The sequence below is a fragment of the Diabrotica undecimpunctata genome, chromosome 7 (genome assembly GCF_040954645.1).
Source record: "Diabrotica undecimpunctata isolate CICGRU chromosome 7, icDiaUnde3, whole genome shotgun sequence".
NCBI lineage: Eukaryota > Metazoa > Arthropoda > Insecta > Coleoptera > Chrysomelidae > Diabrotica > Diabrotica undecimpunctata.
The window spans coordinates 137,458,060-137,579,955 of record NC_092809.1 but is presented as its reverse complement, the minus strand read 5'-3'; the positions used below and the strand labels follow the sequence as shown (position 1 = coordinate 137,579,955).

Genomic DNA, 121,896 nt, shown 5'->3' with positions numbered 1-121,896 from the left:
AGGCGTGAACTGTTTGTAATGTTGGTTAAGAAAACTTTTATCTGCTCTATCGATATGGGTAGTCTTTTAATTTACCATTGGACTTTTTTATATTGACGTTTCAACTTTCAAAGTGGTAACTGAACGTATTTTCAATTAAAATTGTGGTTAATTCTCATTTAATATAGTAAATATGATAGAAATGCTATAAGAAAATATTTTAGAAACTCTCTCTATACGATGAGATGCTATAGATTAATTTTCTCTGCTTCTTTTTGACCGTTCCACATTTTATTTGATGGTTGAGATCGACGACTGTGGAAATTTTTTTCATTTCTTTTATCTGTCTTCATGTTTTCTTAATCTTATTTACTTGCAAATATTAGTTCACCTGTTCATACCTTGAAATTCACCTATTAAAATAGTAACTTTTAAATAATTATTTACTTTGCTTAATCCTTCTGTTTATGCAAAATGAGAGTTATTAGATGAAATCACACCGGTTTTGGTCATAAATTTCCATTTGAAGATTCTATTAATAATGCAAATCCAATGCATAAACTAGCCAAAAATTGCTCTTAGTTAAAAATAAACAATTTCCTATATTCCATCACTGCAAGTTTATCAAGACTTTTGTTGCATACAGTATTAAAAAAACCTACTGCTTCTTGTAGAAGTACTTAACTTTTGCCACGTCGGACGAATTTATATGACTTAATAAATCTTGTCCACAAATTTTGGGAACATAAATGTATAGCTAGCCAAATCTAAATCTTAAATTCTTATAAAGAAAAATGTTAGTATCTATTTAATTGTTACTAATAATGCAATAATATATCAAACAACATTTGTTATATATATTATTTGTTATACACTACTAAAAGATGTTTGTATTTCAGTCAAGTTTTCTTGCAACTTCGATAGAGCAAATTGCCAAATTTTCTACGCAAACATTCACCAATGCGTTAATTACCTTAAGATCGCTCTATCTTTTTTGTTGTAAGTCGTTTCTCATAAAAGTTGACTAAAATTACAATTGCATTTTATACTACAAGGAAACTAATTGGAAACTAAAAAATTATTGCATTTTGTTAATTTGTATGTTGTTCAATTAATGTAATTATGTGTTGTTGAACAACATAACAAATTTTTAAGAAATCTATCTTTATGAATTAAATTTTCTTGTAGTAGATATTTAAAACCTACTTGTGGCAATGACTTAAACATTGGTATTGTATAATAAGATGCCATAATTTACTTGTACTGTTTTTCTTATAACTGAAGTCAATAAGGTTCCACGAGAGGTATTTTTTATATTTACAAGTCATAATCATAAGACATCACTGCTATTCATAAATATGAGAACATTATTAAAATGTGTATTTAGATCTCTGACTCCCAATGCGCGACAGGAACAGACTTTTCCTAGTTACCATAGTCATGCTAGTACAGTCTCAAAAAAACTATTTGTTATTTTCTCGTTCAAACTTCTCCGACAGTTTGTAAGTATTTGATCATCTGGCTTGATGTAGGTCCAAGGTACATACGCAAACAGATTGGCATAATATATAATTCTTTTTTTTTTGACGTGACAACGTCTTAAATTAGGTTGTGGCTCGGAGTCACTCATGAAAAAGTGTAACGCCCGCTCACGTCTGTTACGATGAGTCACCGAACGAGAGAGAGGCCCGCCGGACCGGCGAATGCCTTGCGTCTCTCTCCCACTCAAACATGATCGGTCCGCTGGTGCGATGCTATTTCTCCTATCATCGTCCTATCCTCAACAAAATCACTCAAATAGAAATTAGTTAAGTTTAAGTTTACATGTACAATGTTTTAGTAAACAAAATATATTTCTATAGTTAAAATTTGTGCAATTCTTATTTTCATTCAATTCCTTGTTCCTATTGTGCAATTTAATAATATTCATATCAATAAATATTCTACCGAGAAAAAGACGTTGTCACGTAAAATCTTCGCCCGTAAAACCAACTTTACAGGCAACCGATTTTTTTTTCTAAAATCTCATCAAATCTGCCAGAAGGAAATATTTGTTTCTCATAAGTTTCACATAACATACACATATATATTTTTGTCTTGTCGCTTAGTGAAAAACTAATTTCGACCTCGATTGATTTTCATCAATTTTTTTTTTCATATTTTTTAGACAGTGGAAATAGAATTTTAGCAAATGCAATATTTCCGTCGTCTGGACTGGTAGGAATCTAATAGTTTAAATCTTCTACGATTCTTTGTTAAAATAGCATCTCGTCGTCAAAGAACCGCGTTATCATTTTACTCGTATATATCTTACGCCGTTTTGTTTCCTGAACGTGTGAGGTGAGGATGTATTGAAGAATTCTTAGCCCACTACTCCAGTGCTTGCCACCTCTTCATTGGATGTTTTGGACTTATTTTCGGTTGAAGAAAGAAATAATAATCGGATGGAGCTAGATCTAGTAAATAAGGAGAGCGTTCGAGTAATACGAACGATAAATCGCGATTTTTTTTCTTGGCAATATACAATTTGTGTACAGGGGCGTTGTCCTGTAAAAACAAAGTATCTTTGAGACAGCTTTCCGCATTTTCTCCCCATATTGTTTTTCGTATAGTGATCAGTAACGTCAGCTAGTAATTTCCAGTTTTAGTTCTGTGCTTGTTCAGAAAACCAGTCGCGATTACTCCTTGGGAATCCAAAAAACTGAAGCATGATACCTTCAATAGTTTTTCTTAAATTATAAGTCAGAATGGACATCATGTATTCACAACAGTTGTGATTTTTCCGGATTTTGTAATTGCCTAAGATCCTTTTGGCATGACGTCATGTTTGCTTATGTACCATTGCATTCTATTCGTTAAATGCTATACCGTGACACGTCGCACGTCCCTATACGTTAAGCCGTGTGGGTACTATAGGCTTAATTTCCGTTTGACATGACGCAATGTTTAATTTTTTGTTCGTTCTACCCCGTTTTCCTCGCACTCCTCGCTCCTCTTATGTTCCTGTTCGATAAGGTTTTTAGGCACTATAAGCTAAAGGTCCTTGAAGCATGATTGGTTTTTCTATACCTCATACGTTTTGATCCGTTCAGCCGTATAAGCGTGACCTTGAAAAGGGATAGAAATGAGCAGAATAGACTTTACCTTTTTGCCATAAGACAACATGTGGCGCCTCTACCAAATAAGTCTTATCAGCCTTTTACAACATTAACATTTTTGCTATTGCGTCCAACTGCAATGTTTGGAAAAACTTTTTAATACTTTTTTCACAGACCTATACAGCCAATCACAAGCGGAATATTTAATACCTTAGTATGCCATAGTAATTGTCACTTACTTTTCTAACTCATTATTTCTTCAAGTGTTTACCGCCTTTACCAGCTTTCTAGCCACTCATTACTTACTCAGGACGCTTTGAGACCAATTTATAGATACTTCAGATTCAGAAGCAAATAAATACTAATGTGGCATCTTATTGTAACTATTAAGATTGAGTGGAAACCTAGTTTCAAGACTTATTAAACATAATATATATATTTTAAATTATAGTTTATAAATATTTATTTCAGATTATTTATACATATGTATCTAATTTTATTATTTTTAATTGTGCATTATTATAGGAAATGAATTATTAAAAACTTTAATAAGACGATTTCTGTAGAATGTTTTTTAGCTAAATAAATATATAAAATAATAATGTGTTTTTGTAAAAAAAAAACTTCATAAATCCGCTCGATAGTTTAGCAGGCTGGCGAACTCATTTCATTTTAGGTAGTTCAGTGAATACCTTGGCTTCAACATCTAGTCAGAATCCTTGAATTGGAATTCGCGAGTGAACCGAGTCGCCCGATGGATGAGTTAGTAAGGAAGGGACACGATCTTGCAGCTCTGCTCGGTAAACGTTTATTCATTGATCCCTACTAAAAGGCGACTATGAGCCCCTTCCCATGTCAGTTGGCCCAATGTTAGGTCCAGCGTAAACTTTAAAAGTTTTAATTTGTCGAACCACATTTTTGGATTTCCATATTCGGAAAATATTTTTTAAATTATTAAAAACGATTAATTAAACAGAATAACAAGAAATACAAAAAACGCATAGAATATGTAATATTAACAAAAAAATGCGAAAAAACTACGAACCTGGCAGGATATTTTCTCAATGTTTTTTTTTATTTCACGCCACAAGTTTCTATCGGGGACAAGTGAGGACTGTATCGGTGAGTTCATTCCAGAACTGGTATACCATGGTCTTCAATCCATTTTAAACTCTTAAGGTATGGCAACCTGCGCCGTCCTATTGGAAGACAAAATCTTCCGCTGATGTTAAACTTTGTTCCATGATCGGTAAAAGAGATTCCTCTAAAAACTTTCTAGTATTTGTCCGCATTTACAATCCCATCGAGAAAATGCAACTTTCCCACACTTTTAGACGACATGCAGCCTAAAATAACAACAGACGTAGGAAACTTAACTTTTTTCTTGAGACGGAATGAAAAGCTTAATTTATTCTGCGAATAACGCGACTGCTAGTATCTCCAACACACACTTCAATGTTATAAGTGGCTTTTCCTTAGTCTAAAACAAAATGAAATTTTTCAAAAGAAAGTTCATACTGATTTTTTCAGCTGTAACTTACTTTGTAAGTACCAAATCCTAATTTTTTGGGCCTCTCGGTGACATATTGATCTAGAAACATGTTTTCCAACGTCGTTCTACAAAACACTTAAGATAAGTGCACAACGATTTATCACTATAATGCCCTCTGATCTGCTCCGGTTATTTAACTTTTTCGTACATTTCTAGGTTTTGGTACGACCGAACCTGTAGTTTTGAGTCTTGGATCTGGTAGAATTTACTTTCTTGATATTCCGGGAAGGACCATAAGTCGCTATTGACGCCTCGACAGAATTGATCACATTACCTACAGATTTCTGTTACTTTACAGACTCGAAAGAGGATCTTATTCCAGCGTGTTTTTTCGGACATACTGCGCAACAGTTCAATAATCATTGTTTGGGAAAGTATATACTATTTCTTTTCATATTTTTACTATTAATATTTCTGTTACGGTACTGTAATGTGATCTAATATAATGTTATGTATCCTAACGACTTTGGTAAATATATTGCTTCCTGTAAAAACTGGTTGTCTCATCTATTATGTTATAAGTGCGGAGAATTTGACTTCCTTTGTATTCTGTGTCACAAATATGCACACAAGTGTACGGTTTCGTATTACGGTCTCAATTACAATACAATAGGGTGATTTATTGATGTACCCTCTTCTACCCAACGGCCAAAAGATTCTTTTCTGACCTGCAATCTAAAAACACTTCATCCCCAGACAGCGAACGAAACACACCCAGTTTGTTGGCTCTCGTGCCATAGAGCAGCGTCGGCCGGCGCCCCGACGCGGTACCAACGAGATTTCCTTGGCTACGACTACAATACTTCAAAGGGTAAGTCTATATTCTTTGTACAAACATTAATAATGAGTAAGACCAGTTAATTTCCTAATTTAATGACCGTTATATTTGCTATTTTTCGCTAATTGATTTACAAACAAATTATTTCATTTTTTCGTTATTATTATTTATCGATTATCATTTAACCAGCGACCTCATTAAGTTTTATACAAAACAACCATAATTGGCTGAGTGACCAGGAAAGTTGTTTTCGTTAAAATCAGTTGGAACAGTTATAAACCAGGATGACGTAGTCAACTATAGTCAGGAAGAAATTGAGTCACTGAAGGACAAAATAGCGAAACAGGAAAAGAGCAGAACCACTGAAGCTGCTACAGTCATGCTACAGAATGAAAGATACCGTAATGCTGTTAAAGCCGTGAAAGCATATCTTGGATCAGACGTGGCCTCAGATCACAATCCACTTATCGCCAAGATTACACTCACCCTTAAAAATATTAAGACATCAAATAATCCCTACAATAGACACAAGAAAACTTATGGAACCTAAAGTAAAAGAATGCCTCCAACATGAACTGCAGCAAATTGAACACACCAATGATATTGACGAGTACTGGGATCGACTAAAACGTTGTCTACTGGAACCCTGTAAAGAAATACTAAAGACTTCCGCAAGGAGAAAAGAAGAATGGATGAATGACGAGATACTCGATATGATAGAACAACGGAGACAATTTAAAAACAAAGACATCAATAAATACAGAAAGATAAACCAGGAGATGAGGAAGATGATAAAGCAGGCAAAAGAAAAATACTTTGAAGAGAAATGTAAAGAGATCGAATACCTTCAAAATAAATATGATCTGTTTAACCTACACAAGAAAGTTAAAGAACTGGCAGGACTAAGAAAACAAAATCCCACTCGTGCAATTCTGCTATAACACATACGGACGAGAAAGTACAAAGACGGGCAGAATATATCGACGAATTGTTCAATGATGAAAGGGGAGATCTGGAACACATAGAACTTATGTCAGAAGAAATATGTCCGTATATTACAAAAGAAGAAATATTACACGCATTAAAAACAATGAAGAGTGGGAAAAGCCCTGGACCTCACATGCTTCCCATAGAAATCGTAAAAATTCTAGATGAGAAGCACATTGATGTTTTAGTGACACTCTTGAATCAAATTTATAGTTCAGGCGTATTACCCAAAGAGTGGTTAACGTCGATATTTATTTGTTTTCCCAAAAAGAAAAATGCAAGAGAATGCAGAAACTACCGCACCATTAGCTTGATGTCTCATGTGCTAAAGTTACTACTAAAAGTCATCCATTACCGAATATATCACAAACTGGACATAGACATTAACGATACACAATTTGGTTTCCGCAAAGGCCTAGGAACGCGGAAGCTCTTTTTTTACTTAATATACTGATACAAAGATGCCTGGACGTCAATCAAGATATATACGCATTTTTTATTGACTATAATAAAGCATTCGATAAAGACAACAATTAATGAATGTCCTGAAATCAAAGAAGATTGACTACAACGATCTCTGGATCATATCAAATTTATACTATAAACAGCGAGCAAAAGTACGTGTTAACGAACAGCTTTAGAAGAAATTAAAATTAATAAGGTCATTGAGGCAATGATCATCAAGGAAAAATAAAAAGGAGAGGATGTCTTGATCCCGCGTATACCGATGACTTTAACGGACTTAACATTTGATTTTAAGAGTCTACAATTTCCCTTGCGTTTGGCTTTTGAAATGACGATAAACAAATCGCAAGGCAAACCGTTGGAAGTTTAAGGAAATAACTTAAAGTTTTCTTGTTTCGCGTATGGGCAATTATTGGCGTCAGAAAACTGTCATCGTTGTATATTTACGTACACCGCATTGTTTATCAGAAAGCATTAAATTGATTCAACTATTTTCATACATAATTTTTTTGAGTATCGTTTTTGGTTTTCTGTTAATTTTTAGTTATTGAACTTTGACACATTATTTAATTCTAAGGCGGTACGAAGTTCGTTGGGTCATTTACTATATTCGTTATATATTGTATATATGTTAACAGTCATTTACTATATTCAATTGCTTTTATGAAATACGGCTCTATAATAAAAGTTTCTTTCTACTTACACCAACATTTGCATACCACACCAAACATAACTTGCCAATCAGTCCTCGTATTACCTAGAAATTTCAACCGTAATTTACGGTGTACTAATCCCAATCCTAGAAGTTAGTTTAACCCAAAAGTAATAAATGCAGCTGACGTTCCAATTAAAACTTACATTAAATTGCTGTCGCTCATAACAAGTAAATTTTAACCCTTTGCTGTTTTAAAAACAATATACATATACAACAGTTGCAGATGAAATAATAGGAACATAACTAGAAATCCTGCGTTATACCTGTTATTATGGTATTATTTAATAACCACACGTTCGTCAACTTTGCGATAAACGCAATATTCTGTCCTAATGGCACTTTATGGAATAAAAAAAGAAAATTCAATATATAGGAAACTTTAATAACAAAAAGAAGTTTATTGTACGAATATGAGAATTTAAGACTACAACTTAGACTTAGATTTGTGTTGCCGGGCAATTTTTAGAAGTTCTGCTTTTACCATTCCATCTTCGTAAGGCAGATACTTATTCCGCAGCCAGTCAAGAATATCCTGTTTCTTCCACGCAGTCGTTGGAAGTCTTTGTACTAGTCGTGAATGATAAGGTGCATTATCTAATACTATAATTGAATTTGGTGGTATGTGTTCAATCATCTGCTCAATACTCTTCGAAAACATCAGCTGTCATCTCCTCGTGATGGTCTTTTGTGCTTTTGGATTGAAATTCCAACAAACCATGCTTAACAAATCCTTTTTCACTGCCAATGTGAGAAATAATTAATCTACTGCCTTTACCAGAAGGTGGGGAGATACCAGTAGACCAACCTTCCATAAAGGCTTGCCTGGAGCTTAATATATTTTTATCTGACCAAATTTTTTTTAGAGTATGACCTGAGTTTACCCACGTTTCATCCTGGTAGAAGATGGGCCTTCCTTCAGCCCTGATTTTCGTATGGATCTTAGATAATTTATTCTCCAACATATTATCTCCACCCGGTCAATCAAAAGTGATTTTCGGTCTGATTTCTCCCACCGGAAATTTAATTCTTTTAAAACTTGCCACAATTTAGTTCGTCCGATATGAGGCAAATCCGGGTCGTCTCTGACTTCTTGTAAAATTTTGTTTAGGTTTGGTATTTCTTTTTTGAAAAAAAATCCATGAATTTTCCTTCGAATACCATTTTTGGCAAATTCATCAATTTCAATAGGCTTTTTCCCTCTCTTTAAGTGTTCGTTTGTGTTTGGGTTAGCTATACCGTGTTTTTTTCTTTCTGATAGGAACCTATATATAGTTGACTCTCCTACGCCAGTCATGTTGGCACAACTTTCGACTATGTTGCGAACAGTGTTTGTGGGATTCTGAGAAACCAGAGCATCGTGAACATTCAGGACAATAGTCTTCTCTCTTGGTGAATAGACAGACTTACTGACTGTACGCAACAGTACCGGTGTAAAACTTGATGATGTTGATGATGAAGCCATCACAAACAATCCAACAAAACGAGGACGAGCGAAAGGTACGTATATCAACTTCACCCTTTTAAGTTAAGTTTCGAATATAAACTGAACAAACGAGGCACGTGGCCAAAGCATACCTATTACACTATTAAAAATCTGGGGAATTCCATCCTAATTATCTTGCAACAAATAGTACCTTCGGATATGAATTCCAGGTTTTCTAGTAAAGTGATTAAACGCGAAGATTAGTATTGAAATATTAAAAGAGATAAGGTATTCTTATTTAAAAAATTGTTAATGGTTAAATTCTTATTTTTATTAATATAATATAATTACATAATATTAGCCGTGAAAGATTTAATTGTTTTTTTGCTAAATATATTAGTATTAAAATATTAATAATATTATATATATATATATATATATATATATATATATATATATATATATATATAACAGTATTAAAAAATATTATATTATTATTTAATGAATAAACACCTCAGGAACGCCTATGGTTTACGACCGTTTTATGAGTTTGAGGCACATTTCGTGCTCTCAACAATTTATGAACGGAGAATAACAGAAAAAATATCCTTTAGGTGCCATCTCTAATGGTGGATGGCGCTGACTTCTGCAAATTCATTTTTATCTTGTGCTTTTCTTATTAAGGTTTGAAGGTCTAGTCTTGTCATTTGTCGTCTGCCAGAACCACGCTTTCCTTATACTTTTCCTTCCATTATTAGTTGAAGGAAGTTATATCTTTCTTTCTTTCTTTCTTTACTGGCTTCACAACTTGGGGTAAGTCTTCGCCGCATTCACTATAGCCCTCCATCTTCTACGATCTTGCGCTTTCATTTCCCATTGCACCCCAATTATAGATAAATCGGCTTCAACATCATCCTTCCATCTTTTTCTGGGACGACCTACTGATCCTCTACCGTCTGGTCTCTCAAGAAACAGGGTCTTTAGCACTCTGCCTTCCTCTGATCTTATCACATGGTCTACCCATCTTATCCGGTTAGCTTTTATATATCTGATGATGTTTTCGGTGCCATACAGAGTCACCAATTCAGCATTGCGGCGCCTTCTCCGCTCTCCTGCCGATTCATCTCTTTGAGGTCTCAGAATAATATTTGAATATTATTCTGAGTACTTTCCTTTCAAATACCAGCAGCTTATTTATTTCCCGCTGATGTATAGTCCATGTTTCACTTCCATATGTAACAACTGAGCAAATAATTGACTTGTACAGTATTAATTTAGATTTTCTTTTAAGCAGCTTAGATCATGATGATAAGGAGTATACATAATGATCTATTCCCCGCAGCTATCCTTGCTGAGATCTCTTTTTCTATGTGGTTGTCATCTGTGATTACTGCCTCCAGATATTTAAACTCTTTTAATACTCAAAGTTATGGTCATTAATAGTTATGTTCTGTCTTATTCTTGGTCTTGGATTTTTGGTTACTAGCATGTATTTCGCCTTCTCTTCATTTATTCGAATACTCAGACTAAATGTTTCCTCATCGAGTTGTAAAAATACCTCTCTCTACATCTAGATTATTAGCAAAGGCCAACAATATTTTACTTATTGCTTATTCTAAATCCAAATTGAATAGCAACGGTGATACGGGGTCTCCTTATCTAAGTTTAGAAATTGTTAAAAGGTAAAAGAAATAATAAATTAGACTTACTCACAATCAATTTAATTTAACTTATTTAATTGTTCTTTATATCCCTTTTTATATATGGGTATTACAAGACTTCCAGTCCATTCCCTAGGCATTTTCTGTTCTTGCCTTACTATCAGAATAACGTTATAAAATTTTTGATATAAAACGATTCCTCTTCTTTTTATCAACTCTCTCTCTCTCTCTCTCTTTCTCTGTCTCTCTCTTTAGTTATATCTCTAGTGTCTTAATATAGGTCCAAGAAAAGATGCTTTCCGTTTTTCAATAATTTCTACAAGTTCACGATCTCTATTCATACGAACAAGTCCTAAAACTTCTTAATTTCTAACATGTTCAGTCCATGGAATTTCTAGAATGCGGCGAAATATCTACAACTCAAAGTTTTCCAGGTGTCGCATCGTAACGAGCTAATTATCAGCGTCCAGCATTATTATTTCTATGCTATGTAGTAGGATACTGTCTATATAGCATTTTATCATGCGATATCGTCGAGTTAGATCAAGATCTCGGTTGGTGAAAAATTGTTTCATTTTTAGAAATGCTTTTCTGGTCTGTTCTATTCTATATTTGACTTCTTGTTCTCAGCCTAAGGTCTTATGTACCCAGCATCCTAGATATTTAAACTTTTTAACTTGTTCAATTAGTTTGTCATTTACTAGTATGTTTATATTTGAAGTATTTTTTTCGTGATTACCCTTGGTTTGTTTTTTGCATTTATTTTAAGAGCATATTTTTTACCCTCGCTCACTATCCCTATTAATATATCGGCATATCGGATGTTATTAACAATTCTCCCGTTCATTTTAATACCCTCTTGTGCCTTATCCAGAGCTCGTGCAAATATCTCCCCTGAGTACAGGTTTAATAATAATGGCGAGAGTATACAACCTTGTCTAACTCCTCTTTAGATTTTTATGATCTCAGTGTCCCCCACTCTTCTTCTTCTTCTTCCTCTTTTCATTGGCCAAATTGTCTTAATAAAAGAGATGACAGCATCATGATGAGACCTCTCATAAAGAAAATATCGTCCGTTCCACCCTCCAATCAAAATTCTGCCGTCAGAAATATTCACGCCAACCCCCACGCCAGCCTTCACCCAAACCACGCCCCCATCGTCGGTATATCGGTGTATAAGCGGTGTCCGCTTTGTGGGGGCTTCATATATCTCGGAAGCCCCAAGAAAGACATCAGAGAGGATGTGGAAAGCTCGGCACAGTGATAATCGACGCGGTTCAAGCCGGTAGCCTGTTGAGTTTAATATTAATTATATATATATATATATATTGTTATGATGTGTTTTTTGTTTGAATGATGAGCAATGAGTATTTTTAATAATATAATATATAGGGTTTTTATCGCGGTTCTCAAAGAATTAGCTTGTAAGTACTTTTTTAAATTATCTTTATTATAACTATTATGAAACACACATATATATCTAACCTAGTCAATGTAAATTTAAAATAAACTATCTTTAAATTGATATTCTTATAAAACTAATTAAATTCTATAGACAATCTAAAATTTAAACAAAACTATCTTCAAAATTGAAATTGTTATGACACTAACTAAATTATATTAACAAAATTTTGTACCTTTCTTTCACTGAATGCCTAAATGAACTGTTTTCCACTATATATATTCTAATCACCACTGAAAGTCTTCGTACTTCTGTTATCCTTGTTTTTTTTTGAAATTACTTTTTTCAATTATCAGCTTCTACCAATTTAAGATATAGTTTTCTTCACCAGCATTTATACACCACCAACCAAACCAGCAAACAGCTTTTATATTTATTCTTCTTTTCAATATACCAATATCCAATTATTATAAGTTGATTTATACTAATCTCCAACCATAATATAATTTAATTTCTTCCAATATACCTTTTTTATCTTCAATAATTATTTGTGTATAATTATAAATGTGCATTAAATTATATGCATAATTTTTAATCTTCATTTAACTCACTATATTAAACTATTGGACTATTTGTACTTGATTCACTGATTCTAACTAACTTTCATAATAAACTGCTTGACTTCTGACTAAAAACTTCTAAAAACTGCCATCTTGAATCCAAATCACGGGTATTTATATCTTTCGGATTTCTAGAACCATCTCGTAAGATATCATGTTCCAATTTGTTCTATTTAATACTTGTCTGAATTTTCTGGAACAAACCATTTCGCAAACATGGCCATCTCCGGAGATCCAGAGAATTCCATTCTTTTCTATTAATAATTTTGTTTACATTTAGGCTTTTCAGATCAGAATATATAATTAAATTAGTAACTTAACATTCTAATTTAATAAAATACACATTTCAAACAATATATTATTATAACCCACTTTATATTCGTAAATATTCTTAAACGTCACTTCAGAGTATAAATATCTGTCAAATTTCGAGAGTATTTTTGGTTGCCTAGGCACATGGCTCACTTAAATCTATCTACCACATTATAATTACTAAAATACAACTTTTTACACTTAATTATATGCTAATTTATTAAAAATACCCTCACATAAATATATTTTTATTAAATTCTCTAGTAAACTAACAACCAAATATCTAATATTATGTAGTATATAACTTATAAATTATTTTCTATAAACCGTAATCGTATCAATACCCCAAAATAATATTTAAAATAAATAATTTACTTATTATTTTTTTAAATATTAATTTTCTCATACCTTATTAAATTTAATAAATCAATTTTTTTTTTTTTTATTTAAAATGTGTTAAATACATCCCTGTTCGCTGTCTATGTCAAAACAGAGAACAACGGAGCACAGTTCGGCTATTCTATGGTCAAACTGTCATGTCAAATGGAGCAATGGATGCGATATCAGAGAATAAAATATAACCTTAATTAAAATATAATCGATATGGTGTTCTGTTTGTTTATAGACAAAATCTAGGAATTATTTCCATTCAAAATAACTTTCATCAATATAAATTGGTAAGTTTTTTTAAGTTTTTTTTTTTTACTTTATTATATTAGAAAGACATTTTTATAGCAATTATAGTATCAATTTGTGTCTAACCCCAAATTATGATTTTTAGGGTACAAATTAATTTCCATATATACAAAATTCAACAAGTATGATGTCAAATTGATTCAAAATAATGAAATCTACCATCTACCATTTAACAAATCAAGTCTATTGAATAAAATGGATATATCAGTAAGTTATTAGTGTTATTATATGTGTGTTAAAGGTATAGAAATCATTATTCAATCTCTTCATGATATTGAAAAATGTCGTTGATATGAAATATGCCTCTTAGTCTGTTCTCTGCATCTATTAACACATAACTATTTAGTCCATTCTGATTTTCAATTGTATATGGACCTTCAAACATTGGTTGTAATTTCTTACAACGGTTTTCTTTAACATTACTTTTTCTAAGTGAACGAATTAACACTAGGTCTCCTTTTTTAAATGTGATTGGTTTTTTTATATTTCGATTTTGTCTTCTGATATATTTTTCAGCTTTCCTCCTAATTCGGTTATTCACTTTCTGCATTACTTGTTCTAACATATCCTGATTATATTCACTAATCCACTTTCTGTTTCCTATATGGCCAAACATTAAATATTCTGGTACTTCCTCTGTATTCAAATTATGTGTATTATTTAAAAAATACTCTACTTGTGGTATATGTTGCTGCCAAGTTTCGTGTTGATTTTGGCACAGTATCCTTAAATATTTTATAACTTCTTTAATATATCTTTCTGCAGGATTTGCCTGAGGATGTCTGATACTTGTAAAATGAATGTTGATTCCCTTTTTCTCACAAAATGTCCGAAATTTTTGGTTGTTAAAATATGTAGCATTATCTATTATGCAATTTCTAAATGGTCCTATTTCTTCGAAAAATTGATTAATATATAATTTTAATGTTTTGACATTTGTTCTAGAGCAGGGATATAGTTTAATAAATTTTGTATATAAATCAACTATCACTAGTATATGCTTTTTTCCTGTTGGACTGAGAACTAAATTTGAAAGAAAATCCATGGAAACTGTATTTAGTTTTTCATATACAACATTAGATTTATATGTGTTCTGGTTTTTGAAATTCTTTTCTTTGTTTAGTTGACATATTGGGCATTGGGTAGTAATTTCTTTTGCTATACTTATGTCATTCTTTGCAAAATAATTGTCCCTAAATAGCATCCATAGCTTTCTTGAACCAATATGCATATAATTGTTATGTAAATTTTTCAATATTTTCTTTGCTAAAGTTCTAGTTATTACATATACTTCTATGCCATTTATTATTTTATAATAAACTCCATCTTTCTTAAGGACTTTTTGTTTTTCACTCAAATTGATCTGATCTCTTATAATTTCTTCTCTAGAATATAATCCAGTACTGTCTACTAATTGATTTAATCCAATTTTTATTGTTCGCTGCCCTTTTTGTGATGTATTTTCTAACCTTGATAAAGCATCTGCCACTATATTGGATTTTCCAGAAATGTATTTGATTTCAAATGAGTATTCACTCAATATTAGACTCCACCGATGTATTCTACTGTTTCCATATTTGTTATTTAATATAGACGTTAAAGCTTGGTGATCTGTTTCTATTGTAAATTCATTACCCAACAAATAAAATCTTAATTTTGTGACACAGTGTATTATACTTGCTAGTTCTAATTCTGAAACTGAGTAACCCTTTTCATGTGGCTTTGTAATTCTTGAAATGAATTGTATTGGGTATTCGACCCCATCATGTATTTGTAATAATACCCCTGATAATCTCTCTATTGATGCATCTGTTCTTAGTATGAATGGCTGTGTATAGTCAGGATAGTATATTTTCAAATTTGACAGAAAAATGTTTTTAATTTCTTGGAATGCTAGTTCTCTTCTCTGATCCCATCTCCATTTTACACCTTTTCTCAGTAGTTCAAGTAATGGAATTTCTTTTATACTTAGATCTGGTATCATCCTTTTATAATAATTAATTATTCCAATAAATCCTCTTAAAGTTCTTAAATTGTGTGGTGTTTTATATTCCTGAATGACTTGTGTCCGTTCTGGATCCATTTCAATTCCCTTAGTGTTAAGTTTATAACCTAGATATATTACTTCTTTTTGAAAAAATGTACATTTTTCTTGATTTATTTTTAGTCCAACTTTGTCTAATCTATTTATTATAATTTTTAGGTGTTTCTCATGATCTTCAGCCGTTTTAGAAAAAATTAATATATCATCAATGTAGTGAATTACAAAATGTTCATATTGATCCAAAATATCATGAAGACATCTACATAGAGCACTGCAAGATGATTGAAGTCCAAATGGTACTACTTTGAATTGATATACTACTCCATCTATCTGAAATCCTGTATACTGTCTACTTTTTCTTTCTAAAGGTATTAACCAGAAACTATGCTGTAAATCGATTTTAGTGAAAAATGACATTCCTGTAATTCTTCCTAATATTCCATCTATACTCATTGGTGCTTCAAATTGCTTTTCAGTAATCTTGTTGATATTCCTTGCATCCAAACATAACCTGATTTCACCTGATCTTTTTCGTACTACTACTATGGGGTTAATAAAACGTGTGTCTGCCTTCTCAATGATCCCATCTTCTAACATATTATTAATTGTTTTGTTTACTTCTTCTCTGTATTTATATGGTATTGGGTATGATTTTGTTTTAAAATCTTTTTCTTCTTTACCTTTTATACTATGGATATAATTTTGTGCAATTCTATTTTCTTTATTGACAAGTCCCTTGTGTTGCTGCAATATGGAAATGACTATTGATTTATATTCTTCAGGGCAATTTAAAACTTTCATCATATCTTCTTCTTTACAAATCACATTATTCTTCAATATGTACTCATTATTCCTTGTTTCCAATTTTACGCACTCCGCCTCGTAGGCATCCATCTGCTTAAAATTTCCATTCCTTAAATATTCACTACAATAATTATTCTTTACATTCTTTTGGGACATAGCCCTATCATCAAAATACATTCCTTCTTCTACCTCATCTTTCTGCATAAATTTAATTATTTGCCCTTCCAAAGTTACCATTCTTTCTTCAAAATCTATCTTTACTTTCTTCTTTTCCAATTCATCATTTCCCATTAATATATCAACACATAAATCCTTGACAATAAATCCTTGCATATTAATTTCTTTATTAAGAATATTAATTTTAAAATTGGCTAGTTTATCAATTTCACCCAACTTCTTATTATTTGCACCAATAATTTTAATTTTTGGAATCTTTATTATATCTGATAGTTTTAATGTATTAAAAATAAAATTCTCCGAGACTAAAGTACTTTCTGAACCAGTATCTATCATAATCTTAATCATTTTATTTTTGGCCAAAGCATTTATATAAATTAAATTAATAGATTCAATAATTTTATCTTCATCTAAAGAAATAAATTCAGAAGGTTTTTCATAATAGCAATGGCCTAACTTGTAATTCAGAAAGTTTACTGCACAAAATTTTGATTATTAGAATTGTCAGATTGTATCTGACCACTTGGATCTGATGTCCTATGTCTTTCCCTTTCTTGTAGTCATTCCGTATACTTTTTATTTCATTTGCTACTTTTTTCTCTGCAGCTTCAAGTTTTTTATCCATTTGTTTTACAATTTTATTATTATTATCTTCTATTTTCTTTTCTAATTTTCTATAATTCTCTTCCAATTTCTGTTCCATTTTTTTCATGTCTTCTTTGACTTCTTTTGAATTCTCTTCCAATTTTTTTATGTCTTCTTTGATTTCTTTTGAATTCTCTTCCATTTTTTTCGTATTCTCTTCCATTTTCTGTTCCATTTTTTTCATGTCTTCTTTGATTTCTTTTGAATTCTCTTCCATTGTCTTGTTCATCTGCATCATTAATGACATCAAAGCTGCCATATTGACATTTTCCTCTCTTTCTGGATTCATTTCTGCAGTATCTTGTGGAACTTGAACTAAAATCTCCTCTTGTACAGGTTGTGTTTCTACTTCTACATCTTCTTCATTCTTTTTGCTTCTTGTACCTTTCTTTCCTTGAGACATTTTGAGACTTTACTTGTTCAAATATAATTAAAATTAAAATCTATACTTTTTCTTTCTACTGATAATTAATTTAATTATATGAGAGCACTTATCTTCCCAAACTAATTCTTTTAAATAGAGAGCCACCGCGTTGGGTGCCAAATTGTTATGATGTGTTTTTTGTTTGAATGATGAGCAATGAGTATTTTTAATAATATAATATATAGGGTTTTTATCGCGGTTCTCAAAGAATTAGCTTGTAAGTACTTTTTTAAATTATCTTTATTATAACTATTATGAAACACACATATATATCTAACCTAGTCAATGTAAATTTAAAATAAACTATCTTTAAATTGATATTCTTATAAAACTAATTAAATTCTATAGACAATCTAATATTTAAACAAAACTATCTTCAAAATTGAAATTGTTATGACACTAACTAAATTATATTAACAAAATTTTGTACCTTTCTTTCACTGAATGCCTAAATGAACTGTTTTCCACTATATATATTCTAATCACCACTGAAAGTCTTCGTACTTCTGTTATCCTTGTTTTTTTTGAAATTACTTTTTTCAATTATCAGCTTCTACCAATTTAAGATATAGTTTTCTTCACCAGCATTTATACACCACCAACCAAACCAGCAAACAGCTTTTATATTTATTCTTCTTTTCAATATACCAATATCCAATTATTATAAGTTGATTTATACTAATCTCCAACCATAATATAATTTAATTTCTTCCAATATACCTTTTTTATCTTCAATAATTATTTGTGTATAATTATAAATGTGCATTAAATTATATGCATAATTTTTAATCTTCATTTAACTCACTATATTAAACTATTGGACTATTTGTACTTGATTCACTGATTCTAACTAACTTTCATAATAAACTGCTTGACTTCTGACTAAAAACTTCTAAAAACTGCCATCTTGAATCCAAATCACGGGTATTTATATCTTTCGGATTTCTAGAACCATCTCGTAAGATATCATGTTCCAATTTGTTCTATTTAATACTTGTCTGAATTTTCTGGAACAAACCATTTCGCAAACATGGCCATCTCCGGAGATCCAGAGAATTCCATTCTTTTCTATTAATAATTTTGTTTACATTTAGGCTTTTCAGATCAGAATATATAATTAAATTAGTAACTTAACATTCTAATTTAATAAAATACACATTTCAAACAATATATTATTATAACCCACTTTATATTCGTAAATATTCTTAAACGTCACTTCAGAGTATAAATATCTGTCAAATTTCGAGAGTATTTTTGGTTGCCTAGGCACATGGCTCACTTAAATCTATCTACCACATTATAATTACTAAAATACAACTTTTTACACTTAATTATATGCTAATTTATTAAAAATACCCTCACATAAATATATTTTTATTAAATTCTCTAGTATATAACTTATTTAAAACAACCAAATATCTAATATTATGTAGTATATAACTTATAAATTATTTTCTATAAACCGTAATCGTATCAATATATATATATATATATATATATATATATATATATATATATATCTATATATATATATATATATATATATATATATATATATATATATATATATATATATATATATATATAAACTAAGGTACACTCGAAGAGTGGTGGGTTTTTCGGTCAAAGTGGAGAAATAAAAGACAAAGAAGGTGGCTACTTCATCTATTTATTGAAGACGTTTCGCTTTCTGCTCAGAAAGCATCATCAGTTCATCTAAAAAGAACAATATGAAACCAAACATCCATAGAGAAGTTAAAAAATGTGTGTTACCTTACAAAGACATGTAGCAGTCAATGATGTTAAAACTATGAAAAAGCTTACGAAACTGGAGATTTAGAGTTAAAGTTGTAAAAAACAATTAATTGAAACTAGGTATAGTTTACAAATTAACAAAATTAGCACAGCAAAAGAACATGTGATAATCATACATGTATATAAAAAAGTTATTATAAAAACTTAAGTAAAAAACATTAAGGTTTATTTTATTGTGTAAAGAACTAGAAAGATCATGAGAATATTCTAAAACCCACCACTCTTCGAGTGTACCTTAGTTTATTTTGGATTGACGGTCGTACTCCTTTTCTCTCTCTCTCTCGTATATATATATATATATATATATATATATATATATATATATATATATATATATATATATGCCCTTGACAATCGCGTACTTCACTGAACCCTACGGACCACATGTAGGAAGGCAATACACATGTGTAACCAGGACGCTCTCGTGTCACAAAACAGCAAATATCTGAATGCAATACGTTAGTGTTGTTTCATCCATGCAAGAGCTCAAACAACACAGCTTAATGAAGCCATCTGTGAAAATAAAATCACCTGACAATTAAATATTAAATCAACGAACAGTAGCTAATTCAGTTTCTTTTCTTTCTCTTAGTTTGTTGTGTTTTACTGTTAAGTAATCTTATAGTTTTCATAGCATCACAAAAACCTACAAATTGTTGAGTAAGTATGAACTTCACCTTTGTTATTTTTTACTTAGAAATCGTAAACCATTACTTTTTGTAGAGAACTGAGGATGCTTTTAAAACATAAAAAAAGGAAACATATTCGGATAAACTAATGAATTAGTTGACTTTTTTCATTTGCCAACAATTGACTTATCAATCCTTTGCATTCACCTGCTGAATACATATATATATATATATATATATATATATATATATATATATATATATATATATATATATATATATATATGTATATATATAATTATATATATATATATAATTATATATATATATATATATATATATATATATATATATATATATATATTTATATATATATATATATATATATATATATATATATATATATATATATATAAAGAGAAAAGTCTGGTTCTGCAATATTTTCCAAAAGGAAAAAACTTTTAGGAACGATTAAATTACCCGGAAATGTAAGAAATCATTTACTCGAATACGGACCTGCCTACCACGTTTCCGGAATTTACTATCTTTAAGTAAAATATGCGCTCTGTACTGTGACCAGCTTACAGTTAAACAGTTATAGCGAAGGTACCCACAACACAACAAACTCCCACCATAATAAACACAACATATACCCACTACAGATAACATCTCGTTATTAATTTATCTTAGTATCGCTTAGAAAATAAAAACGGTGGAAATGGTACCTATCAGGCAGTCGACTTAATTGATCAGAATAGTGAAAGTTTTGTTTTGGTGAATGATTGATAGTGCTGGTGTGTGTTGACAGAAATTATTTATAATGGATCGAAGTCTGAGAAATGTTATGCTACTAGGGCTAGCATTTATGCTGGTTTTTACAGCTTTTCAAACTATGTCTAATATACAGGTAAGTCAGTGTTGTTTAAAGCTCCGAAATAAACGGCATATTGTACAAAACAGCCTAAATGATGCAACTGGTCCTTTTACTTTTTTGTAGTATAATTTAACATTTTTCTGATATTTAAGTTATGAATGAAAACTTTGATATAAAAAATCAATTATATATTTATTTATTTACTTATTAACTTATAAACCTTTGACAAAACGTAAACTTGATATAATAAAAGGTTTTTAGGATTTATATAATTTTTTATATATAATTTTTAATCCTAAAAAAAGGATTTACATAATAGACACGGTAAGTAAAAATCTGTACACAAGTTTACAGTATTGCGTTTTGAGGAGCTGAAGATATATATTTCGGAATGCAAAGAATTAGCTATTAGAATTTAGCTATTTCAACATTTACCCGATCGCCAGATTTGTTAATTGGCATTAGAAACTTTGTTTCAAATTATTAATTCCATTGTTTCCAAAAATGTGTAAAATACTAGAAACAAGTAACAGATTAAATACCAAATGCAAGGACTTGATGTAAATATTGTAAATATGTTAATTCTTGGAGATATTGACAACATTATCAATTTATTCTTTATTGTCTATTTTATAGCGAATGCTATCCGTGGAATTTTGTTTATGTGTAATCTGGAATAACATCCTGATCTTTACTGACAAATCCATCCTATAACTACAGCGAAATTCGAGCCCTGGTTTCACTCAGCAAACCTCTCCATTCGTTACTTGCTATAGCATTCTCCTCCACGATCGACTACCAAGGAGATTTCTTGCGTCCTCATCTACATCATCCATACATCGCTTTCTCGGTCTACCAATAGGTCTCTTTCCCTGCATTTTTGCATTCAACAGTTTTTTTGGAAGCCTTTAATCCTAAATACATAGCCTGTCCATTAAAAACGCTTTAGTGGAAATACTGAGATAAAGGGTACTGGTTCTTCATATACACTCAGGTGCAAAAAAATCGATCCATTCCTTATTTCTTATTTATTTGAAGTTGTATAACTTTGGAGACATTAAATTACGTATGTAAATTTAGGTGTACCCTCGTATACGAGAAATAAAATAATATTTTTAATATTGCTTTTTATATTTCTTAAAACAAATTGGTATTTCAGGTTTTTGTCAAAAAGGGTCTGAAGCAAGTAGATATTTATTGAATGTTGTTTTTAATTCAACAACCATACTAGTGTTGTGATTTTATTTTCAAAACGTGTTATATTTTTATTTAATTATCCTTTCAAAGTGTCTCTAACTCCGACAGATGCTTCAAGCGCGGTGACTTTGGTTCAAGATGGTCGTAGCCAATATTATGCAGCTGAAATGTTGGGTGTTAGTCGATCTTCGGTTCAAAGAGCAGTTCGGCGTTTTCGCGAGACCAGTAACTTCACAAGAAGACCAGGATCAGGTCGTAGAAGAGTAACATCCGAAAGACATGATCGATTTCTGGTCTCATCATGTTTGAGAAATCGGCATCTAACTTCAGTTGAACTGGCAAATCGTCTTAGCGAAGTGAGAAATGTGGATGTAAGCAGATGGACAGTTCGTCGACGACTTGTAGAAGGTAATTTATTATCCAGAAGACCAGCCCTATCTCCAATACTATCCATAGAACATCGCAGAGCTCGCCTTGCTTTTGCAAGAGAACATGAAAACTGGAGTGATGCAGATTGGAGCAATGTATTGTTCTCAGATGAGTCCAGATTTTGGCTAAGGTCACCAGACGGCCGAGAAAGGGTTTGGAGAAGACACGGAGAGCGATATTTTGAATGTAATATTGCGGAAAGAATAAGTTATCGGGGGGCTCTGTTATGGTTTTTGCTGGTATCAGTTCAGAAGCCCATACTGATTTAGTTATTGTAGATAGAGGTTCTATGACTGCTGCAAGATACATAACAAGTATTTTCGATCGGCATGTGGTACCTTTTGCTCCTTTCATTGGACCTAATTGTATTTTTATGGACGACAACGCGCGTCCTCACCGTGCTAGAATCGTCAACCAATATATAGAGGAAGTGGGAATTGTCCGTATGAACTGGCCAGCTTGCAGTTCCGATTTCAATCCCATAGAACATCTATGGGATACGATGGGAAGACGTCTTCGAGCACGAGTACCCCGTCCAAACAACTTGGCTGAACTTACAGCGGCTCTTCAAGAAATATGGGACCAATTGGATCAATTTGATATCCAGAGGTTAATTACCTCAATGCCTAGACGTATACAAGCTGTTATAAGGGCCCGAGGGAGAAACACTAGATATTGATTTATTATCAATGTTTTTCTTAATTTCAGAAAGTTTTGAATATTGTTGTATTTTTGAGTTCTTGCGTATGTCTCTATAAATAAATGATTTTTTTGGATAATCTGTAAAAATTATTTTAATCTAACATATACTTTTACATATATACCTGATTTAAAACTAATATCTTCAAACGTTTTCTTTTTTAAGCAAATAATACCCATGGATCGATTTTTTTGCACCTAAGTGTATTATATAATCCAGAGTTATATCTGATTAGCCACCTATTGTTCTCATTTATAGGCCCTAGTAATACCTTTCTTTCAAAGATGTACATGTGGTTTACAGATTTGAGTCAATATCCAAGTTTCACATCCATAAGTAGCTCACTATCGGTCGGATTATGGTTTTGTAGATTCGTATCTTAGTGCTTTGATGTACGTCTTGTGGTTTAAATATCCTATTCATAGCAAAGTATGTCGTATTGGCTAGGATGATTAGTCTGTTAAGTTCTGCATCGACAATGTTGCCCTTTGTGATGTTGACACCTAAATAGGTAAAACTATCTACATTCTTTAAGTTATCAACTCTCAGGTATGATCGTGCTGCTCTCTCCGTTCGGCTTTGTACTAGGATTTTAGTCTTTTTTGTGTTTATTTTTATAACAGACCTATTTGTTTAGCATTTCATTTCGTTCTTCAGTTTCACCTTATACTTACGAGCAAACCATTGGTCATCTTTCCTGTCTTTAGTTTCTAGCATCTACTTTGCTACAGTAAATGTGGTTTTACTTATTAAGTCACACTGGTCTCCCAGTATTCTCTCATTTCAAATCCGAAAAATTGGTGATTGGAAATTGGGAAAACTGAAAAGACCCGAAACTCAAACTTCTTTTGAGTTTCAGGTTTTTTTTTTTACATTTCCCAGATCTAGAATTTTTTTTCATGGATGATTCTCGTTTGCCTGACAGCACATCCTACATATGTACCTGAAGTGTACCTGAACTAGTAGGTGGTCGTAGACGCAGTATGCTCCTCGTCTACTTTTTACATCCAAAATTCTTGTTGTTAATCGGTTTTCTATCAAGATGTGGTCTATGTGGGTCACAACATTTCCGCCAGGAGATATCCAGATGACTTTGTGTATGTTTTTTGTAAATATGATAGAACTGATGACCATGTTTTTACTGGCTATAAAGTCAATAAGATATTGGCCATTTTCCGATGTATTCTTTTTTAATTCCTAATTTTGCGTTTGTGTCACAGACGAAAATACAATATATACCCTACAGTTTGCAGACGATCAAGTCCTTATAGCCAACGATAAAGAAGACCTGACATATATGGCCAGAAAACTACAGGAAGAATACAAGAAGTGGGGTTTAGAACTCAATACACAAAAAACAAAATATCTCCCAATAGGCGCAGAACTATCCAACATTCAGATGGACACAACCGAAATTGCATTCTGCACTGAATATACCTACCTAGGAATTGATTTCGACACCACAGGCACAGACAATAGGGAAATTAGAAAACGAATAACCCAGGCCCGTAGAACAATTGGATGCCTTAACGGAGTTCTTTGGAGCTCAGAAATTGGTAAAAGACGAAAATACAATATATATGAATCTCTCATAAAAACCAGCTTAACCTATGGTACAGAGACATGGAGACTAACAGAAAGCAATAAAAGAAAACTCGAAGCAACAGAAATGGATGTATTTAGACGATCACTTCGAATATCTAGAGCAGACAGAATTAGAAACGATGAAATAAGAAATCGGATGGGGGTAGATGGATCACTGGCAACAGACATAGAAAGGAAACAACTTATATGGTATGGCCATGTTCAAAGAATGCCAGAAACAAAACTACCAAAAATCGCCATGAAATGGATACCACCAAATCGTAAGAAACGAGGAAGACCAAAAAGAACATGGAAGGAGGGAATAACAAAGGCAATGAGCTCCCGAGACTGGACCGAAGAACAATGGAATGATAGAAATTCGTGGAAATTAGGCATCGGACAACGACGCAAGACGTTTTGAAACCGATATATATATATATATATATATATATATATATATATATATATATATATATATATATATATATATATGTCACATATGACTATTTTAATTGGTGTTATATAGGTGGTATATTGGTGTTATGTCATATTTTTGTTCTAGAAATTGATAAAAAGCTACTTTGGTGTCCTCATCTTGTTGATTCCTTTGGCAGTCAACGTTTATTATTGATATATTGGAGAAGTGAGTCTTTATTCGTATCCTACAACTTCGCTCATTAACTGCTTCAAAATCTGTTATGGGGAGTTTCGGTTAATGATCGATCATAAATGTCACCACAAATCCCTTATTTCTTCTATCTAAACCACTTGACAAGATGGTGTGTTTTTGTATCCCGAACACCTTTCCCTAGCCATCTTATTTATTGAATTGCTGTCAAAATGTCTGTATATTCCGAGGTTGTTTACGGTAATGTTTTTTTTTTCGGGAATAGGTTACTAGCCTGCCGTCCAGCCCTCCTGCTTTATCCGGGCTTGGGACCGGAACTGGTAGTGGGACCAGAACTGAAATACTCAGTCCGCCCAGCACTTTCTAGAGGCGGAGTTTTTTACTGACCAAAATATTTAGCAAACGTATTGATAATATCATTTCTGTTATTAGTTGTTTTTTTTAGCATAATATACGCTAGAAGAAACTCTAAATGACTTACGTTTGTTGATAATGAATTTCCAGAAATATTTAGAACTATTCTCTTAAGATGTACTTATTAATTTCAGAATATATTATAAAACTGAGTAAAGTAAGCACTGTACCACGTAATTTTTTTTTATATAAAGAATTGATTTGCAGTGAAACCTTGCTAAATAATCATTACAGGCAATGTATTTGTCGATTCTGAAATAATGAAAAACTCCTTATATACATGACTGACATCACCCAATCTTAAATCAAAAGATACTACTTATAATATGAAAAATACTCTTCGGAAATAGCGAATCAGTTGACTTCTCAACCATCACACCATTAAGATTCGAACAAATCAAATCTAGGAAAATTCTTCTGCATAGTACACATACATCTGCAAATTTAAAATGTTGGTCCAAAACCGCCTACGTTGTCATAATAAACAGCAAGAACATTATTGGTATATCTACGTTTTTTTGAAATTTGAAGTCTATCTTTTACATTCAAAACAAAAACTCTTTACACCATTGCCTAGTATTCAATTCTTCGTTTAGTTTTTTCATGTTTTCCACATATAGAGATGTCATCGTCCAATTCGATGAAAACTTGTCTGTCTCTGTTCATTTTTTTTTGATTTTTAATTATCATAACATCCACCACAGTCTCGGAAACTACTTTTTCTTCCCACTCGCATTTACTTTCTTCACTACTTCCCACTCTATTTTATTTTATCAATTGTAGGTTTAAAATGTTTCCAATTCTCAAGAATTAATCTTAATTTATTCTTCTAAAATCTTCTATGATATTTTTGAAATATCTTTTTATGAAAAAAAAAAAATGCAACCTATTTTGTTACCTTTTTTTTATTCAACAAATTATACACTAAATTTATGACATTTCAACTTTCAGAACAGAAACCTATTTTAAGAAAGATTTTACGTGGAAATGTCATACAAAGAAATTATATTCCAAGGTATGATCTTTTTTCGAGAAAATGGAAGAAAAATTGGGAAGTCACAGATAAATAACAACTATTTGCGATGGAATCGATGATAAATTCATTACGAATGATTTTTTTGGTTTTCCCATTACCATAACCACCAATTACCAAGTTTTTATTACGTTAGTTTTGTATCGTAGGATAATTTTTGTTTGGCGAATAGTAATAAATATAATTAATCGATTTTCTATCTGTACTAGGTGTGCAAAAATTCTTTTCTCTGTGGTGCTGTCTTTTTAAGTGGAGGGTGGGGCGCATTTCTGCATTTCGTAGCCAAAAATGCAAGGAGGGAATAATTCATTTAACTAGGTACTCTAAATTAAAAAGAAACATCAATTTTCATTGATTAGAACCGAAGATATTACGAATTTTATAAATTGGAATTTATGAATTCGGTTTTTAAAATAGTAAAATCGAGAAATTAAAAAAAACGGCTGACACAGGTTCTGAGAGTCGTAGGACATTGTATTTTTTTTAAATCGTGTAAAAATGCCAACATTTCGAATAAAACAATTAACTTCGTATATGTTGATGCGTCTGAGTAATTTTAAATGTTTATAAGCTTAAAATCATAGCACTTTTGTAAACAAATTTTACAATATTTAACATAATTCACAAAGTCACAACTCAAAAAACGTTGTTTTGAAAAAATTGATGTTAAAGATTTTAGTTCAGTTGAACATCTATTTGTCAGTTCCATGACTAAATGCAAGCTGATATGTTATTTTATTGTACTGGAATATATTAGCTCAGTGTTATTGGTTCATTATTTTTCTCAGAAAAATCAATTTTTGCAGTTCCTAGTGAAAAAATAGAAACATGCCGATATTATGACACTTTTTTAGAACAAGATATTATCATCTTAAAAATCACATTGTTAGAGTATAATAAAACAAACAGAGAAAACAGAAAACACTTTTGTATTTATTGTTACAAAAAGTTATAGAATGCTAAATAACAACTGGAAATGTGATTATTCTTTACTAAATCCAAGAGATCTTTTTGCTTATTCTCTTTAATGCTAAGTACACTTTTGTAGGTCTGTTGTAAGGTACTTGGAATGGAATTGTTTTTTCTTCGGCAGAGATCTACTTGCTTGAACTCTTCATATTTATAGGAGATTTATAACAGAGAGTGGTAGGATTTTCCTGATTTAACTTAAAAACCTTTACTTTAGTTATCTTCAAAGATTTGGTTCCTGCCATGCCTGTATCGTCACAAAATTTTTAAGCGAATAAAAATCCAAATAACCGAATTCATTTACATGGTAGGGTTCTTTCTTTTTTTGCAAACGAGTGATTTGTGCATACTGACTTGGCACATAGACAGGACCACATTTTAAACTTTTCTTTATAGCCTTCTCAATAGTTGAGAATGAACAGAATCGCCTTCATTCTGACTATGTCCACTTATTAAATATTTATGGGTAATTGAACGTATTTTAGGGTATTTACCCAGAGCATAAATATACATAGGAACTAAAAATCTATTTTTTGTTGACCACAACAATTATCTGAAAAGAAAACGAAGTCAAGCCCAACTTCATTATTAGAAGTACCCAGTTTTTTTTTCTATGAAATTAAGTACACATGAACCTATTTCATCACTCTCCCTATTTCTATGCCCTTCGTGCCAAAAGTATCATTCCGTTGAATTAGTTTTCAAATCAGACACCGTGATGTTGTAGTAATTTAACTTCGATGTATAATAAAAAACAGATACAGTTCCTTGCGGCGTAGGAAGAACTGTTTGCAAGTCATATACTTATACAATGTAATTGGGATTAGCCTTCGCCTTTTCTTGGTTCTTTTATTTTCTCGATCAATCTTTTTCTTCCAATGTAATAATGTTCTTCCATTTTCGCACTTCCATTTTGTACGCATCGCACAATTCACAGCGATCTTTTCTGGGTATAAAGAAACCAGAAAGTATCAGTTAAATTTTTTTCCACCTTCGATGTATTCCCTATTGGTTTTCTTGCGAAGATAATGGCTCGCAATACGAGGAATCGATCGAATGTGCTCAAGAACTCCGTCTTTAATCGATGGATCCACTTTTTTATGATTTTTGTGTTTACCTCTTAAGTCTACTTCCAGGAACCCTCTTTTAGCTTTGTCAACGACCGTCCTTGTAATTCGATTGTTGATGTCTAGTGTAGCCATAAAAAAGTATTTGCATACGCGAACTTGCTCATTATTATTTATACGAAAATAGTATGCATTATTATATTGTCTAGGACTCTCTGAACTGCTGTACCAGTACGCTGGTTTGACTGGTTCCATGAATTTGTGAATGAAATCACTCTGTCTATTTATATTTTCCAGGCCCCAATATTTAGAAAAAAAATCTTTCCTGGCATTTATCTCCACAACAGGTCTGATACTCCTGGCAACAATAGGTTTTTTTTGGGATTTAGATCTTGAGGTATATGCTTGGCCAGAGTTTCGTAATTTCTTGGCTTTCTTTCTTAACCAGTTTTCTGCCACTGCTACTAGCTTTCCCCCCCTTTTTTTAGGGCTGCCAATTTTGGTGTATGCTGGTTGAGTGTTTGCTGGTTAGATGTCTGCTAGTTGAGTATATGGTATTTCAGGTCCTCATGTTTGTAAGTTTGCTGCTAGAGTGTGTGCAACTTCAACGTCTGGTACTTGAATGATTGCTGCTGGAGTATTTACTGCTTGAGAGTCCGCAAGTAGAGTGTCTGCTACCTGGCTTATATTGTTTGACTTCGACAAGAAACCATTGCAACCTGGACTCTCACTACTGCTTGAACTAGAACTATCATTTGATGTAGAAGAGAAGGCGAACTAGAGCTACTAGAATCTGATTCATAGTTTGAGTCTTTTATGGAATCATCATCATTATCCTTTACGAAGTCCGAGATTTGGAGGTCGTCTTTCAGTTCTGGTGAAAGGTCAACCCGTAATAATGATGTACCAGGCTTATTATTAACGTTATCGGTAGCTATAACATAGTTTGTATTATCATAAGTAATAAGTACAGAGCATTTTCCCAACCATCCATGATTGTACAAAATATTTTCAGTCCATCGACTTCGGCACAATCTTCCATTTACTCAACTTCTCAACCAGATCTGAATTGTAGTAGTTTTAAAGGTGCTAGTCCCCAAATCATTTTGCCAATTCCCAAAGTATCACAGACAAGTAAAAGGACTACCAGAAAACGTGGAAAAACTGTGATTTTGACATCATTGCCATATAAGGACGAGTTGCGGAATGCTGAAAATCAAAGGCAAGGAAAAGCAGACCAAACCGTAAAAAGAAATCTGCTTAAAAATAAAAAAGGCTTAAACCAGCCAAACAACAAAAAACATCATCTACTATTCAGAAAAAAATGCCAATTCCTACTCCTGCTTCATCTGATAATGAAGGAGAGGCTGCAGAAGATGAGTGTCTATACTGCCATGACTTCTCTGAAGAAGGGTGGATTCGTTGCCGATCATGCTCCAAATGGGCACATAATTCGTGTGCAGGAGTTGATTAAGATGACGATGATGCTACACACTTATGCGCTCTATGCGAAAATAATTAAAGATACATATGTATTTTATTGTTCAATACTTATGAATACAAAAATAAAGATATTTTTTACCTTCTGACTTTAGCTTTTAGGAGGTACCCTGTTCTGCCCCATAGGTGGGGCAAAATGGGGCAAATGACACATGAGTCAAAATATTAGTATACATCAGAAACGTCAAAACTACTATGTCACACAATATTATTTTTTTACTTATTATTTCATAGAGATTACGCTTACAGCTTGAAACAAATAATTTTTAATACCGTGTATGAAATATGTAAGTTCAAATCTTACGTACCCCATTTTGCCCACCTTTCCCCTACACTGGAAATAACATAGTGTTTAAACACAAATATATAATTATAAACATTCCTATTCCATTAATTATTCCAAGAAGAAATAACTATTATACGGCAAATCCGTATTTCGATAACTATTTCCTATAAAAAACCCAAAATATTAACAGATTTTGTTTATCTAACTCTATTATATAATATTAATCTGTTACAAAATTGTAAAAATGAAAGATTTATAGTTAAAAACAAACAAAAGTATTTATAGAATTAAATTTAAATTGTGTTAAGTAAACCATTAACATTTTTATGGATCTAGTTAACGAACACTCATCCACTTGGAACATTGCCGTTTAAATATGTTACTTTGCAACATGAGTGATTGTGTTGATATGACGTTACGTTTGATGCCGTTTACCTTGTTTAAATTCTTTTAAATCCATTTCACTTTTTCACACCGTGAGTTGTTAATAAATTGATTCTTTTAATCCTGGCATTTACACTCTATCGAGATTTCCACAAAGTAGAGGTGATGTACCCCTTAAAGACAAGCGATCGTAGTTCAGTGGCTTACCAAGCTGGACCCGTGTTCGATTCTTGGCACAGACCACAGAATTTTTTAAAATCCTTAATTTAACTGAGCCCCTACTTTGGTTCCGGAAGAGCACTGAGCACGTAAAGCCGATGGTCCTGACTACATAATCAGTCCTAATACTAAAACCTGCGTCAGAAGGTTTCATGAATAGAAGATAAAAATAAGTCAATTGGCTTCAATTCGAACGGTTATAACAACAAACGGCTTAAAAAAAAACCTTAAAGACACTCTCTCTGTTCTATATGTATGGTAAAAAATAGAAGCTCCCTTATGGCTCCACGTGTCACACTCTGGTAATTGCATCGATCTAAAGGCTAAACTAAGTGAATGTAACCATATATGGAGAAAAAACTGAGCAGTGGCAGCTGACAATCTCAAAACTGAACATAAGAAAGAGCTCAACAAACGTTCTTGTCTCAGACGACAACAGGTAGCACAGTGACATCCAATGTACTGTGTCTGCACTGATCATGGTTCTCGGAGACCAAAATTAGGCAGAGAAAAACTTAAAGTGAGACTTTCCTGGTCGTAAATCAGCGAAATTTCTGCCTATTAAACATACACGTGGGATGTAAGAAGGCCTGACAAACAGATTTAAGTAAGTCACTAGATAATATTAATGCTAATAGTTATTTAACAATTATAAAAATTATTACGCGGTACCCAGGAAAAAGGGCACTCGTGGATAGGTATAGAAGAGCAATTAAAAAAACAGGTTGCTAATTTAAGAACTTACTTTACGAAGCAGACTTGGACATCTACTATACATCAAGTTGGGTTGAAAGAGTCACAAACTTTGAAGTAATGCGAAGGATAGGAAAATACCCAGAAATTTTGTCAACGATCAAACGAAGAAAACTCGAATATTTGGGTCACCTGATGAGAGGACATAAATACGCATTATTTCAAAATATATTGGAAGGAAAAATAGAAGGAAAACGGAACCCAGGCCGCAGAATAATGTCATGGTTGCGTAATTTGAGAGAGTGGTTTGGCTGTACCACTAATGAACTCTTTAGGTTAGCTGTAAACAAGGTCAGCATAGCCTTGATGAATTACAATCTCCGATAGAAGTGGCACAGGAAGAAGAAGAAGAAGAATACATCACGCAATTTGCGCAGTAGATGACAACTAGGTGTGGGATAACCACTACATAAGCGGCATCCTAAAGAAGTCAGCCAAGGTTTCGAATATACTTTTTGGGTCATTTGTCCTGTTTCTTTTCTTGAAGTGATCATTTATATACGACAGACCGATCGACCATATTTTTTTAAAATTAATATGGATTATTTTAAGAATTATATTGGGGATTATTTTATGGATTATAGTATGGAATATTAGTTAAAGCCTTTGTTCGCTGTAGCTGTTTTTTATGAAGCAAGAATACACGTGTCTCTCCTACATGGATCTTTAGGAGGTTGTAGAGAAATATGATATACCAGTAAGTTTTTTAAAGTATTAAAAAGCTGGAACTCTAGGTTAACGACTTTTTATATTCAACCAGAGGTTGAGGGTTACGTGGTACTCCAGGTTAATGATTTTTTATATGGATTCAGTGTTTCCGTGTTACGTGGAATAAGCTTACAATTGTGTTCTTTGTGTCTTCTGAAAGGCAATTTAATAATTTTCCTTCATATCTGTTCTTATAAGATAATTACTATTTAGTTTTTCTAGATCAAATAATATTTGATTCTAGAGTTTCTAAATCTACTGGCCACCAACGTGTTAATTGTCCCAATAATATGGGCTAAGCCCCGAAGTTGTTACAAATTGATGATTCCATACTTTTAATTAGGATCAAATAATTGCAACCAAAAATTACCTGGCGTATATTGTCAAATGTCAATATGAATATTAGGTTCAAGACACGATCCAAAATTTTATCGAGGGTTGCCACGTATTTGTCCGAACTGATTATAAAGAACAGAATGACTCAGTAGGAAGATACTTCAAGAACTAGCCAATAAAACTGGGACTTCCGGGACCATACTGTGCTCATACACAAACTAATGGTACATAATAGACCGGATCTATGTCACACCTATGGGTCTACATCATTGGATCTATTGATGTGGTGATACCTAACAGAGGTAATCTGCGTGATAAAAACAACGAGAAGATCGCCCAAAACACAGATCCTTAAATATAAATAAGGAGATAAGGGGCATTGACAGTACTGGCTACTGTCAATTCCAATGATACCTACTATTTTCTGTACTACTGAGAAGAACCTCCTAGTGCAGTGGTTTTTAACCTTTTTGAGTCTTGTACCACAAAATTCTGTTTCTTATTTTTAGTACCCCCTAACTGAAATACCTATCTAACTGGGTAATCTAATTAACTATAATTTATATGCTGGAATTTGAAGGATAGGATAAAATACAATTCAACAAAACTAAAAATTTTTTAGGTTATATTTTAAGATTTTATTTATAGGTAGTAGAATAACAAACTAATTAGTGAGAAGGTTGTGCTTGAATAGTTCCATATACCTTATTAATATCTAGTTCGGTGTTACTCAGATATAGTCGAAGATCAGGTTTTACATTAGGTTTGTTTCTGTATAAGTTCTTAATATTTAGCAGTGCAGGAAATCCATTCTTGAATAAGTAGATATTTCTTGCCCAAAACTCACAAAGGTCGCATTGCTTAATGCGACCCACAAATTAATCCGTTTTTCTGTTCAGTTGCACTTAAAGCATTGCCTATCCGTTCAAATTCAGAATAATTTTCTGTGAAGTACTCATTAAATTGCTTGATTAATTTATCACAGTGAATCTTACGAAAATGGTAATTATTTTTTATTATTTGTAGTAAAGTTTAAATAATCGACATGGTACTCTTCCTCTTGAAAGGCATCTAACCTCTGTATGTAGGAAAAAACTGTCGTGAATTTTTTCCATTTCGGAGCATATATGCCGAAATAATCTTGAATTCAAAGCTCCTGACTTAATAAAATTTACTGTTTTAGCAGCATAATTCAGGAGCTGAATAAATTCATCTGGCATCTATTTAGCTGAGAAAGCTTGTTTGTGTATGCTACAGTGAATAAAAATACATTCCAGTGCGACTGCTTTCATTCTTATTACAACGCCTCCATGTTCTCCTGTCATTGCACATGCACCATCTGAACATGCCCCAACGCACTTCAGCCAATCCAAACCGTATTTTGTGATAAAATCATTTACTTTATTAAATATTTATTCTTTTATGTAATTTCCTTGCAAAAAGCGGCAATAGACCATTATCTGGGCAAAATTTGTTACATTGGTACTTTCGTGCATTTACAAAGCGAAAATAATACTGGACTTATTTGTTCTATGACGGTTTCCCCAACATCTTTGACCGTTTCAAATATTGTACGGCTAACTGTACTCTCAAGAAGTGAAACTGAATTCAATCGTTTGGCTGCCTTTCCCCAAAACACAATTTACGATGTCTTTGGCAACTGGTAAAATACGTCTTTCCCGAATGGTATGGGATTTTTCACACTTGGCTATTCTTAAACTGACCAAAAGAGAAGCTTTAACAGCATTTTCGTTGCTTGATGAAAACCCACATATTTTGTTCTGCCCGCCTTTAAGTTTAGCTTCTTTCATTTAAAAACAATCTAGCGATTTTCCTAATAAGTTCTTGTGCTTCAAATTAAAATGACGCTGAAGTAATGACAGCTTCATTAAATGATTTGAAAATACCTCAAAACATATTACACATTACGGGTGTGCTCCTCATTATCATCGACAAAAGAACATTCCATTTTTAAATTATTTGAGTCATGTCGTCTGGTAACTGTATTTTACGATTTAAGTTTAAATCAATGTTTGTTACCTTGCTTGAAGTACATGGTAAATCACTTGTTTATTGAACAGAACATTCTTCTACAGTTTCTACGGGTCTCTTGAACCATTTATCGATTACTTTATAATTAAAATAAGAAGGTAAGTGGCTAACGTACACTTACTTGTGTGTACTACTACTCACGTCCCAATTCAAAGACTAAAAAATTATTACTAAAGGCGATTGGCGACTACTCAGGCAGTGGCGATTTCATTACTGTTGCCTACGTGACTGGCATTTCGACAATGCTCCCATATTTTAATTTTGTAGTTACCTACTCGAGAAGGAGTATTTGCCATCGACATATTGATTCAGCGATGTCGGGATGTAAACGTTGATCTACACTTGTGCTGTGTTGACTACGAAAAAGCTTTCGATAAAGTAAGACATGAAAAACTAATATCGATACTTATGAACAAGCGCATTGACAGTAAAATCATAAAGATAGTGCAAACATTATATTGGAACCAAAGTGCAATAGTTCAAATTGATGGGCAACACTCAGAAAAAATGAAGATCTGTAGAGGAGTTAGACAGGGATGTGTTTTATCGCCACGTTTGTTTGACTTATATTCTGAAGAAATTTTCCAAAACACGCTCAATAATATCAAAGCGGGAGTTACCGTTAACGGAAAATTAATTAACAACTTACGATATGCAGACGACACTGTGATCAGAGCAACGAGTATAGAAGATCTACACCATCTTATCGAAAGCTAGTATGAATAGTACTGAGATGGGAATTACTATAAACGTTAAAAAAACGAAGTACATGCTAATTACAAAAAGACCACAAAATATACATCACTTATTGACAATCAATGGTAACGTGATAGAACAAGTAGAAAAATATCAGTACTTGGGAACTTTGATCAATGAAACCAATGATCATACTGCAGAAATAAACAGGCGAATAGATTGCCAGATCCGCATTTATACGAGTGCAAAAATCTAAATTTGGAGATCAGACTATGTACCATTCGATGTTATATATTTTCAATATTATTATATGGAGCTGAGACTTGGACATTAAAGAAATGCAATTTAAAAAGAATCGAGGCTTTCAAACTCGCTATACCGCAGAGTATTAAAAATATCATGGACTGATAGAATTACAAATAAAGAAGTACTGAAGAGGGTTGGTAAAGAAACAGAACTAATCGCCACTATACAAACCAGGAAAATGAAATACCTAGGCCACGTGATGAGGGGAGCCAAATATGAAATTTTGAGACCCATAATACAGGGAAAGATTTAAGAAAAAAGATCTGTTGGCGAAGGCAGAACTCATGGTTGAAGAATCTACGTGATTGGTATCAATGTAGATCGAATGATTTGTTTGGAGCAGCGAGTACAAAAATAAAAATAGCCATTATAATAGCCAACCTCCGTGGGGAGACGGCACTCTAAGAAGAAGTTACCTACTGAACTTGTAACGTATTTTATTTTTTTTTTATTTTTTTTGGTTTTTTATGCGATGCTGATTTTGGCTGTGTTTTTGTGTACCACCGCAAATAATGTACCACATGTTGAGAACCGCTGTCCTAGAAAATATCAAACAGATGGGTCATAGTTAGAATCTCTATAAGACCATGCAGAAAGCCGTACTGTTTATCGTACAAATGCGTCCCAAAATTTTTGGGAAATACTAGAGCATACCAGGTCAACTAGAACTCGATAACAGGAAAAAAATCCGCCCAAAGGTCCAATATTTATGATAATGGATGGGATGAGTGAACTTCTGAAGGGAGGGTGAGCCATATGGCAAATCTGGAATTAAATAATATTGTTTCTCATTTTTTATTGATATGCTCGCACCCCGCATTTGTTTCCATTATTGCTCTCGTGTCTAGAATCACCGCAGTATAGTTTTTACATTGACTGCAGCCTTTTGGTTGCAGCACATATTTCTAATAATTTCAATATTGTTTTGTTAATATTATTATTTTTGTTGTTATAATATGCTTAGTATAAAAAACTATATTTATAAAATAAATAATACTTTTCTTCATATTGATACTTGTATTCTTAAAACAGGTCCTATAAAGTAAAGTACTTTTAATTTTTTTTCGCTTTCACAAAGAACAAACGACCTGTTAACTAACAAAGGATAAATTATCATTGGAAAATAATTACAATTTTTATCAACATGAGATATTTATTAGTTTTTAAATTTATTTTACATACCTGTAATCTTTTTAAAATTATATCTCTTATTTATAATAATTGACATTAAGTGCTTCAGCATTTTATATTAAGTGCTTCAGCATTTTATACTTCGTTATCGTTAAATATTTTTGGGAATGTTGATGACATTGAAGTTTCAGTCGAAATAAATTCGATTCTATACCGCGTGTCTTAATGTCTGACAATACGGTCTCATTACATATATATTCCGTAGAGCAATTATCTCTTACACATTAATACTAATGATTTTAAAAGTAAATAACAAAATTTCAATTCTGGGCAGACATAAACAAAGACGGACTTGCGACGAAATAGGAATATGACTTTTGTAAATTGGCACGTTCAGAGATTAAAAAAAAATTTGAAAAATGTATTAAAATGCCTCAATTAGATGAATTCAGACATCGCGGTGCTCAAAGAAACGAAGAAGAAAGGCAACGAAATTGAATACGTTGCAGATTATGTACATATTTATAGCGGACTATCCAAAAGCAAGAGCATACAAAGGAGTATCAATGAAGGAAGCCAAAGTAGCAGTGGCAAAAGCTAAAGGGCTGAAGCAGGAGCGTTTACAAATCCGTTCGATCAACTCAAAAAGAGATGGAAAAAGTACTTTGACAATTTATTAAATGAAGAATTTGACAGAAAGCAAGTTGAATTAACGAGAATTAACAAGTTAAATAACAAACGAGGAAGTTGTTCAAACACTTAAAAAAATAAAGAAAGGAAAAGCAGTTGGACCAGGTGATATTCCTGAGGAAGTATGGAGATCATTAGGAGAGACATGAACAAGTTGGTTAACAGCTTTATTTAATAGAATTATGGAAGTTGGACAAATGATAGACGAACGAAGAAGCAGAAAAGCAGAATATTAGTATCTGTTTAAATAAAATATAGGAATAAAGAAACAAACGCTCATATGATATTCATTGATCTTGAGAATGTGTATGATATATTTCCTAGTGGTGGGCACTAAATAAGAAAGAAATCCCCGGTGAATAAGTGAAGGTTGTGAGAGACCTGTACCAGAGAGTGTAGACAACTAGTGTTAGGACAGGTGTGGGAGAGACTGGTAAAATTTATGTGAAAGTAGCATTGCACCAAGGCTCGGTGCTAAGCCCTTATTTATTCTCATTAGTTTTGGATCAGGTAACAGCGAAATTGTAGGGTAATATTACTTAGACTTGGAACAAAAACTGAAACAGTGGAAACAAGGTCTTGAAGAAAAAGGTTTAATACTTAGTAGGACAAAAACTAGAGTATTTGGAATGTTCGTTTAAAAATGGAGTTACTATAAATAAAATTATATCTTTGGATGGTGAAATGATCTGAAAAGTAATAGGTTTAAGTACCTATGATCGGTATAACAGAGTAATGGGGAAATAGATGGAAATGCATGCAGTCGAATTGGGGTCGGATAGATGAAGTGAAAGAACGAGTTGTGTGTTGTCTGTCAGAACAATTCCAATGAAGCTAAAGGGAAAATTATATAACACAGCCATAAGATCAGCTATGATGTACGGAACTGAATGATGGGCATCTAAAAAGAAAGAGGAACAACGAATGCATGATGCAGAATGCTTAGATGGATGAGTGAACTGACAAAAAAGGATAAAATTAGAATGAGTAGGTATATTAATGGAAGTCTAGGGTGGCACCCTATTTTTCTTCTTTCAACAAACTGAAAAAAGTAATCGGCAGCAGGGACAGTTCAATTTCTTTAAAGATAAGACTTCTGAGATGCTACGTGTTCTTCGTATTATTTTATGGGTTGGAGGCTTGGACGTTAAAGAAAGATATTTCGGACAGATTAGAAGCCTTTGAGTTATGGGCCTACAGAAGTATATCAAGAATAAGTTGGGTGGATGGAGTCACGAATGTCGAGGTGTTGAGAAGAATGGGAAAAGATAAAGAGGTTTTAAATACAATTAAAGTCAGAAAACTGCAATATCTGGGACATGTCATGAGGGGCAAGCGTTATAACTTGCTGCAATTAATAATACAAGGAAGAATACAGGGTAGAAGGAGTCGCGGAAGAGCAGCATCTCCTGGTTAAACAATTTAAGAGCTTGGTTTAACTGCACTTCTGCTGACCTCTTTAGAGCAGCGGTATCGAAAGTGCGAATTGCCATGATGGTTGCCAACCTTCTCAGAGGAGATGGAACATGAAGAAAAAGAAGGGTGGCACCAATTGATGTCAAAATGAGAGAGCATGGGTTAAGATGGTTTGGTCATGTTCAACGTCGAGACGTTAATCACCCTATACGAAGAATTGCTGATCTGCGGGTTTCTGGAAGGAGTAGGAGAGGAAGACCAAAGAAGACCCGGGGGAAGACGCTTCGGCAGGATATGTCGGTAAAGGGGATTGATATTGGTATGACCCAAGATAGAAATTTATGGAGAAATGTAATTAGCTTGTACAGAAGTAAAAAACTTCAAAATTTGTGTATTGGTATAAAAACATTTCATTAAAACTTGTTAAAAGTGTCGTCTAAAAATTAATAGATACATAACGTTTTCGATCTAGCTCAGATCATCCTTAGTGCCTACTTTTGGTACTTGTATGATCTGGATGATGGATGTGATGTGATGGAGTGATGGATGATCTGAGCTAGATCGAAACCGTTATGTATCTATAAATATTGGACGACACTTTTACCAAGTTTTAATTAAATATTTTTATACCAATATGGAAATTTTGAAGTTTTTTAACTATGGTATACAGCCAACTACTGGGATTTTCCCATTAATTTTTTTAAATGTAATTAGGGAAGCCGACCCCCCATAGGGATAAAGGCAAAGAAAATGATGATGATGATGACAAGGGAGTATCAATACTTATACATAAATATAAAAAGAACTCAATACTTGATATGTGGTCAACAAAAGACTAATGACCGGCATCTTTAACATTAAAGGACTAAAAATAACGTTAATAGGAGTTTCCATTGTCAATAATGATGCTATATAGCTGACAAAGATTCGAACACCTCAATGGAACCCTCCTAAAAGTTTTAAATTAATGTAAAAAATATTGTTAAGTGACTTTAATGAAAGCACAAAGAATAATATTATGTAAACAACACTTTTTTAAGATTTTTATCAACGGAATTCCAAAGAGATATAAAAAAACTATTTTTATTATCCTCAGGGACAATATCTTAACGTGGAAGCAGAAAAAATCTACATCTAGAATATTTGGTCAACTATATCGAAAAATCTTAAAACCTTGATAAAAGGAGAATACAAACCATTGGAAATAGCACGGTTGTATTTCTCTGGGATGTCTTCTTCAGTACACATCGTCAGTTCTACCCTTTTCCATTTCCATACAAACCATTTGAAATAGCACGCTTGTATTTCTCTGGGATGTCTTCTTCGGTGCGCATCATCAGCTCTGCGCTTTTCCATTTCTCTATCTCAGGGACTGTTTGTAGTGTGTCAAACTACAAGGATCATTACTGGTCGGAAGTGGATTCCTGAGAACTGGATTTTTTGAGAATTGTATTTCCTGCACTATTGCATCGGATATTCGTATTTGTATAATTCTCTGTTTCATTTAATCTTACTACGTTTTCGTTAGTATATCGATCCGGTCCTGCAAATTCTCTTCATGTGTTCATTGTCCTTATCATTATACTAAACTAAATATGGTATAATTTAAACGTTGTAATAATTGTATATAATTTTGTGTTATCGTAACATATCTCCCCGTCATTTTTTAAATAGAATATATGGGTTATTGTTAATATTATTGTCCACACTCTGAAGGCTAATAATATGAAGATCTAGTGTATATTATTATAACAAGCATTAATATTTCACATAAATAAAAATCAACTAAATCGGTTTCACAATGTGGATAATAAATCATGTATAAACAATTCAATTGCAATAATAAAAATATTTTTTATTGGTTTACAAAAACAATAGATGTAAATTTAGAAATTGTTATTAGCAGGATGCATAATTCCATGTGTCCGTTCCGATCTGGACTGTTTGGGAGAGCTCCTCTATACCGACTAGGACTAACCGATACAGACGCTCAAAGTTTCATCTCATAAGTACCAAAAGTTAAAATATAAACTGCGCAAAAATTGATTATCAGCGCCTCTAACGACCGGGTTACAAAACTTGTTTATCTACATTTCGAAATCCTCTGAATCGAGGGACACTTTTTTGTTAGGTAGTAGCCTTCTATGAGCGTCTCTAATCGTTAGGAGGACTCCAGTACAAAGGAATAAGCCGCATTGAAATTGGCTTATCATTCGGTGGAATTTGTGCTGGTGAAAGTTCTGGACTTTCGTCAGAAATCGTCTATTAGGATTAGGATACTTTTAAAGACTGAATTAAATCTTTTCTAAAACTACTACTAAAAGTTGTAATCTTTTCTTCTATTTCCTTTTCAGTACGGCAACAATAGTTTATTGTTGTGGTTAAATATGTGTTCTCCCTACAATGTACCCAATGGGTTTTTGTTCGCTTTACTTATAGGCCCATTCTTTACACAAACTTCTAGCCACATATTTCAGTTCTTCATTGTTCCGGTCTATAACCACTTAACCATCAGGAAAATAAATGGCGTAAAGAGTATTTCCCTTGTCTAATTGTACGACAATTCCAAAGCAGGACCTTCTCCCACTTTCTCAAAACTTCATTAAATATATTTTAAACAATACCAAAGAAACACATCATCTTGCAATCTTTTGATACTAGGAATTTTTCTGATTGGGTATTTCTTAATTTAACTTTTGACTTGGCGTATTTGTACATTTGCATTACTGCTGCAATGATTATATTGTTTTTTGGAGATTTTTCCATGACATAGTTTTTTAATAATACTGCACCATATGCTTTACATAGGTCAATAAATAGGAGGTGAATGTCTTGATTCCTTGACACTTTTTTTCATTTGGTTGAGTTATAATAAAAATATGATTTTTTTCGAGCAAGTAGATCGAAATGTTTTTAAAAATTGTAATTCTTTCTTTATACTATTTTTATAAATATCACCATCATCATTATTCTGGCTTTACAAACATGTGTGGGTCCTAGCCCCTTCAAGAACTTCTCACCAGTTGTTACTATTTATCGCCTTCCTCCGCCAAACACGTACTTCCATATTTCTCATGTCTTCATCGATGTTATTAAGGAACCTTGTTCTATGTCTTCCTCTTTTTTTTTGACCAATGGGTCTATCAAGAAGCGTTTTTCCAGCTGGGATATTTTGGTCCATCCGCATTACATGCCATATCCACCTCAGACGTCCTATCTTACAATGTTTTACGATATCTGGTTCCTTATATATTCTATAAAGTTCGGAGTTCTATCGTCTTCTCCACAGTCCATTGTCATTCACTGCTCCATAGATTTACCTTAGTACTTTTCTTTCGCAACATCCTAACATGTTTTCATTATTTTTTGTTAGAGTCCAGGTCCATGTGTTGAGAGGAGAAAGATATGAATTACTTCAAGTTATACTGGAGGGAAAAGTACAGTGCAAAAGATCACTAGAAAGACGCCAGAACTCGTGGCTGAAAGACCTGAGGAGATGGTTCGACCGCTCATCCGCAGAAATCTTTCACGCAGCAGTTTCCAAAACTACAATTGCCATTTGGATCTCCAACCTTCGAAAGGAGACGGCGCCATAAGAAGAAGGTCTCTGAACCATATGTTAGGACTGGGCGTATTATTGTTTTAGAGTTTTATTTTTGTATTTGTCGATATAATTGTGGACTTAAGGAGGCGATTGCGCCCAAAATAGCGTCTGTTGGCCGTGCAAATTCTGCGGTTTATCTCTGCGGTAGTATTATTTTCAGTGTTAAGAAGCGCTCCCAGGTATATAAATTCACAGCTTCGATGACGTCGTTTTCTATAACAAGTGGTCGTAGGATTTGTGGTTGCGTGCTTATTTTTATATACTTCGTTTTGTTGGTGTTTATTATTAAACCCATTTTTGTAGCTGATTCTTTTAATGCTACATATGAATCTCGCACAGCGTTTTCCGTTCTAAAAACAATATTGATATCATCAGCATAGACAAGGATTTACACTGATTTATTATATATTGAACCAGTAGTTGTGATTTGTGACATACGTATTACTTTTATTTGTATAAATATAATTCTTCAATATACTGATACGTCATTGAGTCAAGGCGTTTTAAATTTTTAAATTAATTTGAGAAAGCAAGACGCTTTGAAATCTCTTTACAGCTTTTCGGCTAACAAAGCAAACATAACATATTTCTATAGAGAGTAAGATTTATTGCAACTTGCAAACCTTTAAACACACTAAACGATCTAACTCCTGAGCATAAATACAATCTCCTAATTTTAGGAATTAGAGAAAGTTGGTCATATGTCGCTGGTACTATTTGTAGATTACACAAGAGTCTCTTGGGCCTTCTTTGTAAATAGACGTAATTCATGTTTCTTTCCTGCTTTTTCGGATTTCTTCCCCATTTATATATCTATCTTTTTAATAATGTTCCACGTGCATATTTTTATTTTTTTATGTTTATTTAACTTTAGTGAATTTTTATATAGATTTCGCTTGTTGGCGACCGGTGTAGCCCTATGATCTTCCTCTTCCTGTCGGATCTTTGGGTCCGAATCCATAATCAATAACTGCTATTTCGTCGGTATTGCTTGACGTGATAGTTGTTCTTGGAATATCGTAAGAGATCTTTAATATAGTGGTTTTCTGTTGCCTCCTATATCTCCATGCAGTTGGCCGTTTATCGGCTCATTCGCCTTTTGGAACAATATCTTATTCCAGGATGCTCTTATTCTTTTCTCAGTTTGTCCATCCAAAGCTATTGACTAACAAGAGGAAATAGAAAACCTAAGGAAAATACAGAAAAGGACACTAGAAATACAAAAGAGATAGAGGTGGAAGAATTGCTTAACACTGGAACGACCAAATAACAAAATAGGCAGAAAGGGAGAAACAACAAGAGGGTAAACGTAAAAGATATTAACAAAGAAATACAAAAGATTGTATGGAGTATACGTGATAATAAGCGCGACGTTTGAAGAAAGAATTCAGTCGAAGAAGTATAAAAGATATAGTTATATATTCTAACTTGTTTTACATAAATAACTATTTTAAAATTTATAGTCGATACTATGTAAAAAATGTGAATAATGTTTCTTAATACCATTTAATTGAATTCACACGAAAGATATCAAGTTATGTGAAAAGCCGATTTCACAAATAAGGAAATAAAGAATAAGGTTCAAGTTTATGTCGATACATAAAGTTCAAGGTTTCTATTTACTGCCAGTAATATATTATGATAATATTGTACATATTAAGAACAGGTGCATCTGTGAGATACTTGCACAATATTGAAACCGTTTCGCTCTTGTCATGAGATTACTTTCTACCGCGATCGATAATAATTACCTGAAATTTCCAGCAACTCTCGAACTGGTTCACGCAAAAAACCGACAGTTATTTTTTTAATGAGTTAACACAGATGCTTTAAAAAGTGAGTGTAGAGAAAATTGGTCAAGAAGAGTTCAATTCAAGTATCGCCTAAATACTATAAACTGCTGATTGTTTTAAAGTTACCACCTACTTGCTGTAGCTGGTTTTCGTGCAAATATGATATTAGGGTTTAACAAACTTTGGTTTCTGTGGAATATATTACACATCAAATTGCATAACTATGATCTACACCGTACCACTTAAAGAAAACTTCTTCGCGTTGAAAGTTTTTATGACACAAGATGCATACAAATGCGATTTGCCAAAATTAGAATGCAAATTTCTCAAATTTTATATCTCTTCATTAACTTTCAAGTAAACCCACTGTAAATTTTAAGTTTTTGGGTATATACCAGTAGCGTACATAAAATATATATCATGTGTGGTCTTAGAAAAGATAACTGATAAATTACATTGCCTTCTTCTTTTTCTTCCTTCTTGTTTCTTCTTTCTAAATTGCTTAAATTATCGTATCATCTTTTTTGTGGTCTGCCAATACTTCTTCGTCCATTTGGTGAGTTATCTCGTGCTATTCGTTTCGTACTATCCTATCCTATGCAATTCTACTAACGTGTTCGTTTCACTCCTGTTTTCACACCGTTCACTCCATTTTCACTCCATTCACTCCGTTTTGTCACCCATCCAATTTATGTCTTCTATATTGCATGATTTTCTTATGTTTTCGCTTCTCTCCCTATCCAACAGACTTTTCCCTGATATTCGTCGGAGTATTTTCATCTCTGTTGTTTCTAGTAGTCGTCTCGTTTTAGATGTGTCAGGTCTTGTCTCCGCCGTGTATGTTAATATAGGTCCAATTGCATTATAGATTCTTGTTTTTGTGTCTTGTCTTAGGTGTTTGTTCTTCCAGATTGTGCCATTAAGAGATCCCACCACTTTACTTGCTTTTAAGCTTTGTTGTCGTACTTCTTCTTCAACATCTCCGTAGCTAGTTATATGTATTCTCAGATATCTAAACCTTGCTTTCTGCTTTATTATTTTCCCATCATTTTCGATTTTACATCGTAGTGGGTATTTAGATGTCATAAATTTGGTTTTTTCTGCTGATATTATCATATTGTATTTCTTGACTGTTTTATTGAAGATGTGTGTTAATCTTTGGAGCTCGTCTTCTGTCTCGGCGATTACTGCGGCGTCGTCTGCATAACATAATATTTGGATTTCTTTGTTCCCCATTCTGTAACCTTGACCTTTACGTACTGCTTGTATTATTTCGTCCATAAGAGAAGTTGGCTTAACGAGTCATCCTGTCTAACTCCGCTTTGTACTGGTATACACTGTATTAGTTTTCCTTTTATCTTTGAACGTATTCGACTATGGAAGTAGATGTTTTCGATGGTTTATATGATATTGATTGGTATGTTTCTTTTATACAGTAGGTGTAAGACGTCTTCGACTTGGATGCGACCGAAAGCCTTGTCATGTTTATAAAACATAGATATGCTGGTTTATTATACTCGTTGGACCCTTCTGTGATTTGTCTTAGTACAAATAAATTACATTGTAATTTATACTTTTAGTCTACTATCGATATCCATTCTCAAAGAGTGCATGTTTATTTATGAATATAGAATTAGACACATTAAGTGTCCCAATGCATGTCAGTTATCATTTAAGTGATGCTTTGTGTTTGTTCCCACTACTTGTGAAATAGACATGTTTCTGATTCCAGCATATAATTTAATTTCTATAATTATATAGTCAGTTTTATTGCATTGGCTAAGAATCTTTTGGAGTGATTTTTATAAATCTTTTTTTATTTTTTTTACCTTCCTCGGAGCATTCAATTGATTCTTTCTTAATTAGTTTAATTTTTCAAAATCTTTTATTTCTCAAAAGATGTATTTCTTCTACGATCTCGTTATTTTTCTCTTTCTTTCACCAATATACTAGTAATAGTTCAGTAGTATACTCGTAGTTTGTGCCATATGATGTCTCTATATTTTATGTATATTTCTTAACTTTATTCGTAGCGCTCCCCTGTTAAAACTATACGTCGTTAGTGTCATCATTCAATTCAAACCAAAAGAATTTTATCAATAATCATCAACCTATAGCACTCGTCGTGGATGGTAATGGTCTGACCAACGTCATTCTCAAATAAATATGGACTGATGACGTCCCTATCCCAAAATTTACCCAGACTTATCTGCTTTTACCCGCTTTTAAATCTCATCTGGATTCATATCGTCCCATATTCGACAATTTTTATTGATCCAAAAATGGGCCTCATCGTTGAAGAAGATTTTCCGTTTGTTCGAGAGCGAACACACATCGTTTTCTATGGTCTTTTACCTTCAACTCCTGGGTTAGTTGAATTTTATACTGGTGCAGGCCTAAGTTACGATGCAAAAGTCGCCAAGTTTTGGTCTGTGAAAGGCTGAGCTGTGAAACGGCGGCGATGTTTTCTGCAGATATTGCGTTTCGTCAACATACGGCTGTTAATTGATTACTGAACCACTGGACTCAAATTTATCCACAACAATGCGAAAAGTTCTCCCGGTAGGACGGTTATGGTGACCGTAAAATGGGCGAAATGCTCGTCCATGGTGATTTGGTAAAACTGTCTGATCAAATGAACAACTGTCAAATGGCCGCTACTAACTGTCAAAGTTGGGAAGTCCCAATTGGAAGATCCTGTTTTCATTATGGGGGTGTGTGGTGTATGTACCTAATAATCAAGGTCTTTTTTTAAGCCTTTCTGTCTATTCGGATTGCCGAATATAGGCCTCTCCTAATTCTCGCCATTCATCTCTGTTGTTTGTAAGACGTTTCCACATTGGTCCTGCAGTTCTTTTAATATCGTCGCTCCAGCGCATGTGCGGTCTTCCTCGTGGTCTTGTGGCTCCATACGGCCGCCAATTCCCGATTTCTTTATTCCATTGGCCATCCTTAAGACGTTCGTTATGTCCAGGACATTTCCATTTCAGTTTATCTGCCTGTTCGATAGCATATTTTACTTTTGTTTTATTACGAACGTCTTTGTAAAACTTGTTATAGTTTAATCCAATTTTTTTGTTATTACTTTGGTTGTTAATTAATTTTAGTGTTGTGTTTAATAAATTAATTCCTCTGTAATTTTCGGGGTCCGATTTGTCTCCCTTTTTGATTTTTGTGTCTCCCAATTAATTATTATGTTTGCAACTAACGTCACCTGTTAACGTATTAACAAAGCATACGTTGTTTACTTCTGACATACCTGTCAAATTCAGACCAAATATTAAATTTATTATAAAATATAAATAAATATTATCAAATATTTTATAGTCAATTTAATTATTATATAAACTAAATAATATGTTTAAAAATAATAATTGCATTTATATAAAATTATTTTAAAATGAAAATTGTTATAAAAATTTAAGCACATGATTCAATGTTGTTCGGATGACATTTATGACTTTTAAATTTTGGCAATCGTTATGAATCGAATCTTTTAGTGGCAGATATTGATTTAATGTTTTATTTCTCATTTAATGTTTATATTTTATTAGTTCTTTTTCATACAGTTTTTAATTTAAAAATTTTTTTTGTTTAGAATAAATATATGAAACAAAACTAGAAACGAACTGATCGGGAGTAGTGAATCGATGTAAAGAATTGCTATTTTGTGACGCTACCCGTGATGACGCCGTCTTGTGGTGTAGTTACGTTACCCGTGACACCAACACCAGTATAGAAGCTTCGCTTAAAAAAAAAAACAATTCAGTCTTATTAAAAGTCAAATTCGTACATAAGTCTCTCTTTAAGCATTATCTTCTATGTTCTCCGAATGTTCCTATCACTATACTGTTATTAGATTAGCCAAAAATTGCTGTTAAAAAGAATATGTTTTAACCGATTTAGGTACGCCACTGAGAAATTTTTTGGGTCAAAGAAAGGGAGAGACGGTAATCTATTAGCAAACATTTCGACGTTGGTGTTTTTATTAAATTTCTTTTTATACTAGGCTACACCAACCTGTTATAAAAATGAATGTTTCTTTTTTAAAAAATAAAAGATGATATTTAGAATTAAAAACAAGATTAAATTATAAACTTTAGATAACAGTCATTATTTGTTAGATCTGAACTGTATTTACTGAGTTCTTAACCTAAATATATTTATTTGCCGCCTATAAGATAATAATGATGTCTATCTTATCGATAATAATATTAGATATTGATGAAAAATGAAAGAAACTTTAAACAACTCTTAAAATTATATTCCGTATTTGAGCATAAAAAAATCAGTGAAAATACAGTTTTATACAGGGTGAGTCATGAGGAACTTTACATACTTCTACCATATGTAGAGTCTCTGAGGGAGCATATTATGTGGCCACTAAAAAATGTCAACTCCTCTTCTTTATTAATTAACAGGGTGATTTGTGTAATTGACCATTTATTTCATTTTACTGTAGTGTTTATACGGCTCATTTGATTTTTTTAATTTTTGCATGATACAGTACACTACTATCAAGCATTCGACTGGTATTAGCTAAACTAAAAAATTCCAGGACTGGCTTTGGAAAAATTAATTTAGGGATTCGTATTAAATATTACACCCTGTATAAATTTTTTTTTAAATGCAATAAGTGATTTTCAAACTACATAAATAGCCAATGAAAACGACATATGCGACAATGTTGTCGCACTTTTATTAAATTTTTAGTGAACGATCAAATCTTACCAAAAATAGAACAACCATAATGAAGTATCAAATTATAAGGTATTAATTTAAACAAATGTTATAAATTTCAAACATTTTAATTAAAATGAGTTCCTACAACATAATCTAATACGTAGAAAATTAACATCTTTACTGTCACTTTGTATTATCTCTACGATAGAATCAATTGTTTTTCAATTTTAAATTTTTACTCATAGATCGTATTGGGGCATTATTTTCGATAAATAATAAATTAAATTGATTAAAAAGTCAAACCTCTTGTATGTGTTAGTTTTTTTTGATTGTAAATGATTAAAATTTTATGTCAAATAATAATACATTGCATCAACTGTACTAAATAAAAATAAATCTAAAAAAGTTTAAAATGAAGGTCAGCGTTGACCGTTTGACGGTTCTTGATATTTTATACCCATTGTCATTATTGTCATTATCAATTGTTTTTTTATCAAAATTTATGTGTACAAGAATACATATTTCTTCTGTCATATCTACGTTAAGTACATTGTGTTAGTTTTGGTAGAGCTTTTGTTACTTTCGTTCAAAATGCCACATCAGTTTTCGACCACAGAATATGCAGACATAATATTTGTTTATGGATTCTGTAATGGGAATGGTAGGGCTGCTAGTAGAGAATATCGCAGGAGATTTCCTAATCGTCGAACTCCCAGTCATCCAACATTTGGGTCAGTTTTTAATTATTTGCGAGAAAATGGCACTTTTCCTAGTGGAACAACAGAGCGACATGTAGATGAAGCGCAGGAAGATGACATTATGGACGCCGTTACTATGAACCCTACAATAAGCACTAGACAAGTAAGTCGAGAACTCAATGTTACTCAATCAAAAGTAAGTAGAGTCTTACAAAAAAATAATCTATCACATAATCACATTCAAATGGTTCAGCGACTACATGCTGGAGATGAGATCGATAGGTTGGAATTTTGTAGATGGATTAACAATAATCGACCAACGCTATACAGGACACTATTTACAGATGAAGCCCAATTTACCAGAGACGGGATAAATAATTCACGAAATTCACATGTGTGGGCAGAAGAAAATCCCCATGCTATTCGAGAACGTCGTTCTCAGTTAAGGTTTTTGGTTAACGTGTGGATTGGTGTCATAAATAACTAATTAGTAGGTCCTCACTTTTTTGATGGTCCTTTAACAGGGCAGGTCTATTTGAACTTTCTACAAAATATTTTGCCGTACTTGCTTGCCAACGCGAACGTTGCTATCCGAGGGATGTATTTTCAGCATGATGGGGCACCCCCACACTTTTTACTGGCAGTGAGACAACATCTCAATAATGTTTATGGCAACAGGTGGATAGGACGTGCAGGTCCTATTTCGTGGCCTTCAAGATCCCCTCATTTCAATCCCGTTGATTACCATATTTGAGGACGATTGAAGCAACTACTTTACGCAGTGAATATTAATAACCGACAACAATTAATTGATAGAATTATACATTGTTGTAATACTATTAGAAACGATCCCCAGAGTATCCGTAATTCAATACGTCAATTAACAATTCGGCAACAAAAATGTGTACAGGCTGCAGGGTTCCATTTCGAAAATCTATTTTGAATTATTTTTATTTTGTTACCATTATTGTATCTTTTCCAGTTCTAATTTATGGGTTTATCATAACTATGTACATATTTTTAGTTTTTTTTTAAATTGTTCTTCGTTATTGTTAGTAGTTACTGTTTTTTGTTGTGCAGTGACTCAGTTTATTATTTCAATTAAAATGTTTGAAATTTATAACATTTGTTTAAATTAATTACCTTATAATTTGATACTTCATTATGGTTGTTCTATTTTTGGTAAGATTTGATCGTTCACTAAAAATTTAATAAAAGTGCGACAACATTGTCGCATATGTCGTTTTCATTGGCTATTTATGTAGTTTGAAAATCACTTATTGCATTTTAAAAAAAATTTATACAGGGTGTAATATTTAATACGAATCCCTAAATTAATTTTTCCAAAGCCAGTCCTGGAATTTTTTAGTTTAGCTAATACCAGTCGAATGCTTGATAGTAGTGTACTGTATCATGCAAAAATTTAAAAAATCAAATGAGCCGTATAAACACTACAGTAAAATGAAATAAATGGTCAATTACACAAATCACCCTGTTAATTAATAAAGAAGAGGAGTTGACATTTTTTAGTGGCCACATGATATGCTCCCTGAGGAACTCTACATATGGTAGAAGTATGTAAAGTTCCTCATGACTCACCCTGTATAGTTCCCTAGTGCTCTATAATATTGATTCTAGATAATCCTAAACAGTAGATTTTCTGCAAGGTTTATGACAAGTGAAGAGAATATTAGAGATCAGCTTGTAAATACTAGGAAGAAAACCTCTACAAGTCGTCAACAACTATTAACTATAATTTCCGATTCTGCCAAGACGACAGTAGTCAATAAAGATTAATGTGAGTTTTTTGTTGCATGTAATATACCATCTCACCAACTTAATCCAGTACGCCAAACTCCAAATAAGGATTTCCACAGTTTATACTATAAGATTCCTTCTGTTAACCATTGTCTCCAGTTCATTCTATCCAGTTAATTTTTATTTTGTAGGTTTTTTCTTTCCATTTATATTTATATAGAGAAAGGAATCAGCGATAAGATGAGACTCATGTGGTTCCAAGTACGCTTTTCGGTGGTGGATTCTAAGAGTAAAGCCCCGCACTATCATGTGGAAATTGTAAAGGAAATGAGAATGATAATATGATTTCATATAATGAAATAACAAACATTGAATGGTCACCCTGACGTGCAGACATGAACACTGGAAGGAAGTGCAATCAGATCCAGTATCTACCCCAAATATTAGAAAATTTGACTAATGAGTTGCAGGCAATTTGGACATCTGCATATTTCTGAGCTATATTCCACGTAGAGTAGAAGCACTACTCATTACTGAAATTAGTATATAATTGAGAAGTCTGCCATAAAAGGAAGCCTTTAAGCATCATCTCTTTGGTTTAGACTGTTGTGATTTTCTATTTCTATTGATTATCTGATTTCGCGTTTTCTTTTAATTTCAATGCTAGCTAGCATCGTAGTTTGGTTCAGGTTTATTGTATGTCCTGTGTTTGCGACATGTTCTGTAAGGGACGACGGTTTTTTCTCTCCTTTCGATGACATTTCGATGTTCTTCTCGTCTAACATTGATTCTTCGGTTAGTCTGTCCGATGTACCAAATATCGTTTCTATTTTGTGTTTTCTTAGCACTCTCCCTATTTTCTCTGTTGTAAACTTTACATATAATAGAACGGATTTTGCAATCGGTTTTGCGTCTTCTGTTGGATTCTTAACTCTTTCTTGAGCATTATGAGCCTGTTCAATAGTATATTTTGAAAAGCCGTTTTTTCTTAGCGCTGTTTTCAAACTATGCATTTCTTTATTTTTGTATTCTTTATCTGTCAGTCTTTCGAATCGTGTCATCAGGGTTTTCATCATCCACGTACCTAAGCCAAAATTGGGTTTGTGTTCGGCTGTTCCTATTTCTCGCTGTTCTAGTGAACCCATCGGTGCTCCTTCAACTTGTTTATATCTTTGCTCCTTATAGATGAAATGTGTGTTATTTAAGCAGTGCTTTGTTAGATTTAGAGTATTCTGTGGTAGTGGATACTTTCTGCTTGTAATTTTCTAATGATTCATCTATTATTTTATCTTATCACATTTTATCACTTTATTATCTTTGCACATTCGAAAAGTGTGACCACTTCGAAGCTGACTAACAAATGTCTCGGCTCGAGGGTCACATCTTTTATACGCTCGAGGAAGTGGCTTGCATTCTTGACGTAAGAATGCAAGTCACTGTATTACTGTTCAGCGTAGCTGTTCAACCAGAAATTTTACCAGTGGTTGTAGAGGAAATCCGATAGAACTAACTATTGGTCGCAATGGTAATCCTGCCTTATTTACTTTAAGTAGGCCGTAAAGTTTTGGACATCTTGACGACTTCTTTCTAGGTATGAGATGTAACTGATGTTCTTTCTTGATGTCTGAGGCTTTGATCTTGGCTTTTGTTACTTTCAAAGTAACTTCAAGCACCAGCAATCAGCGTTACTACCTGACTTGACAATAACAAGTGCGACCTTGCCGAAACGTCAAAATAAGGGTTTTTATTAATAATAATAATAATATATATATATATATATATATATATATATATATATATATATATATGTATATATAGTAAATCAATCAACTACGTATCTGTTTTAATTGGAATGCTGTTGATGTCCGAAGGGAGCGGTTTCAGGAACTGCTACAAAAATGGAAATAGGTATTTAATCCTTGAATACAAATATTGTGTAAAAGCCGTTTAATCCAAGCAAGGGCAGCTAGAATTTATAAAAAGTGTATATACAAACAAAATGTTTGTATTTATCCGGCCAAACCCAATTTAATAGATACTGGTTTCGAGGGCACTGAACTTATGCAGATCATGTTATTTAGCACTTTTACCTTTATCATTAATTTATATTTTATTGATTACTTTTAAGATAATTATAAGTAGATAGCTGGGAGTCTCGTTATTGATAACTTTGGCTCGTTTAAGAACCAAAAAGAAAATTCAAAAATAAGTTTCTACACCCAAAAAAGTTTACACAAAATTCTTCTTTTTTATGCAGAGTATTTTTATACTTTTTTTAAATTTTATCTTTGGTACATATTTTCTTAAAAACAAACGTCCATATGTAGTAGACAAATAAAAAACGGGTATCTTTGTCCGTTGAAAGTAGTTGAATGAAATTGATATTTCTTAAATTAATCTATTGAACCGCTAGAAGATTACGTTGTAGTATAAGGATATCCTTCTTTTAAATTTCCTACTTGTGGAAATATTAAGGAAAACGTATAAGAATACAAAGGACAACAAGGTGCCAAGTGATTGTATATGCCGATGATGTAGTCTTTAATGAACAAATAAAAATGCGCTGCTAGAATATTAAAATTATTCAAAAAGACAGCTAAAAAATAAGCACTTCTCATCAATGAATGAAAAACAAAGTGTATAGAAATAAGGCGTAGTTTAAATGGAACAACACATTTTAAGTTAAATACAGATAATGAAAACAAGAAATATTGTTTTCAAAAAGTAAAAGATTTCAATTATTAACGGGTTGACATTAAGACGCGGTCCAAGAAAAAACAAAGGAGAGCCAAAGCTATTATTGTTCCAAACTATGATCCAACTAACAGTGTTGTAAGACAGTGAATGTTGGCTGATGAACAAGAAAGAACAAAATGCTTTGAATGTCTTAGAACGAAGTATACCAAGAAAGATATTGGGATAATTTAGACTGGGAGAAAACGACTGGGGAAGACCAACGAACGCTATTAAATGTATGGGAAGCCATAAATAAATAAGATCTTTAAAAAAACGTCACCATTGGTTGGGCATGTCTTCTTCTAGTTCCATGACAGTTTTTGATCGTTGGCTACCATATTCGCTATTGACAGCAACTCTAAATAGTGATGTAGTAGGTTTGTCGTACTATTATCTATGATTTTTCAGCCATGATGTTCTTCTATCAGAACTACTTTTACCTTGGATCTTTCCGTGAATGATCAGATGTAAAAGTTTATATTTTTCAGGATATCTCATATAACCGAAGTACTTCAGTTTGTGTCTCTTTATATATTGACCATTTGTGTTGTTTGGTACAGCCGGTGGTACGCCGGTAGGCCGGACCTTTGGCAAGAATAATAGAGGGTAAAAAATACGCTGCTCTACAAAGATCTGGTGTTGCAAATTAGAGTATAAACGTTCTGCCAATAAAAAAAAATCGATAAAAATAATGAAAAGATTTCCGAAAATAGGTTTCGATGGTCTTTCGGTGGTGTACCATACAAAAGTAACGCAAATACACTGAGAGTGTCATAGCAGAAAATTTAAAGATCGATATTAGAAATTCAGCTTTGCTGAGATTCAGCACAATAGAAATTTGTGGAAGCTTTTAAAGAAAGCTTATAAACGACAATGTACGGGAGAGACTTAAGGATGAACACAATAATATCATCTTCACAAACAAATTAAAAGAGGCTAAAGTACATTCCATGAAGTATTCACTCATCTTGTTAATTAATTTTTGTCATTGCCTTCCCATGTTCAGCATATCTAACAAATTATCATTTTCATATGAAATCAGTGCTAATCACAGTTAATCCTAAAATGGACGAAAAATAACGAGATATATATTTACTCACTTCATCAATCAGATATATTATTTGTCAACCGCGAAATCAAATATTGTGATAAGATAGAAAAACAAGTTGTGATATTATATATTTTTACGCCTACTTTATTGTTTTCTAACAAAAAATACAGTAGTTTTAAAGCAAATACAACTTTGGACTTATTGATTCACCGTAAAAGTAAATTTTATTAGAAGCTAAATCAATATTTTCCTTGCTATCGGTACTTGCTACTAATTGTAATTGATAAATTGTTATAATTAATATAATAATCGTTATAAATTACATATTGTCGATATATTATCGAGTGCTACCAACGCTAAAACTCATAGAAACTCAAAGAAACTCATAGAAACATAACACAAAAAAATTAATATATAAACCAAGAAAAAAAATCGAAAGAGAATTGCTTTACTGACAAATGTACAGACTTTAAAATAGCTGAAAGAAATCACGACACATTTAATTTACGTAGTAAAATCAAAGAAATTGCTTCTTCTGTATGTTTCCCTCCTATTGGAGATTGGATATTATTAGAGTATTATGTATTTACTTCGTTGTTGGTCTTTCCCGACAATATATTTTATAGGAATGTGTATTTTTGTTCCCTTATTAATTTCCCTCATCAGAATTTAGTATTACTTTGAGTTTTTCATTGAGTCGGCGTAGTATTTCTTCATTTGTGATTCTACTGACCCAAGATTCTGCAGACTTATATCACGATTTCAATACATCTTCGAATTTCAAAGTTTTAGTCAACTGGTTTCATTTATAAAGATTCACTCCAAGATATTTGTGATTCTTCACTTTTTCACTGGTGGTTCTTTCTAAACATAATATATTCAGTTTTCTTGACATTAATCTGTATCCTATCATTATTGATTGTTCTGTTCATATCTTCTAGTAGAAGATGAAGATCTTCCGATGTTCTTACCAACTGAACAGTTTGGTCTCCATATTGAATGTTATTCTTATACCGTCATATCGTCTTGTAATGATTTTGTCTGATATCTGACATATTCTTATAATTTGGTCTCTGATTACAATATAAATTCAGGATTATTCTTTCTTCTTCTTCTTTGGCTTTTTCCATTATGAGTTCGCCGTTTTCGTCTTCCACAGCACTCTATTCTCCCAGTCATCTTCTCTGAGTTCTCTATCTATCATATCATTTCCTATGTATGTTTTCGATCTTGTAACAGGTCTTCCTCTCCGTCTTCTTCAGTCCAATATTATTTTCGGCAACCTGTGCTCTGGCATTCTTTGTATATGCTCGTACCACTGCAGGGCTCTGTTTTCCAACTTTTTTTGTAATTGGTCATTCTATTTCTATTCTGTTTTATATTCTAAGTTTCAGCTTCTAGTAGACGCAGTTATGAATACAAATGACTGATTAACGCGATTGGTGATCGGAATATTCTTTTGCATTAGCGTTCTTAGATATTGTATTGTATATATCAGTATTGTATATAGTGCTAAACATGTGTAATATTACCTAGAGTTACGGACGAGAGTACTCTTATTACTGATTTCAAGTCCACAACCTTTGCCACAGCATTGAGATCTCCGGTTAAGATACTGATGTGTTGAGTCTTTGTTGTTCTTATCACCTTTTCTTAGTTATTATAAAATGTATTGTCTTCTGAGGTTGATTCATCTTATGGCCGTCACATCAATAGTGTGACTAATGAGGCTTTTTACAGTGTGTATCTTTATATGTATCTAATTATTTCCTTTCTGATTGGGTCTCTCTCCACACCCACATTAAATCACTTTTACTGTACTCATCGGAAACATGGACATTTCCCAAGAATTTTTTTTTCGCTTTATAGGCTGGATATTCTGACCAAATAAATTCCTAAATGAAATACATACTATGAAAGTTACTTGATCAAGAAAAAATTTAAATTACAGTTAGAAAACAGTAATGGCGATGTATTGGATCAACTTGAAGTTATGGATTACAAGAGTCCAGAAAAAGAAGAAAAGGAAGATTAACGTACAAATTAGAAAAATATACTAAAAGAGAAACTTCGAACCAAGGTAAATGAATAGCCAGAAACAGAAGATAATATCAGATCGTTTTTAGTCCATATTTCTCACAGAAGGTACTTGGTTGTTTAGTAATAGTTAGATTTGTTCAGTGGTTCAGTTCAGTTCAATGATTACAGTGTTATCTGGATAGCGTATATTGCTGATTCTTTCGTTTATTATTATTCCATCGGTTACAGATAGCAGCGCTTCTTTAGAAATAGATTCAATATACATATACATTGAATAGTTATGGGGACAACATACATTCTTGCCTCACTTCTCTCCTTATTTGAATTTCTGAACTGGGTTCGTTGTCTTTTTTTTGCTCTTTTATTCCAGTAAATGTTTTGTTATAGTCATTAAGTTCATTTTGTCTATGTTTTCTTTTCTTTAGAATTTGGACTAATTTTTCTTGTTTTACTTTGTTGAATGCTTCCTTAAAATGAACCTTAAAACCTGCACATCGATATTCAAATCCATACATCTTTGAGCTATCGAGTGAAAAGCAAACAACGCCTGCCAGCTTCCTGTTTCTGACCAGACGGACTAGTTTTTCCAAGTCAGATCTTGTTTTCCGAATCCTATGATCAGTAGAGTTTGTTAAAATTGACGATTAATTAGGTCTTTAATGTATTTGTTTTCCGTTGCCTTATGTATCTTCATGCCTTTGATCAAAGAAGGTATCCTTCCACTTACCGAGTCTTTTACCCGAAGCTGTTGGTCGTAAGTGGAAAATTCCTTAAATATCAGATGTCAGAATTGCACTGGATAATCAGGATCAAGATCATCACACGGGCAGCTGAGGTTGATATTTGGATAGGATATACGTTGCGCATCACTACCCCTTGCATTACGTCTTGAGTATGAGTTTACCTAAACCAATGCGGATTGGTATAGCTCCAATAACGACAGATATAAGTGTTTACTTTTTCATTCAATATTAAGGTTTTGAACTAGACGACTTACTTCTCGTTTGTAAATGGAAACTATTTCAATTTTTTCTTCTTTGGTATAAATAATTTTGATCGTAGTTGAACATGATCTTATAACTGTGGCAAATATGTTTATTTTGATATTGGCTCCATTTGTTTATAGTTTGCATTCTTATTAATTTACGTGATTTTTAAACTTTGAAAATTTAGAGATTTGTCGGTAACCAATCGATTGGATTAAAAAAATAAAAACCGTCGTCTAAATAACGAAAACCCTTTTTAAGTTTTCCAATTATGGCTCATTTGAACGTTGCTGGTCCCATTTAAAAATTTCTAGAGAGTTGCAACCCCCGCACAGGGTTAAAGTTACAAGAATAGTTATTTTTGCATAACAATTAGTTTTTATTCAAATTAACAGCATTCAATGTAGCAACAATTCAAAAAGAATGGTTTTTGGATTTTGGTAAATCATTAATTTTACCGAGTTTAGGAAGGTACACATTTTTATTGCGACACCGCGTATATAATTAAATGTTAGCTACAATGTTATGTTACCTTTTGGTTTTTTAGATGAGCATTTTGCTCTAGTGAAAAGTTACTTGTGACCAGATTGCAACCACATTGTCCTAGAAAAGCATAGAGAATGTTTCCCTAATTCCACTTTTTTTTGCAGCAAACTATTACAGACAGTATAGTAAAAGATGATCCGACCTATGACGGAGACGCGTACTACAGTCAGGCCATCATTTATGGGTTCTTCTCGCTATTTAATTGGTCAGCCCCATCAGTTGTTAGTATAATTGGTCCTAAATTTTCAATGTTCCTGGGAGGCACAGTTTATGTGTAAGTATAGTTTTGTGACCAATCTTATAAACGTTGATATATCTATCAGAACTATTTTTCAGGAAAATAGGTTTAAGTTTGATAAGTGTTAAGAACTAAAACAAATTTTAAAATGGATTATCGATTTATATTAAGAGTTTTATCTAAAAAACCTGAGGAATGGTTTAAGTCTGTTTTTATAGCAATTCCGTAGAACCAGTGGTTAAAAAGATGCGATTAATATAGATTAATTAGTCTGATGAGCCACACATTGAAAATTTTTCTTCGCATTAATTATGGAAGAAGTCATTGCGGAAGAGACCTAGAAAAACCCAGTTTGGATTTAGGAATGCGCTGGGTACCTGTGAGGCACTTTTTGGCTTAAATGTTTTTTTCCAAAAATACCGCAACCAACATAAAGATATTTATGTGGCTTCTATCGATTACGAAAAGGCTTTCGATAGGTACGCTAATATTTTCTGATTAAGAACCAAAGGCATTAAGAATCAAAGGCCTTTTCAAAGTCTCTTAGTTAACATCTAGACATCTCTGTGTTAGGACGTTCAAGACAAAGAGAGCTTCTCTTGTACCTAATCCTTTTCTGAATCCCATCTGTTTATCGTTAATATCGATATCTAAGTTTTGATAGATTCGGCTGTGGATGACTCTAAAAAATATTTTAAGCAGATGACTCATCAAGGAGATTGTTCGATGATCTGAACATTGCATTGCCTTAGTTTTCTTCGGTATGGTGACAAACGTAGACAGCAACCATTCCTGAGGTATTATACCAGTACTGAGAGTACTGAGTAGAAACAGTTAACAATCATCTATTAGGGCGCCAACGTTAACGATAACTGTGATATAAACAAAGACATAAGAATACGCATTGAGAAAGCCAGAGGCGCCTTCTATAAACTAAAGACTCTCACTAATAGAGATATTACATTAAATCTTAAAATCAGATTAATACGCTGTCACATATTCTCCACATTGCTGTATGGCATGGAGAGCTGGACCCTTACAGAGACACTAATGAAAAATTGGAGGCTTTTGAGATATGAATTTACCGACGAATATGCCAGATAAGTTGGATTGATCGAATAAGAAATTAAATAGCTTTACGCCGAATGAAAAAGAGCACAGAAATAACGAAAACAATAAAAATTCGAAAGTTACAATATTTTCGTCATATAATGAGACATCCAGAGAGATATAACTTCTACAGTTCGTAATACAGGTCAAGATCGCCGGAAAAAGAGGCACAGGCCGAAGAAGAACATACTGGTTCCAAAATTTCTGAGAATAGTATCAAGAGACATCCGTTAATCTGTTTACGAGTTGCCGTAAACGAAGTTAAAATTGCCAATATGATCGCCAACGTTCGATAATTGGACAAGGTACTGAAAGAAGAAGAATTCCTTGATTGATATAAACTAAAAGATAATACAAGAATTGTTAAAAGATGACATGAAACAATAAGAAAGATTGAATACCAATAGAAAAAGTTTAAAAGTACAGATATCTTGGTACGAATATTAATGAAAATAACGAATATAATAGAAGAAATAAGGATGATAATAGGACAAACTACAGCGATATTCAATAAAATAAAAAAATCGCTATGCAAACGTTAACTTTGTTTTATAACTCAAAGTAGAAATATTACGCTAATATGTGTATTCCGTGCTGCTATAAAATGGATGGCAGGATTTTAAAGAAAGGTATAAATGACCCACTTGATGGATTTGAGATGTGGGCCCACATAAAGATATTAAAAATGAGTTGGGTAGACAGAGTAACGAATGCTGAGGTCCTCAGAAGAATGAAAAAGGAAAAAGAAAATGATGAATGTGTGCATTACTAAAACTATAATGGGAAAACAGTATAAGAAAAAGGAGTATTTCCTGATTGAATATTCTAAGAAAATGGTATAAATTTAGTTTAGTTGACTAAACCGACCAAACGGTTATTAAAAAAATGTTTTCATTACAATGAATAAACCCAAAGTCAAAAGACCAAATGCCTGTTTTAGACCAACTGCAACTTTGCCAAATCGAAATGCAGCGCAATATTAAATTCAACTAATAATAATTAAAATAATATCGTTTTAGATCTTCCATAACACACTCTTTTTATTTTCCAGCTCCTTCATACTACAGTTCCTAGCTCCAAAAGCATGGGGAATGTATTTATGCAGTGCCTTATTGGGTATAGGAGCCGCTATGATTTGGACTGGACAAGGCAATTATCTAACTTTAAACTCTACGAAGAAGCACATAACAAGAAATTCGGGAATATTTTGGGCGTTACTTCAGTTAAGGTAATATTTTTTTAGTGCTCATACATGTATATATACCATTGGATACTATTACTTTACCTAAAAAAATATTAAACTAAAAATTATGTATTGAAGTGTATTTTTGAACGAATATTCTTTTCCAATTTTTATTTTAGCATTCATTTGTAATCGTAATGTCATCGTAATTTGTAAGATTACGTATCTGATCACTATTTTCCTAATTAATATGTAGAAGCATCATGTGATCATATACGTAAAAGCAATGAAAAAAATATCATAATTTCTATAGGCTTTCGCATTGTTTATTTATTTTTAAAAGTATTTAAAACCATACATTTTAACCGACTTATACATTCCTTTATCATCTCTTGCATACTCATTCTCTTCCAGTATGTTTGTTGGAAATACGTTCGTCTTCTTTGCTTTTAAAGGAAAGACAGAAGTTGACAAGAGCACAAGAACGTTCGTAATCACCACGTTGGCTGCAGTTGGCGTTGTTGGACTAATAGTTCTATTCGTGCTACCGAAAGCGTTTAAAGAAGAAGAAGATGAGGAAGAGGAAGTAGAAGAAGCGAAGCCACAAGGCCCAGTGGAAGCTTTTCTCGGATCAGTGAGACTGTTTTTCACGATGAGGATGTTTTTGCTCAATTTCGCATTTTTGTATACAGGTAAGTTGTTTTCATTACGTTTTCTGTGTAAAATTGAACTAGAAAGGTCTATTAAGGTGAAACAACTGCGATTGTTATTATGGTTAAAATTCAAAACCAAGATTCTTCTTTAAGTTCACTCTGACTATTAACTTTTAAAGATTTTTCCTCAAAGGCTTGTCTTTACTGTTCCAGTTTTTGTTCTAAATATCTTTCAGTATTTCCTACTAACACTACATCAATAATTGGAGATTTCAACATTGATTTCAAAAAAGCTTCTAATGAATTAAACAGTTTCCGTGATCTAATTTCTACTTTTGGCGCTTCAGTTGTTTCTCTCAAAACAGCAACAGAATTAGCTATATATTACCGAAATATATGTAAAGTTAACTGAAATTAATTTTCCATTAAAAAAATCACGTACTCATGGTAAAGCTCCAATTTCCTGGTTTGATAATGAATAGAAATGCGAGAAAATCTTTCCACAGTCAAGATAATTGCTGATGTTACAAAGGAATACAGTGAGTATAAAAAATTTAAGATGCACTATAAATCAACAATATCATTAAAGAAAAAACTGGCTTGTGAGAATTTCTTTTCCAATTCAGAAAATATATCTCGTGATAGTTGGAAAGTTATAAATTATCACAGAAATAAATTTCAAAATAAAAAAGTCTGTCCAAGAGCGATTACATCAAACGATTTCAATAATTACTTTACTTCAGTGGCTAAACATATTAGAAGTTCTTTTAATTCTATAAATGAAAATGTAGCACCAGATTTTTTGAAAGTTGTACACTCTCCTTGCGAATCTTTAATTTTATTACGTGTTAGTGATACTGAAATCAGGAATGTTTTGCATAGATTGAAAAATTCACACTGCACGGATTTTTATTTCTTAAACAAAAAAATAATTGTGGAAACAATCGATATAATTATTGACAAATTAATTATACTTTATAATAATTGTCTTACTGAAGGGATTTTTCCAGATGTTTTAAAAGTAACAAAAGTGCTACCAGTGTTCAAAAAGGATGCTTTAGATGAAATTGGAAATTATCGTCCCATCTCAATCATTCCCATTTTCGGCAAAATTTTTGAGAGTATTCTAAATGTTCGTTTGGTAGAATATCTAGAAAAACACAAAATACTTCACTGTAATCAATATTGCTTTAGAAAAAAGTGTAGCACTACACTAGCTATACAGAAAATTGTGAGAGATATAGTTGATGGCTTGGAGGAAAGTCATTTTGTGTCTTTGACATTGTGTGACTTATCCAAAGCTTTTGACTTTGTTTCGCATGAATTACTGTTGTAAAGAATGCATAAATACGGTATTAGGGGAAACACTCTTAATCTGTTTAGATCATACCTAACAAATAGAAAACAGGCAGTTTTTCTTAATAATATTCTGAGTTTAACACTGTCGAATATGGTGTACCTCAAGGTTCGATATTAGGACCCACTTTGTTTCTTATTTATCTGAACGATTTATTTCACTACACTTTTCCCATAAAATGTGTTTGCTTTGCAGATGATACAATTCTCATAAATACTGATATTAATCAGAATAATTTAAAAATTAAAATAGATAGTGATACCCAGAAAGCAAAAAACTGGTTTGCACATAATGGGCTAAAGCTAAATGAAGAGAAAAATCAGAATTTGGTTTTTAGTTCTGATTGGAAGTATATCTCAAGAACTAGTGTTAAACTATTAGGAATCTTTCTAGATGATAATTTGGATTGGCGTACTCATATAGATTACTTAAGTTCTAGACTTGCTACAAGTATATTTTTAATACGCAACTTAGTTTATATTATTCCTAAAAGTATTCTTATAATGTGCTACTTTGCATGATACAATAGCCATTTACAGTACGGAATAACTGTTTGGGATAATTCTTCTTACGCAGATCGAATTTTTAAATTACAAAAAAGTGTAGTGAGGATACTTGCAAGAGCAGTATAGGGTACACAGTAAACCTTTATTTCTGGATTTAGGTATTACGCCACTACCTTCACTCTATATATATGAGACGCTGATTGAAATTCATGCCAACAAAGGTAACTTTAACATAAGCTGCAACGTCCATGATCACGATACAAGATCTAGAGAGGCTATTAGAGCACAACGTTTTAGGTTGACAAAGAGCATAAAAAATTCGACTGATGTTGGTTTGTATAACTTTTTGCCAGATGAAGTAGAAAGTCTTCACTTGTTATCGTTTAAGCTTAAAATCAAATCACACTTTTTGAAACTTTGTTTCTATTCAAAAGAGTACCTAAGTACAGCTTTTACACAATAGTACTAGTTTGGTCAGGGTAGTTGCCTATTATAATTATATTTCATGTTTTTTATAATTCCATTAAGTGTGTTTGTCGTTTTTTTTAATTGTTTTTATTAAATATATACATGTTTGTAATATTTAAATTTGCCAAAAATTTTATATGTATTGTCACTATTCCTTTGACTTGTCAAAAACAAAACTATTTTTGTATATTGATTAAATAAATTCTATTCTATTCTATTCATCATCAGCATACATTAAGCGCCATAGAATCTTACCTTGTAGTTTTCCCTAAAAATCTGATGCAACACTTGTTATCATCTCATCCAATTTTTCTAGCTCTATCTATACAAAAGCTAAATACATATATATTTGGTTGAAAATATTATTGTAATAATTTAACAATAAATATTTAGGGCTTAGCATGACTTATACACGTAAATAATAGATAAAATTTAATCTATCAATGTATTAGATTCAAACAATATGAACTTTTATTCATTATTTCAATGTACAAAATAATTGTTATCAAGTCCATATATCGAATTATCAAATCCATATGAGAGTATATTTAGCTATATTGGAAAAATCATTCGATAAAGCAAAAATAAAAGTAAAATAGTTATTTAGTAGGCGCTCCGATAAGTATATATATATATATATATATATATATATATATATATATATATATATATATATATATACATATATATATCTCAAGAGGAATCTACTATCAATTTTGAATAAAATCCTTTGTATAAAAAGGTATATAAAAAACCCAGTTGGGCTATGTTAAATTGGCAAAACGTTTTCGGAATAAGTATTCCATCATCAGTACCAAGTTAATACATGGATGTAGCCACTAAATATGGGGTTACAAACCCTTTAAAAATTGCTAATTGAAATTTAGTTTACATAATGTCTGTTTTACAATTTAGATGGTAAAGTTACCGTTGGATTGGTAACATGGCGACATATGACTCTGCAATAAGTTGCAAGTCCTGAGACGGTATGTCTACGAGGACTTCAATAAAGCAACTGAGTTGCTTTATTGAAGTCCTCGTAGACATACCGTCTCAGGACTTGCAACTTATTGCAGAGTCATATGTCGCCATGTTACCAATCCAACGGTAACTTTACCATCTAAATTGTAAAACAGACATTATGTAAACTAAATTTCAATTAGCAATTTTTAAAGGGTTTGTAACCCCATATTTAGTGGCTACATCCATGTATTAACTTGGTACTGATGATGGAATACTTATTCCGAAAACGTTTTGCCAATTTAACATAGCCCAACTGGGTTTTTTATATACCTTTTTATACAAAGGATTTTATTCAAAATTTTTAATATATGGTATACAGCCAAACACAGGAACTTAGTTTCCTTGTGGAATCTACTATCGGTAATACATTCTCGTAGACCGCCAATGTCATAATTTCAATTGAAGCGTAGTTTTGTTTTGACAGCGTGTGAAAGCGGGAGTGTGATTCTTGTTTTTGGTAATGAAAGCGTAATGCATTAGTAGAAAAAGTACTTCTGAAGTACCTAAAGCAAATCTGTTGTTCACATTATATATCTGGCGGCGCCCATGGGTGCAGGTCCAAGTCATGACGCAAAATTGTAAACTGTCGAGTGAAAGACCGAATTTTTGGGAGATGCGTATAATCGACTTCATTAGACTCTTCTGTAAACTCCAACGGACAACGGCGATGTTTTCAGTAGATCTTGCGTTTCGTAGACGTATTTGTGTTGGTTGATTGTTTACACTGAACCAGTGGACTCAAATTTATACATCTGCTAATAGTAATTTAGGTAGGACGATTATGGCAGCCGTAAAATGGGCGAAGGATGCGGAACATTTCCCGAACAAAGCGCTCATTTTGATAAAACAATTTTATCATTTGGACGGAGTGTACGCTACATTCATCTACATTCTGCTACATCCATGGTGATTTGAAGAAAAAATGACAGTCAACTTCACAGATCTAGCTTCAGCAATATGGGCGCTACAAGTGTCCTAAAAGTGTACTAAAAATTTTGTGCCACTCCATTTAAACTTGACTGTGTAAACAAGGTCTGAAAAATCATAAAAATAAGATAATACCTTTGGTAAACAATAATAGCTTTGCAGTTGAAACATTGGGTTTAACGTGTCATTAAATAAGTAATTATTAAATATTATTAAAGTATTATTAGATAAATATTAAATAGTATTTACCTAATGAAACATATTCCTAACATGATAATTTATTTCATCATTATTTAATCGCTTTAAAAGTTAAAAATTAGAATAGAGATATAATAATAAAAAATGTTAATTGACGAACAAAAAGAAAACAACTAATATTAAACACATTCCATCTATGAGAACTAGAAACTACATCTGTCAAGAAAATCAGATATCTTTGGACCAAATACTTATATTCAAACTCCTAAGAGACATCTTCACTAAGAGACATCTTTAAGAGCAACATCCCGATAGCTATGAAACGGAAGACATTTGACCAATGAGTTCTTCCTATTATAACATACGGAGCAGAAACTGTTACGCTCACAAAAAAAAACAGCACTAAAAATGCGAGTGGCACAAAGGCACATGAAAAGATCAATTTTCGGCGTGACAAAAAAAGACAAAATAAGGAATCAAGGCTTAAGGAAAAGAACAGGTATCAGTGATGTCGTCGAACGTATAGCCAAGCTGAAATGGAATTGGGCAGGTCACATAGCGAGACTGAAAGACACAAGATGGACCAGAAAACTAATTGACTGCGCCCACGAGAAGACAAACGCAGCAGAGGACAACCACCAACACGCTGGATGGACGACATTAGACGAATGTCCAAGAAATGGCAACAAGAAGCACAGAACCATGAAGAGTGGCGAAAAATGGGAGAGACCTATGTCCAGCAGTGGACAGAAGAGGTTGCATGATGATGATGATGATGATAGACATTATAAATAAGAAAACTGAGAAAACGCAAGATCTAAACAAACTTATAGCGAGCAAGAAAAGCCCGAATTCTCAGATAATAGTCATCATCATCATTCTGGCTTTGAAACCATGCGCGGGTCCTAGTCTCCTTAAGAATTTCTCTCCAGTCGTCCCTATCCATCGCTTTCCTCCGCCAGATAAGGGTCCTGCTACAATATACTTAATTCTGAAATTAATATGTACCAATAGAACTGTCTCAAAATAAGATACCGATAAAAGAAATAGCAAGAGGACACCAATAACAGGTGCGAAGAGATGTCTGTTTATATGTAACTATCTACCCGTATTTAAAATATTATCTAAATACACTCTAGATTTTTAAAAGCAATGAAAAAACTTAATGTAGTTACGTTAAATTAAACTTAAATTATTTTACCCGTTAGTTGTTAAATAGGGACAAAAAAACTTAACTAAATATATTTTAAATACGCATTTGTCCTCACTTGCACCTTCCATGTATTGGGACCGAGATTGGGTGTGTCCTGACGTAGATGTAGTCCCGATGATTCCAGAAATCCAGATGTGGCATCGAAGCTTCTTCCATACCGAGAACACGTCGTCCATTTAACGCAGAGAACAGTAGGTTCTGTACATTTTTTTATCTCCATTTCCAGTTTTTAATTACCATTTTTATATTTTCTTTTTGGATTTGAAGATTTTTATTCGATAGACAGGATCGCCATGTGGTGTGCTACGCTAACCCAACCGATTCTCCATGTTGCACTTTCAAAAAATGGATGCTACTTTTTCGTCCTTTATTTAATAACTTCAGAATTATAATTTAACCCAGGTTGGGTTGAAACATTGTAAATACAAGTCAATTTCTATAGTCTACATATGTCAGCAAATGACTAACAAATCCTTCTGTCTCGCTGATTTGATAAGGCCGGGTACGTGTAAATACAAAATGTTTTTTTATTGCAAATCCAATGAACTAAATAAAAAATTTGTATTTTGATACTCCTCAACAGACTACAGACAACAGATTTATATAATACATTGAAGAAGAAACAGAACAAATAATTCTACACCGTCCAGGACTTGAAATAACAAGCAAAAAATGACAAATAAACTCGGAGAGCAGCTTACGATGGGAAATATATATATATATATATATATATATATATATATATATATATATATATATATATATATAATGTCGGTTTACAACGTTCTTCGACGTCTTCCGATTTCCAATCTCCATCTCATTCTATCGTTCCATAGATCGTCCTCCAGTTCTCTTTCTCTGATTTCTTTATCAACTTCTTCTCTCCAACTTCTTCTAGGCCTTCCTGGTCTCCGCCTACCTCTTGGTTGCCATTCAAGAATTTGTCTTGGTATTCTGGGATGGGAAATTCTTAGAATATAAGCACAACAAAGCAGAAATTCAACGCGATGCTTAATAGCACCAACGAGTTAATAAGGACTAAGGAGAACAAAGAACGCTATCGTTCTCATTATTACGTACAGCTACCATATAAACAAATGCAAAAGTTACAAATACTTCACTATTCTTCTTCTTCGGGTGGCATATGCAAAGCTGCACGCCCGCGATCAAATATCCAATTCTATGGTCGTAAGGAGACCAGAACACCCCCTTCAGCCTGTCTAAATATAGTAGCGGTGGGCGTCTGGTATTCCACAACATTCCCTTATATTTTTAGCTAGGAATTTTATTTGTATCTGGGTCCCCTCAACACATCTCCCAAGTAAGATATTTTACGATGTTTTATCGTCGTACAACTTAAGTAGAAATTTTAAGTCGCCTTGAAGTTTTTTCTTCCTCCATATATTGAAATACATTGTAGATTACCTCATGAAGTTGAGCTTTTAAAATAGTTTTATGTAGTTTACTTTTAAACTCCATTACTCCCTTAATACGGCACTGTTCTAATATAGTCATCACTTGAGCACAATTAAAGGAATGCAATCAAGTGTTCTAAACTGTAGAAATATTGTGGACAATTAGGGGGCGCTACTTATAACCGGCCATGGTTTATCCTTGTACTGTAACATCGATAAGATTAATTCATCGTGTTTGTGGTAAGAAAATGGAGTGATTTTACTGAATCAGTTTTCACTGAGGGGAGAGAGAGGAACATTCGCATAATACCATGCATATACAGTACTAATAAAAAAGTTAAGGCCAGAAAGAACCTAGTAGGACAGGAACAGATGAGAACGCAATGCCGGCTGCCAAATGTAGTAAGAGTGGAAAGAAATACCACGTTAACGATATATTTACATGAGGAGAACAGAGGGAGACGGACTACCAAGAATTTCGCTTAAAGAAAAACCAGTAAACGCAGGGAAGTTGGCTCTACCTCCTAAGAATGATTACAACGATTAATAAGTATTAACAGACCATAAGCTCTTAAACGAGACGAAGATCTTCGCTCAGTTAGGAATTTCAGCAAAGGCATAGGGACTAATTCAACAATGAGCACATACTTCGAGTTACCGTTTAGACAGACTGTTGAACAAGCAAATAAATATCTATTATTAAATTGAGAACATCCTCCACTGCAATAAATTAAATATTTTGTTTTAGATAAAACACACTCCGAGAGTATTTACTTATGGCATTTCTATTCATCATCATCACCCAGCCCTTTGCGTCCACTGCTGGACATAGGATGATTCTCTCTCCTGATGCCAACCATAATGTAGCTTCACCTTTTTTAAAAAAATTTAAACTGTTTGTCCTTGTGTAGTGTAATTTATTTGATTACATGAAATTAATTTTAACTTTAGAATACCTGTCAAAAAAATAATGATAGTATGTAATTCTTCTTTAATGAAGATTTCATTTTTATAATCATCTTAATTTTTTAAGGTTTGGAGTTGGGATTCTTCAGTGCGATATATAGTTCATGCCTTGGATTCACCAAAAATTTTGAAAATCGTAAAGAACTTGTAGGGATATCTGGTATATTTATGGGACTAGGAGAGGTTCTAGGTAAGTAAACAGATAAGTTTACAAATAATATCTGTAGAAAATGATTCTTTATTTTATAGTTATTCTAAAATTTTGTGAAATGTAATAAAATAAAAGCAAAATTTATTTGCCATATTAATCTCATATTTGTTATATAAATTTGCAAATCAGAAATCATTTTTCTGAGCAAAAGGATTTCGTGATCATTTGTTTTTTGTGAATCTTCGTTTTCTGTCACTGCGTACAATATATTCTGAATTTTTTTATTTTCGAGTGATATCATACACTTTTCTTTTGTTGTGACTCCTCTTAAGGAAGACTCGCACTACTCATGTATTTGGCAAGTACACCAATATTTGAGTACACCAACTCAACTTCAAGTACAGCGCTCCCATTACTCGTGTATTTGACAAGTACGCCAATATTGGGGTACTTTGCAAGTAAAACAAAACGCTAGAATTCGCAACATTAAAAACCCCGCCACGCTCGCGCTACCGAGTACTGCCAGAAATTAATTGCGAATTGCGACGAAGTCGGCTAGTAGTGGGAGTGCATCGGCAAGTATGAAATTGTCAAATTCGCAAATAATTGAAATCCCTTTAACTTTTGGCATTTTTACCGACAATCGTAACAAGTTGTAATTGTACAAGTAATAGCTGAGTGAACCACTCCCACAACATGGTAAATAATATAGCAAATATAGGCAAGTGACAAATAATATTTGCCAAATACACGAGTAGTGGAGTAGTGGAAGCCTACCTTTACATATAAAAAGAAGTTTCAAAATTTGTTTTATGGACATTATTCTGTTTCAGCCACTAACAAAACAATTTTATATTTTGAATTATTTGCTTGTTTCAGAGTGTTCGAACCGATTTTATAAAAATAAAAAAGCGTAGCGTTAGCACTTCTTGTGATTGATCCTGTGGGCGGGGACTATTCGCCAGTTTATTGCGTGTTTAATTTTTCTTTTTTTTTTTGGAGAGTTGATTTCCATGCAGTTGGAAGTTTTTGGGCATCATCTCGTGTATTTAAATTGTTTTGAATGTTTTTCAATTTCTATTGCTTCCTTTATAACACACTTTGTCCTATTTTTAATGTAAGCTAGGAGATTGTTTGATTCAACTTTATGTTATATCCTGTGCTTATGACATATTGTTTTATAGAGGACGTTTTCTCTTTTCTTTCGACGACATTTCGATGTTCTTTTTGTCTTTCCTGTATTCTTCGATTTGTCGCAATTCTCATAAGGGATCTTGTATACCTACTCCTGCCAACTTTTCTTTGACGGATGCTAATATGGTTGAAATTGTTTTGTCGGTGTTAAACACAATCGCTATTTTGTTATTCTTTAAAACTCGTTTTGATAGATATCGTCAACGTACCTAAACCATAGTTTTGGGTTTATGTTATGTCCTGCTGTTCCTATTACTCATGTTTATATTTCCTATTAACGGTGCATAAAAAGGTTTCCTATTAACGGTGACAGTGGTGAGCCGATTGTTCCTCCTTCAACGTGTTTGTACCTTTGGTCTTTGAGCTCCACTTTTCTGGGTCATCGCTTAGACAAAAATGTTTCTCCTATACCTTGCATCCCCTAAGCACAATGGTGTTATATCTTAGTATTGGGGAGCATCATAGTATCCGCACGTATGATTTGCTTGAAAATTTGGATTTAGATTCCTCTAACTCTTTACTTCTCTTTTGGACTTGATCCCAGGGTTGATTTTAATTGGGGGGTGAAAGCCACCCCTTGGATACCCAAGCCACCCACAAATGGATAAATTGTGAATAAATGTTCATTTTTCAAAAACACAACTGTTTAGTAAAGAAATCTAAATTTAAATATAATAATAGTATAATTAAATAATTGTAAACTACTTGAATTTACAATTAGACGATTCTTTTCTATTATGGGTAGTTTTCACCCCTAAAAATTAAAAAGCAACCAACGGCATAAGTCCAAAAGCGTAGTGGAGGGTAAGTAAAACCTAAATCGAAATTTCCATGGCATTCGGTGGTGACACGGAAAATTACACGGTATCGCCGTATTTCACGTTCACTTACTGGCCTAGAGTCAGTTGTGGTGCGGGTATCAGGTGAAATGCCGATTGGCCATGGTGTAGATATGTATGTGCGTATTTTATGTTTGTGTGTGTGACCGTGCATGAGCAAACGTGTGTATATGTATGATCATGTATCGTATGTCATGTTTCCCGATTGATCCACTGGTATTTATTTAGATATATATATATATATATATATATATATATATATATATATATATATATATATATATATATATATATATAAAATATACATGTATATATGTGTGGCTTAATACATGGAATAAATACAACGATGGTTGTAAATCGTAAGTACAGAATTTAAAATACAAACTAAAAGCTATCGTCCAATAGCACCTCTCAGCTGCTACTATAAACTATTGGAACGACTTATCTAAAACAGAATAGGCCCATAAATTCTTGAAAATAGCCCACTCGAACAAGCAGGTTTCATACCTAGTCCAGAAACCGGTTTACAAAAGCATCAGAAGACAGCTACAGTTTTTGTGGATCTGACAGCTGTCTACGACACAGTATGGAAGGAGGGATTCCTATATAAGCTGACCAAACTAATTTCGTGCCAAAGAACATTGAAACTAATAAACAACATGCTCTCTGATCGATATTCCAGGTAACTCAAGGGAAATGGCATAAGCAAACAGAGGAAATTAAATAATGGAGTACCCGAAGGATCAGTCCTTGCTCTGATACTTTTCAACTTTCAACTGAAGTTTCAATGTTTGGTAATCTTCTCTTTTACAAGATTTATTTTTAAAATCGGTACAGTTTAGTAAAATACTTGAAGAGCTTTTTAATTGTTCTCTAATTAAAAATGTATATATGGGTTTTATATTAAAAAATTTAATAATATTTATGCACTGATCGTAATTTATCTGCTGTTAAACAGAAATTATTTTTCGTTTGAGTGTTTGATGTTAAAAACATTTCACCGAAAAATAAAACAGCCTTTTACAAACCAAATTGAATTAACTACTTGTACCACTCAATTATTATTCGAGTGGCACATGGAAACTTGGGCACACGAGTGTGCACTTTTTTATGAAAAGTATTATTTATAATCAAATAAAATGTATTTTTTGTTTGTAGGTGGTGGAATTTTCGGAATATTCGGTCACAAAACAGTGAAATGGGGAAGAGATCCCGTAGTAAGCACTGGATTCCTGTTACATATCCTCGCATTCGTACTAATATTTTTGAATTTACCTAACAACTCGCCATTTGCAGACACTGATGATCAGGCTATCATAACCAGCAACGCCATTTTAGCTATATTTTGCTCATTCCTTCTAGGATTGGGAGACTCTATTTATAATACTCAGATATTCTCACTTTTGGGAACCGTGTACTCTGATAATAGCGCTCCAGCTTTTGCCATATTTAAATTTAGCCAGGTAAGTTTTTTAACTTAACGAACAATAGAGAACTCAGCATCGATAATTAATAGACTAAATACACAAAGAAAAACAAAAGAAATTGTTGTATATCTGAAAGAGTAAACTAAATTTGGTCATGAATAATAGATAGTTTAATTATTTGTTTTAATTTGAGTAGATGATAATATATAGATCATCGCCATACTTCTGAACTCTGAACTTGTTTACTTCTGTTTTTTGTTGTTTCGTCGTCAAATTTTTTTTTGTAACTTTTGGGTACGTTGATGATACCATAACGCTTTTGTTGTTATAACATATTGTCCGATCTTTTATTTTATAGTTTCCTTAGATATTTCATCTATTTTGAAATAAACGATTTGGGAATTTCTCATCATTACTTCGTTTGCCGACTGGAATTCAAATGTTTCTGGGTCTAAAACAATAACATAACCTTAAAATATGAAAATTCATAGTAAATATCTTAATACTTTGATATTCTTACCTCAAAAATTCATGAACAACAAATAATACCAATCGCACAGAATGACTATTCAAAACCAAAAGTTCTTATTTATTCTTCAAACAATTAAAAAAAAAAACCAATATTTCCAACTTCTAATGGGACAAATACACACAAACTAGAAATGTTTGGAAAGGTTTTTAAAATCCCAGCCCAATGTGACATCAGAGCTTAGGTAATACATAGTCGTTCTTGAATAAATGTTGAGTTGTAAAAGTCTTATTAATATAGTCATGAGATACTATTTGTAGAGGACTGAAAACTTTATTGAAAACAAGTGTTGAAATTGTTCTACGAATTAAACACATTCCAAAATTTTGCAAAAATATAAAAATATAATACATTTGCCAGAGTATTGTTGTCAAAGTTAGGCCAGACGTAGTGCAGAATGTGTATAACGGGTTGCGCCGGTTTCACGATGAAGTTAGATATTAACAGTATTTGCATTGTCATTGTTTTTACTTTATGATTTATTGTTTAAAAAGCAATAAACTTAATGAAATGTACTCAGTTGAGGAAAAATCAGCAATAGTGCGAGCACTGTCAGATCTTTATTTAGGGTAAGAAATTCTAATAGATCAATTCTAGGTTATACTGAAAATACTGAGGCCGTGATTCCTAATTTTAACTGTACATTTTTATTAAAAAACTATAACAAATGTTCAAAAAATCGGCCATTTTGTACTAAGCAGTATTTCAATCGATTGTAAAATTCTCGTCTAACATTAGCACACTCTTCATTAATTCGCATTTTTAATCCTTCAATATCTATACATTTTTGGGCAGAATACATTTTGGATTTTAGATGCGCCCAGATAAATAATCATTTGGAGCTAGATCTCTCTATCTTGGAGACCACTTAATGTTACAGTTAAGTCCAATCAAACAATTAATAAATCTGTTTTTAAGGAATTCCTTAACCTCCCTACTATTGTGCGCAGGGCATTCATCCATTTGAAACCAAATTTTTTCTTTATCTGGGGTTACTTCTGGAAGTCTCGGTGAAAACTCTTCTTGTAGCTAGTTCAAAAACTTTTCTGAATATCAATTTTTCTCATAGAAAAATGTTCCAGTAATCTTGTGTGTTCCGTACGTATAATATTCCTAACCTATACAAGACTTGCAAGATAAAATAGAAGATGTACATCAAGCAAATGATGGCATAACGAAGGCTCTAAAAGAAACAAGAGAAATAACTAAAATAATTTAAGAAAACAAAAGTTTAAAAGTTTTGAGACGAAATACGAACAACATAGGCAACAAAAATATGTACAAAATAAAAAACAAAGATGGAAACATTCATACTGATAGAACCAAAATCCTTGAGGTTGTCGAAGTCCTTTATCGCGAAATGTATGAGAGCACCGACGAAAAGCAAGATCCGCCCATGCCCAAAGTCACAAACCAGAGAGCAGAATTAATGCCAGAAATAACTCAATACGAATTCAAAACGGCACTTTTAGAAATGAAAAATAACAAATCCCCTGCCAATGACGGAGTAGTGATCGAAGCGATCAAACTAGGTGGAAATAAAATTATCTAGGCTTTGACCAAGCTTTTCACCGAATGCATCTACCAAAGAAAAACTCAATGGAACAATGCAGTTATTATTTTATTACACAAGCAAGGAGACATACCAGATCTAAAAAACTACCGTCCTATCAGTTTGCTTTTACACATATATAAACTTTTCACAAAAATTATCAAAAAAAGACTGGACGCTTAATTAGACTTCTATCAGCCTAGAGAACAAGCTGGATTTAGATCGGGATACATCACGAACGACCACCTACTAGTGATAAAGAACCTGATAGAGAAGTGTGCAGAATACAACAAATCATTGGCACTAATATTTGTCGACTACGAGAAAGCATTCGAAACTATAAGCCATCAGAAAATGTTAAAGGCATTGACAGAATGCCGAATAGACTATCGCTATACTAACATAATCAAATATATCTACCAAAATGCCACAGCTAGCGTAAGACTATCTGAACAAGAAACAAATAAATTCTGTATACAGCGAGTGTGGCGAATTAAACAAACAATGAATTATTACGAGAATTAATAATAATTAAATTAACACCAACTGTATTTCCTTCGATAGCCCTGGCGAGATGAATTAACGTTTACTTATAGGTGCAAATAATTATCAAAATTTAAATGGTTGCTATAAACAATCAAAAACAATTTATAGGTTCAGGTAAAACTAGGTGAACTTACCGCTTATTGATGAGCTAATTACCATGATTTACACCAAACAACGAACAAAACAAATTCAATATGAGTGCATTGGTTTTCACTGTCGAGTTGCGTCTGTCCCTCTTAACGATTCACGCTCTTGTGATTAGCGGGATGCATTCCCCGAACCCGAGCGGTACTATAGGGATCGTAGGAATAGAGGGAGGACAAAATGTATTGATTAGGTTATACAACCATATTTGAATTTAAACAGCGAGGAGTACGCAAGGAGACACCGTCTCTCCAAAACTATTCACGACACTTTTAGAACATACTTCTAAGAAGGCACATCTGAATGAGCATGGTATCAACATAAATTGAGAGAAGCTCAGTCATTTGAGATTTGCAGATGACATGCCCACCAACTAGATGGACTAACCACCTGAAGCCGCACAAGAGCGAGACAGATGGAAAGAGCTAAGGGAAACCTATGTCCAGCAGTGGATGCATACAGGTTGATGATGATGATGAATATTTCTAACCAGACATTTATTTTTCGATGATATTGAGTATTGTTTTCAATAATATCATCAGGTTTTCTTGTCGACCAAATCCTATAAATTTAAAAATTTGATTTGAACATTATCATTATTTAATGTAGGTAAATGTACATTCATCGCTAAACAAAATGTTTTTCATTTTCAAACATTTTCTATCTGCATTAGCCAGCCCTCTCTAAAATTTCTCCTCTTAGTTCTTGATGACATTTATTTAACATGAATTTATTTCTTTTCAAAATTTTTAATACTGTAGAATTATTAATTTCAAACTGGTCTGCAATGTTTCGAGAACTTATAGGATTTTCAACTACTGCTGTTAATACATTGATTTCGTTTTGATTTTCTAAATTTCTTGTTTCTTCAGCAATATTGTTTGTACACTTAGGAAGCACGATCCCAGTATTTTCAAACTTATTTAAAATCCTTTGAATTGTTTAATGACAATTGATGGAATTGATCTATTGGGATATCTTACACTAAATAAAGGACTGATAGTGAGCGCACTATCACCTGAATGAAACATGTTTATTATTGCTACTTTCTCCATAACGGAGTACATTTTATCAACTTTATTGTTTTTTAAATAATAAATCATAAAATAAAAATATTGACAATTCAAATATTGTTAATATCTAACCTATCTAACTTTATTGTGACCAAACGCAAACCGTTTTTCACATTCTGCATCACGTGTGGTCTAACTTTTACAAAAATACTCTGTTAAATGTATTATATTTTTGCAAAATTTTTGACTGTTTAATTGAACAATTGTAACATTTGTTTTCAATACACTTTTGAGTCCTCTAAAAATATCATGACTTTTCATGTAAAGTAAATAGGGAAGCAAGAATTCAACATTTTAGAATTTTCTATGGCCCGTTTGACGATTCACTACCCGTAGATATTTTGTCGTCTTTTCTGATTTAGTGCATCGACTTTGGATGACAGAATATGGAATATGTATTTATAGTAGTATATTATAGACTAATATGTATTTATTATAATATTATTACAATATTAATTGTTATTTATTATGATATTAATTGTTTTAGTCTGTTGGAGCAGTTATTACCTTCGTTTCAGCCAAATCTCTTGGACTTCATTACCAGCTAGCCATTTTGCTAGCCATGTCAGTAATAGGTACGTTATGTTTCGTTAGGGTGGAATGGTACGCTAAGAAAAAAGCTGCACTGTTGTCCGCTGAAAAAAGCGGGAAGAGCGAAGAAGCACTGACGGGTTCTCAATGAGGAAAATGGAAGATTTTTAGTGAATGTAATTATAATTGTATATTTTATTTGGTACGATTTTTTACAAGAAATGTCAAATATTTTTTGAAATAAAGAATTTATTTTTTATTTAATTAATTAATTAACGTAATGTGTTATTTATTTTTAGTAACAGCTTTGTGTAACCAACTATAAAACTAAAAGAAGGCGTGATTGGACATCATTTGAGATTTTATTTTATGAAGAAAAAATAAAATATATATCACTTTATCTTAATCTGAAACATACTTACTCCTCAAATATTCCAAAACCTCTCTTTAAACCGATGCTCTCAGTTGTATTTTTGCAATAATGCGTCGTTATTCTAGCCACTATATGTACCAAATGGCAACAATTATTGAAATATAGCATACAAAATCCGAAGATATACGAATCCGACGAGGAGTACGACAGGGTTGCATCTTATCACTGCTATTATTTAATCTGTTTTCGGAGTCTATATTCAGAGAAGTATTGGACGAGGTCCAAGGCGGAATCAAGATTAACGGAACCATCATAGACAACATCAGGCACGCTGATTATACTGTCTAATAGCTAGCAACGCACAGGAACTAAAAAATATAATAAATGCGGTAATTCGTCATAGCGAAATGTTCGTTTTTCACATTTTCAGACACCAATAAACGTACATTTGTATGCCAAGGGACAAATAATAGAAGAGGTAACTTACTTAAAATATTTGGGAGCAAATATTAATAGCCAGTATAAACCAAAAAAGAAATCCTATCAAGAATCGAACAAGGGAGGAAAACATTTTTATAAGATTTTACATTAAATTTTTCTGTATGGCTGTGAAAGTTGGACAATGGACTCTGAAACAGAAAAGAGAATAGATGCCTTTGGGATGTATATATATATATATATATATATATATATATATATATATATATATATATATATATATATATATATATATATATACAGACGGATGCTAAGAATTTCATGGGTACAAAAAGTTACTAATGATAAGGTACTTCGGCGCATGAGTAAACAAAAAAATTACTAAGAATAATCAAAGAGAGGGAAATACAATACTTGAGTCATGTGTTAAGAGGTGTAAGATATGAGTTACTTAAAATCATATTGGAAGGTAAAGTACAGGGCAAAGGTTAAAATACCTGAGGAGATGGTTTGATCGCTGATCCGCAGAAATTTTTCGTGCAGCAGTTTCCAAAGCTACAATTGCCATTTGAATCGCTAACCTTCGAAAGGAGACGGAGAAGAAGATCGTAATCACTCCGTCATCATAATAATAATAAGTATATCTCCTCTTATACAAGAACAATTGATTTTTCTCCCTCTTCGCCCATTTTCCCCCTTTTTTAGTTAATTCTCTTTCTTACTCTCTCTCTCTCTAGATTTCTCTATTTTGCCCTTTCCTTTTACTACCAACTGATGTAATCAATGTTAAGATTTTCTGAAGCAGAAAAAAATTAGTGAAGAGAATTTATGGGATAATAAAAGAGCTTTATGGGAAGAGATTGAAAGAAACAATTAAAGCAATGCTAATAACAGAGGAAGTTGGAATTGATCTCAGTTGGAAAAAACTAAAAGAGAAGCATTAAAAACGCGGCGTGTGAAGCCCTTTGCACGAGAACAGTTCATAGCAACAGGAATAGAACAATAAGGAATAGAAGCAATAGAATAATATCTAAAGACAGAACCCATGGTTCTGTCCAGAAGTTAAACAAAAATGTAAAGAAAAGAAATAGGTTTACCTTAAAAAAATTTTCCATTGCAGTGAAAACTTCTCTTTTTAATTTAAAAATTTAAATAAAAAATTAAATCAAAAATCCCAATGGATTACAATAGTTGATTTTTTGTTCAGAACGAACGTTTTCGGACTTATCAGTCCTTCTTCAGTGACCTTTGAAGTACTTGCGCTATTAACCGCATCACCAAGCAGTAGGTGGTTTTAAATTGGAAACTACATACTTAAAAGTATTAAATTAAATGACCTGATGTCGATGAATATAGATTTAACTGCTGTGAAGGGTATGTCCCGAATCGAAACAGCACTCACATCAATTTTGGTCTGCAACAGCCAACAAGTTGACTGACTGTTGCAGACCAAAACTGATGTGAGTGCAAAACAAAATTAAATATAGTAAAACGAAGAAAGTTTATGAAGCAGTGGGACGTGAAGGAATACCGAATAAATAAAGAGAAAATGACTTCGAATGATAAAGATTACAAAGTACAAATATACGAAAACATCATTATTGTTCTGTTTTACCTTGTTTAGATAAAATACTCTTACACTGGCTATGACTAGACTGCATATCATAACAATAACCGGTTTTTATGTACTTATCTATTGAATATTCTAGATAATTCAGGTAAACAATCAAAGAATTCAGAAATAATTTACTGCTCCAAATCTGGTTTTGAGTCCCAACAAAAGATACTAAATGTTTTATGCCACATGATTTATGCCAAAATTACATTTCATTCATCTAGCCGTCCTCTTCGTGAAACAATACATCACATAGCTTCTATACCAAGGATCTTTGGCCCCTTTTTAACAATACCTAGGACATAGTCGGAAAAAAACGCCTTATATTAACGTAAGATAGAACGAGACTCTGAATTACTTGGTTTACATCATAAATTTAAAAGTCTACGACATGTGAATGGCGGTCCCGAGATGTGAATGGTTTACACCATAAATTTTAAAGGTCTATGGGATGTGAATGGGGATCCACGTGAAAGGACGATTAGAATTTATTATGTAGAATATTTTGAGTATATTTCAATGACTAGTAATAATTATAATTTGTGATTACAAATAAAATAAACTTCCCCTCTGTCTACGTAGCCGGCAACTATTTTGGAAATATTTGTCTCGAATCTCTAATACCGAAAATCCAGCCTATAAATGACTATAAGTAATGATCTTTTAAGCTCTCCTTCTCCTTTTAAATTTTAACCTATGCCACAGAATCTCTCACCATATTCGAATAATATCGTTCTTTCATCCACAACTCCAATATTAATCTCACCTCAACCTCCCTGGAATAGATTGATAGCAGATTTTAATCTCTCGTTAACTGATTATGATAAGCATCAGACAAATCCACAATTTCTAAGGCAAACATTGTATACACAGATGCTTCTAAGATCTGTTGGATGTGTTGTAACTTCAAATACAGATTTAACCATATCTTGCAATCTCCCGCTCTTCTGCTGCATACATACTGCTAAATTATTTTTTTTTTCTCCAAGCTACAAACTCACTATCCCCAGGATATAAAAAAATAGCAATATGTACAGACTCTTTAGTGTCTATCTATTCCTTCAAAAGTATGTACACGCCTTTCTTCCTTCAAAAGTATGTACCATATCCTTTGGTACAAGCTATTCAAAACTCTTTCAAGATAGTTTAATCTCACTGGAAGTATCCATGATCATGATCTGGATTCCGTCCGTCTTATGTAGGGATTTCTGGTAACGGACAAACTGACCTCTTTGTAAAACAAGCTGCCTCTTCTAATATTGACACTGAAAACATACAACTACATACAGATTTACAGTCGTATTTTAAAAATGTCATCCAAATGTCTTTGCAAGATCACTGGAATAAAATCCCTTCCAAGCTTCGTGATATCTATCCCACCGTTAAAAAGCTTGACTTTCCTTCCATGTAACGAAAAACAAAATTTTTGTTCTTCCACTTAGAATATGATATACAAGACTAACTCATAAACATTTAATGACTTCCCAAGATCCATCTACATATACACACTGTGGTAACATTCTATCTGCTAGATATATTCTCGTGGACTTTCCCTATTTCAACAATAGCAGAAAAAAGAATCTTTTGAGTTCAAACCTACAAAATATTCTCAGCTCACCAAATCAATTCCAAAACCTTATTAATTAACTACCGCTTTACCAGGAAATTTAGAAGAAGAAATATAGTTGAGAAATTAATAATTATTAATTGTAACAATATTTAATGTATGTCTTTATCGATTTTAATATTACTATATATTCTTGTAATGTAATGTAATAAAATTGTACCTGTCAGTGACCTACGTTCTCGAGAAACGTAAACCTAAATAAAAAAAAAATCGGTGTCAAAGGTGGAGATGAGCAAATTTTTTGAAATTATTCCAGTTTTATATATACAATTCAACAGGTCCACCAAAACAGATATAGATGTGTTGTCCAGTATTCTTAAGAAGCACAATAAATCTCATATGGCCTTACTACTTTACCACTTTTTGCTATTTTTAAGGCTTGTTTTACCTCATCAGCTGTTATTGGAAGTGTATGTAAGGGATGTTTTCCCTGTCCGAAAGCATTCTCCTATGCAGCTCTGTTTTGTAGGTTTTTTGATCTACTTCGTATAATTTTTGCTAATACTTTATATACTACTTCTAATAGCGCGATTCATCTGTAATTTTCACAGACAGTTTGATCACCTTTCTTGTGAATTGGGCAGATGAGTGCTGTGTTCCATTGCTCTGGAATTTTTTCGTTTTTCCAAATTTTTATAAGTCGACATATCTTTTGCTGCAGTATATCTCCTTCTACTTTTAATATTTCTGCTGGCACTCCGATTTCTCCTGCACTTTTATTATTTTTAAGTCTTTTACTACTTCTACTTCATCCTGCTCTGTCGGTTCGCGTATTTGTTGGTGTGTTTGTTGTGTTTCTTGTGTTCGTTGTTTTATTTCTGTTCCCGTTTGGCTTTTATCGTTTAATAATTTATCGAAATACTCTGTCCATCTTTTTAATTTTTCTACCATGTCTCCTAGTAACATACCATCTTTATTTCTTCAAAACAGTGTACTTTTATTTTGTGGGACCCGTGTCTTTTTTCATCAATCAGCCAATCCCGTCCACTGCTGGACATAGGCCTCCCTCAGTTCTTTCCAGTGTTCTCTACACTGGGCCGCTTGTAGCCAGTTTCCCGCTACTCTTTTTATGTCGTCGGTCCATCTAGTCGGTGGTCGTCCTCGGCTTCTTTTATAATTTCTGGGCCTCCATTCCATAATTCGTCTTGTCCATCGTCCATCTTGTGTTCTGGCTAAGTGTCCTGCCCAGTTCCACTTAAGTCTCGTGGTTCTTTCGATGACGTCTTGAACTCCTGATCTTTGCCTGATTTGTCGGTTTGTTATGTGGTCTCGGAGGCTCACATTCAGCATTGCACGTTCCATGGCTCGTTGTGTAACTCTTAGTTTATTCGAAGATTTCTGCGTGAGTGTTAAAGTCTTTGCTCCATAAGTTTGTACAGGCAAAACACATTGGTTATAAACTTTTCGCTTGAGACACATGGGAATTGAACTTTTTAGAATATGGCTTAGTTTGCCAAATGCTGCCCATGTCAGGCCTATTCGCCTCTGTATTTCATTTGTTTGATTGTCTCTGTTTATTTTGATCTCGTGTCCCAGATATTTGTAAGTGTCTGTTTGTTGTATGGTATTATTGTCGATAGTTATATTTCCACTCATTACGAGATATGTCATAAGTTTAGTTTTCTCAAAGTTTATCTTTAATCCTGCTCTTTCAGACAGACTTTTAAGCGAATGTAGCATAGAAACCGTATCCTGTAAGTTATCTGCGATTAATACGACATCATCTGCAAACCTCAAATGATTTAATCTTTCTCCATCTATATTGATGCCCATATCTTGCCATTGGGTGTTCTTAAATATTGACTCTAGAGCTGCCGTGAACAATTTTGGTGAAATATTGTCTCCTTGTCTTACTCCTCGACCTAAGCTGAAGTGTCTTTTTTACTCTTTGATAAAAGTTTCTATCTTCATTTTGGACATTGCCTTCTATTATTTCTAGTTGTTTTTCCAGTAATTTTTTCTCCTTTTGTCTGCCTAATTATATAGCTTCTCTCCTTTTTGTTTTGTAATGCTCTTTACTTTTTTTTTGTATTACTTCTAATATTTTCCATTTTTGCGTTATTCCTCCTCAAGTTTCCGCGTCGTGATTCTTTCCAATCTCTTGTTTATTACTTCCTCTATTGTTTTTGCTACCTCGTTATCTTGGAGCTGCTTTACCTATTATTTTTCCGTTGTTTTCCTTTTCTTGGTTCTTTGGGAATTTCTTGCTTAAGTGTGGGTCTTGTTAATATATGGTCACTGTCGGCCATCTGCTCCCCTGTAGCTTCTACAGTCCGTCACTGATCTATTGTGTTTTTTTTTTTTTTCAATAAGAACAAGGTCTATTTGGTTTCTCATTTTCCCATTAGGAGAGATCCAGGTTATTGTATGTACCTCTTTATGATCAAATTGTGTACTTGCTAGCTTAAGGTTATGTTCCGTATAGAAAATTCTATTAGTTTGTCTCCCTTAGTCATTACTTTCTTTATGCAGACTTTTACCATCTCTTATATTCATATAAATCTCTTCTCTTCCTACTTGCGCATTCATATCTCCCACGATTATTGTTACGTCATATTTTGGTACTTTTCCAATCAACTCACCGAGTTGTTCATAGAACTCATTTTTTATTTCCATGTCTTTCTCTTCTGTAGGAGCATGAGCGTTAATTATACTGATTTTTCTATATTTTCCGCGCAATCTTAAATAGTACAGTATGTGTGATATTGCTTGAAAATCAGTTACAATTAGGCTTATTTTCTATGACACCATAAAATTCATCTCCAGTTATCTATTTGACCCACCGCTTTTAAAACCTTTTTTCCAACTTTCATTATCCTCTATACCTTACTCCCCAGCTGCTTGATTTCTTATAAGGCCATTATTTCGATTCTATATTTCTCACGGTTTCATCTAAATTTTTTATTGCCCCTTCCTAGTAAGTTCCTTAAGTTTCATGTTTCCACTTTAAATCTATTTTCCATTTGTTTGTTTTCTTCACCTTCTTTTCCTTCCTTCAAAATCATCGTTCTTATCGTAGTCATATAGATACCATTTTTCCTTTGTTTCATACTATTAATTAGTTTTTTGACAATTGTGCAGTTTCCCATTTTTTGCTTCGTATAGTTGTTTCTTCTCTTCATCCCATCTGCATTCCCTACCATCTACGGCTAACTTTTTATATTCTATTCTTGCCATTTTTTTTCCTCTTCTTCTTTCGCCACTTCTTGCTGCATGTCTCTATGTGTGATTCTTTCCTGTAATTGCTTTACTTCTCTTCCCAAGTTCTGATTCTCTTGTCTCATTTCCATTAATTTCTTATATAAATCTTATATATATGTTTTCGGCTTGTTCTTTTACTTGCTTTATTTAGTTTATTATTTCTTTATTTTTTTCTATCACTTCTTATATCATTCTAATCCTAACTGCTTTTGTATCTTTGTATTCATCTTCTTCATTTTTCTGTAGCGATCTCTGTTTTTTTTGTTTCTTCTAAACCTATAATTTTGGTCTCCAATCTTCCTTCCAATTGCTTTTTATTGTGAATTACGTTAAGATGTGTCTCAATATAAATTCAGTTGGGAATTAAAGTAAGGTTAATTCTTACAATAATATAATAATATAACAACAACTAATAATAAATTATTTAATAATAAGGTATAAACAGATAACAGAGTTGCACCTTGGGAAAAACGGCTGCTAACGAAAATTGAATCATTTACGTAGGGACATTGGTCAAATCACGGAATATGTTCGAGGAACAACAAGTGGAAAAGTAATCAGAAGAGCTAAAGAAATAATACTAACCACCGCAAGACACTCACAATATAATTCAGAAAACAACACAGTACAACAGTGCCTGGATACATTAAAACAAAAACTTTCCGTTTACGCAAGCCGACTAAGGAGATACAAAATTAGTAACAAACAAAAATCTGACAATACGCTTTTTGAAAATGCCGAGAAGCCGTTCTATCGGAAACTCAATTCTACTGCAGAAAGTGCCAATAAATCTTACCCAAGCCGAGAAGAAATCCATGAGTTTTGGGGAAATCAACTTTCCACACCAGCTGCTCTTCAACACTAATGCTGAATGGATCGAAGATACGGCGCACAACTGCCAACACTACGTTACTGCTCCTTACGAATCCTTCACTACTGAAGAACGTTCAAATATTATCAAAGAGCTTCATAACTGGAAATCTCCTGGACCAGATGGCGTTCAGAACTTCAGGCTTAAAAAGTTCTGGAGTATTCATAAGTGCTTATCAGCAATAATTAATTACACTATTTCTAATCCGCGCAATGGATAGAACTGACTGGCGTAATAGACTTGGGAAGGTCGAGGCTCTTTTATAGGGCTGTAGCACCAATGATGATGATGATGATTTCTAGTCCGCAGGAAATACCATCTTTCCTAACCCAGGGAACAACTTATTTAATTCCCGAAGATCAAAATAACACCCAAGATCCAACCAAGTACTACCCAATTGTGTATAATGTAATTCCAACTCTGTATAAATTGGTCACATCCTGTGTAGCCCGGCGTATCAACCAACACTGTGCTCTAAACAATATCATAGAGCATCAACAGAAAGGATGCGCTAAGGGTTCCATGGACTGCAAAGAACAACTTATCATCGACTCTGTCATTTCTAATTAAGCATATAGTAAAAAACGGAATCACTTTACTGCTTTCATCGACTACAAGAAAGCGTTTGATTCAGTGCCACATGAATGGCTTATAGATATATTAAAAATCTATAAAGTCAATGATAACATAGTGACCTTTTTAAAACATATAATGTCAGATTGGAAGACAAAAATTCACCTCAAAATACCTGGTGAAAACAATATCGAAACTGAAAATATTTCAATCAACCGGGGCTTATTTCAAGGAGATTCGTTGAGCCCAATGTGGTTTTGTCTAGCGATGAACCCCTATCCCAGATGCTGAACTCAACCGACACAGGTTTTAGCATCAAAAATAACACTACTGTTGTTGCAAAACTTAATCATCTATTGTATATGGATGATTTAAAACTATTATCTTCCACTCGAAGCCACCTGGATGAGATGCTAAAAACAGTAGAAAATTTCTCTCATGATATTAGTATGCACTTCGATCTTGACAAGTGCTGTGTCTTAAATATAATCAAAGGAAAGGTTCAGCCCGGAGGATTCGATATGCAAAACGGCCAGAACATCGAGGACATGGGTGAAAATGATATGTATAAATACCTCGGAATAAAGCAAGCGCGGAAGATTGACCATAAGCAAATGAAAACTGAGATAACTACTAAGTTTATACGAAGGGTCAAACAGCTGCTTCGTTCACACCTTAACAGTAAAATTTGTTTAAGGCACTAAACACCTATGCATGTTCCGCGCTTAGCTACTCATTTGGTATTGTTAAGTGGATAAAAACGGATATAGAAAATCTGCAGCGAAAAGTACGAACACACCTCACAAAGGCACAAAAACACCATCCTCGAAGTACAGTAGAAAGAACGACATTACCGCGGTATTTAGGAGGACGAGGACTTATGGATATAAGTGAGCAACTAGAAAAACAAATTACTAATTTAAGAACTTATTTTCATGTACAGGCTGAGACATCTACTCTACATCGCGCGATTTGTGCAGTAGATGATACGACACCGATCAAACTGAGGGAACCAGAAATGCGCATAAACCATCTTACTAAGAACGAAAAAATGCGCACCTGGATGGGTAAACCTCTCCACGGGCGGCATCCCAATGAGGTCAGTCAAGACGATGTCGACAATATAGCGTCGAACTATTGGCTGACATCAGGAAAGATGTTTCCCGAAACAGAAGGTTCACTACTGGCCATTCAGGATCAGGTTATACCAACCAAAAATTACCTGAAATATATCGTCAAAGACCCTCAGGTCCAAAATGACAAATGCCGATATAGATGTCAAGCTCAGGAAACCATCCAACATCTTACCGGGGGCTGTCAGGCATTTGCTGCAACTGAGTATAAGGAACAGCACGACTCAGTAGGAAAGGTCATTCATCAAGAGATAGCTATCAAACTGGGACTTCTTCAAACAACCCATCTTCCATATTATCAATACGTTTCTGAGAGTATACTTGAGAATGACAACTACAAGCTATACCGGGACCGCACTGTGCTCACAGACCAAACAGTGTCACATAATGGACCAGATCCCATACTAGTTAATAAACTAAAGAGACAAACAACATTAATTGATGTGGCGATACCCAACAACAACAATCTTCGTGTTAAACAGAACGAAAAAATCGCCAAGTACAGGAATCTGGAAATTCAAATACGAAGACAGTGGAGAATGGAAAGTACCCAGACAATACGTATTGTTCTCTCTACTACTGGAGTCATTCCAAAGAACCTCCTAGAAAACATAAAAAAGCTAGGTCTGAATAAACATCTTTACAAGACCATGCAGAAAGCTGTACTACTCTCAACGTCCAGATGTGTAAGAAAATTTTTGGGAAATACTCCTGAATACCAAGTCACCTAGGGCTCGATAAGACGGAAAGAGTCCCACCAGAGCTCAATCTCTTTGATACCGTAGGTATCTGGGATGAGTGAATTTTCCGCTTAGAGGGAGTGTGAGCCGTATGGCTAAATCTGGATAATAAGGTATAATTTTAAAAGTGTTGTGTTGTTGTTTAAGCACTAAATAAAAAATATTTGTTTAATATATAGCTTACTCCTCACATCATTGATTCCTATTACTAAAGTTAACGTGTCGTTTCTATTAAATTGGTGTATTTGACGTACACAGGAATTTTAATAATACCTGTTAACTCAACTTGGAAATACTAAAATTAAATATCTCGAAGCTAATTGAATTTGTTTTATCATGTTAGTAGTATTTTAACTTCTAAAATATTCAGTTAACCTAATGATAATTGACTAAGTTTTTGGTGTTTACAATAGTTGGACTAAATAAAAGATAAAACAAAAAGTTTCAAATGAGTTATATCGTAAATTTACTGGTAAATTGTTTCGGGATTAATAGGCCCTGGTATAGAATTTGTCTTTACATTTTTCTGAGTGTGTTAATTATGCTGGTTTTTCTATATTTCCCACACAATCTGGAAAATCAGTTACTACCCGGTTTATTCTCTCCGACGTCATAAAATTACCATTTTAAATTGCCTATTTCAATGCCCACATAAAAAATAAAATAAAAAAAATAAACAAATAAAACAAAAATGGAAATCAATGTATCAGCTAACAGAATAGTAGTTAATAAGTTTTTTTCTTAAATAGACTTAAGAGTAGGTATCTAATAAATTTCGAAAAATTTGGCATATGGAAACCAAAAATATCGGTAAGTGGTCTACAGGACAAAAATGTTTGGAAAACACAGTTTTAAATTAATTCAAAAAACGTTTTGTGCTCTAATATTTACAATCTAAAAAAAATTAAATCGCAAGTAGAAGCAGTGATGTTCTATAGAGCAAACTGTGACAATAATAATTGTACTAAACACAAGAAATTATACCGTAAAACGGGGTTACTTTGCACTGAGCAGGATAACTTTGCACCAAACGTGTAAAAGTATATTTTCTGTAAACCTACGCTCAATTTTATTTATATATTTGTACTACCTCTAGAGCACATAGGCAACATCGCAATACGTGAGTAAGACGCGCGCGATTGTCTCTGCGGTCGCCAGTTATCTATCAGCAACGGTTAGAATATTAACCTCGAAAATCTATTATTTTCTAACTTTGCAGAATAATACTGTGCAGACAGTCCCAGCGGACACAAATTGGTAAGTACACGTCTAATGGCATATACACAATCGATTGTGATTTTTAGTTGTTAAAATAATGGTTTTAAACCAGGATATCAATAACAAAAAAGACATTGTTTACATGTGCACTTAACACGTGAAATTGGGTATACTTTGCATCGCCAATTTGCAAGTGGTGCAAACTATCCCCAAGAGTAAAAGGTTAATAGGAAAATGATTTTTAGGAAATGCCCAGACGTTATAAAAGGAAACTGGGATCTCGCAAATATGCAGACTACTCAGAAGAAGATTTGAAAGCATGTCTGTCAGCAATAAAAGATGGCATGAATACAAGAGTTGCCGCTGAATCCTTTAACATTCCAAGGAGAACTATTTTTTACAAATTAAAAGAAGTACACGCTGCAAAACCTGGATACCCATCAATATTCTCTTATGAAGAGGAAAGGTGCATGGCAAGAAATGGCTGAATACATGCAAAATTTAAAACAAACATTAACTGGTGTGCCACATGCTATTTTTAATTATGACGAGACGAACTTAACGGATGATCCCGGGCAAAAAAAAGTATTAACTGAACGTGGGGTTAAATATCCTGAACGAATTTGTAACTCTTCAAAAAGTAGCATTTCACTTATGATGTGTGGAAATGCAGCTGGTGAGCTACTACCTCCTTATGTGGTGTACAAATCCAAGCATTTGTGAGACACCTGGACTAAAAATGGCCCCTCTGGTACGCGTTATGCAAATACTGCATCTGGTTGGTTCGAATCACAGACATTTGCAAATTGGTTTAGCACTATTCTATTGCCCAGGCTTAAAAAAATTCAGGGAAAGAAGATCGTTTTAGGAGACAATTTGTCTTCTCATATTGATGTTAAAGTCCTGGATTTGTGTCGAAAACACGACATTCATTTTATATGTTTGCCTCCGAATAGCACCCCCGTTACACAACCGCTAGATTTTGCATTATTTGCCCCAATGAAAAAGGCCTGGAAGGAAATTTTATCTGAATATAACGAAACTCATGTGGGGAGTAGATCAAATGTACTTGAGAAACAGCATTTTCCAACGCTTTTACGATCATTAATCGAAAAAATACAAAAGAATAGCGATGAGATATTAAAGTCGGGATTTAGGAAATGTGGTATCGTTCCTTGTGATATAACACCGCTCTTGGAGCGGTTAAAAATAACTCAGAAATAGTCATACAACAAATAATAATAAATCAAGTTCGTCAGATATCAAAAACACTTTCATTCGATATTTAGAAGATAAAAGAAAGTAAGCCACCCAGTTTAAGACACGTGGGAAGAAAAAGAAAATAAATGTTCCAGCAGGACAAAGTATTGCCCATTCTGAAATTAGTTTAGAAGATCTAACTGAAGCATCTACTTCCACACTTCATCAAGCTGTTGAGCCAGAAGTCGTAGATGATTCAGAGAACGATATTGCTTTGGACGACCACTTTCGACTAGGCAGGGATTCATCAGATGATGAAATAAATGAGCTGCAAGAGATGGAAGAAGAAAGCGAATTTAATGAAAAACTCGCCTCAGGTTCTCTTGGAACAAATATTGCCGAAAAAGTTAAAAACTCTGCATTAGATCATGTTAAAAAAAATATTGGTGAGTACGTTTTATTTGTCTATGAAGATCATGTTTACCCTGGAGTCATAACAGCAATAGAAAATGACGGAGCGATGAACAACGCCATGTCAAAATCGTTAAAGTTTTGGAAATGGCCAGAAAGACGCGACGAAATATGGTATTCGTGGAACAATGTAATTGGCGCCATAAATCCTCCAAAGAAAATTTCCAGACGAGGATTTTACATTGTTCCAGAATGCGACAAATTGTGGTGGGATTAGATACAAACTTTGTATTTTCACTATTGTACTTATAATAAAGTTTGTTCATTTAAAATGTAGCAATGTTCTTCCCCGTTAGGCTTCTTTCATAAATGTATGTAGGTTTATATTCAAAAAACTGGGCCGACCAACATTTAAATGGTGCAAAGTTTAAAATCAGATAGGATTACTATGCACCAGCAAGCATTTCGTAGCCAAATATTATTAAAATGTCAAGTGGTACAAAGTATGACTCTTCTAGGGTATACTTTGCACCACTAATAAAATTAGGATAATCTCTTAATTATGCAATATAACTAAAAAACAGCTATAATAAGAGCTATATTACGACCTTTTGAATATAGGTATTTATAATAAAAAGTTCAGATCTTCTTTCGAGTAACGTTATATCCACTCTAAGAAAATGAAACTAAAAACTATGGTGCAAAGTAACCCCGTTTTACGGTACATAAAAAAACGAAACGTTGGTTCCTGCTTCATTTCGTTTATTTTCATATTCATCCTTGACCGCTATGGTAATGGAAATTAACACTTTGGATGGCATCTATACAACAGCAGTCTCGAGATCGTTGTGTTCCGAGTTAATAGGTGTATTTCCCACAATATTTACCTGTACCTGTTCCAATAAAGAATTCAACGGTCCGTGGAGTTTCCGTAGTATGTGAGTCAAGTATTCTGTATTTGTGTGTTTATAAACCAAAAACTATTGTGCCAAACCGTAAGTACTTTCTGTATTAAATTTTATTAAAATTACATTAATAGATATCAGAGAAACTCATTGAATATTGAACTGACCCTTTCTCATCAACCTTATTATTATATACTAGATAAAATTGCTGTCGATACTTTTATATGTTGTATGGTTGTTTTCAATGAATATTTATATTTAGGTACATAATATTTGAAACTGAGTGAAACAAGTTCAAGGTAGTGCCTTATAAACTGTGAGTGTATGAAACGAAAGTAAAATTTGGAAAGTTTTTTAACCATTTTAAAATTAAATTATTATCTCATTCACTTTCAAATATACGATTATGATGTGTTGAGCAATAATGATTAACATTAACCTGCATATTTGTTGTTTCAATTCTACGTCAACGTTATTCTCCGTTTTACAAATGTGAGGTTAGTTTACTGTAAACAGTATCGGCTTAGTATTTTTGGTAAATAAATAATTGTAAACTGTAAACTCAAATTTACTAACATTTTACGAGATTTAGTAAATAATTAATAATTTTAGGTAATAGTAATGTCCATAAAAATTCGCCTAGATGATCCAGGTATTCTTACTCCGGGAGCAACAATATCAGGAACTGTAATATGCCATTTTGTACATCCGGAGGTTATAAGAGGTAAGAACAAAAAATATTAAACTCACCCCACAACTCCAAAGCTGGCTAAATTGGACTTTCGTAACTCTACCAAAAAAACCAAATACAAAAACATGCAAAGACTGCATCATAGAATTAATACAGCTTACACACGTCCCTACAAAACCACCCGACTGTTGTGACTGACAAGCCCGACGGTCCTTCACCAGAAGTGATCTACTTAAGAAGAAGAAGAAAGAAATATGTCTGCTGTTATATATTTTGGTTGAAAATACACGCAAACATTTTCGTAATTTTCCTATCCATCAGATTCAAAACTTCAGCATCTTTTGGCTAAGTGCTTTGTAATTTTTAAGATATTTAATGGTGCGTTTCCTATGCAAGTATGGGTGCACCTTTTTATTCTGTTAATATTGTTGATTCCTACCAGACGGTTGTAATTAAATTGGTCTTTTAAATAATTCTTCTAAGTTTTGCACAGCTTTTGGGGGATGACTATAATTCTATTTTCGTTACTAATTGAACTGATATCTATAAAGAAACTAAATTTCTGTAGCACAAACATTTTTATTTAAATCATTTTCTTTATAAAAGGTATATTAATAAAAAACCCTATCGGGCTACATCACAGAACGCTTTAAAAATGGTACAATATGTCTACAAGCGGACTATTCTAAATAGCTAGCCGCAAAAAAAGGATAGACATATTGATTACTAACCTCTGGAATGGATAAGCACCGTAAGAAGAAAGTAGGTGTAAAACTTTGAAATATGACATCAGTTTAAAAATGTCTTGAATTTTTTTTGCTGGACGAAAGATTAAAAACGTGAATATTAACTTTTGTGCACTGACTTCTTTAGTTTTTTGACGTATGTTAAGACAAAAATATTGTGTCAATAGCATTGCTTCTATATTTGATGAACAAGCATCATCCCGGTTCATGGTATTCACTTCATTTTGAAATTTATTCACGGTGTGGAAAAGAGTCTGAAATCGGCTGTTGAGTTGAAATATTGTGAGATTAAAACAAACTTTTACTTAAGACATTCCATCAGAGGAGAGGGCCATAAAAGGAGGTGATTTTAATGCATCCAAGAGAGGATATGAAGCGACATATGGATTACTAGGCTTTGGAAATAGAAATAATGCTGGTGAGATATTGGAACTAACAGTAGCACTAGGGAAGGCAATTATCACATTCTTTTCAAAGAAAAAGTCTACAAAAGTGTAAGGGCTGCAATTATAAGACTAATTCATGTAGAAATTAGCAGATCAGAAATAGAGAGCTTTAGAAGAATTAAAAAACAATAAAGGCACTGGACAATCTGACATAGTATTAGGCGAGAAAACGAAGCACTAAACCTACCAATTGTCCCCAACAAGATGAATCGCTGTAAAACATTTTGCATTCGATTCGGAAAGTGTCAGAAAAGTTTGTGACCAAAATTCATGGTAGTAAAATGAAAATTACGGTTTGTATATAAGAAAAATGCATTTCCAAAGTAGGTACATAGAAAATGAAAAATTTGCAACTAAAAAACTATCGACAGGAATGAGTTTAATTATGTTACTCGGAGGTTTTCGAGAACACGAATATGATAATTACGATGATCCTCGAGCTTCCTGGTGTACAGGGTGGACCTTGTTTCCTGGAGTTTTATGATATTTTCATTCGAAATCAGTCGAAGGTAATTACTTTTTAAGGTCTTAGAGGTCGCTGAACAAGATTATTATGATATCGATGATCATCGAGCTACCTACTGCCCAGGGTGAACCACTTCTTCTGAAGTCTTATGTAATTTTCATTCGAAATTTATTCGAAAATATTCCCAATTAGTTGGGAGGTTTTCGAGATCGATGAACACGAATATTATGACAGCGATGATCCTAGGGCTACCTAGGATGTGGACCTTGTCCCTGGAGTTTTATATTATTTTTATTCAAAATTAGTAAAAATCATTATTTGGGGGTTTTTGGGGTTGCCGATCACGAAATAATTATTTACGATTTTATTGGCATAAAACTCCAGTACTCACCCTTGGCACAAGATACCTTTGAGATCAATGCCGTCGTTTTATTCGTGTTCAGCAACCTCAAACTACCAAGTAATGACTTTTAACCGATTTCGAATGAAAATAACTTAAAACTTCACTTTACACCACACAAAACAAGTTCACCCTTCACCAGGTAGATCGCCGTCATAATATTTCTATTCAGCGACCTCGAAAATCTCTGATAAATGGTTTTTGACTTATTTCGATTGAAACTAACATAAAACTCCAGGAGGCGATGTCCACTCTGTCGACTGTCGACTGACTTATCAACATTCCTGTTGATATTTTCTGAGTTGCAAATTTTTGAGTATGTACTTTGGAAATGCATTTTCCTTATGCACAAAATGCAATTTTTATTTTACCACCATGAATTTTGTTCACAAACTTTCCTGACACTATTCCGAATCGAATGCAAAAGTTGCACAGGGATTCATTTTGCTGCAGAAAATTGGTAGGTTTAGTGCTTCATTTACTCGCCTATATGCAAATGCCAATAAATGTAGAGCAAATGTAGATGTTCTTGAGAATAAAAGTGAGGAAGAACTTAGGTGTAAACGTGTGACGATCTTAAGATCCATACTACAACAAGATGGAAATTAACCCTACAGCAGGCGCGCCGACTACCGTTTCATAACCGGGCGCTCTGTGAATTTTGTACACAAAACACATTTTAGTTGATTTTACCAAATTTAGTGCGTTTTAACAAAATGACAACCACGATTTACAGAAATAGTTTATTGTTACATAAAATAATAAACATAAAACATGTACCTACGGGTTACTTCACTCGATTTCTTCTGATTGCTGCCGTTCATTGTTCTTACATTTTACGCAGGTAATTGTGGTTTCTGAATGCATTTTACATACAAATATTCTACATAGCCCACATCTAACTGTTGTGCTGGAATTTTTTGAGCCTGGACATATTGCACAACGTCCACGTTTATTAGAGCTTTGCACTTCTGTTCTAGTAGGTTCTTCACATGATTTATATTTCATTAGAAAACCTTGAATATCCTGAGGAAGATATCATATTGTCGCTCTTTCTGAAAGATGTACTTTCATTAAACTCAAGCTTAAATTCTTTAGAAAAATTCGGCGACATATTTTGGGATTTGTTTTATTGGCACAAAACAACACCTGCGCGTTGATACCCGCCATATCCATTAGAGAAAAAAATATAATTAGTGGCCATCTTCTGGTTATTCATTTTACAGAATATGATGCACACATTTGGTCAATAGTATCCACACCGCCTTTTGTGGCATTATAATCTAAAATAATTTCTGGTTTTTTAGTTTCGACGTCTACGGTGGCAGTGTCATGCATCGTGGATAAAAGTATGACCGACTTACTTTTTTTTTGGAACAAATGAAACCAAAGTGACATTTTTCTGGAATCCAAAGAGTGACGTTCCCACTTCTTTTTGTTTTTGGGGTAAAAATTCAATAGGTATTTCCCTTTTGTTTTTTCTCAAAGTGCCAATTGTAGTTATTTTATTTTCCAAAAGGGAAATAGCTAAAGGATAACTGGTATACCAATTATCGGTTGTCAAATTGCGATTTGAACCTTTTATATAATCAATAAGCCTATCTACAATATCACTGGGAGAGTTTGATACAGCATAAGGCCCCTCAGGTTACCGTCCACAATAAACCTCTAAATTTTCAACAAAGTAAGTTTGTGCATCGACCAAAATGAACAGCGTGATACCGTATTTTGCTGGTTTATTTGGTAAATACTGGATGTAACTACAACGTCCTCTGAATTCCTCTAGTTTTTCGTCTATTGTAACAAATTCACCAAGATTATAGGAATTTTTACAGTTACTTACAAATGCGTCCAATATTTTTCTAATTGGTGCAAGTTTGTCATATATTTTCCGTTCATGTCTTGTGGTTTTGTCATCAAAGCGCATTGAACGTAACAAAAATAAAAATCTTTTGTAACTCATTACAGCTCTAAGAATTTCTATACCTGTTCCATCAGATGTCCAAAGTTCAAGTGCGTTAGTATGGTTAGCCTTTTTAGTGCCTAGGAGGTAAAGCACTCCCAGTAACGCCATTATTTCACTTTTTGAAGTATGTTTCATATCTCGTTCTCTTTTATTTGAACAGATTCTTTTTTACTATCAATGTACAAAAATTAGTAAATTGTACGATGTTCTCTAATATATCAGAATCTATAATTTTTTCAAAAGCTGAAAGTTCTGAGGTCACTTCTGAAACCACTGCCTTTGGTCCTGGAAGTATTTTGATAATATTTTTCTTTTTAATTTTTGATTGCGACGACAGCGGAGTCTTACGCCATGCAGTTTTTTTTATCTTTAGCTTGAAAATATTCGAAAGCAGTCGTACTTACTGCAGTATTATCCTCGAAGTTACTGGCTCTGTCGTGGTCATTCTGTTCTTGTTCAGATTCAGAATTGTGGTCATCATGGTGTATTATTTCTTCATCTGTCTCAGATTCATCGGAATATTCTATTTCACTAGTTTCTGTTTCTGGGTCTTCATTAAGAATTTTATATAACTCAGCCTCAGTTAAAAACTTCTTTCTAGCCCTGCAAAAATAAAAAAAAGTAACACACAAATAATATAACAATGCAACTAAATTCTTACATGATATTCTCTCAGCGTAGCCGTTATATTCCTTCTCAATTATGTTACAATATCCTGTTCAACCTAAAATAAACTAAAACTAAAGTTAATTTGACTTTATTTTCGAATTACAACTTTTTATAAAGTAAAATAATTAATGGATAAAATACTTACACTAGAAGGCGCTCCGTGTATTATGTACACAAAACCGTCACACTCTCGTATTTCTAATAATTCTCACAAAACTCAGCTGCAACAAAAAATATTACTCAACTATTCGAACGACAGATCTCTACTGGACGAATAGACGTGACGATATCGCCAGATTGACGACACTTCTATTTTTAGACGACTTTTTCTACTTGGACGTGTACAAAATACACGGGCGCGCCCGCTCGAGGGTTAGGGACATTGGGTAGAGGACTTGTGCAAAACTTTATTGATCTTTGTCTATATTGGAAAACAATAAATGCATTTTAATAAAAAATATTCGTTTTTATAAATTTATATTGTATAAAATTATTATTATTTTGGTTTTAGGGATTACGTGTGTATTTAAAGGTAGAGAATATACCCACTGGGATGTACAACGATCAAGAAATAGTGTTAAGTTCGACGGTAAAAATGACTTTGTGTCTCAAGAACGCCGCTTTGCTCATGCTGGTAAGCAATTAATTACCAGTCTTACTGGTAGATTTTATTTTGCTATATTTCTTAATGTTATTCCTTTACGGTGTTGTGACATTTTAGGGACACTACCAGCAAGAACATACAAATACCAATTTGTGTTTAATTTACCAGACCGTCAGCTTCCTTCATCATTTGATCACGATTGTGCAGCAATACAATATTTTATCAAAGCCAAAGTCGATAGACCAATAGGATTTGATTATAAAGATTCTGTCAGTTTGCACGTGGCCTCACCAGTTGACTTGAATGACTTTGTCGACGAAATATCTATGGTAAGACAAAAAGCAATTATTATTTTATACTAAACCGTTTGCATAGGATAAATTAGACCAAATTATTAGGATATTGGCATTATATTTGTAGGTGATTAGGTTACATGCTGGACTCTTTAATTTATATACAGGGTGGTCAAATTTTGTTACAAAGTCCGTGTACAAATATACAGTGTCAGCCATAACACTGTACCGCATCCAAAATGTGTTTTATTAAATGACACGCCCTGTAATTTATTTTAAATTTAAAATCTGTTCACGTCCTAGTTACAAGAATACAAAGTTGTTTTGTGTTATACAAGGTATTCAAAAAGTTAAAAACATATCCAAATTTCAATAAAAATCGTAACAAGTTCAATGCCCTGTGTAATTGAAAAGGGGCAACGAGCTGTTGTAGCTATGGTTTTGAAATGATTTTCAAAATTCATAAAAATGATTGATTTTGTCACAACTCAAATTCATTCTTGGCTCAATAGTTTATAATGGCATCACCCTGTGGCATAAACTCTGTAGTTTGGTCAATGTAGTTAAATTTACCCTAATAGTATTTTATATGCACATACTTATTAGTTTTGGATATTTAAATTTTAGTGGAAAAGGGAGTATGAGAATATCTTAAAGCAACACAAAAAAAGTAAAAAAAAAATGAAATAAAAAATTTGTTATATTCATTATACAAGGTGTCCAAAAGGAGTTCCTATATCATTAAGGTCAAGATTGCTTTTAATTAGTCTAAACCCAAAAATGAGAAGGGGGCCAAACTAAACAAGGCAACCTAAAATAGGTGTATAAATGTACAATGACAAACTCTAATGAAGCACTTCCAGGATTTATTAAAAAAAGAATGTTTAAATGGGGGTTTTGTGAATTTAGTTTCATTTATTAAAATAACTGTGACACTATTTCTCTGATTTTTAAGTTTTCCCAGATTAAGATAACTATAATTCTCTTTTTGTATATAGAGGCCTCTCAGAAATCAGCTAGAAGAATTCCCATCGTGTTGTTTCTTCACCAGTGAGCCTCTTCTTTTAGATTTTACTATTAATAAGGATGCCTTTGTTGTAGGAGAAATTATTTTCGTAAAAATAAATGTAAATAATACATCTAGTTTGCATGTTTCAGAAGTCAAATTGTCACTTATACAGGTAAGCAAATTTTTTGGTATTATAAAATTAAGTTAATAATAATTTAAATAACTCAGGAAACCACTTATCTAATACCGAAGGATCAAAATAACACTCAAGATCCAGCCAACTACCGCCCAATTACTTGTCTTCCAACTTTGTACAAATTGGTCACATCCTGTGTAGCCCAGCGTATCTACCAACACTGTGCTCCAAACAATATCATAGAACTTCAACAGAACGGATGCGCTAAGGGTTCTATGGTCTGTAAAGAACAACTTATAATCGACTCAGCCATTTCTAACCAGGCGTACATAAAAAAAGGAACCTTTTTACTGTCTTTATTGACTACAAGAAGGCCTTTTGATTTAGTACCGCATGAATGTATATAGTCGATGATAATATAGTGACCTTTTTAAAGCATATAATGACGGAGTGGAACACTAAAATTCATTTTCAAATACCCGGTGAAAACAACATCGAAACTGAAGATATCCCAGTTAACCAGGGCGTTTTCCAGTTAGTTCTGTTTGGCGATGAACCCAGCTACTGAACTCCACTGACTCAGGTTTTAGCATCAAAAATAACAATACTGTTGTGGCGAAGCTTATTCATCTGCTGTATATGGATGATTTGAAATTAAGAGCTTCCAGTCGAAACCACCTAGATCAGATGTTAAAAACTGTGAAAACATTCTTAAGTGATATCAGTATGCACTTTGGACTAGACAAGTGCTTTGTTCTAAATATAATCAGAGGAAATGTTCCAGCCCGGAGGTTATGATGAAAATGAGGCAATGAATAAATGAATAAACACAAATATCTCGGAGTCTAGCAAGCGTGGAAGATTAGCCATAAACAAATAAAAACTGGCTTCTGAGTTTGTGCGAAGAGTAAGACAGCTAAATCGGTCATATCTTGGACGCCTGTTTCGCGGTTAGCTACTCATTTGGTACTATTACGTGGTCAAAAACGGATATAGAAAGTCTTAAGCGGAAAGTAAGAACACTTCTCCACGCAGTGCAGTAGAGAGAACATTACCGCAGTATTAAGGGGGAACAGGACTTATGGACATACGTGAGCAACTGAGTAAACAGGTTGCTAATTTAAGAACCTATTTTCAGACACAGGATGAGACATCTACTTTACATTCAGCAATTTGCGCAGTAGATTACACAACACCGCTCAAACTGTCGGAACAAGAAATGCGCATAAACCACCTAACTAAGCAAAAAAAAATCTGCAGGTCCAAAAAAACAAACGTAGATATGGATGTCAAGCCCAAGAAACCATCCAATATCTTACAGGGGGCTGCCAGGCGTTTGTGGGAACTGATTACACAAAACACTATGACTGAGTAAGAAGGATTCTTCACCAAGAACTAGCTAGCAAACTGGGACTCTAAACCGATCATTTTCCTTATTATCAATACGTCCCTGACCGACTGCTTGAAAATAACAACTACCAACCTTACTTAGACATCACTGTACTCTCAGACCAACCAGTGGCACATAATAGACCGGATAATACTAGTTAATAAAGTTACTAGACAGACAACATTAATAGATGTGGCGATACCTAACAATAATAATCTGCGATAATAATCTGTTAAAAAAAACGAAAAAATCGCCAAGTAGAGAGATCTGGAAATACAAATAAGGAGACAATGGAGAATGGACAGTACTCAGACGATACATGTTATTGTCTCTACTACTGGAGAAGTTATTCTAAAGAGCCTCTTAGAGAACATAAAACAGCTGGGTCTTAATGAGCATCTCTATAAGACCATGCAAAGAAAAGAGCAGTACTGCTCTCAACATCTCGATGCGTCATCGACGTATCAAGTCACCTAGGTCTCGATAATATGGAAAGAGTCCCACCAGAGTTCAATCCTTTTGATACTGTAGGTATCTGGGATGAGTGAATTTTCCCCTTAGAGGGAGTGTGAGCCGTATGGCTTAATCTATAGTTTAAATAAGCAACAATAGTCATTTTGCGATGTATTATGTATATATATATATATATATATATATATATATATATATATATATATATAAAAGCCTTATAAGGCCATGTATGCCATTGAAGCACAAATTAGTTATTAAACTTTTCACGTCTGAATCGGAATCAAAAAAACGATATAACAGATACTTCAGATTCCGATTCAAACCAAAAAGTCTAACTCATGTCTCCAAAATCTTCTTACCTTCAGTGGTTTGAGCATAGAGGTGCCACCTGCTCTAGTGGCGAAGCGAAGAACTAAACAATTAAATAAATTGTTTTCTATCCTCTGGACTGTCGAAAATTTTCAAATGTTAGTCGCTTTTAGCAAAAGCTTGGCTATTGCTCTGATGAAATAAAAGCCATATATTATGGGATTGGAGCACAAATTAGTCAAACTTTTCACGTCTGAATTGAAATCAACAGAACGGTATAACAGTTATTTCAGTATTTCCACTTCGTCAGCCGTTCGAGCTGATTCCATTTCATACCAAAAACCCTTTCCCCTTAGCGATATGAAAAATACATTACGACCGATTCTAAGACCTACCGAATATAAATAAGTAAATAAATTAATAATAAAATAAATTTCATAAAAATCGTTGGAGCGGATTAGCAGGAATATGGCAACGAACTCTGTGACTAATATGGCAATTAAAAAATAAGGGTAAGTAATAGAAAAGTGAAAATCAGGGGCTACTGCCACATCATAAAAAAATAAAAAAAAATTTTACAAAAAAATTAAAAAATGTTTGGGATGAACCACCACTTTACGGGCATGAAAAATAGATATATCGAACTCTGTGACATTAATATGGCAATTAAAAAATACAAACGAGATATCCTAGCCCAGGAAACTATGAATGAAAATAGATTTACTATAGGACAAATTTTAATTTATTAACTTTCGTACTTATTTCGTATTTATTTTCGACCACAGGAAGGCCTGTGGTCGAGTACGAGAAAAATAACTGATCGAATCCTCACACGTGACATAGCAAATGAAAGGCGAGGATATATCGAATATATTAAGATAGAAAGAACAAACATGGAGACTACCAAAAGGGCACTAAACAGCGTCTTTGTTAATAATGAACATAAAATATAGTTACACACGAGATATCAGAGGGCACTATGAATGTTATCAGATTTACTATAAGACAAATTGATCTATTGACTTTAAGAAGGCATCTGACTGAGTACAAAATATTCTTATGTAATTAAAACATAATGACGGTATTAGATTTTTATTTCGATAGAGGGCAGCGGCAAGCCGCTTATACGTATTTCGATCTCTTTAGGTCTCCTCAGAGTGATATAGCCACTGCTCTGAATCAAAACAAAAATATTTCCCGTCCTAAAACAATAGTTATCAACATAACTATTTACGGACGTAACTACGCCATCTAAAACAAAAAGAGAAATTAAACGATTTCTACCTGGCGAAACCGAATTCATTTTTTTTTTTTTCGCCAGGTAGAAATCGTTTGATTTCTCTTTTTTTTTTCTTATGTAATTATATAAAATTAATATCACTCTTTTTACATTGAAAATGTTGTGCATTTTTTAATGTACACATACATAATATATCTCGCCGCGCCGTAGCAAAAATCTGTCGCGAGTTCAATGCTTTTTCCCCATCCAAAAAAATGCTACCTATGCAGTATATACGCGTTACGTGTGTCTACTATTGAAGTAAAAACTTCTTTAGCGACTTTCTGCACTTAAATGGACTTAATTTATTCTTCATTTTACTCTATTTTAATTTCATTGTTACCATTCTTATAATTTCAACGCAATTTAAGAAGAAGAAAAAATCATATACTAAATGGGATGTATCTGATACAATTTTAGAATATAATTTCACAGTACATATTATATTTATTAAAAACACCTTTCTTGATTATTTCTAAATTCTTTTCTATTTATTATGTAACCTACAATTCACGAAAATTTCATTAGAGCGTATACAGTGAGTGGTCTGTGGTATACATTATACATATAATTATCACAATGAGTACTTGTGTAGTTGTTATATGGAACAAGTTTTAGTTTTAATAAAATATATAATTATTACATTTAATACAATGGCTTAATTTTTGTGTTTAGCGTTTAAATCTTAAGGTGGAGAATCCAGACATAAGAGAACGAGAAGAAAATGAGGTAATAAATCAGGTGCGTGCATTGGGAGTCGAAGCACATAGTGAAAAGGAGTATTTTCTTCAACTAAAAATACCACAAGACTTACTGGTTCCTTTATTTCTAAATTGTCGTTTAATAAAGCAGTCTTGGGTTGTAAGGGTAAGTATATACTTACATGTTAAAAATATGATAAAAGTTACAGCCCTTAGAAGTTACAAAATAAAAATTGTTTTCTTGCATTATCTCCTAAACTACTTGACATTTTGTAATAAAAATTGACACGTTACTTTCTTGTTCTGAAAGCATTTTTCATACAAAAGAAACAACAAAATCTAAGCACACAGAAAATTTTTAAGGGGGGTTCTTTTTTGACTCTCTTTTGCTGTATACGTTATATAAAACTGCCTAATATTGAGCTCCAAAACACTTTTAAATCCCTCGTAATACAACAATAAAGTTTTTGGAACTTTACCGATTATCTCTTTTTTATGTTTGTCCCAGGTTTATTATCTAAGATTTTTTATTTCTTAGAATTCTTTCTATATATGAGGTAACAATTGCACATTTTTTTATTTTCTAGGCCAAGTTTACGTTTCAATCCTGTCAAAGTGATATAATCTGCGAATCCATCGTAAAATTGGGACATATTGCTGTTGGGACAAGAGATATCGTCGCTGATTTGCCATTATCCGAAGCAAGTTAGTATTTTAAATAGCATGTTAATTATGAATCCACTTATGTGTTATTTTTAGATATTTCCTCCACTTCTATCGATTGGATTCCTTCGGCTGTTTTAGTGGAACAAGAGGGAACAACTGAGCTGCTTGGTAAGTTTTTATATAAAAAATTTCTCTTCATTTTTCATTTCTTATCCATTTTAATTTTAAAATGCTATCAAATGCAGTTTTAGTGATGTTTATTAGTCTGTGGCGCTCCCAGGGGGGGTTTGGGGGTTAAATATATTGGATTTAGGAAAATGTAACCTGTCCACATAACACAAAAAATCCAAAACGCTAATTGAATAATTAAATCACCACTTTAAATATGTAGAACACAATAATTAATACACAATAATTAATATTATTTTTCACTATATTTAGATATACATACCTAATATTAGGCTTATGAAAAAGTAGACAGAAAGAGTCTGTTGCGAGTAGCATGCGCCTACAGGACTCTATCTGCGGCGGCCTTGTGGACTATCACGGGTTGTGTTCCTCTGCATGTATTAGCAGTAGAAAAGAGACATCTCTATGAGAGAAGATAGCATTTGACAACAGCTATAAAAAGAGAAGAAAGGGAAAGATCAATGGAAAGATGGCAAGAAGAGTGGAACAACAAGGAAGATGTTGCCCAGTGGACCAAGATGCTGATCCTGAGCCTAAGGGACTGGGTAGATTGTCTGTTTTAGGGCTTATCTTCATAGGTTCAGAAAGACAGATACAGATAAATGCCTATACTGCAAATATTCCGACATTGTTACTGACACAATGCTGGAGTGTAATAGATGTACAGTGGAGAGAAACAGAATGTATAAAGAAATAGGTGTGGTGTGAACCCTGTGACCGTAAGAGAGATGATCGTGAAGATGACGGGAAATACGGAGGGATGGAATAGTGTTCACAATTACATCCGAGCAGTCATTAAAAAGAAAGAAGAAGAAGAGAAACACCAACCAGGCCAACGACAGAGATAATATCTAATTACTATTTTAACGAGAGTAAGTCGCAATTGAAGGTTAAAATAAGTTTATTGACGTTTGAATTTTTGGTCTTTGATCTTGCACTGATAACTTGTTTATACTCCAATAATTAATAGAAAAAAGAATAGCGGTTGGTACCGAAGTACATCTAGCCTTCATCGACCTAGAAAAGGCGTATGATACAGTTCCAAGACTTAAATTGTGGCAAGCTTTACAACAACTGGACATTAGTCCATACCTTTTACGAATAATCACAGAAGTATACAGGGATAACACTACTTACCTAAAAATCAGATATAGAGTATCAGAGCCAATAAAAGCAACTAAAGGACTAAAACAAGGATGCAGTATGTCACCCTTACTGTTTAATTTATATATTGAAGCAGCCCTCCAAAATTGGAAAAACCACTGCCAGGAAATGGGAATCCCCATAGGAAATGACGTACTGTTCTCCCTGAACTTTGCGGATGACCAAGTCGTCCTAGCTCAAGATTCTTATGATCTAGAATTTATGATAAAACGTCTATACAGAGAATATTTAATATGGGGGTTACAAGTCAGCATGAAGAAAACAGAATATTTAGTTATCAATTCAGATGCAAGGTTTGAAGTGTTGATAGACGAGAACGTGGAAATCAAAAAAGTGGAAAAATTTAAATATTTAGGTGCACTGATTGCTAAGAACGGCTTGGTAGATACCGAAATTAAACACCGAATTAATCAGGGACGTAAAATTGTAGGATGTCTGAACTCCTTATGGTGGGATCACAACATTTCCAAAAGGAACAAAAAAAGAATAGGGCAAACCATGATTGAATCAGTTCTTTGTTATGGCTCTGAAATATGGACAATTAATGCAGACCTGAAGAGAAGATTGTTGGCAGTTGAAATGGATTATTTGAGAAGAAGTGCTAGAACATCAAGGCAGGAAAGGAAGACCAACGAATCTATAAGAAATAACATGAATGCTACAGAAACGGTCATTGACAGAATAGAAAGAAGAGGTTCAAAATGGTTTGGACACCTATTATATTGAGAATGCCTGACGAACGTTGGCCCCAAAAACTTCACAAATGGAAGCCCTCTGGAAGAAGAAAAGGAGGTAGACCTCGACGCTCATGGAATAAAGGAATTAGAAGAGCGATGGAATCTAGAAGTTTGGAGGAGGAGCATGCCTTGGACCGGGAGGATTGGCGGAGGAGAACGAGAATACGGCGATAGCCGTCTCCAAAATGTATTGTATTTACAAGTTGGATTAATGTCAAACGTAAATAAACTTATTTAAACCTTCAATTGTGGCTTATTCCCATTAAAATAGTAATTACTTAAAAATGCATTAAAATACGCGGACGATACAGTAATTGTGTCAGAAAATATTGAAGGTCCTCAAATTCTACTTGATTGTATTCACGAAGTAGGAGAGGAAATGGGTATTAAAATGAACTAAAACAAAACCAAAATTTTAATCTTTAGTCGTAACCCACATCCATGTGCAGAGCTTGAATTAAATAGAGTCCAAGTTGAAAAAGTTTCTCAAAATTACATATTTGAGAACTGTCATAACGGACCAACTAGATCTAGATATAGAAATAAAATGCAGAATAGCAATGACTAAAGCTACTTTTATGAAAATAAAGACATTTATTTAAAATAATCATCTCAGTTTAGAACTAAGACCAAGAACCTGTACTTTTGTATGGAGCAAAAGTATGGACACTAAAATATCAAGCATGAACAGAATTGAAGCATTGTAAATGTAGATTCATAGATGGATGCTGAAGATACCTTGGACGGCAAAAAAACTAATAAGTAAGTACTAAGAAGGTTCAACAACGGTAGAGAATTGCTAAAGACTGTTCAACATCGGAAAATGTCTTATCTGGGACATATAGTGACCATCAATGATATGGCACGTAAAGAAAAAGGAGTTAGAATACGGGTAGCAACTTCTTGGATACTTCTCAAGAATTTCTCAGTAAAGTGAATCAATCCCTGCAGTTCGTAAATTCCCGCAGCTTTCTGGCCTGGAAAGCTAAAACCTGTCCAGAGATGCAGATAAATATCATAACGGCGGTGAAGAAGAACTAGACAGAAGTGGCAGCTCTTTTTCTAGAGGTATATCAAGCTGAGGGAGATTGAATCTCGAAGTCCAGAAAGATAACCAATCTAAAAGAAGAAACCGTTGAAAAAATTATCATGTCTCTGTAAACAAAGTATCGTGAAATTCTTTATAAACAAAGATCTTTCTACTTTTTTTGATTTGCAAAGCAATACATGTTTTACGTTAGATTTCATTCCAATAGCCTTGTTCTGATTTTCAAATCATTAGTAACACCAGAAGTTTGCAATGTTTTGATAATAGAATCCAAAGCATTTTCACGTGAATCTTTATTTTTAGTTTACAAAAGTCTAAATTTAAATATTGGAAATAAAACTTCTATAATATTAAAATATTGTTTTAGGAGAAGTATCATCTGCACCTCCATCATATAACGAAGTCAATGGATATCTACCAAAATATGAAACGAAATAAATAAAGCTGTTAAAATTTGGTTATAGGCACAAAAAGAATATAACTTATTTTGTAAATATGTATCTATGCAATTTTAATATGAAACTATTTTTTATGGGGACTAATAAAATTATTTATTTTTATAAGTAAAATTTACTCGAAAGACTTACTCATTTCTGAATCCTATTTTGCATATTTTTTTTTTGTTTTCTCATCTGTATGATGACTGATGAGTCATTTGTCGACTGGCTGTCAGTATGTTTATCAATATTTGTGTGTTTAATCAACAAATTTAATTATAATTTAAAGTTAATAGACATGTCTGCAGCTCCTATATTATGTTCTTAGTTGAACTGCGGGTGTTTATTTTGGTAAACCTATTTACATTTGTCTGATAGTCTTGGAGGCTTCCTTATTAGATATTTGGACGTGCTAGAAAGTCGACCACATTCGCCTATTGTATATACACTGTTACGGTAGTCCTTTCTACGCCCATAATCCGAACTTCTCGGTATTCGGAGAAGTTCTACCGCTCTTCTGACGTCACGAGAGTTCCAGAAACATTTCTAAGAATGAGCTGGAATAGCTCAACAATATTTATGAGATAAACTAAATTTCACAAAGCAATGACTAACTCCTTTTAAGGTAATGTTAATGGACCTCCAATCTGAGTCGATTCTAATTTATTCGTGTTGCCAACATGATCCACTCACCAAATAAAAACAATGAATGAGTTTACTTTTCTTTATGCAATACAATACAATGTTTCTTGCACCAAATTTATTTCCATATTATCGAAATATGTTATTCGCTTAAAACGCCTTCTGATGCCATTATGTATCGATTTCGGTGTATAAATCATGCTGAATTTGGCCGATGGCATAGGTTATGTCGGCTTTGAGAGCCGCTGTGGTTTGTGGATTATTCGCAGACACACGCGACTTAATAAAACCCCACAAGAAAAAGTCTAATAGGGTCAAATCGTACGATCTCGGTAGCCAATTCACGTTATCCCCACGTGAGTTGAAATCATTAGCCATTGGTGTCCATATCATCCAATTCAGGCCACATGAAGTCGGTAGTTATCAATCTATAGCGTCGCTATTGACGATTTTCAAAGAAATATAAATCGATGACGCCACCAGCCAAAATCCACACCAAGTGACTTTTTTGAGGTGCATTGGACGGTTTTGGATCTCATCTGGATTGATATTATCCCAAATTCAATAGTTCTGTGTGTTGACCTACCCATTCATCCAAAAATGACCTCATCGATGAAGATGAAAATTAGGGTCAAGCGCCATGTCGTTATCTATATGTTTACCTTTATATCAGGGTCGTTCAAGTATTACGTAAGCAGATTTATAACAATTATTATTTACCCCCCCCCCCCTCTTTTTTTTCTTTGTGTGCCGTGCTTGTGTTCAAGCGTTGGCTATCGTCATATTGACAAGCTGATGAAATGATTCTCGGTCGGCAGCTAGATGAAACAGTTCCTCGACCGTTCGACCTGTCCATTGTCTAATGTCACGCAGACAGGACAGTTGTTTTCTTCCGACCCAAGGTTTTCCTTCGATTTTGCCCTGAATGATTAACCGGAGTAAGCGATATTTAGGTCCTCTCATTATATGACCGAAGTATTGGACCTTTCTCATTTTGATGATGTTGATCAATTCTCGCTCTTTGTGCACGGTCTCTAGCACGCGTTCGTTAGATATGTGTGCTGTCCACGGGATTCTGAGCATGGGACGGTAACACCATAACTCAAACGCTTCTAATTTGTTAAGATTTTTTATTTTTGTTGTCCAGGTTTCACATCCATAGAACAAAGTGGACCAGAGGTAGCACTTCAATACTCTTAGACGTGTGGTCAACGACAGACTTCTACTGCATAATACAGAACGCCAGTTAATAAAGTTTTTCCGTGCGAGTTCTATTCTGGTCGAAATTTCCTCGTCACTTTCAACCCTGCAGTCAATCCAGCTACCCAGATATCTAAAGTGTTCCACCCTTTCCAGGATTTTGTTATCTAATCTTAATACTGAGTCTTCGATATTAATTTTTCCGACCACCATCCATTTTGTTTTTTTGCGTTGATTGTTAAGCCCTTTTCAGTGCATCAGTTGTTTACAACATTCAACAGGGTTTGAAGATCTTCTAGACTCTTTGCCATTATTGCGGTGTCATCGGCGTATTTGATGTTGTTAATAATTTCACCACCGATCTTAACACCTTCGCGGCGATTATTTAACGCTATTTCGAAAACTGGTTCAGTGTAGGCATTAAAGAACATCGGTGACATAACACATCCCTGTCTGACACCACCCTTAATAGAAACTTTAACTGAAACCTCTTGGTCCACCTTAACACAAGCGGTCTGATTGTAGTAAAGATTTTTAAGCAATCTAATGTCATACGTGTCCAGACCAACTGAGTCTTTACGTAAGTAAAAATTGTTATATGCATCGTTGTATTCCATGCACAATTCTGTTTTTTTATTGATTCATGAACAGCAGTTATAATTCTGGAAATTAGAAAATATATTTAGGATAGAGGACTTTAACGCACATAATATTCAATTAAACAAAATTTATTGACATGGTATTCAACATAGAATAAGGTATAAGTACAATCTTAGTAACAAAACAAATCTTTGAGTGAAGCATTTAAGCGAAGAGCTAAATTGACTGGAAGATTAAGAAATCCTCCATCATCCAAAACCAAGTCATCAATTGTTTGTTTTTCTTTTACTGCTGATGGAAGAAACCTGTGTCTAGTAAGCTAAATAGGCAGTAACATTATAGCCATCAATTTCCATCTAACTCCTTACTTCAGCTAACACATTTCCCTTCTTCTCATGGCGCCTTCTTCTTTCGAAAGTTGGCGATCCAAATGGCAATTGTAGTTTTGGAAACTGCTGCTCGAAAGATTTTTGCGGATGAGCGGCCGAACCATCTCCTCAGGTCTTTCAGCCACGAGTTCTGGCGTCTTCCTACTGATCTTTTGCCCTGTACTTTTCCTTCCAGTATAACTTGAAGTAATTGGTATCTTTTGCCTCTCAACACATGACCCAAGTATTGCATTTTCCTCTCTTTGATTGTTCTTAGTAACTCTTTTTGTTTACACATGCGACGAAGTACCTCAACATTAGTAACTCTTTGTACCCATGGAATTCTCAGCATTCGTCTGTATATATACATCTCAAATGCATCTATTCTTTTTTCTATTTCAGAGTCCATTGTCCAACTTTCACAGCCATACAGTAAGACAGAAAAAACGTAACGTAGAAGATAAAGACTTTTTTTTGGGAAAACAGCAAAAAGAATATAGGCTATCTGTACTCTTTTTTCTTTAATTCAAATATTTCGTTGGTGGTTACCAACATCATCAGGTAATGCTACAATTTAGTTACATGAGAAATCAGTCTTTTAATATGATTATACTTACAATGCGAAGATAACGTCATATCGAAAGCTGGTCATCATTTTAATTTAATTTTACAAACATATTACCTATAAAACACTGAAAAATGGTACAAAACCAAATATAAATAATCGCTATTATAAAAAGCATGGGTTATTTTCCTCTGTGTTGAATTAAAATTTTATTTAATGACAATGACTATGAATAGACTGAACCACATGTTCAGTTTATTGGCGTTTGAAGGATATAACCATTGAAAACTAAAAACTTCTTCATTTCTCTGTATAGGCCAAGAAGAAGGTTTTTGTGACTATGGTCACAGAATAATAAACAATGAATGCTCACTCTGCTTGAAAAAATAAGTACGCGCATCTCGTTCACGCAACCGGAATCAGCCATGTTTTAGTCGGAACCAGTGCTGTTCAGTGACATTTTATCTGGTGTGCATAGAAAAATTAACCCGGTTTAATTTATTTGCGGCAACCATAGACATAATATGCTAAAAATAGATTAAATTATTTCAAATTTACTAAATTATTAATCTCTAAAAATTTAAATTACAGTTCTGCCGTAGCTTGTCACAAATTTCTCAATTCGAGTTTGTTTCCGTTTAAAATATGGCGATTACGTGCTGACAAACTTCAAAGGCGGTATCTGAGAGTGGGCATTCTGATTGTTATTTATTCTGTGCTACGGTATTGGGTTGATGTTTTAGCTCGCGTAGTGAGATTTGAAGCTCACATAGTGATATTCAATGCAAGTTGTTTTAACACAAGGTGACAATTTAATTTTTTGAAAAAAGAGAGGATTTATCGCCACATAAAATTTTGGACATGAGGCGAAAGACCCAAATTCGATTGTTGAAAAATTTTTTGTGTTTATATTATGAAATGTCAAAAAATTTAATTTTATTGTTTTTTTGTTTTCCCATAAGTCTAATATAAATTATGTGATAGTATGGTGAATGAAGTATTTAGTCTAAGATGGAGTCTAGAGAGTTATTAAATTTCATGTGTTGTTTGTCAACTGTTAGAAGATCTTCACACACACTGGGGATTACTATTAGGGTTTTTTCCTTTTCCTGGCCTTCCTACATGGTTGTTCTGAAACGGATGTGCTAATTTTTATCAATTTTCACTGCGAGCTGAAACGCGAGTTTTTAAAGAGAATTCCGTGTGAGACCATAAAACTTTCTACCATTTCTTTGGCATATTTCACAATTTCGTTTTCAATTTCTGGAATGGTTTCCATTTTACCCACAAACAAATTTTACACTATGCCCTCCCTCAATACAAACCATGAATTCTAGTATAGAACACTTGTTTAAAAAATTTGTGGCAGATATTCAGTGATTTTGGTCGAGAATAATAAATAAGAAAGGTTTATATTCCGCTATTTCCACTGTGCCCTCTGCCCCTAAGCTTAGACCAAATACCAGCAGGAATCATTCAATTAATTGACGAAAAAAATTAAATGGATAACGATATTCACTCCATTCACCATAATCACCATCAGGGAATGTTACCCAGTAGTTTCTCTGTTATCTGACTAAACAGTAATGAGAATATGGTCATGATAGCGAATATGGTAGTCAACATGATATATGACGATCGATAACTTTCATGAAACTAAAAGAAAAAAAACATACTAAATACATTTTTTAAATTCTTCTTTTTTATGTTTCTTTAATGTTGAATTACCGTTTAACGAAAAATATTTAAGGTGAGAAAAATAAAGTCTGTAAAAAATTAAAGATAGCGTTTGTTTACTGTTCATATTGCTAGTTAAAATTTATTTATATCAAGCAAGTTATTTTTTACAATACATTATATTATAATACTGCCTTACAATGAGAAGATCGGACGAATTAGAGTTGCCTATCTCCAGAGCACAACGCTTTAAAATTTTCTGTTTTACGCTTACCGAGACAATGCTGGTTGCCTAACATAGAAAATTATGAAAAATAACATAGAGATATAATATTTATATTCTCATAGAGACTAAAAGTCTCCAATACCTATCACATAAATCATTACAGGGAAAACCCATTCTAATGTTAGCTGATAAAATTATATCAATATTTGTATTATTACCCATAGACGACGTGAACATTTGAAATGAATGTACATCGGTTACAAATCCACCTTGTATGTTTATCTTTAAATAAACATACTGAGGTACAGGTATTTATTTTTACGATATCCGTATAATCACTCATGCAAAAAGGTCCGAAAAAGTAAAAAGAGATGTGAGAAAAAAGATTGTGAAATGTTTATTTTCCCCAATATAAATACCTATATATGCCTTTTTGTGTGTTTTTCAAAAGGACTAAAACAATGTGTATCATTCGTATTTTTCTGTATTGAAGTAGGTACATATTTCCAAACAGAGCTGTTCTAAATCTAATAATGATTTTATAACGAGTTTTGGTGAAAATTCGTGAGATTATTTCAATGTTGCTGTTGAAATACTTAACAAGGAATAAAATTCAGGATTAAATAAAACTGTGTACTTTTATGTGAGCATGTTTTCTTCAAATTATTTTGTTCTGGCATCTTGTTTTGAGTTTTCCGCTTTTCTGTTTCTGAACTATTAGCATTAGCCAATTCCATTTAAGTCTTCTGTGAATTTCTCTGATGGTGATTAGTACTTTGTTCATGGATGACATTTTTAATAATCAATTTATTGTGAGTTTAAGCTGGTTTCATGGTCTGTCTCTATTCCTTTCGATTTGTACATTTCCCTTTTCATTGTTTTATTTTCATAATTTTTATGTCGTTGTCAATGTCATTCCGCCATCTTGTTCTCGGTTTCTCTTGGCTTCTTCGTTGGACTGGTATTCATGTTGTAACTATTTTTATTCATGTTCTTTAATAGTCTTTTGGTGGTGTGTCCCATCCATTCCAACAGTCGTGATTTAATTACTTCCACTACATTTTCGTTTTCTAAATATTTTTTTAGGTCTTTATGTCATTTTAATAGGTATTCTTTCTTCGTAGGAGATGATGTCAAGTCCTAAAATTGTTCGTCACGGTTATTCCATCGCATATGTGATAATTGGCAGTATCAGTGTCTTATATATCTACATTTTTTGCTTTTTGCTTACTTTTCTGTAAGCAATTCTGTAAAAATCTTCTCTTTCTTCCGAAGACTTGGTTGTCCATTATAATTCTTTCTTGAATTATTTTCCAGTTGTTCGTTCATATTAGTCTTAATTAGTATTTGCTCAAGTACCAGCTTAAACTTCTCTCTTGATTTGTTTCTTCTAGTAAATATAATTTCGTTTCCTTCAGTTTCCTTAATTTCTGTGGTATCTGTAGTTCCTTTAATATTTTCATCATCTCGTCTCTCTTATCTTGTCAGAGCCGTTGTTAATAATATACGGCGGCGTCAATAAATATTGTCTGTATTTCTCTGTTATATTCTTAATATTTTTCTAGAATTTGTTCAAAGTAATTATAGTATTTATCATCTATCTTCCTGGTCTAAATGTCGAAAATTAAATGGGATGTGATAGGCGATAGGCGCGTCCACGCGTGGTGAAGCAACGATGGGAAAGCCTGGAAAAACTGAAGTCAGGTCACTTGTTTTATCAGTTCGGTACTGAAACTAAAATAATGGGAGGCGTTGGCTTCTTCGTACACAGAAAATATGAAAACAACATTATATCAGTAAAATTTTTTCTGATCTGAGAAAGAAAAAAAAGCTATTAAAAATAGCTCCTTTAATCTTAAAACTTAGCGAAATCGTTCAAGTATAAGCATATATAAGTATAAGCTTATACATAAGTCTAAGTATATGCCCCAACAAGTGGCCATTGCTTTAGCCCTAAAAAATAAAATAACATACTATACCATAATATGTGCCGACTTCAACGCTAAAGCGAGGAGAAATGCAGATGAGACAGAAAAATCACTGGGACAATAAGGTTTAGGAAACAGAATCATCGCGATCAAACTTGACTTCCTTGGTTTCCTGCTGGAAAAAAATCGATTCCAAATGAACAGCTTCTTCTATCGATTTTATGATCACTGACAAGAGGAAAATCTGTCTAGATGTTACAGTCCTGAGCCAGTTTTCAATAGGTAGCGACCACAGAATTAAAAGCCTCGATAGAAGTAGATCTTGGGAAAGAGATATACCGCATGATCAAAAAGAAGTCTACACCTATCTGGACGGAACCTGATAATATAAATGCATTTGAAGAACATATCAACAGTATTCTCGAAAGCAATCATAACACATTCCTAAATATCAATACCCTGAATGACATTATAATAGAAGCTATAAAGGAAAGTCAGAAGAAATAGTGTCCCCAAACACAACAAAAAGCATAAAAGTCAACAAATCCAACAACCGATTGAATATAACTAGAGCCTCAAAGTTCTAAGGAGAAAATTAACAAATGATTAAAAACAAATAACGAAACTAAATCATAAAGATGTTAATTTCAACATCAACAGAGATGAATTACTAACAATAGTGAGAAGATTTCTATATAGAATTACACAGAAGCTAACAAAACCGTGCATAGAAACTGAGAAACAGAACAGTTAGAAAATTTAGGTAAAAGATTAGTCAACCAAAGATCAGAATTGATGCCTTATATATCAACAGACGAAATAAGGAACGCACTGAAGAAAATGAAAAGAAATAAACTCAGTGAGAAAATATTATCGTTATAGCCGTAAGATTGGAGGGGACAGACTTTTAGAGAATATAAAGGAACTGTTTAACTTATGTCTGCGCCAAAGTGAAATACCTACAAGATGGCACAGTGCACTTACCAATTCATTACACAAAAAAAGCGATCCAACAGGCCTCGAGAATTACCGACCCATAAGCCTCTACAAGTTATTCACAAGAATAATAACAAATAGACTGGAAACAAAAATAGATTTTTACCAAGCTAGGGAATAGGCAGGTTTAAGAAAAAACTATAATAGGCAGGTTTAAGAAAAAACTATGGTACTAATGACCGCCTCCACTGCATAAAAGGGATTATAGGATCCATCGAATACAACCGACCATTGGTCCTGGCTTTCGTAGACTTTCGCAAACCATTCGATACGATGGAAAAAATGAACAGCACAATGAGAGTGTTTGAGGAAAGTCCATAGATTATCGGTACTACAAACTGATCACGAACATATACAATGATGTAGCAATGACCGTAAGACTACATTAAAAATATAAAATGTATAAAACTCAAAAGAGGAACCAGATAAGGAGACACCTTATCTGCCAAACTCTTTACAGCAGTTCTGGAACATGCTTTAAAACAATTGGAGTAGGACGCCAAAAGAATCAATGTCGATAAAAGAGATTTTAACTATGCTTACTGAGTAAGATACCTCCTGTAAGGAAGTTGGAAGAAAAGTCGGCTGCCACAAAATAGTATTAGTTCATAAATATAAATACTTAGATCATGAAATCCAATTTATCAGGAACAACCAAACCGCTGAACTCCAAAGAAGAATCACTATAGCTTGGGCCGCATATGGAGCTTCATCAGATATATTCAGGAGCAACATGCCGAATTATTTGAACAAGAAGACTTTCGACCAATGTGTACTACCAGTCACGACTTACGGCACAGAATTACTTTTCTTAACACAGGCCGCAGCAATCAAACTCAGAATAGTAAAAAGAAGAATAGAATTTGGTCTGACTCTCAGGATTGGAAATGAGGAAATAACAAGAAGGACAGGCGTCAGAGATGTCATAGAGCACATAACATGACTGAAGAGAAACTGGGCGAGCCATGTGGCCAGAACGATTTGCGGTCGGTGGACCCAAAAACTACTGTGTGGAGACCACTAACAGGTAGAAGAAGCAGAGGTAGATTACACAATGGGCAGACGCCAAAAGAATCGCTAGAAATTGGTTGGAGTAAGGTCAAGACCGACAGAACTGGAAGAAATTAGGGGGAGTCTATGTCCACCTTTGGACACAGAAGGCTGGGTGATGATTATTGTAAAAACACAATGCAAATTCATTTTAGTTTATTTTTCGTTTTCATGAATATTGCTTTAACACATTTAGCGCCATGTGTCCACCGGTGGGCATTTTCAATGTTTCCTTTAAGACCGCGTGCCCACCCGTGGAGATTTGATGTTACTTACTTCAAGTCACCGTTGCCATATGTGGGCACGGTTTATATTAGTTTTACGTATGGTGACGTATTCAGTGGTCCCAGGAAACAACAAAATTTTACGTGGATCGGGCAAAATGAATGTATCGGTTGTGATTTTTGGCTGTACAAAAACCTAATATAATTGTGTCCTTTTACATCGTTTATTACAAAAATAAATTGAATTCTCCACTAATAAAAATGAAAATAAACGAACAAACCTAGATAAATATTAAAAAACAAGTAATCTTAACGTATTTGTAATACAACAAAAATAATAAAAATTAAATTTCTAGAAATGAGATAGTTGCTAGATATGCTTTTGAAAACATTCGAGGCACATTGGCAGGTTACAGGTATCGCAATACGTATTAATTTTTTTCGAATTTTTACGAGCATAAACTGGATTTTGTCGCTAAGACATAGTCTTGTAGCATGGGCTGCACCTTTTTCTGGTAACCCTCTTTTGCCCCTCGTATTCTTTCAAGAAGTGTTTTATCTTGGAACTGGAGGGCCTTGATTGTATTGGAATTGGATTTCATCATCATCATGCAACCTCTTCTGTCCACTGCTGGACATAGGTCTCTCCCATTTTTCTCCACTCTTTACGGTTCTGTGAATTGAATTTAAATCTTGATAAACCAGAGCCTCGACGATATTTTCTTTGAATTCTATTATTCCCAATTTCTTGTTGTTAATTTTGTTATACAGATGCAGAGCATTTACCATAGCTGTTGAAGTAACAAAATGAAAAACGAGTCGCTTATACCACTTGACGGTTCTTCTCACGTATAGCGCATAAGATGCCATCTGGTCAAAAGTGTCGACAAAAGCTTTTCCTTTGTTGTAATCTACAACCATCGCTGGTTTATGAACTTCTTGTCCTCTACGATTAACTGTAACCATAGAGTCGACATGTTTGGTACTAAGCATAACAACATCTCTTTTATCTTTCCATTTGCAGGACTGTTTTAACTGTTTTATTTTCGTTTTGTTGGGCCACAACTTCACCCCTTCTGAATTTAGCTTTTACCACATCTGGGGGATTATATTTTCTGTTTGTCCTTAGGGTTCCTACTAAATATGTTTGTCGTTGAATTAGACTATTAGACAGCGAAACACTAGTGTACCAGTTATCGGTATATACAGTTCTACCTGCATCCAAAAGTTCCTCCATCAGTGTTGTGACAATTTTTTCGGCAACTGATATATCGTCCGCTCTTTCTTTGCCGGTATAGACTTTAAACGACCATGTATAGCCTCCAGCAATACAGAGTTTGAAAACCTTTATCCCATACTTATGTCTTTTATTGGGAATATACTGTCGGAAATAAATACGTCCTCGAAATGGTACGTTGCTTTCGTCTATACAAACTTATTCTTCGGGAATATACGATTCTTTGGATTTCTTTTCTAATACGTTTAAAAATTTAGAGATTTTGTGGAGTCTTCCTTCCGGATCGAGTGGTTGCTCATTGTTTGATAGATGAAACATCGAAAGTAACATCTCAAATCTATCGCGGCTCATTATTTTTGGAGTTCCATTTTCATAAATTCTTTTTTTGCTCCAGTAATCCCTCAATTTTGGCAAATGCATAAGTCCCATCCACAAGACAATGCTCAAAAACTTGCGCATCTCTGTACGATCATCGTCAACCCATTTACTAAGTCTTGGAGTTCCGCTTCCTTCTGGGGCAGCTTCAGTCGCAGTATTTCTTTGTGCAGCAAATCTATTGGTTTCTTCCACAAACAATGAGATAAGTTCATCGTCTATGAAGTGTTCAAAGTAACTTATAGGAGAGGCTCCATGAAGTTTCTGGATTATATGTTCGGGTACACCGGTGTAGGCTAAAAAAAATTAAATTTCAATCTGTCCCCTGCCATTGGCTCCCAGTTGGTCTGGGGTATATTATCGGTAAAAGGAACTACTTCAGCAACTTCTTTGTCGACATCAAATGCAGCTAATTGCAATGCAATTAGCATCATGCAATGGAGTCATCCTCGGAATAGTCTGCTGCTTCAACATCAGACAAATTTTCCAACTCCCAAAGCAGTTCTTCTTCTGTAAGTCCTCTTCTTGCCATTATTGTTTAAAATCTGCAACAAATGAAATAATGAAATGCGTGACCACTGGTGGACATTTGGCCCCACAATGTAAAATTACTATCTGGGACCGCGTGACCACCGGTGGGCACTAAAAATAATCACAAAAAACAAAGCTGAAAAAAAAGTGTTGTTTAAAATACAATAATAAACATTTAAAAAGCAGGTTTCTAGAAAAAAAAACATTTTAAATGTTTGGTCCCAGGGAGTGAACAACAAATTACAGCGTGGCGCTAAATGTGTTAAATTTTATGGGACAGATTGTACCTCTTGTGTACAAAAATATTTTTTGTCTTATAAGGGCGTTGTGTTATAACTACTGACGCCAGCTTTAGATAAAATCTAAATGATACTAAATGATACTGATCCTTTAGATAAAATTGTTTCAAACCAAAAGAATTAATCTCAGTTGCTCTTAAGTCGCTAAGCCACGTATATGTGACGCTCTCTCAAAAATGCAGTGAACAGTGGGAAATTTCGCGAGATATTCAAACCCGGTATAAATGAATAATTTTGTAAAACGAAATCTTTTATTTCGTAATAGTTTTAGTGTAAAATATTCTCATGTTATTAAATGTTCATTAAAAGTAAAACATGTGATGTTGGACCGTCACCCGGCTATCTCAGCCGACTTTTCATGTTGTACTTCGAAAAATAAAAATTTTACTTTTTCGTTATTTATTGAAAACTCAACATTACATCGAATGATTTTTCAATGAATGCAGTTGTCAACTCAAATTTTACATTTTTCCTCGATAGTCTATTCGGTGGTGCGGCTATCTCTGCAAAATACTGTATGTGTTTTCAATAATAATTCGCAAATCTACAAATGTTTTGCTTCTTTTCCATTCTGCCGTATGGGATACTGATCCATTACAATTATTTTCTCTGGATCTGATGCTATACCCTTACTTGAAATCCTACGTTTTAAGTATAAGAGTTCATTCTTCAAAAACTCGCATTCATTCGGATTTACTTTCAGGTTTACATTCCTCAGTATTTTTAGTACCTTCACTATGTTTTGGTTACAAACTGTTGCCAAATACTATTAAGTCATCAAGGTATAAAAACATGTTCTCGAAATTTAAACCTAACAGCGCCATAATCATGGCTTTTGAGAAACATCCAGTGTCTTTCTTTAAACCATTTGACTTTTCAATATCGTTCCAATGAGACTGATTGTTTTAAACTATTTCCAAAAACAATTAAATTATTTAAGCATATGAATATGTTGGTTTTGTTTCTATTTATTGTGGTCAACAATCTTTCTTCTCCTTCACATAATGTGATGTAGATACCGTATTGTCGCACTAGAGTCGTAGTACCCTCGGCATGTAGGTCATATTTACCAACAAGAACAAATTAACAATGAAAAGGTTCTAAAATTGCTTTTTCTATG

General features: G+C 33.3%; 2 protein-coding genes across 2 annotated transcripts; both read left to right on the top strand.

Annotated features, from left to right (window-relative positions):
- The first annotated feature begins 20,802 nt into the window (after positions 1-20,802).
- LOC140445887 (UNC93-like protein MFSD11) lies at positions 20,803-78,995 on the top strand. Its single transcript, XM_072538297.1, has 7 exons — positions 20,803-21,133; positions 59,598-59,767; positions 61,893-62,069; positions 62,439-62,716; positions 70,818-70,940; positions 74,093-74,397; positions 78,693-78,995. Exons 1-7 carry the CDS (start codon positions 21,047-21,049, stop codon positions 78,885-78,887), a joined length of 1,335 nt encoding a protein of 444 aa, XP_072394398.1. The 5' UTR covers positions 20,803-21,046; the 3' UTR covers positions 78,888-78,995.
- A 14,522-nt stretch (positions 78,996-93,517) lies between these two features.
- On the top strand, positions 93,518-108,986 carry LOC140446990 (arrestin domain-containing protein 4-like). Its single transcript, XM_072539584.1, has 9 exons — positions 93,518-93,538; positions 93,654-93,765; positions 98,937-99,059; positions 99,147-99,358; positions 100,321-100,503; positions 104,592-104,783; positions 105,205-105,322; positions 105,377-105,451; positions 108,789-108,986. The coding sequence occupies exons 2-9, from the start codon at positions 93,663-93,665 to the stop codon at positions 108,857-108,859; spliced, it is 1,077 nt and encodes a 358-aa protein (XP_072395685.1). The 5' UTR covers positions 93,518-93,538; positions 93,654-93,662; the 3' UTR covers positions 108,860-108,986.
- Positions 108,987-121,896: the final 12,910 nt, after the last annotated feature.

What these genes read in the sequence shown, in the direction of transcription:
- LOC140446990 (XM_072539584.1), top strand. Translation starts at nt 93,663, where the DNA reads ATGTCCATAAAAATTCGCCTAGATGATCCAGGTATTCTTACTCCGGGA. An exon ending in TTGTCGACGAAATATCTATG is followed by an intron (nt 99,359 to 100,320) that starts GTAAGACAAAAA and finishes TTTTGTATATAG; the next exon opens with AGGCCTCTCAGAAATCAGCT. An exon ending in GGGAACAACTGAGCTGCTTG is followed by an intron (nt 105,452 to 108,788) that starts GTAAGTTTTTAT and finishes ATATTGTTTTAG; the next exon opens with GAGAAGTATCATCTGCACCT.
- LOC140445887 (XM_072538297.1), top strand. Translation starts at nt 21,047, where the DNA reads ATGGATCGAAGTCTGAGAAATGTTATGCTACTAGGGCTAGCATTTATG. An exon ending in AAACTATGTCTAATATACAG is followed by an intron (nt 21,134 to 59,597) that starts GTAAGTCAGTGT and finishes TTTTTTTTGCAG; the next exon opens with CAAACTATTACAGACAGTAT. An exon ending in CTGGGAGGCACAGTTTATGT is followed by an intron (nt 59,768 to 61,892) that starts GTAAGTATAGTT and finishes TTTATTTTCCAG; the next exon opens with CTCCTTCATACTACAGTTCC.